This window comes from Dermacentor albipictus, unplaced genomic scaffold (assembly GCF_038994185.2).
Source record: "Dermacentor albipictus isolate Rhodes 1998 colony unplaced genomic scaffold, USDA_Dalb.pri_finalv2 scaffold_109, whole genome shotgun sequence".
NCBI lineage: Eukaryota > Metazoa > Arthropoda > Arachnida > Ixodida > Ixodidae > Dermacentor > Dermacentor albipictus.
In genome coordinates, this window is record NW_027225663.1 from 1,162 (window position 1) to 145,340 (window position 144,179).

The following is a 144,179-nucleotide window of genomic DNA, read 5'->3' on the forward strand; positions in this document are numbered from 1 at the left end:
TAACCTAACCTAACCTAACCTAACCTAACCTAACCTAACCTAACCTAACCTAACCTAACCTAACCTAACCTAACCTAACCTAACCTAACCTAACCCAACCTAACCTAACCTAACCCAACCTAACCTAACCTAACCTAACCTAACCCAACCCAACCTAACCTAACCCAACCCAACCTAACCTAACCCAACCTAACCTAACCTAACCCAACCTAACCTAACCTAACGTAACCTAACCTAACCCAACCTAACCTAACCTAACCTAACCTAACCTAACCTAACCCAACCCAACCTAACCTAACCCAACCTAACCTAACCTAACCCAACCTAACCTAACCTAACGTAACCTAACCTAACCCAACCTAACCTAACCTAACCTAACCCAACCTAACCTAACCTAACCTAACCTAACCTAACCTAACCTAACCTAACCTAACCTAACCCAACCCAACCTAACCCAACCCAACCTAACCCAACCTAACCTAACCTAACCTAACCTAACCTAACCCAACCCAACCTAACCTAACCCAACCCAACCTAACCTAACCTAACCTAACCTAACCTAACCCAACCCAACCTAACCTAACCCAACCCAACCTAACCTAACCCAACCTAACCTAACCTAACCCAACCTAACCTAACCTAACGTAACCTAACCTAACCCAACCTAACCTAACCTAACCTAACCTAACCTAACCTAACCCAACCCAACCTAACCTAACCCAACCTAACCTAACCTAACCCAACCTAACCTAACCTAACGTAACCTAACCTAACCCAACCTAACCTAACCTAACCTAACCTAACCTAACCTAACCTAACCCAACCTAACCTAACCCAACCCAACCCAACCCAACCCAACCTAACCTAACCTAACCGATGACGCGATCTCCGGTATGTCACACCGCACCACCAACTTAGTTTTGGGAATCCGAAACTATGGAACCATTTTGTCACATGACTAACCCAACCTAACCTAACCGATGACGCGATCTCCGGTATGTCACACCGCGCCAGCAACTAAGATTTGGCAATCCGAAACTATGGCACCATTTGTCACATGACTACCTTTACCTAACCAATGCTGCGATCTCGGGTATGTCACACCACGCCGCCAACTTGGATTTGGGAATCCGAAACCATGGCACCATTTTGTCACATGACTAGCCTAACCGATGACGCGATCTCCGATGTCACACCGCGCCATCTACTTAGTTTTGGGAATCCGAAACTATGGCACAATTTTGTCACATGACTAACCTAACCGATGACGCGATCTCCGGTATGTCACACCGCGCCACCAACTTAGTTTTGGGAATCCGAAACTATGGCACCATTTTGTCACATGACTAACCTAACCGATGACGCGATCTCCGGTATGTCACACCGCGCCACCAACTTAGTTTTGGGAATCCGAAACTATGGCACCATTTTCTCACATGAATAACCAAACCAATGACGCGATCTCGTGTATGTCACACCGCACCACCAACTTAGATTTGGGAATCCGAAACTATGGCACCATTTTGTCACATGAATAACCAAACCAATGACGCGATCTCGTGTATATCACACCGCACCGCCAACTTAGATTTGGGAATCCGAAACTATGGCACCATTTTGTCACATGACTTCTAATCATGAGGTTCCACTTCAACCCAACATATTGGGTTGTTACGTCTTCAATGGCAACCTCATTTGGCTGCCATCTTCGATTTCAAATGGCGAAGCTACGCCTCCATTTGTCATAATTATGTGGTTCACTTCTAGCTGCTATATGGGATTATGATGCTATCATTGGCACTCGTATTTGGTCGCTATCTTGAATTTCAGATTCCTAAACTATGTCGCCTATGGATTTGCTTCTATCCACCATATTGGATTACATTATCACTGGCACCAGAATTAGGCTGCCATCGTAGTTTAAGTAAGATATCACATTACCAATCACGAATTGGGTTGCTATTGATTTACTGTGGGCCGCCATCTTTGATTTATCGGTGACATCGATTGGTCTTCACCTTGGTTAGGTTACAAATCAATGAGCACTTCCGTTGCTATAGCAATTTACTATGGGGCTGCCATCTGGAACTTAACCTAACCCAACTAAACGAATGACGTGATTTCGGGTAGCAGCCACCTTAGATTTGGGAATCCGAAACTATGGCACCACTTCACATGACGTCATAGCCATGCGGTTCCACCTCAATCCGTCATATTGGAGCATTACGTACTCACTCGCAACCTCATTTGGCCGCAATCTTACATTTCAGATTTCGAAACTACACTTTCATTTTGTCATAATTGTTTGATTTACTACTAGCAGCCATATGGGGTTACTTCTAGCAGCCATATGGGCATGTGGGATATCATTGGCACCCGTATTTGGTCGCCATAATCAATTTCAGATTCCTAAACTATGCTGTCATGACCCTGTGGGTTCGTTTCTATCCACTTTATTGCATTACGCCATCACTAGCACCAGAATTAGGCAGCCGTCTTAGATCATGATGTCAAATATCACATTACCAATCACCAATTGTGTTGCTATTGATTTACTGTGGGCTGCCATCTTTGATTTATCGGCGACATCATCAATTGGTCTTCACCTTGGTTAGGTTACCAATCAATGAGCACTTCCGTTGCTATAGCAATTTACCATGGGGCTGCCATCTGGAACTTAACCTAACCCAACTAAACAAATGACGTGATCTCGGGTAGCAGCCACCTTAGATTTGGGAATCCGAAACTATGGCACATGAATCCGAAACTTCACATGACGTCATAGCCATGCGGTTCCACCTCAATCCGTCATATTGGAGCATTACGTACTCACTGGCAACCTCATTTGGCCGCAACCTTACATTTCAGATTTCGAAACTACGCTTTCATTTTGTCATAATTGTTTGATTTACTACTAGCAGCCATATGGGGTTACTTCTAGCAGCCATATGGGCATGTGGGATATCACTGGCACCCGTATTTGGTTGCCATAATCAATTTCAGATTCCTAAACTATGATGTCATGACCCTGTGGATTCGTTTCTATCCACTTTATTGCATTACGTCATCACTAGCACCAGAATTAGGCAGCCGTTTTAGATTATGATGTCAAATATCACGTTACCAATCATCAATTGTGTTGCTATTGATTTACAGTGGGCCGCCATCTTTGATTTATCGGCGACATCATCAATTGGTGCCCGCCTTGGTTAGGTTACCAATCAATGAGCAATTCGGTTGCTACAGCGACTTACCATGGGGCTGCCATCTGGAATTTCTCAAACTAAAAAGTTCCTGCTCAAGCGTGTGGGCAGCAGGAACAGAAACGTAAGAGCTGAATCTCTTAATGAATAAAGGCGGGGCCTGCAACAGATCCACCATGCGATCCTCGATGTCTGGTATCGGAGAACTCGGGAAAGCAATTTCATCTCCGAAGGCTAGACATGGCAAGGAGAGTGCCTTGCATGACAGTGGAGCCCACCTGCTGACATCTGGGTTCATGGCACTGCAATATTTCTACCTCGGCCATTAATGAGCCCACCTGAAAATTTTTAGAGCCAAAAGAAGACACTTCCAGTGCATAAAATGTGCCCTTTGCGTTCAAAACGCTTCCTAGAAGACATGCAACAACTTCCAGTATGCCCTTCAAGTGCATTTTAGCCTAATATATGGGTGCACGGGCGAGCGTTGCTCGATGCCAGGCACGACAGAGTGCATAGCAGGACCTAGTTATGGTGGCTACACTAGTGTGTCAAACCGCCAATGCATCGAACTATACCCGTTGGTCTCGCCAATGTGGCACATTATTGCAATAAGGATTTGCCCTTAAGGCAAAATTCTTGGTGTATGTGTATTATATGTGTTGTGAGCCGTGTTAATAAATTGAAGCAGTGTTTGCAGAATCTGTTGTCATGTATCCCGCAGCCATAACTGTGTCAGTGTAGCAGAGGCCCGCTTGCAGTAGAAGACGCGAGCATTCTGATTTTAAACCAGTACATGTCCATATTAGGTGGTATCTGCTTCCATCACACGAACAGAGCGGTATGGACACGTAGCGACCAGCTACACCTTGAGATAAGCCAGTGTAAGGGCCACCTCAGCTCCAAGCCTCCTCAGCACTTCCTCTGCCCTAGTAAGGTGAAGGGGGAGGGAGCAGACATACGGTGGAATAAGAGCGCGTGTTCTCCCGGAGAATTTTTTTACGGGCTCGGAGCGAGTTAAGGGAACAGGGTAGGCAAAATTTCCGGAAAAAATCTATTTTTTGTTTTTGTGTAATTTAAAATCTATTCTTTCATTAACATGGCCCAGTGTTTCATTTGCGCGCACGCGAAATATTTACCTCAATATCGAGAGAGAGAGAGAGATAGCACTTTATTTACACCCGTCAGAGAGTATGGGTGATCGGGTGAGACGCAGCTCTCCCTATCACCGTCGACCTCCCCCCTAGACGTCGGCCGGAATCAGTTGACTTCCGGCGGCGGCCTGGGCTTGACGGATGGCCTGTTTTTGGGCTTGCTCTTCCTGGCTATGGAGGGAGGATTCCCATGACTCTCTGTTTCCATGTAGGCCGTTTAGTGCTGGGCAAGCCCAAAGCATGTGATTTAGCGTTGCTATGCCTTCACAGTTTTTACATTTTGGAGAGTGCACCTCAGGATGCCATTTGTGCAGAATATACGGGTTTGGCAAGGTACCTGTCTGCAGTTTTCGCCATATTACCTCTTCCTGCTTTGTGAGAGATCTATGGGGGGGAGGCAGAGTTCTCCTCCCCATTCTGTAGTGTTCTAGAATTTCTCTGTATGTGGTTAACTCTCGCTTTTTGGACAGGAAGTAATCTGCCTGCGCTGGGGCCCGGTGTGTGAGTCCTCGGGCGACCTCATTGGCGATCTCGTTCCCTGTGAGTCCACTATGAGCGGGTGCCCATATTATCCTAATTAGGTCGTTAGGTACGTTCTCCTTGCCTGCTTGCAGAATTTTGCCGGCCTCTTTGGAAACCTTACCTTTGTCATAGGCTTTGATTGCAGTTTTAGAATCGGTGATGACTATTCTAGTTGATGGGTATGTGATTGCCAGGGCAATCGCCGCCATCTCTGCCTCATCTGGTGAAGAGTGTCGTACGCTACAGCTAGAGACTAGCTCGCCTTTGTCGCTCACTACTACTGCAGCATAATGCCCTTCTGGGTATTCTGCCGCATCGGTGTACACTACCCCTTGTTTTTGGAGGAGGGAGCCTTGGAGTCTTTGGACCCTGCTTCTCCTGCGTTCCTTGTTGTGTATGGGGTGCATGTTTCTTGGGATAGGGGTTATTCTTAACTTGTTAGCAATTTCTTTGGGGATGACGGTTATCCTATCACGTGATTCTGGGTTTTGATAGCCCAGGTTTCTGAGGATGGATCGGCCCGTTTTGCTGCCAGTTAGTCTGATATATTGTGCCGTGAGTTTCGCCTCGCACATTTCCTCTAGGGTGTTCGACACTCCTAGGTTCAGAATCATCTCGGTTGATGTGCATGCTGGTAAACCTAGTGCTGTTTTGACACCTTTCCTGATGAGAATGTCTACCTTGTCTCTCTCTGCTTTAGTTGTTTTTAAGTACGGGATAGCGTAGGTGATTCTGCTAATGATGAAAGAATGAACGAGCCTAAGTAGGTTTGCCTCTTTCATCCCCGCGTTTTTGTTTGCTATCCTCCTGAGAAGCCTGCATGTTTGGTTGGTCGTGGCTTCTAGTCGGTTAATTGTTTCGGTGTTTCTCCCATTTTGTTGTATCCACATACCCAGTATCCTGATCTTGTCCACCCTTGGTACCGGGGTGTTGTTGACCAGGAGCTGGATATTGACCTGCTGCTTGCCCATGATGAGCATCTCCGATTTTTCCGGCGAGCATTTTAGCCCTATGGGTCTCAGATAGCATTCCGTTTCCCATATTGCCCTTTGTAGGGTGCCTTCTATTTGGCCATCGCTCCCCCCTCTGTCGACCCAAAGGGTGAGGTCGTCAGCATAGAGTGTGTGGCAGAGGCCTTCTATCTTTCTGAGTCGTTCTGGCAGCCCGATCATTGCAATGTTGAACAGGGTAGGGGAGAGCACTGATCCCTGCGGTGTTCCCTTGTTGCCTAGCTTAATGTTTTTTCTTATTGTGCCCCCGATTTCTATGTTCACCGTTCGGTCCGTGAGGAAGCTTTTGATATAGTTGTATAGCTTGCTTCCAACATTTAGGTGACTGAGGTGTGACAGGATCGCTCTGTGTTTGACGTTGTCAAATGCTTTGCTGACGTCCAGTCCGACTATGACTCTCGAGTCGCTAGTCTTCCGTTCCAATACTTGTTCTTTGAGTTGTAGCATGACGTCATTTGTGGACAGTTGTTGTCTGAAGCCAATCATGCTGTCTGGGTAGAGTTCCTTACTTTCCAAGTAATCGTTGAGCCTATTCTGTATGACGTGTTCCATGAGCTTGGCTACACAGGAGGTTAACGATATTGGCCTAAGGTTCTCAAGTTTGAGTTCCTTTCCTGATTTGGGGATGAGGACTAGATTTGCTGTCTTCCACTCCCCGGGTATCTCCCCCCGTTCCCAACACTTTTGAAAGAATGCTGTCAGTTGCTGGAGGGAGTTGTCATCGAGGTTTCTAAGCATCTTATTGGTGACCCCATCTGGGCCAGCCGCGGTTTTTCCGCTGAGCCTGTTTAAGGCAGCTTGGACCTCTCTTAAGGTGATTGGTTGGTCCAGCTCTTCGTTGTTTTCGCCACTGTAGTCGGGCAATGTTTCGGTGTTTGTTTCTCCTATGTACCTGTCTTTAATCTGGTTTATCATATCCTCCTCCGACCCCTGGAAATTGTGGGTTAGTCGTTGCATTTTTCTCCTGGTCTCAGCTTTGGTGTTGTCTGGGTCTAAGAGGTGTCTCAATAGTTTCCAGGTGGTGACGGAGCTTAATTGACCGTCTAGTCTATCGCAGATGTCGTTCCAGTGTTGTCTATTTAGGGTTTGGGCATGGCTCTCAATTTCCTTGTTGAGAGCTGCTATTCTTCTTCTCAGGTTACGGTTGCCCCTTTTTTGGGCTAGCTCGGTTTCTGCTTCGTTTTTCTTCTGCCACAGCTGTCTCATGTGGCTATCAACCCAGTTTTGTTCCTCACCTAATTCTACTTCCTCCTCAGCCTCTTTGCACGCCCGCTTGATGCCATTGGTCCATTCAACTATGTCGGTGATCGCCCCACAATCCGCTCCATTGGCGCGGAAGGACTGCCAGTTGATAGATTTTAGGGTTTTTCTCTCCCGTTTGATGTTTACTCCGTTTTGGACAACGATCTCTATGATTCTGTGGTCACTGCCTAGGTTCTCTCCCGTGTTGTGCCAAGTAGCCTCAACGTCCGCTCCGATCATGGCCAGGTCGGGGGAGGTGTCGAATGACACGCTGTTCCCCTGCCTTGTCGGTGCGAGTGGATCGTTGAGGAGTGTTAAATTGCATTTTATCATAGCGTCCCATAATTCCCTTCCCTTTATCTGGGAGTGGTGGTATCCCCATGCTTGGTGGGGAGCATTAAAATCCCCTACTATTACGAGACGCTGCTTACCCTGTGCTAATGCTTGCGCTTTGGCAAAGAGCTCCCTGAAGCCACAGCCTTTCCTTAGTTTAGGAGAGCTGTAGACGTTTATGACTAGCAGGCTGCGTTCTTTCCGCCTCTGCGGTATAATCTCCGTTAACACATAGTCAATCTGCGTGCATCCTACCTCATGCTGTATGACGGTGATATTTCTCTTCACCAGGGTAGCAGTCTGAGTGTTTGGCGACTGGCCTGGGTATGTTTTGTATCCGCTGAGTTTAGCGTTTTTCCCACACTCTTGCAGCGCGATGATGTCGGGACCATCGCATCCCGCAAGGTAGGCTTGGAGAACGTTTCTTTTTTTTATAAAGCCCCTACAGTTCCATTGCCATATTGTGTTTGCCCTAGTGTTGAGTCTGGCCATGATTCAACCGCAGAAGGAGTTGGTTTTGCTGGTCTGCCAGTTGATCAAGTCGAGTTCCCATTGGGATGACTAGTTGGCTGAGCTGGGCTGAGAGTTGGTCTATCCTCTCCGCGTTACGCTGGGTAGCTATGGCCGCCTGCTGTACTACCTCTTTGAGTTGCTGCATGTCTACCTCAAGTTTTTCTGCCCTGCCCTCTGCGTTTTCAAGGCCCGAAGCGGTCTTTTTAACTCGCTTTTTCTTTGGTGGTGCAGATACCTCTTGCTCGGATTCGGACGACTTATCGTCCATGGCATCCTGACGCGCTGCCGGTTTTCTAATGAGTTGAGCCTTGAGCTCAGTGTTCTCCCTTTGCAACTCGATAACGTGATTACGGAGCTCCTGCATCTGAGCTACTGTTTGCTCCTGGTAAAGTTTCCATTGCTCCTGTTGCTGTTTCATCATTTCGTGTTGTTGTTTCATTTGCTCTTTGAGCTCCCTCACTATGTCAGAGTCATGGGAATTCCCCGCTTCCCAGCCTACCTTTTTGATGGTTGTTGTCCCTTGCTTCTTTGGCGGGGTGGGGGTGGCCTGCTGTGGTAGCCTCGGAAAGGATGCTGACCGGCGGCGCTCCTTGCTCGTGGCCCGCGTCTTGCTAGCGTCCCGCCGGCTGCGATGCTCTGGTAGTTTCTTCTCCTCCTCCTCCTGTTGCTGCAGCTTCTCCCATTGTCGTTTCTTAACGATGTATGGTGTTCTGAAGATCCCCTTGCAGGTTCTGGCGCCAGTGGGGTGCGGTTGGCCGCACAGCTTGCAGGTGGGGTTGCAGTCGTGTCCCTCGCTTGGGTTGGGGATGCCGCAGCCTCTGCATTTCTCTTCCTTGCTCTCGCAAACGTCGGAACGGTGTCCCAGGTCTCCGCACTTATAGCATACGTCGTACTTTTTTTTGTACAAATAACAGTTCAGGATGGCACCTAGACATTTGATTTTCCTCGGTACCTCCTTGGTGGCGAATGTGAGCATGATGGTCTTGCTCTGTCCTAGTCGCCTGATCTCCAGCACCTTGGGGTTCTCCTCATGTTCTGCTATCCCCTGCGTGATCTTTTGCAGTGATGTCTTTAGTCCTATTCCGTGGATGACGCCTCTCGAGAAGTCGTCGGGTACTGCCAGGTGAACGGTTACTTCGTGCACTTTTCCTTCAATCTCCAGGTTTGTGAGGCGTAGGAGCTTGTCTCTTGCCTCCGTGCTGGGGGTGAAGAAGACCAAAATTCCTTGCTTCTCGTTCTTGACGAGCTGGCACGCCTTGTTCCATTCAATCTTCGCAGTTACATGTATGGCTTCGGTCAGGGTTGGTCCATCGTACTGTTTGACTACCATGCCTCCCTTGGGGCGGAAAATGATTCTCCATCCATTTTCGGGAAGCTTGACTTGGTTCGAGGCGATCGATTCCTCCGCTTGCTGTCTGCCGTCGCGCTTCGCTGATGGTGGTGGGGCGTCTTCTGAGACGCGCTTGGCTTTCCGTGCCCATTTCTCCTCGAGGTTGCATTTGTTGAGTACTGTGATCCAATCCGGGGCGTCGAGCTCGCCCTGTTCGGCGCTGCGACCTTCCACGGTGATATTCATTCCTTCTGTTGGCTGCCGTACAGCTGACGCGGCGGCACCGGGGGCTTCGGTAAGCCTTAGCCCACGTTAGGCCTAGTGGCCGGCGTTCGTGTTAGCGCGTCGGCACCACGGCTGGCAGACGTGTGGCTCTAAGGTGGCGAAAAATCCACTTACGGACCAAACGCTGGTGTCCGCAGAGTCCTCGCAGCTTCCGATTGATGATTTTAACCAGCTCTGGTCGATCCGTCAACATTTGCGAGGAGAGCTTTCTCGGCGAAGAATTCTTTATACAGTATGTACAAGTTGGAGACTTTTCGAAACCTAGGCAGCATCCAGCCACGCCCCCTCTGACATGCTCAGGATCTGTGCCTCTCCGAAACTGAAAAAAGTTTTTTTGAGCGCCTATTTTTTGTTGCGTTTAGCAGGAATGGCTGTCACTCATCTGGCGTAGGTACAGGGAGGTCTACACGCGTCAATATCTTCAACGATTTCTACGTTTTCTTTTTTGTACAGTGTGTACTCACGGCACCTGTATTGTGCATTGGTTGCTTTCATGTTTTACGTGCTAGCAGCTACCCATCCAAGCGGGCGGAGTAAGCCGCTTTGCGCAGAACGCAGAGTAAATTCCTTACGTCGCCTGACATTGCATAGCCTGAGGCATAAGCGTCCTCGCTCTGTTGAAGCCAAACATGGCAAAGCGTTTGCGCGGGCGAATCGCACTGGGCGCACCGCCACGGATGCAACACTGTCAATGACGCGTGCGCCTCTCATCTCGCTAACTCATTCGTGACAGGTGCGAGCTTGCGATCCGAGCCGCAGGAACCGCGTTTATATTGCGCTAGCGCCATAGAACTGTTTCATGGTGGGCAAAAGAAGCACCAGAAGGGACTTGTCTTTTGGCACCGTCTTTTCGTCCACCATGAAGCAGTCGTATGACGCTACCGCAAGCGTGACTCAGATGCAACTACTGGCCATGTCATGAACACAGCCATGAGTAGCTGTATTCTATATTTTACCCAGCGCGGCGCTATTTCATTCACGGTGCGCGCACCACGAAAGCCACCCGTGAAGATTGCGGCTACACTCACCTACTTCTGGCCGTCAGTCGATCACGTGTACCACACACAATATGGGATATGTGGCGTAACCGTGACGTAACTATGAAATCAAACACGCATTTGCCGTAACGTGTAACACAAGACGTGTACATAACGCTATAACGTAGGTTGCCTTGTTCATCGCATCTAGAAACGCATCTACTACAGAAAATATAGGATCAATACACCAAATGGCGCAAGAGAGCTTTAAATGTCAGTTTCTGTTGGATCCTGCTGCTACTCATGTAGGAATTCCCGCGAATTGCCGCGAGCAGCTTTTATGGCAGCCCATGCCAAAGATTTGGAGTTGCATAATGCTGGCCTACCTTGGCAAGATTATAAAGCCACTTTAGAAATAGCAGTTGAAAAATACTGGCAGAAATGAATGGAAACATATTATAAAACCTGTTTTACGAGAACGGCAGAGTTCTCGCGACGAGCTGCAGAGCAGAAGGGGTTCGGCGTGGTCCGCCACTTGGACGGCGCGGGGGACAAGGGGATTCTTTGTGCTTTTAGCACAGTCTCCTCTAGCGTCCCCCGGGTACCCGAAAGGGCAGGTGCCCGGACTTTTTATTTCAAGGTCAAATTTTTATTTCCTGATCGCTTGGTTTTCGCGCTAGCACCATACAGCTGTTTTATGGTGGACGGAAAACATAGCGCGAAAAGACAAGCACCAGAACGAGGCTTGTCTTTTCGCGATGTTTTGTTTTTCGAAACACATGAAACACTTGTATAGCGCTAGCGCAAACGTATGAATCACACTGGCCATGTTTATGAACAGATCTGCGGTATTTAATTTTACCTAGCGCGATGGTGCACGCACCACGAAAGCCGCCCGTGAAGAACACGGCTGCACTCACCTGCTTCTGCTGGCGCCAGCAATCGCACTGAAAGCGATTCCAGGACAGAACTCCTGCACTGGTTGACATTAAATGTTTTGTACAGCTACGTTCGGGTGTTAGTTAAATACCCGCATGTATGCTGGAAGTGGCCAGTGTTCACCAAACTAATTTACTTATTGGCGGAGTACCTTCTACTGACTGGGTTGTTTGGAACTTTCTTTATGAAGTGTCTGGGCAACATATTGTAATGCAGGAAACATTTATTTTGGCTCATATAAACAAGACGAGAATGGCAGACAAAGGGTGCTCCTTTATCCCTGAATTACTGATGCAGTTGCAGAGGAAAGCCGTCGCCTGCTTCAGTATGACATTACGCTTAAATTATTGAACATAAGCATGCTGGCCCATTTCCTACAGATACTGTTGCAGCGACTTGCGCAATTTGTCCCACGCTAGCGACATTCAAGTACCAAGCACTAAGTAATGTTCATGGCTAACTTTACGGTATTCGCTTCGCTAGAGCTAAAGGAAACGCACCGCGAGACGTGACGCAGAAAGCCGCACATACCTGGCTGAGCTGGCGAGGGCGACATCTCGTAGTGCTGACACGGAATAGGGCTCCAGTTCCCACGACCCCATAACACGTCACTTGCCTGCACATTTTCTTTTCAGAATCGAACCTGCAATACACGGGATCCTCATGTGCGGCGTGTCCAGAGGGAAGCGAAATGCGAGCCTGGCTGCAACGTTTGGTTAGTCTTCATAAATAAGTTCGGTACGAATGTTCTCCCTTTTGTGCAACAGACCGCTGGCTGGCCGGTCAACCGGCGAAAACAGCACGAGTTCGACGCGGAAAGCGCTCATTCACAACAAGCCCAAGGTCGATTCAAATAGGTCGCGAAGCTTCGGGCGAAAAGCCGTTCAGTACAGATTGTCACCGACATCAGCATGGGGGGTTATGGGAGCAGCGATCAAAGCGCGACTATGTTTGGAGAAACAAACATTGGGAAAGAAAAACGCGTTATTTAATTCAAACGAGACACAGTTAGATTCATTCAACGAAAATAAAATTTCTAGTCAATTTTGTATATTCGTGATGAGTTAAATAAATACGTTTAATTTTATTACTATTAATAAATGCATTTCTTTTCAGCGCCCATCGCTACAGGGGGCGTTGACGCCACTATCACTCGCAGTACAATGCACGTCTTGAAATGGGCAGAAAGGCGCACTCATATCACCTGTTGAAATACGCCCCCCTCACAATTTGTGCTTTCTTGCTTGTCGAAGTTTGTCTGAATTTGGTGACGTGGGTAGCTTCATTGCTTCTTAATCTGTTCAGTCAAAAGTAGTGAGTTACGACCGCCAGATAATTGTGTAGTTGTTTTCGTGCGACTGCGCTGGCCGACGGACTTGGCATCCGACAATAGGATCAGCACTCTACACCTAAAGCTTTCGTCGGCCTCCAAAGAAAGTATGTTCTGCGCAGGGATGCGATTTCGACAACCGCATGGCTGGCCTTTTCCTGCATCGCTTTCCACGCTGAAAGCTCGAAACGCCCATCAAGTCGAATGGCGGGGCATTTGAATATGTAGCTCCAAAGGAAGAACAACAAAACAAATTTCGCACCTTCGAAAACAAAATGACGTCACTTCAGCTTTTAACGGACATGGCGTCACGTTATTTTTTCTTCCGCCGGAAGTGTTCCCACCACATACAGATGGCGCTAAGCCCCATGAGCCGGCGATGGACCGCCATGTTTTGAACGTATGGGCTCCTATGGAAGCTTCGCTACCAGGTATATTTACCTTGACAAGCCTTTCTTACTGTCAAAGTGGGCTCAAGCGATCTCCGTGATTCCATGAGTGGCGGTACTAATTTTCACTAGCGCAACGTGTCGACACGCTGACAAGCTACAGACTTGTCTGCGCCGGTCAACCGGCGTTGTCGCCGCAAGCCGTGCTGACGCTGCCACACGATGCGCCATTTCGCCAAAGCTGTTCTTTGTCAAGTACGACACCCGCCTCTCTGCTTTATTGAATAAGACATTCCCTTTTACCTTAAATGCTGCCATTTCATTCTCTCTTCTCAGCATAAACTTAATTGATTCATTTTAGGCTACATAAACGACATCATTCATAAACTCGATTAACATCAAAATGAGGGTTAGCTACATCTACATCACTGTTACTTTTGGCTTGAGATTCTGTAGTCATCAGCAGTAAGACTGATGGAAACGTGTTAATTCATGATGGGCAAGCCATTCATTAAAATGAGATTGAGCGGCGGGCTTATTACGGAGCCCTGGATCGGCTGACAAAAATGGAAGAGTCAATGGTTATCTGATGCAAATTGGTAACAATTCTTGAGAAAAGCTCGCAACTAAGAACTTCGCCATCCAGATCCTGACATTGAGTTTTTCTGCGACATTAGAATACGTAGTTGATAACGTCAGTGGGACAATTGCTTAATAAACTTTTGGCAAAAGTTGTACTTAACCCACGCGCATATAAATTTAAGCAGATATTTTCCATAGATGCGCGCCCATCGTTGCCAAGTCTAATTTTGGTTGCATTTGTAGTTGTGTCACGGTTGAATGCGGAATATCGCATCGCTGGTAAAATCAATCACATATAGTCTGAAGTGCTCCATTACATATTTTAAGGACATTATTCAGTTTAGCCTGCAAATGACTGATGACGTCAGCCTGATTTTTTACCAAAATGTGAAGTTCGTGTATCCTGCAGCTCGAGACGCTCAGCAACATAGCGCAAACATTCGCATGTTTAAGAATTGCCTTCTTTCTATACAAAAATTTAACTTCGCCATTGACATTTACCTTTTCACACTAATTTGCCATAGGTTTCCCTACATCTTTCATAAACTTGACCTTATGGGAGTCTGTACTTCAGTCAAGGCAGCGGGCTAAATTATGCACGTTTCGTAAAACAAAGAGTGCTTTGGAGCTCTTGCGGGATCGTGAAAAACAGTGTTTGTGACACCTGATGGGGTTTATGAGTTCAAAGCTCTCCCCTTCGTTCTCTGTTCCGCACCTGTCACCTTTCAGCCGATGATGGATACCGTGCTTGCTGAACTCAAATGGCAAACTAGCCTCGTATACTTGGACGACGTCGTGTTCTCGAGCACGTTTGACAAACATCTCGCACGACTTGAGAGTGTCCTCGCTGCGATCCGTACTACCAGCCTCACCATCAAGCCTGGAAAATGCTACTTTGGGTTCCAAAAGCTCAAATTTCTTGGCCATGTCGTTGGTCCTCAAGGCGTCCGACCAGACCCCGACAGGTTAGCTGCCGTCGCCGAGTTTTCGCCACCCACAGAAAAGAAGGCCACCCAACGCTTTCTTGGTTTGTGCGCATATTATAGGTGCTTCGTCGAGGGATTCTCAAGAATGGCTGAGCCTCTGACACGGCTTACACGCGAGAATGTGCCTTTCATTTGGGCAGACGAGCAGCAGCAGTCGTTAAACGAATTGCGCAAGCGTTTGCAAGAGGCCCCAATACTTGCTTATTTCGACGTAGACGCTGACACTGAAATTCATACTGACGCCAGCAATGCGGGTCTCGGCACAGTTCTTGTGCAGTGGCAAGCCGGTGCGGAATGCACGATTGCTTATGCAAGCCGCAGCCTCACCAAGGCCGAGAAAAACTACTCAACCACTGAAAAAAAAAGAAAGCTTAGCGGTTGTGTGGGCCATTAGTAAATTCCGACCGTACTTGTACTGTAGACCCTTTAAGGCAGTCAGTGACCACCATGCGCTGTGCTGGCTTGCCAACCTCAAGGATCCTTCAGGCAGACTAGCCCGTTGGAGCCTGCGCTTACAAGAGTATAACATTACGGTTGTTTACTGATCTGGAAGCACAGTGACGCTGACTGTTTGTCACGCACACCACTCCCTACAATGTCATCTGACCCTGACCATGACTCGCCAATTGTCGGCGTTAGAGACACCATAAAAACGGCGTCGACATTATAGACGCCATAAAAAGGACTAAACACCAGTGCGCTGACCCTGAGCTGCTGCCGCTGATAGAGCACCTTCAAGGAGTTGAAGGTGTTCTACCCCACACGCTCGTGCGTGGCTTATCATCGTACTACTTGCATAACAATGTCTGTTACAGGAAAAACTGCAGAAGCAGTCCCAATACGTACCTCCTTGTCATGCTGTCGGTGCTGCGCCAATACATTTTGCAAGCCTGCCATGATGAGCCATGCGCGGGACACCTGGGATTCGCCAAGACATTGGCAAGGATACGACAAAAGTATTACTGGCCCCGGCTTTATTCTTCTGTGCAATGGTATGCGAAGACGTGCCACGATTATCAACGCCACAAGAAACCACCAGTTAAACCGGCTGGCTTTCTCCACCCTGTGGACCCTCCTCAAGCACCGTTCCAACAAATAGGAATGGATGTACTTGGGCCATTCCCAGTAACTTCTTCGCGCAACAGATGGATAGTCGTCGCTACCAAGTATTTAACCCGGTACGCCGAAACCGAAGCTATTCCGCAAGCAAATTCGTATGAAGTGGTCAAGTTCTTTGTACGCCACATCATCCTACAACATGGTGCACCACCTGTTCTCGTCACTGACCGAAGTACAGCATTTACAGCTGAACCTATGCGGGACATTCTCCAGCTGATGCATAGCTCTCACCGTAAGAGCACTGCGTATCACCCTCAAACCAATGGATTAACGGAACGTCTGAACAGAACGCTGGCTGATATGCTCTCCATGTATGTCGACGTAGAGCACAAAACGTGGGACGAGATTTTAGCCTATGTGACTTTTGCGTATAACACTGCTGTACAGGAGACTACACAGTTTACGCGTTCGAACTTTTATACGGACGTCACGTCAACACTTGACGCCATGCTACCTCTGGCTGATAATAACCCGACCAGCGAACATGTGGAAGAGTTCGTACAAAGAGCCGAAGAGGCACGCCAGCTTGCTCGACATCGTATCCGGAGTCAACAGCATACCAACACCCTTCGATACAACCAGGGTCAACGCGACGTCCATTACAATACCGGCACCTGCGTGTGGGTCTGGACGGCCATTCGTCGCCGTGGACTCTCGGACAAGTTGATCCGCTAGTATTTTGGTCCCTACAAGGTTACACGCTGCCTCAGTGACATGACCCACCCCTTATGTAACGCTCCATTTATTGGAGCCTTTAAGGTAATAAAATGAAATGAAATGAAATGAAATGAAATGACCTACGAAGTTGTCCCTGCAGTTCTGACCCCGGTGCGCTCCGTCGTAGCAAAACTGTAAACAGCGAAACTAACTCTTTACTGGGTGAACCTGTGCCCAGAAAAACAGGCTACACTCAAAGGACAATAATAGCGGTGAACACAGTTGGCGATCGTAAAAAATCTGCTCTGCCGGTCAAGCGCGTCAGCTTTTATACACAAGTCATCAAAGGTTCTGAATAATTTCTGGTGCTCGCGTGTCTTCCTGAATGGTCTACACAATTTTCGTCGTATATGCAATCAGGTTACACAAACTACGGTGACACAGACAGCAGACACAACCATCAGTAACATTCGAGAAACTTCTGATACATGCAGGCACCTCCAGCACTTAGACAGTGAAAAGCGGTCACCCCAAAAAAATAAACGAGTAAATGTGTCAATATCAACTCAGTGAATGTTCTAGTTCCCCAGGGACATGAAACTGCACACATCTTCAAGCCCTCATAGTTGATCTAACATCTTTAGTGCAAAACTACAATACACCACCCAGTATATTCACCTTTCTGACATTCACTTAGTCACATTCATGTAAATTCGGAAGGTCTGCAAAATAGAGGGTACTTCCCACACTCATCCCCACACATATCTTGTCCACTTCGCTAGTATGTAAAAGCACAGTCTCCTCAACTCCCGTTCTAATGTAGAAGTGCGATAATTATTTATTTATTTATTTATTTATTTATTTATTTATTTATTTATTCAAAATACTCTCAGATAGCCAAGAATACGCAATGCTTTGGCGGTCATTTTATTATTGCGAATCTTCCAGCAAAGATTGACAGTGAGATATACGCCAAGGTACTTGTATGAAGTCGCATGCGCACAAGGGTTAGAATTTAGTGAGTATGGGAAGGCTGAAGGCGTCTTTTTGTGGGTAAAAGTCACAGTTCTGCATTTGTCAGGATTCAGCGTCATTTGCCACGATGCGCACCAGTTAGTGATTTGATCTAAGTCGTTCTGAAGTTCAAGGTGTTCAGAGGGTGAGCTAATTTTCCGATATATTATGCAGTCGTCTGCGAAAAGTCTAATGGTTGAAGTAATGTTAGACGGCAGGTCATTGATGTAGATTAAAAACAGTAATGGACCCAAGACGCTGCCCTGGGGAACACCAGAGGAGACATCAGTTAAATCTGATTCATATCTGTCGATGACAGTGAACTGCTTACGAAATGACAGGAAATTACGCAACCATGAGATCGTTGAAGAATGTAAGTGCAACGACGATAGTTTAGCTATTAAGCAGGAGTGTGGAACACGATCAAATGCCTTGGAGTAGTCCAAAAAAATGCAGTCAGTCTGGAAACCTTCATCCATGTTAGAAAAAAAGTTCACTGGTGAATTCTATTAACTGCATGTCACACGAATATCCCTTCCTAAATCCATGCTGGTTTGGGAAAAAGAAGTTATTGCATTCAAGGTAATGTGCGATGCCTGATGCAACGATGTGCTCAAGAAGTTTGCATGCGATACAGGTTAGAGATATCGGGCGATAGTTACTGACATGATTTCTATCACCAGCTTTAAAAATGGGAATAACTTTAGCGATTTTCCAATCATCAGGTATTTCCCCGGTAGACAATGATTGCTCGAATATGTTGCAGAAGGTAACGCTGGAATGATTTACGGTGTTCTTAAGCATTTTAGAATTTATGCCGTGAATGCCACAGCAAGTTGATAACTTGATGTTATTGATTAAAGATGCAATACCAGTAGCAGTTAGGTTTATAGGTTCCATGTGCTGATAGAGGACATCGGTTAGCTGTGGGATACTGGAATGGTCTTCATGAGTAAAGACAGATCTAAAGAAAGGGTTAAAAACAAATGGACACTCTTGTTTACTTATGGGTGCCCCGATGTCGTCTTGAAGTAATATATTCGCATCCCTGTTTTTCGGTGATATGGTCTTCCAAAATTTTGACGGGTTATTCTTGATAACAAATTGACAATCACGTAAATAGAACGTGTGTTTAGCTTTGCATACAGCTTGACAGTATTTTTGATCAGCTGCTTTATGGTTAAGCCGTGATTGTGGGGTTCTTAATTGTTTAGCTTTCCTAAATAAACATTTCTTTTTGTTCTTTAGTGTGCGCAAAGACCTGTGAAACCAAGGCTTTGATATTTTAACCCGGAAGGAAATTCGCGGTATGTATGAGAACAAGGTCAGTTAATTTTTCTTTAAATAAAGCCCAGTTATCGTTGACCAGTCTGCCAGGAAAAGTAGGAATATATGTGCGACAAAATTTTTCTAAACCGAGGTTGATGGCATCGTAGTCTCCTTTTTTATAATCTAAGATTTGTTTGGGCCATGTGATACGCTGATAAAAAGATGTAGTAATTGTAAATTCGAGAAGCAGATGGTCACTAAATCCTTCACAAAAAGACACTGGGCTGATAAACTCGGGAGCAGTCGTAAGGATCAAATCCAAGATGTTATCACCGCGGTTAGGCTGATTTATTATCTGGACAAATGGAAAATCTAGACTAAACTCTATGAATTCATTAGAGTCGGTAGAACAAGATGTTAGGTTTTTTCAGTTTATGTCAGGATAGTTGAAGTCACCCAAAAGGAAGATATGAGCTGTTTGGAATTTCTGTTTAATTGCACTAAGGTTATCGGTCAAGTCTGAAATGAACGAGGTCGTATGATCTGGTGCTTTGTAACATACCCTAAGCAGGCACTTGTGCGCCTGTGAAGGAATACAAACCCACAAGATTTCCAGTGGGGAGGAAACATTAACATAAAAATGTACGATCTGTTTTTTTATGGCGACTAGGACGCCACCACCCCTTCTATTGGTCCAATCATTCCAGTGAATGATGTAATCCTCAGCGTCAAATAAAACTTCATGATCAGCAACATTTGAGTTAAGCCACGTTTCTACTAATAATAAGATGTCAGTACCATCACTTTCTAAGCGAGAGCATAGTTCAGTGCGCTTGGGGAGAATGCTACGAATATTAGTGAAAGATACTTTAAGCTCCCTCCGATGGTCGACTACAAGCATTTGAAGCTAACGTACTAATATCTTGTGGACGTGTTGCCGGGGCGCAGTTGAGCTATCTGGAAGACTGTATCACAGTGTTTGAAGCAGAATCATACGTGTATACCCTTTAATCAATACTCAACTTTTCAACGTGAAGCCTGAATGGCATCTTTTTAGATTTAGCATAGTCCAGGAGAACATTCATTTGGGCTAGATGGTGCATACTTGAATTAGGAAGGAACAGCGCCAACTAAGACGATCACAAGAGGGGAGAACGACACAGGACAAGCGCCAACTTCATCTAACTTTATTCATCGAAAATTCTGCAAATATAGGAAAAACACAGACATGCGCACAATGACCATCATGCGTCATCTGCCAAACCGTTCCAGATATGACATTTCGCTTTTGAAGAGGGTCACTGAAGTATCACTAACACAGTTTTTTCCTCTTTTCTTTATATGGAATGCTTCTAAAACCTCACGTGCCTTAGTTTCCCTACTTCTGCCAAGAATCTTTATCTCTCCGAACCGTGGTTCACACTTCTTGCAGTACTGGCATTGTTTTTGTGGCGAATGTTCTGCCGCTTGGTCACACACGGTGCAAGTTGCGCAATGTTGCGAAAGATGCGCACCTCCTTCTTTCAGCGACCTCACATGTTCAGCAGCACGGTCGTTCACGCATCTGCCCGCTTGGCCCACATAGGATTTCCCGCACGTCAAAGGTATTTCATATACCACACCGGTGCAGCACTTTACAAACTGCTTCCCATGTTTTTTGGTGCAGTTGCTCCTCGTACCCTCGCTCGCGACGCGGGCGCAGAGCTGGGCTTGTTTTCGAGGAGCCGAAAACACGACTGGGACGCCGTGTCTGTTTGCCACCTTTTTCATATTGTGGGCTATCCTGTGTACATACGGAACCACTTCCGGCTTTGCAGCTAGTCTTTCTTGTGCGCACGGTTTCTTGACCATGGCACCTTTGATATTTTGCAAGATCACTTCAGCCACTGCTGTGATAACCATGCTTGGGAACCCCGCCGTAACGAACCTATCAACCTGCTTGTCAAAGCTCGCACTCATTGCGTGGTGACACGATTTCACGAGAGCAGACTCAAGACAAAGTTTTGCAATCGAACGTTTTACGGTTTTTGAATGCGCCGACGCATAAGGAAGAAGCTCCTTTTGTGCTCTAGGTGCGTACTACCAACATACATGATCTACACCCAAGGTAATGTTAATGTCTAAAAACTGTAATCGCCCCTGCAAGGGTAGCTCATGCGTGAAAACCAACCCCCTTCCCTCCTCTTTAAAGCTGTCTAGGACAGTGCTTACACCATCTGTGTAAGTCAACACGTTCAGTTTGTTAAAAACTATTAAAAAATCGTCAACATACCTGAACACTTTCAGTACACCCTTTCCTGTTAAAATTGGCTCCAAGGCGCTGTCAATACAGGTTAAGAAAATGTTAGTAAGCACCGGGGCTACGCAGGATCTAATACAAATCCCTTGTCTTTGTCGATAAAACTTGTTCTCGAAAGAGAGAAACGTCACATCAAGGTAAAATTCTAGCATTCTCATAAAATTGTCTATTGACACGCCAGAGGAGTTCTGGAACTCTACTGCACCTGTGTGTGTCACTGTGTCGTTCTCCCCTCTTGTGATCGTCTTAGTTAGCGCTGTTCCTTCCTAATTCAAGTTAGCATAGTCAAGAAGATTTTTTCTCGCAATGCGTGTTTGAAGGGAAAAATCCTCAAGCACGGCAAAGCCAGTGTCCTTGAATTAATAGCCCTGTTCGAAAACACGTTGCCCGTCTTTAATGGAGGTAAATTTAGCTATGATACGCCTACGTTTATCTTCATGATACTGGCCGAGGCGTTGGGCGCGTTCAATTTGTGAAGACTGCAGATTGATACAAGATGATTCGTCCAGAGTGCTATAACTTTTTCTTCGGCTGTACACCATGACTCTGAAGCATCTTCAGAAATACCGAAGAAAAGCAAATTTGATCGTCGCATTCGGTTTTCTGCGTCTTCACAGCGGGAGTGTGGTATCCTTAGTTTGTCCGGTAAATTACAAGCCGAAATAGATGAGCTGAATTCCAAAGTGCTATGGGCGTTTTTAATCTCTGCAGAGTCAACTTCAATTGCACGGATTCTTGCAGACAGCTGCCTCAACTCGACATCTACAGAGGCCTGCCAGTTCTTTATTGCGAGCAGGTCATCCTTAATTTCATCTTGTCCGGATATAATCTGCTGAACTGTTGCTAAGACCTTCGCCAAAACGTCATCATGCTCAGGGCCTGGATTTGTTTCAATATCACCAGACATAATTCTGCCAAAACATGTACACCCAAAAATGAAACAGGAAGTGTGGCTCGGGTATTAATGCCAGTGTCTTGGTGTACTACTCGATTCAGCCGCTGGGCTCTGTGAAAGTATCCACTCTTGTTGCATTTCTTTCTCCATGTTCAACTGCCGGCCGCAATTGGTTGTAATGCTGCGGCATCCACAGCACGAAATCCAGCCGTTGACAAACATAGGTCTACATAAGGTCTACACAAGTGAGTGTAGCGAATGCCTTGGATGGTAGCGAGAGCAGGCGAACAATGTAGATGTCAAAGTGATAGAAACGGGCATCACAGAGACGAAAGGAGTGCATTGGCGACTTCGTGTGTTGCGTCCTCTTGGAGCACTGACAGTGAAGGCATTCGCGTGCCCAGCGGCGCATATCAGAGTACACTCAGGTGGCATGCTGGGTGGCATGAACCTGGGGATGACTTGCATGGTGTAGGTTATCAAACACTTGATGAAGGAGTCGGAATGGAATGAATGGCAGTGTTCGACTCCTTGACATGTTGCAAGTGGTAGCGACTGAAGAAAATGGAAAGGGGACGTCTGGAAGCACTAATGACGTTGCAGAGGACCGGAGGTCCCGAAGCACGACGTCTAAGTGCTGCACCGTAGCAATTTCTTCGATGTCAAGTGTTGCCGTGGATATTGCGTCGATACAGAAGGCATCTGCAGCTGCGTTGACCAGGCTTTCAATGTATTGTTTGTCCACGGTGAACTCAGACATGAAATTGAGGTGCCACCAAAGGTTGCGAGTCCAGCTCAATGTTAACAATGGCAATCGGAATCCAGCTTGGAGTTCTGGCTGGTTTGCCCATATCTTCAAGTGGGTACGACGGCCACCAAATGTTGTGGGTTCGAGTGTCTTAACTTCTCATGGGCAGTGCCGATTCTACCTCCGAGGAAGAATGGCAGAAAAAGCTAGTTACAGCATGGGATTCCTTTCAAGGATCCCCTGAGCGAGCTGGCGATACGTGTCCACGCACACGCTGACATATGCTGTTAAGTACATTGTTAGTGCACACATCAACAATGACGTCAAATCTAGCTAACACCGAGACATTTAAACTGATCAACTATCTCTATTTGTTTGGAGTTAAATATGATGCTATTGTGTGGACAAACTGGTTTATATTTCAGCTGGAAAATTACTGCTCTTGTGTGTTTTTCTTTTCATTACCACGCATATGATTAGATTGCGACCATTTTCCCAGCGAAGTCATCGTCATATTGCACCCTTGTATGAGTTCATGAATGTTATGTCCAGATAAGAAAATGCTTGTACCATATATTATGAATCTGGCATTTGGGTTAATGTTTACAATGTCATTAACATAAATGTTGAAAAGTAGTGGCCCTAATTTATTTTATTTATTTATTTATTTATTTATTAAGGAACCCACAGCGCCAAGGCATTACAGTGGGGGGGGGGGGGGGTACAAGAAGGAATACATACGACACCTCTGCTCCTGTACAGTGTTAAAAGTGATAACAAAAGAGGAAAAACGAAAAAAAAAACGGCAAAAAAGGCAAAGCCCCTAGCAATGCACATCTACAATCTACAAGATCAAAAAGAAAGCATCATTTGATTCAACCCTCACAACATCACTCGGCAGTCTATTCCATTCCCTAATGGTTTTAGGAAAGAAAGACATTCTGAACAATTCAGTTTTTGTCGCAAATTCACGGACCTTAAAATCATGGTCAACACGATTGGATCTATAAAAAGGCTCTAGCACAAACTTTTCGCGATCAACCCGAACAGCTGAATAATAAATAGCATGGAAGAACTTCAGCCTCAACTTCTTACGGCGCATGTCTAGTAATTCCCAGTTGAGTGCTTCCTTCGTACGCGATGCACTGTATTGAGCCCCGCGTATGCCAGATACGAAGCGAGCGGCAATGTTCTGCACCCGCTCCAGCTTATCTTTATCTCTACGAGTAGGCGGGTCCCAAACCGTACACGCGTATTCCAGAATTGACCTCACATAAGTCTTGTACAAGATGTCCAGACATGACTGTGGAAAAGTGTTTGCATTTCGGCGAAGAAATCCCAGGATTTTGCATGCTTTAGCAGTGACATAATCGACTTGACGGCGCCAATTCAAAGTGGGAGTAAAATAAACACCTAAATATTTAAATTCGAATACCTGTTCCAACATTACATTCCTAATAACGTACGGTTGCATATCAAGGTTTTTCTTTCTTGTAAATTTCATATGAACAGTTTTAGACATATTCAAATTCATATTCCATTTGACGCACCACTCTGAGATTCTGTTCAAGTCTTCCTGAAAGATCTCAGCATCACGGTCACAAGTGACTACTCTATAGAGAACGCAGTCGTCCGCAAATAACCGCATTTGAGACACTACTCCGTCACCAATGTCGTTCACGTACAGCAAGAACAATAGCGGCCCCAACACGGAGCCTTGCGGAACACCGGACACAACTTGCACCTTCTGTGACTGAGTACCATTAACCATGACAAACTGCTGACGTAAGCGTAGGTAATCTTCTACCCATGATATTACTTGAGGACTGATATTGTAAAAGGCCATTTTTTTTATTAGTAAACAGTGCGTCACTGTATCAAATGCCTTTTTGAAATCCAAGAACACACAGTCCACGCTAAGACGCCTGTCCAGTGCTTCTGCCAGCTCGTGCACAAATTCAGTCAACTGCGTAGTACAAGAGAGGCCCCTTCGAAAACCATGCTGCCGAGGATTAAACAATGAATGTGCGTCCATATGTGCTACTATACTAGTGTACAAAATGTGTTCAAGAGTCCTGCACGCAACTGAAGTTAGTGATACTGGCCTATAATTTGAGACGGTGTCACGAGGACCAGATTTATGAATTGGCACTACGCTTGCGATTTTCCAGTCATCGGGAAGGCAGGATTCCTCAAGCGATTTTTCGAAAATAATCTTCAAGTACGGTGCCACCGACTGTGCACAAAATTTATAAAACTTGTTTGGCAAGTCATCAGGACACCCAGCCTTACCAATCTTCAGATTCTGCAGCAGAGACTCTATGCCATTAATGCTAATAACAACATCATCCATATCACTCACCACCGGCTGGAAATTCAAGGTACTCATATCATGTCTGTGTTGCAATGCACAGCTGAAAACAGAGCTAAAATACGTATTAAAGAACTCAGCTTTTCCTACGTCATCATTAATAAAGCTGTTACCAGACACAAGCGGTGGTATAGTCACAGTGTCTTTTCCATTTCTCTTTGCATGTTTCCAGAATTCCTTCGGATTATCCTTTAATTTCGACTCCATTGAAATTCCAAATGAATGTTTTGCAGCTACCACTGCAACTTTCATTTTTTCGGTAGTTTCATGCAGCTTCAACCAATGATCACGTGTCGGCTTACCTTTGTATTTGCGGTAAGCTAGTTGCCTTTTGCGTGTTAGACTGCGTAACTCCCGAGTAAACCAACGTTTACTTTTACTTCTTCTTTTCGTTAATGTCCACGCCGGAACAAAGCGCTCCCTCAGCTCAAACATCTTCTTCTTAAATATAGGCCATAATTCAGTTACTCCAGTGTAGTCGGCATATGTTTCAAATACCGTCCGGTACTCATTCAACGCTTTATTTATCTCGCATACATTTGCTTTTTCGTAGTTATATACTCGTCTGTTTGCTGTTCCAATGCTTCTTAAATGTTCAACATTCATTTCACAAAGCACAACATTATGATCGCTTATTCCAGGTAGCACGTGAGTAGACCGGACGAATTCAGGTTTATTTGTGAATAACAAATCTAAGATATGGTTCCCACGTGTCGGTTCCAATACAGTTTGATGTAACTCAAAAAGTTCAACCAAGTTGATCAGTTCCTGACTAGACCAACCCGAAAAAGAGTGAAAGTGAGGTTGATGACTCCAATCAATATTAGGCAGGTTGAAATCACCTCCAACTACCATGAAGTCTGTTTGAACTGCATCAACTGTCACTGCCAACTGCCTAAGCACATCAACGGATGAATCAGGCGGGCGGTAGAATGAACACACAGTTAAAGCTTTGCTATTATTAAGCGTCAGTCTGCACCATACAGCCTCACATTCATCGGTGCCAGCATTTATCTGAGAAGAAGAAATTTTAGAATCCACAAGAATAAATACACCTCCACCATGCAAGTCTCTGTCTTTTCTATAACACTTAAATCGATCTGAGAATACTTCACCATCAGCAACTTCATTTGCTAACCATGATTCAGTACCGAGAATAATAGACGGCTTTACCATATCAACTAGAGATGCAAATTCATCAACCTTGTTCTTAATGCTTCGGCAGTTAATTACAAGAAAGGAAATATGCGTTGCATTATGCTGACGCCGTCATCTGACCGGTTCTACTCCCTTTGTAGCATCTGCTTTCTCTTTTATTACTGGTACCACCTCCTTTGTATTATCATCAAACAAGTACTTCTGACCATTTATAATAAGAGTGTCGTACTTAAGACTGATCTTATCGCCACTTTGTTGTCGCGATTTCGCGAACTGCCATAGATGCTTTCTCTTTCTGTGTATATCCTCAGAAAAGTCCTCTGAAATACTGACATTGCTTCCTTTTAATTTATAAGCACTTTTTAAAACATTTTGCTTTTCAACGTAGGAAGCGAAAGTCGCTATTAAAGGACGATTGCTACCAGTCTTGAATTTGCCTAGCCTGTGAGCATTTGCCATATTCACTGATTGGATGCCCAATTTTGATTTGCACACATCAATTACACATATTCCAGAGTCCTCACTTGACTCGTTTGGTTTTGTATCTTCTACACCGAAAAAAAGCAAATTACAACGCCTCCTCTGGTTCTCGAGATAGTCTACCTTCGCCATAACTGAACCCAGCATACGCTGGTGTTCTTCACATTGTTTCTTACATTCTTTAATTGCGCAGTTAATTTGGTCAATACTAGATATTTTAGATTCTATAGACGCTACACGGGCGCTGAGATCATTCATAGCGCGTTTACTTTCAACTTGGGTTAGTTCTATTGCATTTAACTTGGCCTTAATGCTATCTTGACCATCGAGGAGCCTCTGCAGAGTTTCGGCAGTGGTCGGGCCAGGGTTAAGCTCAACGTCGCCACTTAAAAGTAGCAGCAACAGATAAAAGGAAATACGACGCAATAATCGAAAGCGATGACGCGAATAATCTTTCACTTGCGAGTGAGTTTTCAGGCAAGCAAATAACATTTGGGGTGGAACCGGCAAAACAAAATGCGTGCGAAAGCAATGCAAGTTCGGAATACTAACCTGCAAAAGCAGCAAGAAAAACGTGAGCGGCACCGCTTCTGCCATGCCGGTTCCACGCCCCTCTGGGTGACTGCCAGATCCCGGTATTTGTAGGCTGACGATAAGGCGTTCACTGCACCAGTGTTCCTTGATCGGCACGGTACATCGGCCGAAGTCAGCGGCTATGCTTGTCGATTCGTCGTCGTGAGCAGCAGACGAAGTTCCATTCGCTGATCCATCAACGCAGATCCCAGACCAAAAGGGTGAACTCGTAGTTGACGTACATGAAACGGCGTCGCCAAAAGACTGCTTCAAAGCTGAGATGCCATGAGTCTGCAAAAGCAGCAAGAAAAACGTGAGCGGCACCGCTTCTGCCATGCCGGTTCCACGCCCCTCTGGGTGACTGCCAGATCCCGGTATTTGTAGGCTGACGATAAGGCGTTCACTGCACCAGTGTTCCTTGATCGGCACGGTACATCAGCCGAAGTCAGCGGCTATGCTTGTCGATTCGTCGTCGTGAGCAGCAGACGAAGTTCCATTCGCTGATCCATCAACGCAGATCCCAGACCAAAAGGGTGAACTCGTAGTTGACGTACATGAAACGGCGTCGCCAAAAGACTGCTTCAAAGCTGAGATGCCATGAGCCTGCAAAAGCAGCAAGAAAAACGTGAGCGGCACCGCTTCTGCCATGCCGGTTCCACGCATGGCAATATACTGCCTTGTGGGACACCAGAATTAATTGGTTTTATTGCTGAGTATGATTATGTATGTTGACAAGTTAATATTTTATTAGTTTTACAGCCTGGCTTCATAATCTGAAGTACCATAGCTTCTCTAGAAGTAACTCTTCATTAACAAGATGAAAATCTTTTGAAAAGTCAGGGAATATTCCCATCACAAAAGCTGTTTTCAAATTGTGGCAGAATATATCCTTTTTTTTTAACAGCACTAGTTCAGTAGATTTGTTTTTCTGGAATCCGAATTTACATTTGGTGAGCAAATTGTATTTATTTATAAATTTAGTAAATCTAGCATGGCAAATTTTCTCTACGAATCCCGAGAAATTTCCCACCCCCAAAAGATATCCCACCCCTAACTAAGGTCCCAGCTTAGGCATGATAAGGCACCAGTCAGGCATGATAAGGCACCAGTTGTTATCTTGGTAAGTGTTTGGAGTGCACTCATAAAATCATTAGAGTGCAACACCATCTCAAATTCGTTTAAATTCTTGAAACCTTAAATTCTTAAAACCTCGTTAAACCGTACCTCCTTAAACAGTAGTTTCGTTTTAAATGTAGTAAAGCTAAATCCCTGACTCAGTGGCCATTGAACATAATGCATTTTGTATCTGCATACCGTAAACCGTACCAGCTTATTACGTATGTATCGGTTAACACGCACTGTTTCCACTTTTATTTATTTATTTATTTATTTATTTATTTATTTACAGATACTGCTGTCTCAATACATGAGACATAGCAGGAGTGGATACACCAGAAATTAGATCAACACAACATACAATGAACTTGAAACGTAATTACAAAATATGGTTAGACAATTCTTCACAAACTCACAAACTTGATTGCAAAACCACAGCAGTTTGTCCCCATCGGGCAGCCTGTCAGAACAAACCTCACAGATCAAAACAACGGCCTTCAATCGCATTGTCTGTTTGTGAGTGAAGCCACATCAACATCATTTCGGTGTCGTACAGGCAAAGACTCGGGCCATGCCGAAGCTCGGAAAAAAAGCACCAGGTGCTCAGCACAGAAGAAAAATTACGACATTCGACCCACTAAAGCATATTCTAGTACACTGTAAATACAGCTGCCCTGGCCATTCCGACAGCGGTGACAACAGCCAAGAGTGGAACCAGGGGCACCGGCCACTTAGCAGGAGCATGGAAAAGTCCAGTGTAAAGAGCATGAAAATTATAAACTGTGCCCTCGCACGGCGTGCGAAATGTGAACGGCTGAACTCTCTTTATGAGAAGAATCCGCTCGCTGTTCGCAGCCAGCACTGGAGCACACATGCCAAAGGCGCTCTGGCACAGCGTACGGAGATTTCGGTCAATTTTCCGTGTTTGGCACAGGAATTGGCGTTTGTATCAAAACGGCACCATTGGCGCAGGAGTCCCACCTCGGCTTTTTCAATGCCTTGCACTGCGAAGGCTACGGTACAGTGGGGCGTGCCCACAATGATCCCCCTTCTAACTGTCACCTTTGCATAAAGCTCAAGTTTAAATTTTGATGTTAACGTTGACACCACGACTTTCAATTTTGGTGCCTATGACGCAGTAAACATAAGCAAAACGTGGTTGTCCTCGGGAAGCCACAGCGCTTTTAGCCAGTGGACTCGTAACTGAAGCCTGCGGTGGTCGCTGTATCTACGCTACGTAGCCGCCCACAACAACCAATAGCAGTCGCATACGGGAATCTGCTTTATTATGAAATAAAGTGTAAGCCTGCCTCCTTAAGAGAGTAAGGAGGCAGGTTTCTGTTGAAAAGAGTGTTCGAGAGAAAGGCGACTTCGTGGTCTGCTTGCAAGCTCCACGCACCACATACGACAGTAAAACTTAGCTGATACGTTCACAGCAGCATATGCTACCAACGGAGTATGTTATTTCACCAAGCTCGACGTGTGGTTCAGAGCCCCTTAATCTATGTGCTACTGCTGCTATGAAGCTTGATTCTGAGACACTATTAAACACTCACTCATGTCACAATGTAATAATGTACCGACAAGGGTAACAGAAAAGACAGGTACCATATTGAAACATTTCATAACCAAGTATGATAGGTGTTGCATAAAGGCAGGTGTCATTTTTTTTTTTGCGATAAGTGATCACTCCAAAAGAGTACGCATTTGGGCTGGTTGGTTCATGATTACGAGCAATAAAAACAGCGCTAAACGACGGGACGAGTGAAGGGACACAGACAACGGCGCTGACTAACAACCAAAGTGTGTTTATTTCGTCAGTCAGCATATATATGCTCCGCCGCTATCTGAAACCACAGAATCTACAGGATAGGGCATGCGCAGGGGGAATGCAATTAGTGTGACAAGAAGGCAATCTCCTTTGGAAGGAGAGAAATGGACGGGAGGCTTACACATGCATCACCACTAACGTGAATGTGGAAGGCTTCGGATATAAGGCGTGCGCGGTCATCACGATATTTTGACAGATAGGTTACACCTTCGAAGGATGGCTTGCAGCCGCATTCATTGCAATGTAGCGACAACTGACTATCTTTTGCCCGTTTTTGAAATTTGTTGAAGTGCTCACGCATGCGGTCGTTGATGCAACGCCCCGTTTGGCCGATATAAAAACGCTTGCATGAAAGAGGGATCTTGTAAACCACACAGTCACAACAGTCAGCAACAAACCTCTGTCTGTGCTGTTTTTTACAACTGTTTTTGCTGTTATTGCTTACCCTATTGACTTGGTGGCACAGGCTACCTAACTTATTTTTGGCAGTAAACAGCAACCTGACGCCTGCCCTACTGACAACCTTTTTGAGGTTGTGCGCAACCTGGTGAACATAAGGTATTACCGCAACCACCTGCCGTGAGCGATTCTCGGACAGAGCAGCTGCCGACTGCTTTCCTTTAAGGTTCGCTACGAGGCTTTCGGCGATGCTGGTCAAAAGTGGTACCGAGAACCCTGCGAGCTTCAGTCTGGCTACTTGCTTTTCGAAGCTTACATCCACTTGGTGGTCACATGACCGGATGAGGGCCGCCTTCATGCAGGAACTTGCTATACCGCGCTTGACTATCTTTGAGTGCGCGGACGAAAATGGAAGAAGGCGCTTATGAGACCGAGGAGCGTAACCCCAACATACATGATTGCTTGAGAACGTTAGCTCCAAGTCTAAGAAACGGAGTTTGTTGTCTGACGGATGCTCCGTGGTCAATTCGAAAGAATCTAGAACTGTGCGGAACAAGTCAAATATTATAGCAGCAGCAGGCTGCGCATCAGTGGCGTTCGCCGAAAGCCTCGTAGCGAACCTTAAAGGAAAGCAGTCGGCAGCTGCTCTGTCCGAGAATCGCTCACGGCAGGTGGTTGCGGTAATACCTTATGTTCACCAGGTTGCGCACAACCTCAAAAAGGTTGTCAGTAGGGCAGGCGTCAGGTTGCTGTTTACTGCCAAAAATAAGTTAGGTAGCCTGTGCCACCAAGTCAATAGGGTAAGCAATAACAGCAAAAACAGTTGTAAAAAACAGCACAGACAGAGGTTTGTTGCTGACTGTTGTGACTGTGTGGTTTACAAGATCCCTCTTTCATGCAAGCGTTTTTATATCGGCCAAACGGGGCGTTGCATCAACGACCGCATGCGTGAGCACTTCAACAAATTTCAAAAACGGGCAAAAGATAGTCAGTTGTCGCTACATTGCAATGAATGCGGCTGCAAGCCATCCTTCGAAGGTGTAACCTATCTGTCAAAATATCGTGATGACCGCGCACGCCTTATATCCGAAGCCTTCCACATTCACGTTAGTGGTGATGCATGTGTAAGCCTCCCGTCCATTTCTCTCCTTCCAAAGGAGATTGCCTTCTTGTCACACTAATTGCATTCCCCCTGCGCATGCCCTATCCTGTAGATTCTGTGGTTTCAGATAGCGGCGGAGCATATATATGCTGACTGACGGAATAAACACACTTTGGTTGTTAGTCAGCGCCGTTGTCTGTGTCCCTTCACTCGTCCCGTCGTTTAGCGCTGTTTTTATTGCTCGTAAGTGATCACTCGCCCATTTTAAGTGTCCCAGGTTAACATTTTAAAGAAGCAGGACTAATCTTACTTGTAGCGAGACATAAATCCTGCCACACTGTCGCAATTCTGGGACTGGTGCAATGTTGTAAATGAAAATGGCCCTGACGCAGCTTATGAGCAGTTTCTGTGCAAAGTTAAGTGGATTATGACAATTGTCTTCCTTAAGAAACCTCTAGTAAGTGCAGGAAACATACAAATCTGTCAATGAATTATGAACTGCTCAACAACATAAGAAAAAGTGACTAGATTTAGAGAGCATTTCTTCAAGTAAGATGCACCGACGGACTGAAAACTTGTGCAGCATTTAGAAACCCCGTGAATGAGGATAGTGACATAGCAGAGAAAAGTTATTATACTCACCTATCCAGCTCTTCTGCAGGAAGATCTGAAGAACTCTGGAAAAAATTAAAATCAGAAATTGGTCATATACCTCCACTTACTAAATTATAAAGGATGGGACGTAGTTCAAAGGTCTCGAACTCTGATGCATTTAATGATAATTTCGTCTATTTCACCCGCTTGTCTATGAATAGCAACATACCGGCAATAAAATTTCCTAATGAGCAGACCATTTTCTTAGACTGTGTTAATGAAAGTGAAGTAGTTTCGTCTTTTATGAAACCAAATAACAGCAAGTCTATTGATGCGTCAGGCATACAATTAACACGAGTTACGTATATTATTCTTGAAACTTATTGTGCGCAACAAACAGGGACGAAGAATAGAAGAAACACAAGGACGAGCGCTTTCTAACAACTGGTTTTATTTTTGAAGATCCACGTGCTTATATACTCACAGATCTGCGCAATGTAGTCATCCAGAGCACGCCTATAGCGCATATAATACACACAGATCTGCGCAAACAAGTGCTCTGGATGACTAGATCGCGCAGATCTGTGCGCGATCAAGCAGGTATACAAGCAGGTGGACCTTCAAAAATAAAACCAGTTGTTAGAAAGCGCTTGTCCTTGTGTTTCTTCTATTCTTCATCCCTGTTTGTTGCGCACAATAAGTTTCAAGATGAATTTGTTCCAACTAGGCCGACTAGCAGTCTTGCGTATATTATTGACATTAATTATCATGCGCTAGTTCATATCTTTAATACGTCTTGCAACAGGAAGCTTTCCACGTAAAATGCATTATGCAAGAGTCGCCGTTATATACAAGAAAGGTGACAGAAACGAACCTCCCAATTACCGTCCGATTTCTTTTTGGCAGTTGTTTCAAAAAGATTAGAGAAAATTTTACTTAAATGTTTCACATCCTTCACTGAACATAAAATTTAATTCATTTATTTATTTAAAGTACCTCACAGGCCCATTTAAGGGCATTGGGTAAGGGGGACAACAAAGTGTTTAAACAGGAGTAAACAATATAAATATCAATACAGGAATTCACAAGATAAGTAAAGCAACGTTCAATAAATGTTTGTCTACGCTAAGCTTTAGACAGCGTAAAAACAGTAATATCCTCATACACACAAAAAATACAAAAATTCAAGTGTGAAAAACAGGGAAGGAAAGCAGGTCAATAACATCCTTATACAATGTTCCTACAGGAAGCTTTGCAATTCTTCGCGAAAAGCGCCACAATTTAAGCATGCTATGTTATCAGGAAGACTGTTCCATACAGTTATGACACATGGCAGTGCTGATGCGTTAAATGACAGTGTATTGCCAAATATGCGCATGAAGCTATGGCTATTGTTAAGGCAGCATGACGTGCGCCCTGGTACTTCAAGCGGCAACAAATGAGTCCGTTAACATTCGTTAACAATTTCTTCTCGCTGCCCCAGGATGTGTGAAGATAAAATTGTCAGTAAGTTTGTTGTTTTTATGCATTTCGCTTTGAGATATCTTATCTGTAGAATGAAAGTAAGTTTAGAGTCAAGTATGATGCCTAAAATCTTCTGCTCTTTGTTCGCAGGTATTTGTTGCCCATGCATTTCCATATTGGGATCCGCAGCAAGAACTTTCTTCCTGGTGAAAAGAGTGCAAGAACTTTTTGGGGGGTTCACTCTAAACTTATTTTCGTCTGGCCACTTAGAAAGTCTGTTCAAGCACTGTTGTACTTGTCTCTAACACACTGTAAGGTTGCAGGATTTGAAACCTATCTGTATGTCTTCTACATAGATGGAATGTATGTATGCTTGTGTCGGTTGATTTGCCATTGTGGCAGCAGGTAGGTGACGTCCGCTGCGAAGTTCCGTGATTGTACCCCGCACCTTCCACCAAAATGTTGCAGGAGAAAGCAGGCCCACGAATGTAAAATAATGTATATTTACAAGTGAGGTTAATGACGTTCAGGCAAGTGCCAGACTTCGTCTTCCTCTCGACCAATCCAACTTCTTCCTTCACTTCACCGTAACAATATTGTAGAGATAGGACAGCCTCCTGCAAAGCTCAAACTGGTTGCAGATGATTGTTTAATTTAGACACAAATAGCTAATCATCATCATCAGCCTGGTTACGCCCACTGCAGGGCAAAGGCCTCTCCCATATTTCTCCAACAACCCCGGTCATGTACTAATTGTGGCGATGCCATCCCTGCAAACTTCTTAATTTCATCCACCCACCTAACTTTCTGCCGTCCCCTGCTACGCTTCCCTTCCCTTGGAATCCAGTCCGTAACCCTTAATGACCATCGGTTATCTTCCCTCCTCATTACATGTCCTGCCCATGCCCATTTCTTTTTCTTGATTTCAACTAAGATGTCATTAACTCGCGTTTGTTCCCTCACCCAATCTGCTCTTTTCTTATCCCTTAACGTTACACCTATCATTCTTCTTTCCATAGCTCGTTGCGTCGTCCTCAATTTGAGTAGAACCCTTTTCGTAAGCCTCCAGGTTTCTGACCCGTAGGTGAGTACTGGTAGGACACAGCTATTATATACTTTTCTCTTGAGGGATAATGGCAACCTGCTGTTCATTATCTCAGAATGCCTGCCAAATGCACCCCAGCCCATTCTTATTCTTCTGATTATTTCCGTCTCATGATCCGGATCCGCCGTCACTACCTGCCCTAAGTAGATGTATTCCCTTATGACTTCCAGTGCCTCGCTTCCTATTGTAAATTGCTGTTCTCTTCCGAGACTGTTAAGCATTACTTTAGTTTTCTGCAGATTAATTTTTAGACCCACTTTTCTACTTTGCCTCTCCAGGTCAGTGAGCATGCATTGTAATTGGTCCCCTGAGTTACTAAGCAAGGCAATATCATCCGCGAATCGCAAGTTACTAAGGTATTCTCCATTAACTTTTATCCCCAATTCTTCCCAATCCAGGTCTCTGAATACCTCCTGTAAAGACGCTGTGAATAGCATTGGAGATATCGTATCTCCCTGCCTGACGCCTTTCTTTATTGGGATTTTGTTGCTTGCTTTATGGAGGACTACGGTGGCTGTGGAGCCGCTATAGATATCTTTCAGTATTTTTACATACGGCTCGTCTACACCCCGATTCCACAATGCCTCCATGACTGCCGAAGTTTCGACAGAATCAAACGCTTTCTCGTAATCAATGAAAGCTATATATAAGGGTTGGTTATATTCCGCACATTTCTCTATCACCTGATTGATAGTGTGAATATGATCTATTGTTGAGTAGCCTTTACGGAATCCTGCCTGGTCCTTTGCTTGACAGAAGTCTAAGGTGCTCCTGATTCTATTTGCGATTACCTTAGTAAATACTTTGTAGGCAACGGACAGTAAGCTGATCGGTCTATAATTTTTCAAGTCTTTGGCGTCCCCTTTCTTATGGATTAGGATTATGTTAGCGTTCTTCCAAGATACTGGGCACGGTGGCACTGTCGACATGCGGTTCACAAATTGCCCGTTCGTCTACATTTTGCAGTTCGTCTTCGGCCTGCTACTCGACGCAGGCGATATGCGGCTCGGAACTACCGGGAGCACTGCGACTGCGCTGGACCGGCATGCAAGGAATGACTACGCACCGACGCTGCCGACACGGATCTTCGACTATCAGCTACATCACCTTACCGGCACATGCACCTACCCATCTGTTGTAGAGCGCCACCAGGAGTCTGCACAATCTGCGGCTATATATGCGTTCCACAAGGGACCCCCTGTCACTGGGCACGGTGGCACTGTCGACATGCGGTTCACAAATTGCCCGTTCGTCTACATTTTGCAGTTCGTCTTCGGCCTGCTACTCGACGCAGGCGATATGCGGCTCGGAACTACCGGGAGCACTGCGACTGCGCTGGACCGGCATGCAAGGAATGACTACGCACCGAAGCTGCCGACACGGATCTTCGACTACCAGCTACATCACCTTACCGGCACATGCACCTACCCATCTGCTGTAGAGCGCCACCAGGAGTCTGCACAATCTGCGGCTATATATGCATTCCACAAGGGTCCCCCTGTCACTGGGCACGGTGGCACTGTCGACATGCGGTTCACAAATTGCCCGTTCGTCTACATTTTGCAGTTCGTTTTCGGCCTGCTACTCGACGCAGGCGATATGCGGCTCGGAACTACCGGGAGCACTGCGACTGCGCTGGACCGGCATGCAAGGAATGACTACGCACCGACGCTGCCGGCACGGATCTTCGACTATCAGCTACATCACCTTACCGGCACATGCGCCTACCCATCTGCTGTAGAGCGCCACCAGGAGTCTGCACAATCTGCGGCTATATATGCGTTCCACAAGGGACCCCCTGTCACTGGGCACGGTGGCACTTTCGACATGCGGTTCACAAATTGCCCGTTCGTCTACAATTTGCAGGTGAGAAAACGGTTTGGGAAATGCCTCCGTTCAAGTGACCGTTTCTTGCTGGTGTTGCCGTGCCCATGGCAGTATATGGCTGTGTGTGAATCATGCATGACATACTTTAAGAAGCTATTGTTGATGGGCGGAGATATTGAAAGCAACCCCGGCCCTGGCCTCACGCAAATCGCCAAATAACTTACCGAAATTGCTTCCGACATTAAAGATATCAAAGAAAAGTGACTAGCAGATATAGAGAGCAAGCTTGACCTCATTACGAAACTCGAAGCTGAAGTGACCGCGTGTCATACTGAAATGGCTTCTATGAATAAGATAATTAAGAGTCTTGAAGAAAAAATAGACGACATCGAAAACCGTAGCAGAAGGTCAAACTTAATTGTTTATGGCCTACCAGAAATGGAAGAAGAAACAAGCGAAGCGCTAGAAGAGGCCGTAAATGAGGAAATAATCGCAAAAATCCTTGAACTCGAACCTGTGGCCATTGAGCGCATACATCGTTTAGGAAGACGAGGACCGAACAAGACGAGGCCAGTGATATTTAAGTTACTAGACGCAAGAGATAAAAGTGTCATACTAAAAAACTGCTTTAAACTAAAGAAATCAGACCTCTCAATAGGGGAAGATTTTTCGCGAAAAGTTAGAGAGACCCGAAAGAAACTCTGGAACAGTGCACAGGCAAACCGCGGAAATAAAGACAAGGTGTCGTTAGCGTACAACAAACTATTCATTAACAACCGTATTTTCATCTGGGATGACGAAAAGAATGACATGGTAGAGATAAAGAAGCACGATAAAATGGAGCAAAAAAAGAACGCGAATGTGGAAAAAGGAAAAAACGAAGTAAACCGCCCAGCAACACGCCAATACCAGCGCAAGAAAAAATAACGTTGTTAAACGTCAACGCTCGAAGTATCTTAAATAAGGTGCAGCCATTTGAAAACTTATTGCTCGATCGTGAGCCAGATATAGTGGCAGTCACCGAAACATGGTTATCATTGTCTGTCTCAAGTCATGAAGTCACTCCCCCAAACTACGTACTGGTTCGCAAAGATAGGCAATCACGTGGTGGAGGCGTGGCGCTAGCAATAAAGAAATCAATCCCACTGGTCATTCTTCCAGAGGTAGCTGATGCCGAGGCAATCTTTTGTAAGATTAACACTAAAGGCACAAGTATAGTTGTTGGTTGCCTATATCGAAGCCCCGTATATGGACACGAATGCATAATTGCCATACAAGAATATTTGCAGCAACATGCTCGAAATTGTCATGTTATTCTTATGGGTGATTTTAACCTTGCCGACCTTAACTGGTCTACCATGCAGTACACAACAAAGGCTTCAGAAGCCCTTCTCGATATGATGTTAAATTTCAACTTACGCCAAATTGTGGAATACCCCACAAGGGTGCAGAACGAGTCTCAGAGTATACTTGACCTTATCTTACTAAGTAGTAACTTTCTCTTAGAACAAGTGAAGTTAGAAGTAATAGAAGGAATATCCGATCACAATATTCCGATGTGTATCTTACCACTAGATTACAAAATATCAGTGCAAACCACAGCCCAAACTATAATCAATTTCAACAAAGCAGATGACGCCCACATACAAACCTATTTATCTCACGAATTCCAAGAGTTTTCAGCATTGGCCTCAGATCCTTTGTCTGATATAAATGTTGTCTGGATGTGTTTTAAAGACATAGTGTCCCACTGTGTAACCCCTTTTATTCCTGTTAAATCGAAAAAACCCTTGAAAAATAACCCATGGATTACTCGGGAAGTAATACATGCAAAACGCCAACTCAAAAGGTTACGCAAAGCTAGCAAGGCAACAGGCAATACTCCATCTAAGACCCCTAGGCTAGCGCTTGCAGCAAAAAATTTCAAACAGAAATCCAAAGAAGCGAAACACCATTACTTCAACACCGTACTCCCCAGCTTTATAAAGAACAATCCACATAGATTCTGGAACCACTTTCGCCAAAAAAACACACTCGTAACTCAGCTCTCGTCAAGTGAAAAAGCGGATAAAGCCAACAGATATAACCAATTCTTCCGTTCAGTCTTCACAAACGATAATGGCGTCATGCCGGACTTAGTTCCACGAACTGTTTCCACTATCAACCCACTCGTTATCACAGACGCTGGTATTCTTAACCTTCTTCTTGCCCTAGACACTAAAAAAGCATGTGGTCCGGACAATATACCCAACCAATTTCTTAAAAGGTACGCACAGTGGTGCAGCAGATACCTCGGCCTTATTTTCCGTAAATCCCTATCGACATCAAAACTACCCAAAGATTGGAAAATAGCTAAAATTATTCCGATCTACAAGTCGGGAGAAAAATCCGATGAATCAAATTTCAGACCAATATCGTTAACGAATACGGCATGCAAACTACTCCAACATATAATTCTAAAACATTTAACAATTTTTTTTGAAAACGAAGGCATCCTGTCCCCTAACCAGCATGGTTTTCGCAGGGGTTTATCGACCATAACTCAATTAACAGAAGTCATACACGATCTCGCGTTGGGTATTGACAATCATGGCCAAACGGACCTAATCCTACTTGATTTTTCTAAAGCGTTTGATTGTGTTTGTCACACCAAACTAATAAATAAACTAAAAAGCATTATCGGAGACACAGAAATTGTTGCTTGGGTTCGTGGGTTTTTGTTTAATAGGTGTCAGTTTGTTATTTTCGAACATACAACATCAGATATAGTATCCGTTACGTCAGGAGTACCACAGGGCTCCGTGCTTGCGCCCTTGTTATTTCTCATGTATATTTATGATATAACCTCTAACATAGACTGTAAAATAAAGTTATTCGCGGATGACTGTATCATTTATAGAGAAATTAAAAATGATCAAGATCACTACTCCCTTAACAAACACTTAGTAGTATTGCGGAATGGTGCTCAGACTGGCAGATGATAATCAATGTAAAAAAATCGGCATGTATGACCATAACGAGGAAAAAAGAATCTTCAGACTTTTGCTACACCATAAATGGTACAGTTTTGACTAAAGTACAAAAATATAAATATCTAGGCTTAATAATAATGTCAGACGTAAGGTGGGACGAGCATATTCAACACATTGCCTCATCTGCTATGCAAAAGTTATTTTTCCTTCGCAGATCACTTCAACTCGCACCCTTGTCAACCAAACTCCTAGCATACAAAACATTCATTAGGCTGATCCTCGAATACGGCAACACTGTATGGTTCCCTCACACCCAAACTAACATAAAGAAAATAGAAACAATACAAAGGAAAGCCATTCGATTTATCCATAACAAATTTAGACGTGAAGACTCTCCCTCTAATCTTCTAGCAATTTCTGGGCTCCTTACGCTCGAAGCACGAGCGAAACAGGCACGTTTGAAATTTCTTTATCAACTTTTGCATAATTCTTTCAAAATTGACATTTTAAATTACATTTCTTATTCACAAACACGACCTACCAGGCACAAACACACAAACACCTTAGTAGAATATAAATGTAATAATAATGTGTTTAAATATTCCTTTTTTCCGGTTGCCATCCGTGAATGGAATATGTTATCACCTCTCACCACTAACACAGAGTCACTGTCTCAGTTTGAATTAAAAATTTAAAAAATTGTTTAGCAGGTTAAAATTGCTAGTACTATTATTGATCGTGCAAACCACATGTACTTGTGCTCTGTGTATGTAGTCTGGTATGCAGCGTAGAATGCCTCAATTGTCATTTCTTGTTTTTTTTTTTTTGAAAGTTCGCATGTACTTGTGTTTGATGTATACATTTTTGTTGTGAAAATTGTTTATGTTTTAAGGTGCAAAACTGACGTTATACATGTATTGATACTTAACATTATCAGTGTTCTTTGTTCATGTACATATATATAATGCCCTCCTGCTATGGTCTCAGTAGAGACTGGCAGTATTGTAAATAAATAAATAAAATACCGGTACGCTCGATGTCATAAGGCATTGCGTATACAGGGTGGCCAGTTTCTCTAGAACAATTTGTCCACCATCCTTCAACAAATCTGCTGTTACCTGATCCTCCCCAGCTGCCTTCCCCCTTTGCATATCTCCCACGGCTTTCTTTACTTCTTCAGGCGTTACCTTTGGGATTTCGAATTCATCTAGACTATTTTCTCTTCCATTATCGTCGTGGGTGTCACTGGTACTGTATAAATCTCTATAGAACTCCTCAGCCACTTGAACTATCTCATCCATATTAGTAATGATATTGCCGGCTTTGTCTCTTAACGCATACATCTGATTCTTGCCAATTCCTAGTTTCTTCTTCACTGCCTTCTCTAAAACTGCACTGATATGGATAAAGAATTATTTGACTGAAAAAAGTGTAAAAGGTGACGGTTTAACATTTTTTTCAAAAAGTTTGCAAGTACAAATTGTGAGGGCAATTAGGCAGTAACTTGTTTCTAATGTGGGGTCTTCACCTTGTTTTAAAATCAGGTCAAAGGATTCTTTACCATCTTACCGTATGCATGAGCAGTGTTTGTAATTAACCTTATGTTAAAATCCAGTATATTGTTGCGAAAATAGTATAGCACAGGCCCCTTTCTTTCCACAAATGTGGGTTCCTCGATGCGGGGGAAGTCTTTGTGTGGAAATAACCACAACAGTGCCTCGGGCATGTTCTCCCGCCCGGCCAATGCTGCCATACCTGACGGTCACTTCATGCATGTGTCGCACCCTCTTCTCACGCTCGGCTGTACGGGACGTGAAAAATTGATTACTTTTGGGCAAATTTATTTTTTATGCGGAGTATTTTCACAACCATTCTTGGACTCTTAAACTCTGGCCCTTATTGGATCCTGTCGGCCAGCCCGATGGGTCGAAATAGGCCATTGGTGGAGAAGCCTGCACCTCCCGCCGACCCGCGGGTCCCTTGAATGCTGCGGAAACTCGTTTAAGGAATGGTCCGAGAAGTTTTGGAGAGAGCAAGGAGACAGCAGCACACAGGCGGGACTTCACCACCTGCCGGTCAGGCATGCCGTCGACGATCGGTGTGTCATCGTTTTGTTTTTGATATGAGTAGAGCATAAATCTAAATTCTAAGTTAATAAACCTAGTTATTCAAATGGGACTTCCCGTCTTCGTATCTGCGGATCTGGCCTTGCCCCTGCCTGAACTCATCCCCTCTCATTGTTGTCTCCCTGGTGAGCTGATGCGTCAGAAAAGTAACAACTGCGTCACTTCACTACAACATTCCCTAGATGTCTAAGAAAGCTAAGGTAGTTCCTCTTCACAAAAAGGGTGACAACGCTGGTCTCTAACTATCATCCTATATGTATTTTATCTTCAATTAGTGAAGTTGTAGAAGAGTTATTGCTTTACCGTATTAACAACTACCTTAAATTTAGCTTGCTGAAACCTAGTCATTTCAGTATAAGTTCAGGAAGTTCACCTAACTTGGCTTTGCTAACATCAACTGATTATATTATTATTCACTTGATCTCGGGTACATGTGGGCTCAGCCTTTTAAGACTACTAAAACCTTTGATACAATGAACCATAATGTTCATCATCAGCAGCAGCAGCCTATTTTGTGTCGACTCCAGGATGAAGGCCTCTCCCTGCGATCTCCAATCACACCTGTCCTGCACCAACCAATTCCAACTAGCGCCCGTGAATTTCCCAATTTCATCGCCCACCCCTCTTCTGCCGTCCTCGACTGTGCTTCCCCTCTCTTCGCACCCATCCTGTAACCCTAATGGTCCGCCGGTTATCTAACCTGCACATTAAGTGACCTCTTTCTGTCTCATAACGTTATGCCTAGAATTCTTCGTTACATTGCTCTTTGCGCAGTCTTTAACTTGTTTTCAAGCTTCATTGTCAGTCTACAAGTTTCCGCCCGATATGTCAGCAGTAGATAAAATGCACTGATTGCACACCTTCCTTATCAATGATAATGGTAAGTTTCCAGTCAGGTAATGACAATGTCTGCCGCATGTGCTCCAACCCATTTTCATTGTGTGAATTACGTTCTCATGATCAGGGTTCCCTGTGATTAATTGTCCAAGGTAAATGCACTCGTTCACAGACTCCAGAGGCTGACTGACGATCCTGAACTCTTGTTCCCTTGTCCGGCTATTCATGAGTATCTTTGTTTTGCACATATTAATCTTCAACCCAATTCTTACTCTCTCTGTTCAGGTCCTCAATCATTTGTTCTAACTCAACTCCAGTGTTGCTGAACAAAATGTCATCTGCAAACCAAAGGTTGCCGAGATATTCACAGCCGATCCTTACTCCTGAATCGTCCCAAATTAATAGCTTGGATACTTCTTCTAAGGACGCAGTGAACAGCATTGGAGAGATTGCGTCTCCTTGTCTGGCCTCTTCCTTTATAGGTATCTCCCTGCTTTTCTTGTGGAGAATAAAGGCACCTAAAGAGTTTCCGGTATATTTACGTAAGCGTTCAGTACTCCTTGATTACGTAATGCCTCTATGGCTACTGTTATCTCTACTGAATCAAATGCCTTTTCGTAATTTATGAAAGCCATATAGAGAAGTTGATCATACTCTGCGGATTTCTCAATTACCTGATCGATGACATGGATGTTATCCATTGTAGAGTATCCCTTCCTGAAGCTAGCCTGTTCCGTTGGCTGGGAAAAGCTTAGTGTTGCCTTTATTTTATTGCGAGTTATCTTGGTGAATATTTTATATAAAACTGGGAGTAAGCTAATGGGCCTATGGTTTTTCAATTCTTTAAAGTCTCCCTTTTTGTGGATCAGTATGTTTGCATCCTTCCAGTTTTCTGGGACCCTTGAAGTTTGATCTATATAGATACGAGTATCGCTTCTGCTGTGTAAACAGGAAGCTCCCCCATCGGTAACGATCTTCACAGCACAGCCGTACCTGAGTAAAGTGAATGGAGGGACACACACTAGATAAGAAAGGATTGGGAGACCTGCGTGATGCACTATAGTACTGTGCATGCACATTTCCCGAGCGTCACCACATTTTTGGATCTGATTTGATTGCAGATTACGCAGCTGAAACAAGACTTACTACGAAAGGTAAATTTGGCTAGAGATGAGTTTTACAGCTTGAATCTTGAAGAATTTATTTCTAGCGATCCTAAAAAGTTCTGACTGCATCTAAGCCAGAGAAGACAACAGATACAAAGCATTAACGTCAACGGAATTGAAATAGAGGATGCGCACTGCATTGCTGAATACTTCAATGTATATTTTCAAAGTGTGTTTACAGAACGTGATGAGTGTGAACTTTCCAGTGCAAGTAGCCCATCGGTAGATAATATTTTAATCAGTCGCGAAGGTGTCCTGGCATTGCTTCTAAATATAAATACTATTAAGAAGTCAGCAGGGCCCGATAACATTCCTAATGCTTTCTTGAGGCGATATTCTGAGTAATTATCTGAATTCATTTCTAATCTTTTCCAGTTATCCTTAAAATTAGGTGCAATACCATCAGTCTGGAGTAAAGCACGTGTTGTGCCGGTACACAAGAAAGAAGACCGCCAATCTGTTTCAAATTACCGTCCTATATCTATTACTAGCTCGTGTTGTAAGCTAGTGGAACATATTTATTTATTTATTTATTTATTTATTTATTTCAGAATACTGCAGGCCATTGCTTGACCCAAGCAGGAGTGAATTTACATTGTTACATAACCAAGAGCATAAAATGTATACAATGTTAGCAGCACACATATATCAAAAGAATAAACCAAAAGAATAAAATTGAACAATATTAGCAGCATACGGATACCAAAAGAATAAAATTATACAATATTAGCAGCACAAGGATACAAAACATACAAAACATTAAAAAGATAGTTTCGACAGCCTCAAAAAGACTATGGTTACTGCGGCAACGTCTGAAGCACTGTACAAGCAAGACGAAACTAGTTGGTTATACTTCACTGGTGTGTCCTCTACTTGAATATGGTGATGTCATTTGGGAGCCGCACACTAAAACTGATACAGAAAAGCTGGAAAAAGTACAAAAAAAAGCACTCAGGTTTATTTTTAATGCCTACGGAAGACAAGTATCACTATCTGATCTCCGTTCAAGGTCTGGCCTTCCAACACTGGAGGAACGCCGTAAGCTACACCGTCTGAAGATGCTTTACACGATAGTGAACGGCCAAACTAAAATGAATTTTGACGAATACTTACAGTTTAACACGTGTAGAAGTACCCGCGGAAAGCACGAACTTACCCTTATTGTACCCCAGGCTAGAACTATCGCTTATCAATTTTCATTTTTTCCTAGAACGATAAGAGAATGGAACAGGCTTCCACAAGAGGTAAAGAACAAACGTACTGTTGACTCATTCTTATCGGCTATTTCTCAGTTGTGAGCGAAGTACGCAATTCCTTTCGTACCGAATTTTTATTCAACTCATGTCATTAGTTTCAGAGATATTGTTCTGCGCAGTAGCGTACAAGTATGATCTGTGAAACACTGTGTGTGAGCTTGCTGTGTTCGAATTTTATTTTGACATTTTCTTTGCTTGTACAGTATCCCTTTGAATTTTCTACGTACCACTCCTGCTTTGGCTGCTAAAAAGCAGCTGGCAGTATTTTCAAATAAATAAATAAATAAATAAATATCAGGTAAGTAGACGATGTAACGCATCAGAAAAATTTTTTGAGGAAAAAACAGATGCCGGTAACGAATTCCAATCTTGCACTTTTCTAGGGAAAAAACTGTACTTAAAGCTGTTAGTTTTGGCGAAGATAGGAGCAAGTGAACGCTCATGAACGCTCCGAGTCCTTCTCACTAGAGGACGCTTAATGCATTCTGGAAGCTGGAGCTTATTTTTTCCTGTTAAACTATTGTTCAAGAATATCAATCTATTAATCTTTCTGCGGGTTTCTAGTGTATGAATGCTATTTGAGATCATTAACTGCGAAGGAGTCTTCCCTTTTGTATTTTCCGTTTATAAACCTAACCGCTTTCCTATTGACTTTTTCAAGGATCATTATATCTTTTTTTGTGTATGGGTCCCACACTACTGAAGCATATTCAAGTAAAGACCGCACACAAGTTTCGTAAGCCAATTTTTTTATGTGTGCAGGGGCAGTTTTTAGCTTTCTTCATAAAACCTATAGCTTTCGAAGTGCAGATGTAGCAATATTAGTAATGTGAGCCGACCATTTTAACTTATTGTCGAGTGTTATGCCTAAATATTTATATTTGTCAACTTCCAAAATCATGTTGCCGCGAAGAAAGTAAGGAAGCAAAATGGGAGACTTTTTTCTAGTTCCGTAAGAGAACAGTTTTTTCACTATTAAGTTCCATAGCCCATTTCAGACACCATTCTTCAATAGCAAAAACTGCTTTTTGAACAGAGATGTGGTCATGTTCAGATGAAATTTGTTTAAACACAACACAGTCGTCTGCAAACTACTTAACAGAGACATCTTTAGGAACAACCGCAACTAAATCATTTACATATATTAAAAACAAAGGTCCCAGCACACTTGCCTGAGGAACTCCTGAATGAACATTAACACTAGAAGCGGTCTTATTAATTTCCACATCTTGCCGTCTGTCTGTAAGGTAGTCTTGAATCCATCGAATAATAAAAAATGGTATTGGCGGCGAGGAGTTACGGAGTCGCCATCTATCGGAGGCGCCTCGCTGGCGTAGTATGAGGGATCACGTGGCGCGTTCCTCATAGGTTTTGCTGTCAGTGCTCACTGAAAACACCATGCGCGAGCTCTCCCGGACATTTCTGTAAGTACTTTCGAAACGAGAGAAGTTTCTTACAGTCAAATAATAAGCTTGGGCAAACTGAAAGCACACAATCGTTTACAGACGCTATCTCTTTACCGAATACGTACAGCGAACGCGACTGCGCACGGTCGCCGCAATGGAGTCTCCCGAACCGGCTTCTTGCGTGAAAGGTAGGTAAACGCTGGGAGCAAACTATGTGAAATATGTTCTTATAGTGTTTGTATAACTAAATGGAGTGTAATAGAAAGAAGCCTCAATGCAGCGATCGCGCAGCTTCGCAGCGACCGACTGCGCGTCTGCATGCTTGTCCGCGCACTGTGTCGCTTTCTCCGCGCGCGCATTTTCACACCGTGCCATGAGCTTTAGGCCGCAGAATATGAGCATTTGACAGTATACAAGCAACCATTGTTGCGTGGGCGCTATCAGAGCTGTTAAAAAATAATTTCATTGTAGAGACTTCGACGCCTACGGGGACTGTGATGTGCCGTCGCAACGATTCAATCTTTTTTTTTTCTTCTAAATTCTTCGACCTTTCAATACTATTTCTCGAGTTGCGTCGCACTGTATGTTTATCGGTGTTCTCAGCGTGCAATTTCCCATTGCTCCTTTTTTGTAATCCAGTGCATTAATTCATAACACAAACATAACCATGTGCCATGCTTTTTTAAATGTGCTTCTTACCGCTCCCTTTCCACTCCACTGAACTTGCCAGTATCTATAGCATCGACAAGTTCATCGACAAGCATCGACAGCGGACTCGGGCGAGCGTCTCAGTGCGCGTTTTCAGAACATCACAGACCGGGCGCCGTAGCAGAAATCTTCCTCGCGTCTGTGCTTGCTGCATACCCGAGTTCTAGCCGATGACTGTTTGCCGGTTTTATGTTTCGCGAGTCAATCTTCACGCAGCTTCTTGTCCTGCGGCTACGTGTGAATAAGCCTGACACCGGCCTCCGTTACGTGCGTTTGGCCCTGCGGCACCTAGCAGTAGCCTACCATGTTGCGCGCCTTCAAAGGCAGCCACTACCTATTGTAGTGCTTTCAAGCGTTGTAAAGGAGACACTCGAAGCGGGAAAATTTCGCCACTAAACGACCGCAGCGTACGAGGGAATTTAAACTCGTTTTCAGCAAGCTTCAGCGCGCCCGAAGCAGCCGACGCGGCCGCTATATCCACGTGATCTCTCCTAGCACGTCACGCCGACGGTGGCGCCAGCTTTTCCAGTGGTGGAGCTCGAGGCCAATACCCATACATTCCATCTTATAGAGAAGTTTGCCATGTGGCAGCTTATCGAAGGCCTTGCTAAAATGAAAGAAAACCACGTCCGTTTGCCCGGACATATCAAGCACCCGCGCAAATTCATGTACAGACAAAACAGTCTGAGTAACTGTAGATAACCCCTGCCGAAACCCGTGCTGATTATCCAACAAAAGATTATGATCGCTCAGGAACTTTCGCAGGTAACCGGCTACAATATGCTCCAACATCTTACAGCAAATGGATGTTACGGAAACAGGCCGATAATTTGAAACAGACAATCGATCACTTTTTTTATATACGGGAACCACCCGTGCTATTTTCCATTGTGAAGGAATTTTTCCGTTTGCTAATGAGAGTTTAAAGATGTCTGTGAGGCAGCCCGGTATTTGTTCTGCGTAACACCTCAAAAATGCATTCGGAAGACTATCGGGTCCAGCGGATTTTTTAGTGTCCAGTTTCAAGAGCATCGCCAGAACACCCTCACGAGTTACTTCAATGCCATCCTCTGGTGCAGCCACTGCTTTTATTTCATATTCATCTAATTCTGAAAACACCTCGTAGACATACTGATTAAAATTCTCAGCTATTTCGGCAGCATCAGTGATAATCTTGTCCCTAACTTTTATTTTAGTAAGTGCATCTTTGGGTTTACTCAAATGCTGCCAAAATTTCTTCAGATCAGTCTTTAGAAACTCTGCTATTGTGTGTGTAAAATATTTAGTCCTGGCGCAGCTCACCTTTGATAATAGGTCATGTTTGATTTCTATAAAAAGTGGCGTTGACGTCCCCTGCTTCTTACGATATCTCTTAAGTCTACGCTTAAGGGGGGAAGCGGGGATCAGATCGCGATTTTCGCGAAAAAAATCGATTTTTGAAAAGTACGCTTTTCAGAATCTACAGCATCATTTCTATCTTGTACTGAAATATTTCACCGAAAAACAAACTCTAAGCACTTAAAATAAATATATTTGTCGGTGGCGGCGTCCACAAATCCGCCCGAAATCGCGAAAAAGCCGCGAAGTTCAACGCGCGACTGCTCGGCTTTCCCGCCACGGAGCGCCGCCATTTTGGTATCGTTGGAAAGCCCGACTCTTTGACTCTTTGTCCCAGCCCTTCCCTTCCTCCCCTGCCAGCCAGCAAGCGCACAAAAAAAGAAAAACAGGAGAGTGGCAGCACGGAGCAGCCAATGGCTGCCGCGCCCCGATTGGCTCTGCGCCGCGGCTCGTTGTAAGGCGCCTCCTCATTGGTCGACGCCGCGCCATAATGGCGGCCGAGGCAAGGAGCGCAAGGAGCGTCTGCTTTTGTCCGCTGCTGGGAAGCCTTTCTGGACTTTCCTTCTCTTGTGTATCGAGGACGTCGACCACGTGCAATGGATCCGCGCACGTTCGAAAAGAAGTACCGGACGAAGCATGCCTACGGGAAGCGGAAACGCAAGCCCGTCACAGCAAGGAAGAAGCTGCAATTGTCAGCAGGTGGTTCGGCCGAGCCGAGCGTCCGTTCAGAATCGGCGGAGTACGCGCCCAACGTGCTGTGCGATCTCTCGCCCAACGTGCTGCGGGATCTTGCGCCGAGTCGAGCACCAGCCAGCGATAGTGAGACGAACCATGACCTTTTGCCGTCGAAGCGCGGGCGCAGTGTTACTTCACCGGTGACGATCGACATGCCAGTGAGTCTCGCCGTACGCGAGCGTCCCGTCGCAAGTTCGTCCAGCACAGATCACGGAGTGAGCTTGCAGCGGTCATCGCCGCCCGACTGCAGAGCATCGGAGACGCGCTTCCGCGGTGAGTCGTTCAACGCCAAGATGTCTCCGCAGCCAACAACCGCAAGTGAAGGCAGTCCCATGCCATCGACGAGTTCCGGCGCTTCGACGGAGCTGCAACGCGGGCGCACGCTCGCTGCCGCGCATGCGCCGGCGGCCGACCTTGCCGCTCATCGCAGTGTTGACTGTTCGCCCAGTGAACGTCGCACTATTCAAGCTCACCTGGAAACACGATTTGTGTCCACGGAAACTGCAGAACTGCAAGCGTCGAGAGTTCGCGAATCGCTTCGCGCGGTTTCAGCAACGGAGCGCAAGTTCGGGCTGACTGGCTCACAGGAAAATGCCATTCCCGCACCTCCAGAAGAGGAATTTATGCTTGTTCAAGTTGCTGCTTTGAACTCGCTGATTGGTTCCCTGCTTTGCCCAACTTGTCAGCAGCCCGGCCTAGCAGTGCACCGCGAGACTGAACTGGGACTAGCTGTGAAGATGGTACTTTCATGCATTTCCTGTGGTAGTACCCTACAGTCTGAGTGGTCCTCACAAAGGAAGAGCGGCTCTAGAGCTTTCGAGGTCAACATCAGAGCTATGCAAGCAATAAAGAGCATTGGGAAAGGACCAACTGCTCTTAATGACTTCTGGGCCACCATGAATGTCTCGCATCGTGGGTTACACCACAAAACATATGATGGGCACCTCAAAAAGACTTTCAAGCCTGCCGCAGCGGCAGCTGCACACAACATCTTCACAGAGGCTGTAGAGGCAGTGAAAAAGGTGTACACTGAAATGGAGACAACATTTTCAAAGAACATAACAGTAGTGTATGATGGCACATGGTTGACACGCGGCCACAGCTCCCATACCGGCGTAGGCTGTATAATTGATTTCCATACAGGGCTTGTGTTGGACTGCATAGTTCTGTCCAACTTCTGCCTTGGGTGCAGCCGACAGCCAGCAGAAAGTGACCCCAACTATGCTGAATGGAAGCAGCAACACCAGTGCCAGAAAAACACTGATGTGAATTCTGGAAGAATGGAGGTTGAGGCTGCACTACAGCTCTTCAGGCGCTCCTTGAGCAGAAATGATTTACGGTACACAAATATAGTTTGTGATGGGGACAGCCGCATGTTTCGCACTCTATGTGATGAAGAAGTTTATGGTTTTGTGCAGCTATCTAAAGAGGACTGCATAAATCATGTGAAAAAACGAATGGGGGCTGCACTTCGCTCTTTGGTGGCCAAGGCAAAGAAAGGAGAGCCACTAGGTGGAAAGGGGGGCCTGACACAGCAGCTCATCAAAAAACTGACGAACTACTATGGCCTTGCTCTGCGGAACCACTCAGAAGTCGAGGAAATGCAAAGGGCAGTAATGGCGACGTACTACCACATCACATCAACAGATGATGAGCCCCATCATGAGCTGTGTCCCCCTGGCCCCCTTAGCTGGTGCAACCACCGATCAGCTGAGGCAGAAGGGCAGCCAGCACCAGCTCACAAGTACAAGCTTTCAGCTAAAGTTGCTGAAGCACTCCTGCCTGTGTACCAGCGCCTCTCAGACCCTCAGTTGCTGGCCCGGTGCAGAGGAGGCAAAACTCAAAACGCGGCTGAGAGTCTCCATTCAGTGATATGGTCACTAGTATCAAAAGACCAGCATGCCTCACTGTTTGCCGTGGAAACAGCAGTGCACGAGGCAATTTCAAAGTACAACTCGGGCAGTCTGAAAGCTTATTCAGACCTGTGCACAACATTGGGCCTGCGCCCTGGTGCCCTCTCTCTTCAGCGGGCTGTCGAGAAAGACTCCCAGCGAATGAAGAAGGCACGCAAAGTCCATCTCCTGAAAGGACAGAGGGCTAAGAAGTCACCTGCTGCCAAGGACACCAAGTTTTACAATGCAGGAGCATTCTAGACAGTGTGTGCCAGTATGGAACTTTGAGGCTTGTTTTCTCAAAAGTTTGTTTTGGGCTTATCACCTCGCTCGTGGAAAGCATAGCACGGCAATGGGAGCACGGATTTTAATCCTGTTTGTTTTGCTGCAATTGCTGAAGCGTGCCTTATGTCAAGACAGTCTCAGATTTACCATTTAGCCTCACCATTTTTTTATTACACAATAATTGGAGCATGATACATTCTAAACATAAAGAGAAGGTGCATACTATATCGTTTAGAAGAAGAGCAGAGAAATTTAAAAAGAAATTAAGAGAATCTTGACTTAGACTATACTTCTTAGTAACTATTAAAAACATTTACAGACCCATAACCCATTTTGCTGTCACGCTAGGCTTTCCACGAGCAAGCAACATGTGAGCAATATATAAATAATGATAAAATAAAAACTACTGAAGATATTATTGTGAAACTTTGCAGCTGCCTGTTTGATGCTATTTCGAACCTGTATGCCAAATTTCATCACTCTAAGATAAAAAATGAAAAAGTTTGTTCCGATCCCCTCATCCCCCCTTAAAGTGTATAATTTCACAAGTAATCCATGGATGTTTCTGCTTTTTAAGTATTTTTCTGTTTGGAACGTATTTTTTAATGCAATGCCTAAGCACATTAGCGAAACTTTGCCAAGAGCTTTCCAGATAATCACATGTAATCCCAACATTTTCTTCAATATAGTCAATAATCGCCACATCGTCAGCTCTACTAAATTCCTTAACTGTAGCGACATCAAGCACACGTGTTTTTGAGTTGCCGACCTTCCAGGAAAAAGAAATTAACTTATGGTCAGATATGCCGGGTTCAATTGTAACAGTTCCTTGTCTGAATCCTTCACTAATGAACAGCAAGTCAAGAATTGATGTTCCGCGAGTACATTCACTAACTATTTGGTCAAGACCAAGAGCAAGCATAACATCAAGGATTCTATCGCTCGTATGCGATAATCCAAAAGACAGATTGTTCCAATTTATTAAAGGCAAATTAAGGTCACCCGTTACAATAACATTCTTATTTCGCAACAACAACAAACGGTCATACAATTTACTCAGAAAGCTTTCATCAGTGTCTGGAGCACGATAAACTGCACACAAATAAAACGCCGTTTCCTTCACTTTGATTTTCAAAAAAAGGCTTTCATGCTCAGCAATCTGGCTTTCTACGTCAACATCGACAAAGGATTTAGCAACCCCAGCAACACCACCCCCTCTAGATCCTCGGTCCCGCCGATATAACCGATAACCTGGTGGGACTATGTCATCGTCACTTATTTGGTCGTGTAGCCAGGTTTCAGTTATGACACACACGTGCGGATCCAAAGAGTGCAAACAATCTTCCAGTTTATCTTTTTTGTTCACAATGCTTCTTGCATTGAAAGAAACTAACCGCACATCGGACGTATCTGGCCGTTAGCTTTCAAATAAGGATCTGGTGTTGCGCTCTATCAATGTTCTAGAGTTTAGAGCAGCATCCCTTTTATAGTACCGCCCATCGATCTTCAACTTGTCATAACCCAAGGAAATCTTACTTCCAGCCTTTTTTTCAAGTTTTGCACTTTGCCAAAGATGCTTTCGTTTGCACAATGTTTCCGCGCAGTAGTCATTATCGATTCTGATGTTTTTTCCCTTTGGTTTAGATACATTGCTCCAGACCACTTTTCTCTATAGTCCTGAAAGTACATTATGACAGGGCGATTAGAAGAACTTTTCCCCAGTCTATGGATTCCAGCTACAGATGAACACTGCACTCCCAATTTGGCAGAAAAGAGATCATCGATAACTTTTCTGCGCAAGTCTGACTCTGATTCAATAAGATCTTCCTTTACGCCAAAAACAATTAAATTTGACCTCCGACTTCTATCTTCTAAATCATCGAGTCTGGCTTGATGCCATGTAAGTGCATCCTGCACACCATTTAAAGCTATGCTTATGTTGTCAATCCCATCTGTTTTCATCTGTAGATCTTTTATGTTTGCCTCTATCTTATTCAAGCGATCACCAAAGTTCCCCAGTGCCCTTTCCGTTGCCTCTAAACGAGACCTAATGTCTTTCTGCCCCTCAATGAGTCTCTGAAACATTTCATCAACTGTTGGGCCTGGATTCATTTCTATATCTCCACAAACAAGCAGCATACATGAGCAATAGCAGCTATAGGCACAGCCTAGACATGTGCGTGGGCACGGCAGGAGAACAAGAAACCTATCGTCAGATCGTATGGTGCACACATAACTAACCTGTACCAGGAAAGACGTAGCATTTTGAGCACCTTGCCCGCAGCGCTTTCGCCGTGCCCACTGAAGACGGACGGGTGTGGTGCCGAATTTATAGGGCCAAGGGCTGATGACATCACGGTCGATGTCGTCCGATATCCATGTACCTGTGGCGTCCCCACGGTGACGGCGCTGCCAGATGTGCTATCTTTGGTGACGAATTCTTCTGTTGAAACTTGATGAAGCTCAACGATAGTCTGCGAAGATGCATGCGCACTTGACAGCAGCAGGACCTGTACCAGGAAAAGAGGTAGCATTTTGAGCACCTTGTCCGCAGCGCTTTCGCCGTGCCCACAGGGCACGGCGAAAGTCGTTGGTTTCATACAAGAGTTTTTGAAAGATCATAGCATACTATCACCTTTTCAGCATGGTTTCAGGAAAGGACTCTCCAGTGTAACTCAACTCATAACAACCGTACATGAGCTATCCCGCATACTTGATTTATCTGGACAAATAGATGTGCTCTTTCTGGACTTCAGCAAAGCTTTTGATAAAGTTCCCCATGCAAAGCGATTACATAAATTAGATAAAATTGGACTCCCATTTCATATCATACAGTTGATATGTGCTTATCTCAAAAACAGAGAACAGTTTGTTGATATTAGGAATTGTACTTCCAGTGCACGTCAGGTCACCTCAGGAGTCCCTCAGGGCAGTGTACTAGGACCATTGTTATTTTTAATCTATGTTAATGACTTGATTGATGTTATTCCTGGTAATGTGTCCATATGGTTATACGCGGATGATTGTGTTATCTCCAAGGAAATTGTGTCCTATGATGATCATTTTGTGCTGCAAAGATGCCTCGTAGAAATCACTGACTGGTGTTCCAATTGGGGAATGGAGCTCAATGCGGAAAAAACTGTACTTTTACGCGTAACAAGAAAAAAATCTGCTAGCATTTTTCCGTACCAACTTGGAAATAGAACTGTCCTCGAAGTCGACAAATGTAAATACCTTGGCGTTAACCTCAACAATAAGCTTACATGGTAAACTCATATCTCGGATGTTTGCTCAGCTGCGCTAAAAAAATTGTGGTTCATAAAAAGAAAGCTTAAAAACGCGCCTGTAAGGACTAAAATGTTAGCCTACAATGCAATAGTGAGATCAAAGTTAGAATATGCTTTCGAACTCTGGGACCCGCATACCATGAAAGACACAAAAGATCTTTGCGACAGTGGAAACGCAAAATGCCGGTGCCACGCCATAGAATAAAGAACCAACGCCGCGCTGCTGATGATGGCGATGGCGGCTGTTTACTTCATCCGCCCATTGTTGCAAGACTTCCGTAGTTTTTCCGCCAATGTCCGGCATATAAGTCGAGGGTCGACTTTTCGCGATGGTTTTTTGAAAAAAAGTTCGACCTATATTCTAGTTTTTACGGTAGATTTTCGCAATGCCACCGGGTTATCTTCGGAAAGTTTCATGTCCCTTCTTGAATTTTATTTAAGTGCAACTTTTATCCTGTTCAAAAATAACCTTTTTATCCAGAAAAATGGTGTGTGTATTGGTTCATGTGTGGCGCCTGCTCTTTGTAATATTTTTTTATCTTTTGTCGACCGCGCTCTTAAGAGTGCCTTAATCAATGATTCGGTTCAAATTTTTAGATATGTTGACGATTTTCTTGTTGTGATAAAACAGACTAACAACGAATGCTCCGTGACAGTAGCTGATATTTTAACACTGTTCAATGACAATGGCAAAGGTTTAACTTTCACATATGAGCTATCTAGGGATGGTAAACTCCAGTTTTTAGATTTGCAGCTATCCTTACAAACAGGCCACGCCTGTTGGATGTACTTGCCACGCGCACGTAAGGAACTTTTACCTTACGCGTCTGCGCACTCAAAGACTGCGAAACGCGCCATTGCTTTGATGTGTTTAGAATCTTCCTTAATGAAATCTTGTCATCACTCTGCGAACATGAGTTTCATTGCACAGTTAAATAGGCTGCAGGCTGCTGGTTACCCAAGTGTGGTGGTGACGTCAGTCTCGGAGGTATTGCTTCAGAAACTGAAAGGGAAGCGGCACAAAAGTAACTGCATCACACAAAAGAAGAGGCCTGAAGTTGTGCCGTATTGCCACAGAGTGGCGCACAATCTAAAGAATGTCGCAACTAAATACCAAATTCTGGTAGTGTTTCCTGCTCCTCAGAAACTGTCAATGTTGTACAGCTGTATTTCTAAAACAAGTAAAAAACCTGATTCTGAAAAGAACCACGTGAAGTTGTAGAATGCAGCGTCGGTGTCGTTTATAAGATTCCTTTGTCATGTGGCAAAGTGTATGTAGGGCAGTCAGGCCGCTGTGTTAACGAGTGCCTTAGAGAACATGAGCGATCCATACCAACAGGCACAGGTTCCCATTTGGCTCAGCATTGTGAAACATGCAAATGCAAACCCATGTTTCGTGATACCACGATTTTGAAAAAGAGCCGTGACACCACCGCCCGAGAGTTATCGGAAGCATTTTTCATTAAGTCATTGGAGTCACAGTGCATTAGTGTGCCTTCCTTAACCTTGTACAGCGTTGAATTTGGTTTTTTGGATTCTGTCACATGAGTGCGCTCTTTGGATCAGATGTTGTTGGTGGCTCCACCGCATGGTGCTCACTGTTCATGTTCCTCTAGTTTGAGCGGTCTAGAAAGGAGTGACGCAATAAAATGATGTCAGTTGAGAGTAGTGCCTTGTGCTGTCGTCTTTCTTGTGTGTGTCGTTTTGCGCTAAACAAAGTATTCATGAAGTATAACCAGCTCATGCAAGTGAATACACAGATTTCACAGCTTTTTGCTACCGCACTGCGGAATATGCAAATGGAAAACACTGCATAGATGCCAGTGCAGAATTGTTTATAGGAAAGATTAATGCACCTTTAATACCACTACAGAAACTAAATGACAGTTTTTGTTAGCATGTTAGAGCACTGAATATGAACAGCTTCTATTACATAACATTTCAGCTGCTGTCTGGCCCTGCCCCCGATACTGCACTGGTCAAACAAAGGTGCAACCACACTTTCTACAATGGCTTTTCGTATTATTGCGTCAGCTTTTTAAGGCTAATTTTAGCCCCCCCCCCCCCCCTAAGTTATCTGGGAGCCGTTGCATCAGTGACGACAGCTCAGACAAGGATCTGTTTGTACGACAAGGTTAATCTTCCTCTTTCGCTTACTTAAACCTCCCCTCACTTTACTAATTATGTGGCACAGCAACACAATTGTTATATGCCGCCTCTTTAAAAATGCCTAATTTATTGTACAGGCAGAAATAGCTTCGCTAAACGCAGCACTACTCAATTTTCATTAAAAATAATATCTTACTCCTGAAGTAGTGCAACAACTACAGCTACCAAACTGGTTGTTTGCTGGTGCAAAATATTAATTAGCTTACCGGCTAATGTAAGAACTACAATATTTTTATCGTCATATTAGCATTCATAGTAGCCATGCCATGTGTCGCATTCGCAGTTGTGCAAGCAACATGCATTGCCGATTTATCTGTTCTTGCCCTTTCGCTTCTCACTTGATATTGCTGGGCAAGCAGTCAAACTGGATAGTTAGACACTGGCTGTCACCTCCTTACCTTCCTTATTAATTGTGCGTTAAATGAGGATTTTTTCTTGGTGAAAGAGTTCTAGTTTGAGGCCTAAACAAGCTCCATGACAGTTTGCATTTAACGAGTGTAAACATCCTCTGAAAACATGTACATGAGGAACACTGCAGAAAGAGCACTTTAAAAAAGAACACGAATGTATTTATCACCAAGGCCAACCTTTGTGTCTTCTTAAATATTTATCAAGTCAAACTCAAAACTGATACTGAGGTGCAAGGTGTCCACAACATATATTACCTTGTGAAAGCACAGTGGTGCCTGGATGTTGTGGGACCAGCTCGGACGTGGAGATCAGCACTGATCAGCAACACTGCAGTCTGCTTACAGCTTTTCTGCAGGCCCAGCCACACCTGCAATAAAACAAGTGAGCTTGGTGCCACAAGAGTACTGTATTTACTCGCATAATGATCGCACTTTCTTGCAAAATAATGGTCGCAAAATCAGGTGTGTGATCATTAGGCCGGTTAAATTTCCCGCAAAAAGAATTTTTTTCATCCCGCGTTTGCTGCGGGATGGCAACAGGGCAACAAATAGGTGGCTGGCACTGTATGTAGTGCGGGACACGGAAACAAAAGTGGCGGCTGGCGTAGCAAGCTGAACACACCAAATGCGCCAAACGCGATTTTTTTTTTCTCTCGAGTACATTACTTGCATTGAAAGTTTCTTCCATATCAGTAATGAATAATATCGGTAAGTTTGTGGCAATAACGTCGCCATGTCCACTATGAGGGGGCAGAAACAGATGGGCACGCTTAGCTGCCAGTGACATAGAAAGACACGGCGGGCATGCTGCGGAAACTACGGCATTTGTCTTCACTACTATCCTAATACAGCAGGTTTCTGCTAAGGGTGGGCAAATATCTTAGCTGTGTTACAAGTGTAGGCGTATGGATAGGGTACACTTCTAACGTATCAGTGTAAACGTGGCTGCTATCGTTGCCGCTTGTGATTTCTTGCGTGCCTACGAGTGCAGATGAGAAGAATCGAAAGGCATCTTTTTTGTTGTTGTTGACCACCATTACAAAGCCTACAATAAAGGCAATTTTGGTTGTAGCTTTTTTGTCATGGAAGTGCGGAAAGTGATGAAAGGAATGAAAACGAGCATCTGCTTAAAAATGTTTAGTGCATGCAGACCGCTTGGTTTATCTTGAAGAGTTGTTCGCGTAGCATTCGACAGATGGTAAACGCGATCATCAATAGCTAGACATGGCACATGACATATCGCTGCAGCAAGTTAGGGGTGCAATCATTACACAGGAAATAAAAAAAAATCGAATTTGGACGACAAAATTCAGGGTTGCGATCATTACGTGAGTGCGATCATTATGAGAGTAAATACAGTAAATATAGAAAGTGACACTGTGAACAAAGCAATACTTATTAGGTATGAAATGCTGATATTCGGCTGTAGAAAGCTTTAAGTAACAAAGCCTGCAAGATAAGAAAAATGCAATGTATGGGCCATCTGTACAAGAACATTAATCAAAGGTCCCTTCATTTTTTAGTCCCTCCTCCTCCTCATGCATAGATGGCAGTCAGGTTAAGTAAACTGGACCAGATTGCCACATAGTGTAAGCAAAGGTGGTCACTTTGTGGGCCAATTATGATACCATAGCACGACATGCATCCCAACAGTTGTTTTAATGTGTTCCGTAATGCTAGCCATCTTGTAGGCCCTACAATGTAAAAGCATCCATAACCCTAACAGCGTTACCCAGTAGGGATAACCAATAAGTGTCCACAGCAGCACAACTCAGCATATCTATCAGGAGGCTTTCGTTACACTTTTACAATTCTCCTCTTATGGCTTCATCCCAATTTCTGTCAATACAAGCTTGAAGCCTCTGCACAATCTGAATGCACCAGGGCACTATAAAAAATACCACATCTTCCTACCCAATTCCATGTTTAATATAAGACTGGAAAGTTCACCATCATGTGCAGAACAAACCAAATTGTTCTGGAATCAAGTAATCTTCCACTACCTGTGAAAAAAAGCACGCAAGAAAGAGTACGTAGAGCACAAGGGTGTTGTTGGATAATAAATACCATTGTCGTGCAGTAGACACCACGTCGGCAAAACAGGCCAATGTATAAATGACTGGATCTGCAACCATGTTAACTGAATGCTCAGGTCATTTGGTGGTCACTGGGTAGTGCAAAGCTCACTTGCATTATTTTGTTTGAAAACTATGCAACTGTGGCAATGTGTTACGAGCATAGGGCTGGCAAGATTTGTGAGCCTTTCCTTATATGTGTGACAGAGAATCTGCGAGTTGGCTCGCCCTCCAGTAGATTATCAGATAGCAAGACTGCTTATTTATCATTGTAAAACAAGTGTCATAGTAGCCATGCTCCTTTTCGCAGTTGTGTGAGCAACATACATTGTCGATTTATCTGTTCTTGCCCTTTCACCTCTCACTTTATATTGCTGTGCAAGCAGTAAAATTGGATGGCTGTTAGACTGTTATGTCCTGTCACCTCCTCACCTTTCTTATCACTTGTGCATTAAATAAGGCGTTTTTCTTGGTGAAAGAGTGCTACTTTAAGGCATAAACAAGTTCCATGGCAGTTTGCATTTAAGCATCCTCTGAAAACATGTACATGAGGAACACTGCAAGAAGAACGCTTAAAAAAAAAGAACACGAGTGTATTTATCACCAAGGCCAACCCTTGTGTCTTAGCATATTTCTCAAAACTGATACTGAGGTGCAAGGTGTCTATATCATATTACCTTGTCAATGAAGCAAAGCACAGTGGTGCCTGGATGTTGTGGGACCAGCTTGGACGTGGAGATCAGCACTGATCAGCAACACAGTAGTCTGCTTACTCTTTCTGCAGGCCCAGCCACACTTGCATTAAAACAAGTGAGCTTAGTCTCACGAAAGTATAATATAAAAAGTGACACTGTGAACAAAGTAATTCTTATTAGGTATAAATAGGAATGAAATGCTGATATTCGCCCATAGAAAGCTCTGAGCTAACAAAGCCTGCGAGATAAGAAAAGTGCAATGTATGAGCCATCTGTGCAAAAACATAAATCGAAGGTCCCTTTTTTTGCTTCTCTCCTCCTCCTCGAGCATAGATGGCAGACAGGTTAAGCAAACCGGACCAGACTGCCACGTAGCGTAAGCAAAGGTGGTCACTTCTTCGGGGAGCAGCCTATAGGCTGCTTCTTGAAAGAGTATTAGAAAATGCTAATAATGCATATATGCATTATTCACAAAAGGCCTTGTTTCTCTCAGAATGCCACAGCCAATCACATATGTCAAATTGACCATTTTAAAATGCATGAAAAGTACAGCATAGCTTTGAGGCTACCCCAAACTACTGAAATTCACATCAGCCAAGTTCAGCAGACAACACCGTAAAGCCTCTAAAAGTTGTGCATATTATTGCAAGTTGACAGAATAATGAGGAAGAGAAGGTGAGGGAGATGGTGCCACTATAGCATAGTTCAAACTCTATCCCACATCATGTGCAGAAGGGCAAAGAATGCGCAGCTTTGTTATACTCTCACCTGTGACAACTGCACCAGGTTGACTGACATGCGTAACAAGCAGTTTGTGATACCACGTTATTGCATCCTGCAACTGATGTGACATCAGAGATCAGCTTCAAGCTTGACGCTAAGCTATACTAGGGACACATAATGAACTGGCTACATTAAAATCTAAAGCAAAAGTGCTGAACATTGTTTGCCAGCCTGTGCACTTCATATTTTACAAAAATTCTAGACAGAAATCCTGTGTTGGAAAGACAGCACGCACTTTCCTAAAGCTTTCTCTCAGCATCCACACTTTTCTATGCATACGTTATTAACCATTATTTACCTTGACACGCTGTACACAAGCAGCACACTTGGAAAAGCAGTTTTTAGATCAGTGAGTTTTTCTCAGTGCTTTTGTTGCTGCAAACTTAGCCTGCTTCTGGAATGTATCTTAATAAACTTACCTAAAGCAAGTGTCCCTCTGCTATTTTTATTAGGGATTTTTCATTGCTAGCAATTAAGAAAGCAAAGCGCCAGGACTATTTCTTTCGTGCATTTTCGCAATCCTATGCCACCCCATTTCTCAACAGCTTTAGAACATCTTCACTAATAGAACTTCATTCTCATTACTTAATGGAACATTAGTAAAATTGTAGAATAGCACGAATTTATAAATTGCATGAGACTCAGAAAAGTTGACAGGTACCAAATACATGAACAGAACCTAGAACACATAAATGGCTGTGACCGTTTAGTACGTACCTTGTCAAAGCAGGCAGATCAGATCCTTTGTCTTGCTGTTCAAGCTGCATAGTGCCGCAGCCTATGTGGTGCAGAGATGCCTCCGTCTCAGGAAATTGTGACATCCCTAAACAATAAATGTTCAGCTTATTGTAATCACTGCTGAAACTGCAAACTTGTGATTTGACAACATCGCGTCAAATTGTGGAAAGCTCTCGTACAGCCAGCTACAGAAGCTGCATCCGCTTAGAGAAATTAAATATTTCATTCTTACATCACAGGCGGTTATTCAACGTGTCAAAGGCACGAAAACAAACAGAACACTAAACACAAGAAATACAGGTTGCCTTGGCGACAATCTATAAGCATCAAAGTTTGCATACAAGCTAAAATCTTCTCACGAGTCAGATCATTTGGATGCCGTCGCGCGTTAACGTTAGCTGTGAAAGCATTTGCGCAAAACATCAACGTACTTCTAGAATTGTCTATATGATTTCTTGCTAAGAAATTACGTACAGAAGCAGTGACATTTCCTGCTTGAATTTTTGTGCCCGTTCAGACCAAGCGATGACCCGGCGCTAGCATACTTCATAACAAAAAGAAAAACAATAGATGAAGCTCTTAGCAACATTAATCTCGGGGTAATTTTCGTGAAACCTTTTGTTAAATGTGCACTCCGATATCGAACGAACATTTGGGAATCACTGTTATTGCTCTTGTAGCTGTACTAATCATCTTCTGCTGCGCATGACAAGGTACACTACATGAACCATAAGAATGCGCCAGGCGTCGGACTTACCTTTCGAGGCGAGCGCTCCTTCGTGTCCGTTCACGCCGCATCGACTGCACAAACAGTCCGTCCAGCGTAATGTTGAATTGCGGTGAACTACAGCACGCGATAGCACAACTATCAACACATTCTTCCGTGCACTGTGACCCGATGCGGGAGCGACGAGAGTATAACAGCTTCCCTTCTCATGAGCCGGGGACAAAGAAGCGTGAATTGACCACTACGATAATCAACAACGGCGCACCGCAAGAAACATACAGCGAGCTAATAGCGTTGCACAGGCCCCAGGGCTTAGTGATCGTTAATTCACACAAAAAAGGAGCACATGTTCCCTAAGCACCGCGTAAATATCATCAAACGATCAGCACCACATCGGCCGCCCGGCGCAACAACGTCTATAGATCTTCTTTCACCATGCAGCCCGCTGCCGTTCCCGCCACCGCGGCACTGCCATCGACCTCCGCGCCAAGCATCCGAGCGTCGTCTGCTATAGCCTGGCACAGTTATGGTTGTTAGTCGCGGCACTCGGCATTTACATGGTGCTCGCTGAATAAAGCAGCCGTCATTTCTTTCTATTGTTGTTTAAGCTGAAGTATAATATTCTACAGACATCATACCTGAGGGTGCACGTCCGAAGAAAGGAGTGAGATGGAAAAAAAGGTGGGCCTACAAACCAAAGTGCACACGACGCTTGGTGACCCACACGTCGCCGGTACTCGCGTCTCCATGAGCGCAAAACTTGGACCGGACGCAAAAGACCTCGACCGCCAGCCACATGCCCGAGGACAGTGACAAGGCACACGCAATGAGAAAATAAAATCGGCTACAGCAGAAGAAGCGCAAACACCCGCATGTAACGTGCACATGTCAGCAGAGCAGCGCCGCTCACTTGGTGCAGAGCTCAACCGCAGCGCCCTCACAGTCCCCGGAACAAGTCGCGCCCTGCTCGAAAGGAAGAGTCGAAACTACTTTAAGGCTCGGTCCGAAATGAAGGGAAATGACGTCTTTACTGTTTACTTCGCCGTCTGTGGTTCTGGTAACTGTGAACGCATGGGTAGCGTGGGTAGTAGAGGCGTATTATTTCCATGTTTTTTGCGTGTTTTAGGCGGCCTTTTTCAACAACTTTGCTGACATTGCTTTCAACAGCGAGGACAGCCTGTGGAGCAGCCCTATCAAGCGGACAGGGCCGTAAAATCTGTTTGAAGTTCGCAGCACATCGTCGTTTGGTTTGTGAATGTTAGAAGGTGTTCGTGTTTCTCAGCGGCGTAATCGACGACGGATTTGGCGTCGATTGGTGTGCGCTTTGTTCCGGCTTGCTGTGCGCCGTTCTACGAATGTGTACTGTTAATGAGTGGTGCTGTTTGTGCATCGGGAAATGGTGCCACGCCGGCGGGATTTGCTTTTAGAGCGCCGCTCTTTGGCGTCCGTTCCTGGGTTTCGCGTCGTCGTCGGCGTTGTCGTCGGCCTCGTAACCAGCTCCGCCCCCCTTTCATCCCCCCAGCGCTAGCAGCGACCGACTGATACCGCTGGATGCCGCTGACGCCGCTAGAGAGTCAAGATAACGTGACTGCATAGAACACCGTCGCCGCCATGCAGAAAGAGGAGGAAAGGGTCCCCCCCCCCCTGTTCTTGTGTGGCGGATAGGGTGCTCTTCAGTTGCCGACGCGCCGGTTATTTCACGTAGGCCCCGGCACGTCGACGAATACGTGACCACCTTCCCACGGCTAGACCTGGTTCTTAGCGCTGCGGAAGCGAGGGTATCATATTGTTTGTGTCGGCATCGGCGGCGTTGTCCCTGAAACCAACTCCGCAGCTGGGGTTGACTTAACTATCGGCGTCAGCGGCATCAGTCAGTCGCTGCTATCTCTTCCCTCCTCCCTTTATCGTGTTGTCCGCTTGCTGCGCGCGCTTCTGCCCCCATCGTTTGCCGCTGGGTGTACACGCCGCCCCCCTCTTCCTGCGAGTCTCCGGTTGTCAAAGCGCCGGCTCGAACTTAATTCCTTTCTTCGCTCCTCCTCCAATGCAACCCCTGTGCGGTGGCAATCAGAGAGCCAGATCGGTGGCGGCGGATCTGTATATGTGCACCGCCCGAGCCGAAATTGCCGCTGCCGTTCGCCCTGTGCGGTGGCAATCAGAGAGCCAGATCGGTGGCGGCGGATCTGTATATGTGCACCGCCCGAGCCGAAATTGCCGCTGCCGTTCGCCACTGCGAAATTATCTGCCAGTTCTTTCTGAGCCATGAGCGAGACGACCGATGGAAGTCCTCCGTCTGCTGCTGCTGCTGCTGCTGCTAAACGAGCTGCCAGAGCAGAGGCCCAGCGCCGTCGCCGTCAGAATCCAGAGGTGCGTGCCGCCGAAGCAGAAGCTTACCGTCGCCGCCGTCGAGATGATCCAGGAGTACGCGTCGCCGAAGCAGAGGCTAAGCGCCGCCGCCGAGAAGACCCTGCCGTTCGCGCCGCCGAAGCGGAGGCTCATCGCCGCCGTCGAGAGCAACCAGCAGAGTGTGAACGGGGCATAAGCGAGGCTGAAGCAGAAGCCCATCGCCGCCGCCGAGAAGACCCTGCAGTTCGCGCCGCCGAAGCGGAGGCTCATCGCCGCCGTCGAGAGCAACCAGCAGTAAAAGCGAGGCTGAAGCAGAAGCTCATCGCCGCCGCCGAGAAGACTCTACCGTTCGCGCGGCCGAGGCCGAGGCCAAACGCAAACAAAGGCTCGCAAACAGTCAGGGTGCAACAAATGCTTTCCGGCGACAGTTTACAGACAATCCGTTTGCTGCAACTCGCATTAACCGTCCATCGATCCACACCGATGTTAGTAGTGGGGGACTTTAATGTTGACATAAAGACAAACAGCAATTTCCTAACACTTATGCGGGAGAACATCCCGTTCCTCTCGCTCGTAACGCGTCCCACGGCTGTGACAACCTCGCGAGGCACTTGTATAGATCTCGTCTTTGAGAATCAAGCATTGGTGTACCAAGTCGAACATATATCAGTCTATTTCTCCGACCACAAAGCTTCCTTCATGACTGTCAAGAACTGTTAGTGGAGTCTTTGTTAAAGGAATACGTGTGAAAAATAAAAAAAAGAAATTCTGTGATAGCGCATACATGTGTTGCTCGATTTCTTTGCCTCAATCTATCGAAAAGGTGAAACAGCTTATTTGCTGCGCTCAAATTTCGCATTAGGAAGTAACGTAATCGTCGGTAATTTTTTTTTTTTGTAAAAACATCCGTGCCGTCTTTGGCGAGTGCTTCCGGAAACTGCTCGCCTTTTGTGCGTGTGTGTGTGTGTGTGTGCGTGCGCGTGTGTGTGCGCGCGCGCGCTTCTGATATGCGTGGAACGCGTAGGAACGTCCGTACAGTCTTTCGCGAGTGCTTTCGGAAACTGCTCGCATTCTGTCTGTGTGCGCACGCGTGTGACATTCGTCGTTATTGCGATTTGCAAAGGTGTTTTTCATTTGGTGACTGCGTCCGCGAATGCCAGGATGTGATACACTTTAGCAAGGAAGAAGTTAGGGCGTGTTGGTGGGATGCATTCAGACTGGGATACATAGCGCAAAAAAATTACACAGGGACAAGCACAACACAGGACGAGCGCTAACTTTCAACAATTGATTTATTGCAGCTGGTGAGTATATATATACTCAGATGTTTAAACGTGCGTCTGGCGGAGCATAGTAACAAAGTGGAGAGCATCGCAATAGATGCGCATCTGGCTGCCCATTGTAGAAAATGTGACGCGAAGGCTCCATGCTTCCCGCTATTAGAACGAACTGTTGTTGTCTATCGCCACAAGAATAAGATTACGAGGGAAATTGTGGAAGCAGCTGAGATAGCCAGAGCAGGTGACGAGTGCGTTAGCACGCCGTCTATATTTTTATCAAGGAAAGAGCTTGAATTTTTGGGCATAATAGTCACATGACTGTCTTTTCCCCCTTCCCTTCAGTGTGTTCTATTGTAGTGGCGTCCCAGTGAGTATATATATACTCACCAGCTGCAATAAATCAATTGTTGAAAGTTAGCGCTCGTCCTGTGTTCTCCTTGTCCCTGTGTAATTTTTTTGCGCTATGTATCGCAGTCTGAATGTGATACACGTTCGTCATTTAGAGACGCTGCTTCAATGTAGGGTCACTTACATTTTGGTTGCTTGGAGGTCAGCTTTCAACGCATGGCAAGGCATTGCAGTGCGCTTAACCATCATTGGCACACGAACTGCTTTGTCATTTCTCCTTTAAATTCAAATTCAGTTTTGTGTAGTACGTAGGGAGATAATGGTCACCAAGATGCGACGCTCATCTCGTTTTTTGCCACTGCTGTGCACATATGAGGATTTTTTACTAGGTCAAGCTCTCTCATCAAGTTGGGAAACACTTAGTGCAAATAATTTTTCACAGCAGTAACTGTGATCATTACCACAATTGATCACATGGCGTTTTTAGGGATTGTTCTTTAATTACAATATTTATTTATTTATTTGTGACAAAGTGCGATGAATTTTGACTGCTATTTTGGCTATCTGTTCACCAACCTATTTACACTGTCTTGTGGTTCTGCTTTTTATTTTTATATGTGGGCATACATGGCCAATCGCATGCCTGCCTTCTACAATTGGACATAAACAGGCACTAACATGCTCTTAGCAGATTTGTATGTGACAGTATTGTGATTGACGCACTTGGCTATTTGGAAAATATGCAGGTTCAAGTTTGCCCTTATACTACCTCTTACTGATATCTCTGATGCAAGCAATATTATTAGGATGTGACAAAGTGCATACATAATTTATCACTGATCAAACTGCTTGCAATAAACTTTGCCAACTCGTCCTTGTTTGAAGCATCTCCAACGTGCTATAATCAAATTTCCAGATTATTTTATTGCGTGCACAAACAAACATGTAACATTTTATTATGAAACTTTTATGGTACCTGACTCCTATATTGCAATAAAATCTTAGGCAGATCTACTCTGAACAAGGGATTCAAACTCTGCTGATAGCTTTTCACAATATCATTGCGCTATCCAGTGCACACTGGCTGCCCACGAGGGTTGCAATGTGGGCTTGTTGGTAAGGCATCTTCAAGGGGAGAATCTTCAAAGACGGGACAAGAGAAGACACAAAGGGGCACACACAGCGCTAACTTCTAACACTGTTTATTGTCGAAAACCAGGTCGTACTTATACACTCAGAGAACATGAGTCACAGCCACGTGAACAGATTAGCAATCAGAGCGATACATTTTGTGATAAGTTAGGCCATGCGCAAAAATTTCAGTTCTTTTTCAGAGAGAGCCAATGATGGTTTGCTGACACATGTCTGGCTGGTCGAGGAATGCGTCATGCAAAGGCAGTAGTATCGCCATAAGTGTTCATCCGAGAATATGTCCCCAAGTGAAAATCATTGCATCAAAAGTACCGACACCAGCTTTGATGGGGATGAAATTCCAGAAGTTGAGCTCTGAACGTCTTATTTGCTCTGTAGTTTATGCTGGTATATATGTGTCACAATGATTCAATGTGATCATACAGCACATTGATCACGCTCTTGCATTTACTACGAACAACTCATAAATCTGACTGTCATTAATGAGCTTTTGTATGCACTACGACTTAAGTGCACACACTTTTTATGCAATTCATAGTCATCTACAAAGATCAAGTTGCTCATACGACTACAGTGCGTACACATCACACGCCACCTCACACACGTCATACATAATCTCGTCAGGTCTACACAACTCATCGCACACATGTCATACCAGTTCTATGCATTCTTATCGCACATCGCATAAATCTCGTGCACTTCGTAAAAGTATTCGTAGCACATCATACAGATCTCGCCCGTATTCTATGAGAGTTCGTTCAATATGCATTTCATATCGTTCATTTCTGGTCAAATCTGTGCGACATGCATACATCTCGTTCAATTTCTCGTCAAATCTGCGCGACATGCATACATCTCGTTCAATTTCTCATACAAATTTTTCAATAGGGATGTCATGCTTTTTTTAAATGTGCTTCTTACCGCTGCCTTTCCACTCCACTGAACTTGCCAGTATCTATAGCATCGACAAGTTCATAGACCAAACCGTCATGACATTAGTCGGGCAGCGGACTCGGGCGAGCGTCTCAGTGCGCGTTTTCAGAACATCGCAGACCGGGCGCCGTAGCAGAAATCTTCCTCGCGTCTGTGCTTGCTGCATACCCGAGTTGTAGCCGATGACTGTTTGCCGGTTTTATGTTTCGCGAGCCAAGCTTCACGCAGCTCCTTGTCCTGCGGCTACGTGTGAATAAGGCTGACACCGGTCTCCGTTGCGTACGTCCGGCACTGCGGCACCGAGCATACCATGTTGCGCGCCTTCAAAGGCAGCCACTACCTATTGTAGTGCTTTCAAGCGTTGTTAAGGAGACACTCGAAGCGGGAAAATTTCGCCACTAAATGAGGACCGCAGCGTACGAGGGAATTTAAACTCGTTTTCAGCTAGCTTCGGCGCGCCCGAAGCAGCCGACGCGGCCGCTATGTCCACGTGATCCCTCCTAGCACGTCACGCCGACGGTGGCGCCAGCTTTTCCAGTGGTGGAGCTCGAGGCCAATACTTTTAACATCGACAAATTGGGGTCGCGAGCATCGAAAAACAGAAGAATGTGAAATGAGAGTAACAGAAATTGTTTTATTTTTTTATTCTTTCCCGGAAAAATAAAAGATATCTGCGTATAAATTAAATTAAACTTTGCGGCTTACTTCCATTGCCTAGCGACAGGCGAACCGGCGAATGACGAGCCAGACATGAGCCAGATGTTTGCGTCATTCAGCAGACACACCGGCCCCGCACACTCTCAAGTTCAACAAATGGCCACAGAGGGCGAAAAATCAATCGAGGCGTGGTGGCTCGCGGACGCTCCTGTGGACGAGGCTTCAGCGACTTCGCTCGTAGCTAAGTACTCTTTTATCTTTATTAGCTAGTGTTTTGAAGTATTTTCTTTTGCATGGAGTAGGGGCGCAAATTTTGAATTTTTGGTAGGAGTAGGAAACGTACCGGCTTTGTCTAGGTCTGGCGGCTCCCCCGTTAGGCCTAGGGGGTAGTTCTTTCAGCTAGCTCTTCGGATTCTTACATGGAGTAGGGAGTGATAATTCTTTGTTTTTGCTTGGGATAGCGGTCGAGGTCGGGTTTGCGTGAGTGATTTGGCGAACTTGCTCGTTGGGCCTAGGTACGTAGGCCTAGCGATGAAATCGAAAAACGTGAAGGCCGCGGGGGACGGGGAGCAAGTGCAGTGCGACGAGTGCCTGCGCTGGTGCTTCCTCGACGAGACTGAATTCCAGAATTTAGCAGAAGCGGTGGGGTCTAGCTTCACGTGCAGGTCGTGCGAGGGCGTCAGGGAAGCCGTCCAAAAACTGGAAGGGAATTGGGCGGCTAAGTTTGAAGAGCTTAAGGCAAACCTGAGGGAGGAGCAGGAGAAGCGGGCAGCACTGCAGGCGAAGGTTGAAAATTTCGTCAAGGTGGAGGCGGCCCAGGCCGCGCAGTTGGTGAGGACTGTGGCCGAGCTTGGGGAGGCGAAAGAAAGGAGCGCCGAACTGCAAAGGCGGCTCGACGCTCTTGAGACTCGGGCAGCGGATAATGTCGGGTCAGGACACCAAAGCGAGGGCGAAGTGGGAGGCTGGGAGCCTAAGCAAGCGGTCGCCAGCTCGCCGCCGGTGAATCGGCGTAGCTATAGCGAAGCAGCGCAACACGCCCCGAGTGAGGCGACGCTGCAGCCACAGGAAGCCGGGAAGCAGGGAGAGGTAGGAGAGAGTGAAAGGGTGATTATCGCTGGCGACTCAAACATGGCTGGGTGCTCAAAATCAATTGTGGAGAGGGTGAAAGGCGACAAAAGAGTGGCGGTAGGGACATTTCCAGGGCAGACACTGGGTTCTGTCATGGAGCGAGCAAAAGAAAAGCTCACGGAAAATGCCCACGTGCGCAACCTTGTCGTAGTAGCAGGTGGGCTAAATGACGTCCTGAACAGGAAAGGGCCAGGACTAGGCCAGCGCTTGGCGAAGGGGGTGGACGACTTGCGCGAGCTATCCCCTCAGGTGCAGATCGTGGTGTGCACGGTGCCGGAGGTGCCTGTGCGTGACAGTCACGTACAAAGAGCCGTAATGGCTGCCAATGAGGCAATATGGAAAATGAGCCGAGAGAAAGGCTTCGAGGTTGTCGAAGTAAACAGGGAAGTGAGAAGTTGTGGTGGTTTTAAACGAGATGGGATCCACTTCAATTACAGGCTAGCACGAGAAGTGGGCTGGCGACTTGGGGGTCGCGCTGTTGCTTTTTTAGGGGGCCCGCGGGCGGTCAGGAGGTCAGAGTAGGTAGTAATAAAGAAGGTCCCCTAGGGGAACATCAGAAGAGCATCGCCGTCGATAAGAGAAAAAGTAGGAAAGCAAGAACAAGAGCTCGCCATGCAATAGGCTACATAAACATGCAGGGCGGCAGAAGAAAGGAAAAGTGGGCAGAGATTGAGGAGCAGTTACATAGAGAACAAATAGGGGTGTATGCGGTTACAGAAACGCACCTTAGAGACTCAGAAGAGCCGCCAGTTATTGAGAATTATGTATGGGAAGGGTGCAACAGAACTAAGTCGGAAAGAAAGGGAGGGGGAGTCAGAATGCTCATCCATCAGGGAGCCAAATGGAAAACAGTAAATTCAAAATGTTAAGAGCATCTTTGGTTATCAGGTACAATGAGTGGGAAAGAAACTTGGCTTGGAGTTACGTATTTGTGGACCGGAATAAATTGCACAGAAAAGAATAAAGAGTTAGTGGAATGCATAAGCGCTGATATTAGGGGTTTCGGGAATGGTGCTGAGATAGTCCTATTAGGTGACATGAATGCCCACATACAGGATTTAGATGGTTATACCGACAATAACGGGAAGTCAATGTTAGACCTTTGCGAGCAACATAACCTCGTGATCGTGAATACAGGGCCTAAGTGTGAAGGACAGATCACGTGGGAAGTGGGAAACCGGCAATCGACCATTGATTACTGTCTGATGACAGAAGGAATTCATGATAAGTTGAGAGAAATGGTCATCGATGAGGAAGGGTTTAGCAGCATAGGGAGGGACCATAAACGCATCATTTTGAAAATGGGATATGTAGTTGGGAAAGAGACCAACGAAAGCAAAATGGCTAGTCCAAATTTGAACGCTGAACAAATAGCAAATATAGTCACTAGAGTGGAGGAAGAAATTGGCAAGTCGCCAAGTAAGGGGTGGGAATATGGTGAGCTTCTAAGTGTAGTAACGACAGAAATACGGAAAGAGAAACATGTTCATTGGAAAGGAAAAAAGAAACCGAAAAGCTGGTGGAACAAGGAGATACGAGAAGCGATCGCCGAACGACAGAAAGCATCTCGAGAGCACAGGCAGGCAAAGAAGGCGCAGTTGCCACAGGATGAAGTAACCAGTAAATGGGAAATATACCGGGAGAAAAAGTCTATGGTTCAAATACTGGTGCAAGCAAAATTAAAAGGTGAAAGTGAAAGTTGGTTGTCAGAAATACGTGAGAAAAAGAAGACCGCACCTAGAATATTTTGGAATCACATAATATTATTAGGCAGGAAGTCAACAACAATACAACAACATATCCTAGACGAAGATGAAAACAGGCTGGAAGGAGAAGCAGCAATAAATTACATCCAAAAAGTAACAGCCGAATCTTTCCAAGGCAAGGACGAGGTTGTATTTGAAGAAAAAAAGAGCATGAAAGAGACCCAAGGGGGAAAGGAGCTAGTGCTTACAAATTTAAACTGGAAGAAAGCGGAAGAGAAAATTCCTAAGCGCACAGCCACAGGGCTAGACGAGGTTCCCGTTAGGCTGATAAATGAACTGGGACCAAAAAGTAAGGAAGCTCTCGTGAAAGCAGTTGAAAAAACTTTAAAAGATAGACGAATACCAGACAGTTGGCGACAAAGTAGAATGAATTTAATTTATAAAGGTAAGGGGGAGAAAGACATAATTCACTCGTATAGACTGTTGACCATTACATCGGTAATATACAGGCTAGCAATGCAGGCAATCAATTAACTAGTCATAGCGTCAAGGTTTTTGTACTTGATTAACCACCGACAGCCTATTGGCATCGATGTGTTTCCTGGCCGTTGGCGTTCGAATACTACGGCGGTAAAACATTTTCGAAAGCATGCTGGTTTCGTCTGCGAGTCATTACATAGACTTGCTGTAAAGAGGTCTACTCTTGGCAAAAAATAGTGCCTCATTTTGTTTAGGCGTTGATTATCATAATGAATGCGGCGGAGGTTGAGGGAGTACGCTTGAAGGTACGTTTTTATGCCGTTGATCTCCATAACACCGTAAATACGCAAAGCGATGTCACAGAACACCCGATCATTGTGTGTTCTCCGTCATCGCTTGTTTGCTGTACGCCTACTAATTCTTCATTTCTTCAAGTGTTGTATCCTCCTTTTGTCCTTGTTCTCTTGTGCTTCACTTACAGTATGTCGTTCCGTCAGCTGTAATGCGCATTTGCAAAACCATTACGTTTGATAAGACGCAGTGGTTGTCATAATTTCACTACACATGTATTAAGCTGGCACATATATGGTTCAGATACAGATGCCTGTATGCGGACTTGCACGACGTTGATGCGGAGATTAGGATAATTATGACAGAGGCAGCTGACGGCCGTAAGTTGTTGCGTTCTTTCCGCCAAACTACCCGGCCTGGTAGTGCTGTAAAGATGCTGTATAAAAGTGACACGCGGTGACAGGGAAATTATTATACTTAGCAGCCGACCGTACGTTTTGTAGCTTAGGTCTTCTTTCTTGTGCGTTTGTGCTACCCTTATTAATGAGCCATATCTTGCCTATGTTCTTGACTATGTAACTGCGTTTGTGTGGATGCGTAGACGTGTGCTTTATGTTGTACTTGTAAAATGCAAATAAAATATTTTCAGGCTTACTCAATCTTTGGTGTCGTGTGCGTTTATTCCAGTCGAGGCCATCGTGCCACCTGGAAACCGCATTTTGTCAGTAGCCCTACACGAAATGCAACAGCTGGAGCGCGGCGGCACAACTCGGCGTAACGGCGGCGTAATAAACTAAAAACCGCTCGGGATGCCCTTAAAAGTCAGTTCAGAGTGTGCCTTAACTCGATATGACTCAGCGCTACATGTATTCTGCGCCTCGATCGTGCTCCCGCCAGTTTGGTTGCTGTGTGGCAAACGTAGCGCCTACTTAATATAGGCGCTACGTTTGCTACACAGAAACTAAACTGGCGGGAGCACGACAGAGGCGCAGCAACCAGAAACCCAGTAAAGCCACAGAACACCTGGTAAAGCGTGTGCAAAACCCCGTTTCCGTTTCTTGTTGTACAGCGCCACCTGTGGTCACATACTTTAGTTCACGACGCCACCGCTACGCTTATTTCAGTAGCACTGTTGAAGGTACAGTTTCCCTTCTCTAAATAGGTGTTCTGTGGACACACCGCCGAAGCGGGAGAGACCGGCCGCGCATTGGACTGCGGTCACCCGTCTGCCTGTTTTTCTATTTTGGGATTTAGCCTGGTTTGGTGGGCTCCCGGCGAATTATTGCGTTGATTCGGAACTTCGACATGGCAGCACTGCACTATTGGACTGTGCGACGTCTGTGCGACGCATTTCAAGCAATTAGGCTTACTGCCCGGCCACTGGCTAGAGTTGTGACGCAGTTAACGAAAAACAGCGTGGCCGTCGTGGAGCAGTTAATTTGAATTAAAGAATCGTACTGGGAGATGTTTGCGACGCTTCCTATAAGCCCCAATATTGTTTTAACTAATTTGGGTAGTTTTTGGGCAGGCTAGTCGCACAGGGTGCTGTGACGCAGTTTCGCGTGTACGGAATTTTACTGCGACAAATTTTGGCGCTTTCTCTGACTGCCAACATTATTGAAACTAATTTAATTACTTTTTGGACTACCTTCGAGTGCAGTGGGCGCGCCTGGCGCTGTGACTCGGTTAGCGAAAATCAGCTCGGCCGTGGGGCGCGGTTACTCGCTTTAATGCACTGACAAGTTCATGGCGCTTTTCTTTCTCTGACGCCCAATAGTGTTGAAAATTATTTTCGATACTTTTATGTTATGAGGCCCGCTCGCCGCGCCTGTTGTGACGCAGCGAAAAGCAGCTCGGCCGTGGTGAGTTAGTTCGGCGCGCACTGAATCTTACTGCGACAAATTTGTCGCAATTTTTATGTCCCCGCAACAATTTAAGCCTTCTTTCGGTACCCACGCTTGTCGAAAACGCGACGAACAATCGTCAAGAGTGATAACACGGGAGTGCGTTGCTTGCGCCTGCAGAACGTACAAGTGATAAGCCAAGGAGATCAAACGCCAGGAACTAGTAACTCGAAAATTCTGTCTTCTGAACGGCACCCACACATGTTCTCTTGAGTGCGAGTAGAAGGAATTCTGCGAGCGTCCAGCATGCTCTGGTGCTCTGGTTGAGAGCCTGTGTTGTGGCCACCTCTGTGTATTCGTAGCGTACTACCGCGTCGGTTGTAGCCAAGTTCGCTAAACGCGCCGTTGCCCGCGCATTCGTGCTATTAAAGTGCATGAAATAAGTATTGGGAAGAAGGGAATGCTTGGAATTAGAATGTGTTTGTGGTATGCACGGTATTGCTTGGGACGAGTCGGTTATTTCCTACGCCCTGTGTGTAAATACGAACTGCTTTTGTTTGTAATGCCGCCCACTCACCACTTTCGCACGCTTCGCCTCTACAGGCATTATTCTTAAATGTTAATACCAAAATAACGCTTGTAATTTTTTCAGCTCACGTCGTCTGGTGGAGCTTCCTGCGGAAACTACTGCTGCTTACCTGGTGCCACAACACTGGATGAATTCACAAAAGCCCGCGACGAGCATTTACAAAGAATAAAATAAACGTTAATTTTTCTACATTTCACAAGGTGTCTTGCGTCTTTATGAAATTGCACGTGGCACATATTCAATAGAGGCTTGTGAAGATCGTTCGCAATCAATTTTACTTAATAAAATAATTTGCAAATAAATATTTAATAAATAAGAAATAAATATGGAAATAAATATTTGCTGCAAAAGCAAAAAAAAAAAAAGGAAACGGAGCCGGCGTGACGCGCACCAGCTAGAATTCAAAACGCGCGCGCACGAAACCGAAACCGGAAGTGTGCTTCAGGTTTTAACATCGACGGCTTGGTGCGCTGCAGTCAATTCGGCCGCTGGGCTCTATGGGAGTGTCTGCTCTTGTTGTATTCCTTTCTCTATGGTCGGACTATAAACGGGCCTTCAGTGGAGCCCTCTACGACCGTCGCATTCGCCGTCACCAGGGGCGCGATCGGAGATATTTTGTTGGCAGCGACTCGTGTGACGCGGTGCTCCCCAGACGACTCCACACAGAATCGACTCCTGCAACGCACGAAAGTGACGTCACTTTAATAAATTAAACTAAAAACAATTGAAATGTATCAAATCTTACTAAACAATGCGTTTAACTTCCAAAGATATAAAAGAAAATTGTCTTATTTGTTCATTAATGTACACATTTTGATTAAAGACATCAACGCAAAATTATTTCAACTATACTGTCATGCGTTTCGCTATAATAATAGTCAGCGTTCAATATTACAAGGCAGAAAAATATTTTGCTATCTATCAGGTGCCTGCAGAGATGGAAAGCAATTTTTTTGAGCGTCTCGTGCGTCACCCGAGAGCCCGAGGAATGTGGTGGGGCCACAAGCACACGCACGCTTCTCCCCCGTTTCCTCTCTGGAGCAGCAGACGACAAGCGCTGCAAGCGTACATGCCTACGTTTACGTCGCCACACGCTGTGTTTACAGCAATCTCCGAACGCCGCAATATGGATTTATATACAGTGTGACAGATGCGTGAAACTGCAGTCTTCGCACTGTCACTCGAACGTTTCCTCAAAGGGTCGGACCCATACGAGTTCTTTGCTAGCTGTCTAGCACGAAAGTCGGTCACTACGATTCGTTTTCGAGATCGAAGCAACCAGTGAACCAGTTTTGACACCCCTTTTCCTGCAGCGCCGTGCGTCTTAATGTCATCATAGCTGCGCAAATATTACTGACTCGGATCGCGGAGAAACCGATGTGGCCGCCACAATTAATTGTGCTCGATTATAAACAGAAGCTTTCTTTTCTTGCGTTCCCGGGATTAGCCGCGTCCTCGTGCTTATCCTCGAGTAAGTTGAGCGGATCCTTGAAAGAGTAATAGTAAACTGGGCCGGTCCCGAAGACCTTGAATATGTATTCAAGATAATGTATAATGAAAGGTACGGTGACCCAGTCGTGGTTGCTTGTTGAGTTTGGAAGGCTTAAACAGAAGCAAACCCATGCTTTGCCATTGGCCAATTATCAATTAAGGGAACACATTACGAGGTCAGGCAAAGAATGCACCTGGGGAGGGTGGGAGCTTCACATTTCGGACCTATTTAATTCCTATAGTGATGCGTATTATTAAGATTCTTTTATGTGAAATTGCTGAACGAAAACAAGTAAACTTCAAATATGCTCCACATTATAGCTATTATCATTCTGAGCTTAAAGCCTCCTTAAATTTCTGTAATAAGTCTGCCCCTGGCACTTGATGGAATTATAGATAAACAAGATATTAATTCACTTGCATCCTGAAACACTAATGATTCTTTAAATTATAAAACAAAATCTGTCATTTCAGGCATCTTTGTTCTGCATAAAAAAGAAAGCCATTGTAATTCCTCTTCTCATGGAGCAAGATTAGGATCCATTTATGGCAGCTAGCAACAGGTCTGTGATACTTACTGTAGCTGTCTATGCAAATTGATAGATCGCATCATCTCCTACACTTTCTAGAAAGCTAAATAAGCCGTATCAATGCGGCTTTAGGGAGGGCAAGTTGACGATCAATGACAATCGGTATACACTGAGCCCATCAGGTTCTTTCTAACTACATATTTCCAGATATAAAAAAATCTTGTTACACAACATGGCGCTATGGAATCTTGTGAGGCTTACCTGAAATAAGCATCTGTGACATATGCTGAGCATAACAAAACTATGTGAGCCCATCTCACCCCGCTATTGATTTTTTCGTCACATACAAGGCCTAGGACATACATACATACAACCTAGGACGCAAGACTCTCGCTCTCGCTATAGACCCAGGCAGCAAGTTAAAACTCAGGTTCTCAAGGCCGGGCGCATGCTCCCACTACCAGCAAATGAGATCAAGATCATCGTCAGACCCAAAGGAGCACTCAATATTTCCAAGGTCGGCAGCCCTACAGTGACTGCAGCTATTCTTCAAGCAGCGCAACTTAGCTCAGAAGACAGTCAACACGACACAATATGCTCGAACAACCAGCAAAACATCATGGTGATCAGCACGCCCAGCCCGCAAAATGCAGACCGGTACGCAAGAATCAAGTCCATCCAAGTCAACGGGGTAACCCACGAGGTCAGCGCGTACGAAGCCGCCCCAGATAATACCACCAAAGGGGTCATCAGAGGCATCCCTCTCACCGATGACGCCAGACAAGTCGATGCTAACATCATAAATGATCGCAATCCTCTAGCCCTGGCCGCAAAGCGAATCGGTTCCACCACGACCATCGTCATTGCCTTCGACGGACCTGACGTACCATACATGGTTCGGTATGGCGCAACACTAATCCCATGCTCCCTGTACCGCAAGCAGATCGATATCTGTTACCACTGCGGCCGTCTCGGGCACCGCATGGACGTTTGCCCGTTCCCTAATAACAAGATCTGCCGGGGCTGCGGAGCTCGCAACCCAGATCAAGAGCATCAGTGTACACCCAAGTGCATGTTGTGTGGTGGACCCCACCCCACAGCGGACAAATCTTGTACTGCCAGATACAAAACGCCGTATGTTATACGAAGACGCCTCGGAGAACGCCGAGTAGCACAGAATTCAGCCCTTCAATCAGAAGATTTCCCGTCCATGGAGACCAAGCACCGGTCCCGGTCCCGCTCCCTCTCCAGACCGAGGTCGGATCGAGGTCGGTCCAGATCAAGATCCACGTCGACTCCAGGAGCCAGACATACCTCAGAAAAGGTGAGCTTCGCAGAGGCCCTGACGGGCGTCTCGCGAGAGGGTCACGTAAAATCCCCCCCGCTGCCTAAACCCAACACAGACAACACCGACATCGAACACCTTAAGAAAGAAAACGCAGTTATGCGTGATTTAATCCAAAAGCTTACCCAAGAGGTTCACAGCCTCAAACAACCCAAAACCCAACCTACACCTAACACCCCAGAACCCGCTAACAACAGCCAAACTGAAGAACTCTCAAGACCAGCCCCCAAAAAGCGTGCCCTCCAAGAAGGAGCTCAGGGCCAAGTACGCTCCGAGGTCAAGGATATGCTCGTAACACTCCAAAGCACGGTGGAAGCTTTACAGAATTCTCTAATCGCCCTTATGCACAGAGTCACCGCCATGGAAGCTAATATTCAAACCCTTTGCACACAAACCACTTCCACCGCTGAAACCGTAGCCATGGACACCACAGGAGCCGTCGCCGCCACCCTGCCACCTGTGGCATCCCCTATCCTTCATCATGGCCCACACTAAAACTGACACAACATTGTGGCAGTGGAACTGCCGAGGCTACCTCCATAAACAGCCCGTTCTCCGTCAACACCTCCGTACTACTTCATGTCAACCCGACGTAATCTTGCTCCAGGAAACGCACAATACTCCGGTCAGCCTTCCAGGATATCACTCTTTCACTGCGAACAACGCTCCACACGGAGTCTCCACACTCGTTCGAAAAAAAATTACGGCAATCGAACACAATCTCAACGATCGGCGCACCGAACACCTCTTCATTGAGCTCATCCCGCACAGAAAACGAAAGGAAGGAATATTTATCCTCAACATCTACAATACTCCATCTCAACGCCATAGCCGATTTCTAACCCTCTTCAAAAAGACCCTTAATATCGCAGGCAGCAGCCCCCTTATCATCGGAGGTGACTTCAATCTCCCGCACACAGGATGGGGTTACAGACACAGCTCTGCTGCAGGTCGTAACTTATGGCAAGACTCCCATGATCTCGGGCTTACACTCATTACTGACCCAGCCTTCCCCACTCGCCTCGGCACTTCTACTGAACGAGACACGACGCCAGACCTCACGTTCACCAAAAACGCAGACAACGCCCATTGGCGCAACACCCAACACGACCTCGGGAGTGATCACTGCATCATCGAAATTACTCTCCCACACCTAACAGCCGTTATGGGAAGAACGAGGGACTTTACTTGGACGGACTGGGATGCGTTCCGTAAACGCCGTGTAACAGCAACGACGGACACTCCCATTACCGACATAGAATCATGGTCATGCGATCTACTGTCTGATACTAAATCGGCCACCCGCATTATCACAACAGACGCCCCGACTGAGCGCATGGACAGTAGACTCGCTCACCTTATCGAGGCCAAATCATCCATCCTCTCTAGATGGAAGGGACAACGGCTCAATAGAAGACTCAGACGGAAGGTCGCACTTCTCAACAAGGAAATTGAAGCACACTGCCGAGTTCTAAGTCGACAGCAATGGACAGAGCTATGTCACTCTCTAGACGGGCAACTCCACCAACCCCGCTCGTGGAAAATCCTCAGACATTTGATTGACAGCACCACCACCCGCTCATATCAACAAGATCGCCTCGCCAAGCTTTTATTCACAGAGAGCAAGACGCATGGCCAGGACCACGTTAAGAATAGCTTATGTCAAAAGTACATCCCATCTGGGCCCACTCAACCTCACGGCCCATACACAGGGACCTCCAACCCTGCCCTTGATGAAGATTTCAGCTTGGCAGAGATTCATGCTGCCCTACATAAGCTGAACAGCCGTTCGGCGCCAGGCCCAGATGGTGTTACGAATAAAACACTAAGAAATCTAGATGACTCCTCGGTGCAACAACTCACCGAATACATCAACACCTGCTGGCGCCAGGGATCCATTCCCCCGACATGGAAAACAGCCAAAGTAATTCTCATCCCCAAACCCGGTAAGCCATCTAGCCTCGCCAATCTCCGGCCCATATCACTAACTTCATGTGTAGGCAAGGTCATGGAGCACGCACTCCTAACCCGTGTAAACACTCACCTCGAAGACACATGTGCTTATCCCCACTCGATAATTGGCTTTCGACAGCATCTTTCCACCCAAGACGCTATGCTCCAACTTCAGCACCAGATCCTAGATGGCAAATCCCGTCACACGAAGGCAATCTTGGGCCTCGACCTCGAGCGCGCCTTCGATAATATAAGGCACTCCACCATCCTTCAGCGCATCTCCTTGCTCAACCTTGGAGAACGCACTTACAACTACGTAAGTGACTTTCTATCCAATCGGAAGGCCTTCCTGTCGGTCGGAGACATTCGATCGGAGGAACTCTCCCTCGGCAGCACGGGCACACCACAAGGCTCTGTCATTTCCCCAATACTGTTTAATCTGGTTATGATTGGATTAGCCCAAGAACTACAAAAACTCGACGGCATTGAACACACCATATACGCCGATGACATTACAATCTGGGCTGCAAAGGGCAGTGACGGCCAAATCGAAACTGCCCTACAAGACGCCATTGACGTCGTAGAAAATTATCTTGAAGGCACGGGACTCCGCTGTTCCCCTGAAAATTCGGAGCTTCTCCTATACCGCCCCACACTCCGTGGACGCCCCCCGCGGGGCTCCACAACTAAACGCCAATACGAGGAAATAGAGCTCAACCTGAGCGATGGCAGACCTATACCCGTGGTCCCTTGCATCCGCGTTCTTGGTATGACCATAGAAGCCAACGGAGCTAACTCTACGGCTATCTCAAAGATCCTTCGACAGACCGCCAATACATCCAGACTGCTGAAACGAGTGACCAACCGGCGAGGGGGTATGAAGGAAGACAGCCTCATCCGCCTTGTCCAATCTTTTATCGTCTGTCAGATTACTTATGTTGCGCCCTTTCTCAACTGGTACAAAGCTGAGAAGTCTAAACTGGACATCATCATTAGAGGAGCCTATAAGCAGGCCTTAGGACTACCCACCCACACCAGCACGGAACTTCTGCTACAATTAGGTATCCACAACACGCTAGACGAGTTAATCGAGGCCCAACGTCGATCTCAACTAGAGAGGCTTACTCTCACGGAAACGGGCCGCAGCATTCTAAACAAGCTTAATATAACCTACCACCGTCAACATGGAGATAAACACCCAATACCACGCGACATTCACCAATGGATACACGCCGACCCTATTCCGAGAAACATGCACCCAGACTACAACAAAGAACGCAGGAAGGCACGAGCTACTTCCCTCATCAAAGCTTACGCCAACACCGCGGGCGTCACCTTCGTCGACGCAGCTGAGTACCAAGATGGACGGCGCTTTGCGGCGGTTACCACAGCACGCGGCTTGCTCCGACATGCTGCCAGCATCATTACCAAAAATGCCGAGACGGCCGAGGAAGTGGCCATCGCCCTGGCCACTCTTGACCCAGCCTGTCACACAATTGTGAGCGATTCTCGCGCAGCAGTCAACAACTACATCAAAGGTCGCATTTCTCATCAATCACTCCGCATCTTACGACAAGCCCCGCATTCGTCTGAAAATCAGATCACGCTCGTCTGGATCCCAGCACACGCCGGCGTTGTCCACCCGCACCTCACCAACCTCAACGAGGTTACACACTCCGTAGCACGAGGACTAGTCAACCGTGCCGGAGACGGTGCAGGTGCACCCACAGGACGCGACCGCCTTACAAGATACAACGACCTTGTAAAGTCATTTTACCTCGCAAGAAGAACCTTCCCCACCCCTCACTGCAAGTTAAACAGGGCACAGGCAACCACCCTTCGCCTGTTACAGACGAATACATACCCCTCCCTCACACGCTATCACACTATATACCCCGACATCTACCCGAGCCAGACGTGCAAGGTCTGTAAAACTGAATCGGCAACACTCCCCCACATGCTGTGGGAGTGCAAACACCAATACCAAGACCTTAATCCCGTGACCCTCTCGTCGAGATGGTACGCCGCCCTGCGCAGCTCCCACCTCGACGACCAACTCTGGGCGACCCAGCAGGCCTGCGAAGCGGCGAAGAGGCAAGACCTCGACGTCCCATCGTGGGAGGCCTAGGCCCAGCCGACAAAACTGCTGGTGCTTATTAAAGTTCACTCTCTCTCTCTCACATACAAGGCAGAAACGCCCAGCTCACCATACTACTTGAATTGCATTGAAAGCCTCTCATGATGCCATCTAGTCCATCTAGCACCCCACATCATAATAGTGCAAGTCCCTCTCTATCACTTACGATAAAAGATTCAGTCACTTACTGCATTGAAGCAGCTCAAACAAGTTACAGTTAAGAATGCTACAAATCTGTCAATAAATTCAGACTCTACACTTCCTTACATCTCAGTATTGAGGTGCACTGAGTACAAGGGCGCAGATGGAATTAGTTCAACCATTTGGGCAGTCCAATTGGCTCAATCAACTGCCTCATTTGTGACACCTAAATGTATTCCTCCACCTAACCTAACTGTAATCCCAATAGATCCCAACCACGCACTGGAATCTTGCCTCTGGTGGGACACGTATATATGTGCCTTACTTCCCCGATAAGTCTGCTCCTTGCCTGTGACCTTACCCGGACACAGGAGATATCTCTTCAGAAATTTTGTCCTGGAGCAGCCCTTAGACAATCCATCACTTGGGCTTAGGGATCACCTAAAGCTGACTAAGAAATGTGCCCCAAGTGCTCAACTCCTGTAGCAACGCCAGTGGCATATACAGAGGGGGGGGGGCACGAAGGACACATCCCCCCTTCCCCAAGATGTCTGTATGTGGCTGTCAAAGCCCCGACCCCACCCCACCTCCCTTCTACTCCCTCAACCTCTGCATCCCCAGTCAAGTGCGCCACTTAGTAGCCTCATGCTAACATTCACTCAGATTCTGAACACTGTTGCCACACTGTAGTATATGGCATGTCAAATACTCTGAGCTACCTACATGGCCAACATGCAGACTGCCATTCACATGCATGTTAAGAGCATTGTTGCCAGATCTTGGACAGATCGATCCTTGGAAATCGTTTAATGACCCATGCTAAGCATTTGCCACCTTAACAGTAACAATGCAAAGAGTGCGACACCTCATTCCTTAAGCTTCCAAGCATGTGCTAGGTGTGCATATATGCAACTGCAATACTTATAACTGAAATAGAAGTATACATGCTCAGAGTTCATCACTGATGCCTCAAAATCACAAGCAAGAGTATTGTTTGCAGCACTGGGACCTTCTTATATTGCATGTGAGGCTGTTAATCTGCAAACAAGCATCCTTACAAGCAAAGCACTAACAGTTACTTTCCCCATATTATAGGCACAAGCATTCATAAAGCTATATTACTACACATTGACTGCCTTAGCACAGTGAAAGTAATAAAAACATATAAAAACCACAAAAACGTGGTCCTAAGCTAATTACACAAGTATCTGTGCATGGCCTAATTGCATATGGTGCCTGCTCGCCGTGGCTTAGAATGAAATGAGCTTGCAGCACCGGCAGAGTCTGAGTCCTGAGGGCCCAGGCTTCCCCTGAGAATGCTGGCATTTTAGCGCTCATAGTGTGCAGTGAGGTCCCCCTTCTCTTTTGCAAATTTTGACTAGGGCCCCCTGTAGAGGCTGCCTAGGATACATCTCTGGCTCACAGATTAGGAAGAAGCATCCATCACTTATAGAGGCCCTGAAAGTGGAGCTCACGTTTCATTCACGGACCTAAAGCTTTTCTTGCGTAAAATGTTCAGAAGCAATTTGCAAGATACATGGAATATATAAAGGTCAGTAATGAATTACACACAGTGCAGAATAACTGAAAGATGGGCAAGGGGGGGCAGATTTATAGCGATGTCTTGCTTGGCAGCACGATGTAACACAGACAAAAGAAGAGAGGTGAAGAAAGTAAAGACTTGGCACTGTATACACAAGAAAAATATTTGTTTAAGGAAAATGCTAATATATACATAGATATATATATGTCCTGAAGCAACAGTATACACAACGAGAAAAATAAAGTGCAAAAGTAGATTCACAAAGCCACGTGATAACAAAACAATGTTAGAGAATGGTATACATGTACAAAAAGAGAAACGTAACAATAATTCATTTCACTCAGGACACACATCTAGATAATTGCATTTCTTGGTCACAAGGGTCACAATTTAAGCCTGGCTAATACATTTCTCTCGTAATTTGTTGATACATAATGTTTCAATTATTTCGCTCATTAATTTGTTGCAATGATGGGAAAGCATAAGTGTGTCATTGAGCATGGGGTTACATCCACATGAGTGACGGTAACTGACCAAATAGTAAGGCAGTCAAGACGAAGTGAATGGATAGTGGTGCTTCTGCACTCTCGTGTTACACCTCATCACAAGATAACGGGATCAGGTATACCAAGTCTAGGGAGCAGCATACACACTTGGACGCATGTTTTGTTTGACAATCAGATTTTGCTTTTTCTGTTTTTACCTTTTTACACTTCGTGCAGCCTGATCCCAATGGAAAGACAAGCAAGGTGGCTGGAATTTGGAATGTGGAGAATAAAAACGGATGGCATGTACACATTCTTACCTTTTGATGAGCAGCCAGTCATCAACATGCAACAAGTTTGGAGGGTCCACCTGTTCTCCATGCCTTTATGGAGAACAGGTAGTCTAGCCATAAAACATATCTATAAAATAGGCCTATCCATAAAACAGCATAACAACAATTTATTATTACATTATATTTTTTAAATTTATTTATTTGGCAAATACTATCAGCCTTGTATAGGCTGTGACATGAAGTGTGATATAATGTGCACCTGCTTACCTTTCAGTACAGCCCTTTTCCTTGGCAACAATCTACTTTTCAATAACAAAACTGTCACGTACTTTTCTCAGTGGTGTAGATATGCTGGATATATATACAGTGTCTTCAAAGTCTTAAATCATAGCATTGCCTCCAGTTGAAGGCTTAAGCTGCAATGCTGCAGTGCACATGGAGTGCCAGCTTCCAAACCATTGTGCGTAAGGGCTCTGGAAAGGCACAGAGTGCTTGGTAAAAGACCACACCAGTTCAAATGCTTTATCTTCTCATCTCCTCATGCATTTTAGCAAAGACAAACATCACTTATAGGCTTGTAATTTTAACAGCAGATATATTTTACACTCCTATACAGCAAGTAATTTTAAGCCTGTATACAGCCAGTATTAATTATTTATAGCAATCCATTTTTAAGTGTTAAATGTATCATGAAACATTCATGGCATTCTTTAGTCATTCCAGGCCCTTGTACTATTAAACATCAGACATAATCAGACAAAAAGGGACATCAGCATAAAAAGAATATGCAAGGCTCTGACTTGCCTAAACTTGACCATGATTGCTACAGAAAGGTAGTTTTGGCACTTTTAAGCACCTGGCAGCTGGAACTATGCGCCAGCTAGCACTGCTTTAACCAGCACTCCCACTCCCACCACTGCATCTTAGGTTATATAACGACATTTATATAATGACCAGTGTGACATTTTTAGAGGCATTCACCTGCCGTACATTGTGTTACCTGTGCACATTCACAGAGAACTAACAGTTAATTCTAGCACGCAAAGAAATGCAAACTTTCGTTAAAAATTATCTATGCCGTAAGCTGCGCACATATGCTGTTAAATAAAAGAGTCACGTAAAGGTTATATTGATGCTTCTTTATTCCCAGTAAAGCGAATAATGATTGCAGTGAACGGACCTTTATGTATAGGTATTAACCATAAGGCCAAAACTGCCTTTCTGTCACAATCATAGTCAAGTTTAGGCAAGTCAGAGCCTTGTGCATGTTCTTTTTACCCCGATGTCCCTTTTTCTTAGCACACTGCTATGTTCTGGTGAAGCTTTCATTTCTACCACCTGTAGTATTGTCCTTACAAACAAAATAATGCAACTTGTTTTTAATTTACAATGTTCTTTCTTTATTTTGATTTTTTTCATCAAAACTTGACATTTGAAGTGAATTGTAAAACTGATAATTTGTGATACAAGAACAATATTGTGCAAAGTTGTTGAATAGGTTAAGGTCTCAGAGTCTACCAAATTTCAACAGGCTCCACGGATTGGTATAGTTGATAAAAAACCGTAGATATAGCAACTTTTGAAAATTGTAGCAAATTAAGCAGTTATGCTAAAACACTAGTAATATATTGTATTTCACATTGTTAATTTCCAAGAATGCCTTGTGCATGAAATAGGTGCCTCCGCACTGAGGAGTTTCCCAATTTTTTTTTTCCTCCTAAATATTCATTTGGCATAGAAGTCATGTTCACTTTCATGCTACTGAGTGATACTATGTGCATAAAATATAAAATATTCTATCGAATCTAAAATATAAATTTTTTGACCCCTGTTGACCTCTCGTGTGATCACGCAGCATGGAGACGATGGAAACTGACACAATTTAAACATCATACGTGAGACAGGTTTTCAAAGTTGTCTGCATTCCTGCATGCTTGACTGCAAAAGATGTCTAAATGTGTAAGCGTGGTGCTGCCACATCAGCACACAGCAGAGACATTAGTGATGGCCAAGGCTTTACTAGCTATCGAAATAAAGCTTTACATGTTGCCTTAGATATGATGTGCATCTTATAAGTATGCAGCACTTTCCTGTGAAAATTGATTTAAGAGAGCAAGATACCTTTTGCCAACAATTGAAGCAAAACAAGTAGCCTCAAGGCAGCTTTTGTAGGCTAAAATAGCTTCACTTGTTCAGGGAACATGCTGGTTTACCCACACAGGTACTAATGCAGCCTATACTTTCTAATAAAGCACATCTCATAGCATCTGACATCTTTGCCTAACTTCTTTCTTTTCTCATCACAAAGCCATCACATATGAACCTCGAATATTCTCATAGTAATAAATGAGAGCACAAAAGTACACATTAGCCTGCCCGTAGTTTCCAGGCCTCAATTTTTCTTCTCTTCGATGCTGTCTAGAATCATCGCCAACTTTCCTAGATGATTTTGTGGGGCAGGATCTGATCGCATGCATAATTAGTGTCTCACAGTCTTGCAATAAGCCTTTCCTTCATGTCAATTGGACAGGTGTGTGCATATAAAAGAAAAATAATTTTTAATGCTGTAAGTGGGTTGATGACGGCGATCCATCCTACGTTGCCCTGAAAATCATAGCCTCGGTAAATTGCACAGTGTCCTGTAGGCATCCTGATATCTCACGTAAGAAATAGCTGTATAATTACTTCTAAACATTATTCTTGTATTAGTGCTAATATAAGTACAGTGCCATACAGCAAGAGGTCAGAAAATGTCATTATCTTGGGAGGATCTCTGTATAAATGAGAAGAGAGAGCTACAACTAACAGAGAGATCAGTTATCGTAGCTGTCTTACATGCTTGCACAGAATGACAAGTTCCATAATTGTGCTAAGCTGGGCATGCAATTTACGCATTTGGATTGAGATAAGACTTGATTCAGTACCATTATTGCCCTCACTTCTCAGATGGTGAAATCTAGTATAGCCGACCGCTGAGCACTCGGTCAACGAAACTGTGCTTGATAGGTGATACATGGTGAAATTTTAAAAAACTTGCAAGTTGGTGTGTCACCTCAGAGTGAGCTCTACCAGCACTTGGTTGAATTCCGTATACTAAGTCCAAAGTCAAGGTCGATGACTTCCAGACTGGCCTAGGCTAGTTCGAGCCTGAACCAGAAGAATGAATTCCAAGGCTAAGGAGAGGTAGCTCATTAATTGTTAGCATGACTGATGGGTTGATTCCTACCTCAAAGTCAGTTTTGAAGACTGACCTTACTTCTCCTTATCTTAATTGTTAGTAACATGAATGCAGCAGGACTTTCTTATATATAGTTGGGGACCAACACTCTCTGCATATTCAGTGAGTATGTCAAAAGCATTTTGCAGCTGTTAAATTGCATATCAAGATTCCCATACGTTGATCAAATCGTCATGTCATCAGCATAAATAAAGAACGCAATGCTTGTGATGTCTTGAAGCCTCCATGCAGGACAAATGATGAACAGCAAGGGGGCCAGAACAGAGCCATGTGGCACACTGTGGTTTGAAGCACAGCTAGGATCCAATATGAAAACAATTTACATGCACACTAATTCTTCTCAGACTCAAAAATATGAGTACCACTTTTGTTACCTGCTTTGGTAGACAAAAGTCTTCCATGTTTCAAAAATTACCTAAATTATGTTTTGCATTATTGCATGCATTGGTTGTATCAGTTGCCACCACCGTCCACAACTAGTGGCTGTGAGGGGAGACAAGCAGGACACCACCTGACAGGAGAGACAGGCCATCCTCTGTGCCTAAGTACAACCTGAATCCAATCTGTACTGCTGGGTACATTTAATTTTTATATTCAAGCTCCCATGTTTTTCAAGGTGCATACATGGCCATCATTAATTTCATTAACCAATTTATGTCTGCTTCAGGATTGAAAGCTTCAGTCATATCCTTGCCTTGCATTAGCTGACTCCATTCTGGGCCAGTGAGTTATGCTATCTCGAATTACACCTCCCAATCCTCTGCTGCACATTGGTGCCCTCCTTTCCTCTAGCACCAATTTTGGTACTTTTATAGATTATCAGGTAACTGTCTTGTATATTATATATGATGACTGATAATTTCTAGTATCATCTATTCCTTGTTAATATATAGGATATTATACATCACGCTGCAGATAAAATTTATATGTCCAGTAGCAAGTATTATCAGTGCAAATGTGGCAATGTATAAAAGACTGAGTGAACAGCAGCAATGCAAGGAAATTAAGTGATGGTTGATTGGCTGTGAAATTAGATGCATGCGGGGGCTAACCCACAATTTTTTAATAGAAAATTTGCCACATGTATTGCGATTACAAGCCAATCTTGCAATTTCATAATAGGAGTGTGCAAATATTCAAAATTTCGGATATGAATCAAATAGTCTTTGCTATTCAATTCGTATTTGATTCGAGAATTCACTATTTGAAGTTGTCGAATAGTACATTTGTTTTGTTCGAACACTGTAAAAGACAACAACACTTCTTGCAGTCTACAAGGAGGAAGACTGATATACATGAAGAATCGTTGAATGGTTATAGTGCAGGACAACTGTGATTGTTGCGCAGATGATCCAGTTTCTGAACAAAGATATGGAGGAGGTCATTTACATGCTATAGTTGAGTATAAGCATGTCGTGCCTTAGGAAGACTTTGCATTTGCTCTGTCTAATTAGACAAAGCAATTTATTGTTTGGTCAATCTCTCCATATGCTTCGATTCCTTCAAAATGATATGCAAGGCTGCAGTATTGCCCTTAACTCCTTCACTGAGCTGTATACTCTACTATACTCTACTACATGTGTCTGGGACATGCTGTTCATTTTCTTTCATTTGTGTCATGGTCATTGTGCACAAGATATGATTGTGCTTTCCTTTGCTTCTCATTTACAAGCTTCCTAGTTGACTTGACATCTAGTTGTTAATGGCACTATACGCATCCAAAAAGGCCAGCAAGTCTGTTTTTCCTTAACAGACTCTACCGCATTTTTCATTTCGTTATTTTAGAAATTGGGAATATTCAATATTTGATTCGATATTCAGAGGTAATTTTTCCGTAATATTGCAATCGATTCAATCAGAAAATTTCATTATCCAAGCATGCCTATTCAATATTAAAGCTGCAACAATAAAATGCTTAGGTTTCAGTGCATGAGAATAATGTCATTTATAATTGCTGAATGTTGTGGCTTACGTACTGCGTGCATAACTTTGCCGCTTATATTATAAGCAAGAAAGGCGCAAGAAGATTGCTTGGAGGCAGGGGAAAGCTGAAAAGTGAAGCTTGCTTGACATCATGTCAAGCGTTGAGGGCCCCTAGATGATAGTGATGGCTGGCAGCCAGCTCAGGTATAAAATTGGATTTGTCTTATTTTTTTTTCCTCAGTGGCTCTGACGAAGTGACATAGGAGCGCTGCGCCAAGAAGGCTGCAGCAGAGAGAGCTCACAGTGCTTTGCACAAAGGGAGTGACAGACTGTGAGGAGTTGAAAGATACTTCTTAATTTTGAGAGCTGATGCTATCTTGGCATACATATGCTATTATCTGAAAGTTGCACATATCTACTAGGAGTTCCTTGAGATTTTCAGTTTTTTTTATACATGCTGTGATTTGTGTGCAAAAAGGCATGGAATGTTTTCGTTCATCTTATGAATGAAACCACTTTTTATTGATTCACTATTTTTGTATTTTACTAAGCATACAAGCCGTAGAATCCTTAAGTTTTGCAGTGACGTGCATAAATGTTGATATAACTAATATTGCATTGCACAGCACTTCCTTCGTTTCAAGCAGCTATGCACAGACATGCGTGCAATGACAGAATGAATGTTTGCATTTACCGTCGGTGCTCAGCGTTGCCCATGTATTAATTAAGTTTACTGATACCTTTAGCTACTTCTGCTGCAAGATTTATGGCAACGCTTGTGTAGTCTTGTTAAGCTTGACGGAGCTGTAACGACATCACCTGGTCTGCCTGAAAAAGACACATTGAGATGCAAACTTGTGCACAGTGGCACAAAATGTTTTCACTTCACATCACGCGCAAAAGCGCCACCTGTGCTTTCATGGCATTTCATGCAGCCGTACTTCTGCCGCGGGTTTTACCTCAACGCTTGGGCGGTGCGGTGAAGTTCGACAAGTTTGTTATTATGTCGCACGATATGACCGAATTTCACGCTTTGAGACGGCATCTTGAGCGGAGGGCCAGCAAATGGTTACATTCACCTTAAGCACAAGCGCACTGTGGAGTCACTCGTTCGATTCCACGATGTGTTTGCGTCTGCCGAGGGCTTTACCTCAACGCTTGGGCGCTGCGGTGAAGTTCGACAAGTTTGTTATTATGTCGCACGATATGACCGAATTTCACGATTTGAGACGGCATCTTGAGCGGAGGGCCAGCAAATGGTTACATTCACCTTAAGCACAAGCGCACTGTGGAGTCACTCGTTCGATTCCACGATGTGTTTGCGTCTGCCGAGGGCTTTACCTCAACGCTTGGGCGGTGCGGTGAAGTTCGACAAGTTTGTTATTATGTCGCACGATATGACCGAATTTCACGCTTTGAGACGGCATCTTGAGCGGAGGGCCAGCAAATGGTTACATTCACCTTAAGCACAAGCGCACTGTGGAGTCACTCGTTCGATTCCACGATGTGTTTGCGTCTGCCGAGGGCTTTACCTCAACGCTTGGGCGCTGCGGTGAAGTTCGACAAGTTTGTTATTATGTCGCACGATATGACCGAATTTCACGATTTGAGACGGCATCTTGAGCGGAGGGCCAGCAAATGGTTACATTCACCTTAAGCACAAGCGCACTGTGGAGTCACTCGTTCGATTCCACGATGTGTTTGCGTCTGCCGAGGGCTTTACCTCAACGCTTGGGCGGTGCGGTGAAGTTCGACAAGTTTGTTATTATGTCGCACGATATGACCGAATTTCACGCTTTGAGACGGCATCTTGAGCGGAGGGCCAGCAAATGGTTACATTCACCTTAAGCACAAGCGCACTGTGGAGTCACTCGTTCGATTCCACGATGTGTTTGCGTCTGCCGAGGGCTTTACCTCAACGCTTGGGCGCTGCGGTGAAGTTCGACAAGTTTGTTATTATGTCGCACGATATGACCGAATTTCACGATTTGAGACGGCATCTTGAGCGGAGGGCCAGCAAATGGTTACATTCACCTTAAGCACAAGCGCACTGCGGAGTCACTCGTTCGATTCCACGATCTGTTTGCGTCTGCCGAGGGCTTTACCTCAACGCTTGTGTAGGGCTGTGAAGCTTCATAAATTCTAATAACAGCGCATGGTCTGATAGAATTTCATGCACTAAAGCGTTTAATTATGTGTGGAGAGGCAATGAAACTTCATACTGCGCTCGCAGCTTCACGGGCATAGGATATTTTTTATATCAATGATAATGCTGTGCAGGTTTCTTTTGATGAATGAATAAGTGCTCTTTAGAGAATGAATGGTAATCATGCTGTGAAGCGTGCAGCAGCAGTCATCAGCCATAGTCGGCGCTTTTTCGAATGTTTTATTATGCTTCTGTAAATTGAGCCTGTACCTTTGAGTTTATGCTTCACATAAGACTTGAGTGTGATTCTCTCACAGGAAAAGCGTTTAGCAGGCTTGTGCGTTGAGAAGCCGTAAACAATGACTGACCTAGAGGGAACGTAACGTATTGTACGCATTGGCGCTGTGCATCGTACGTAGCTGACCGAGCATTGGATATGCAAAGCGGGTAGCGATGTCGCAGAACTTTCACTTGTTACCGCTTCTAGCAGAACCGGCGCGTAATAATAAACAAATGAAATGCTGAAACTAGCGGTAACGCCCACATTGTTCAGGTACGAAAGAGATCCGGGCAAGCATTGCAAGTCAATCCAATCCTCTTATGTCCTAGCGAATCGTAGTGTTCGTGAGTTCGCGTCTCTTATGCGCGTTGTTTAAATTTGAAGCGTGGGAGTCGCTTCTTAATGCTTTTCCACAATGATGAGTCTGACGGTGAGTTTTACGATGCGGTTACAAGTTCTACAATATTTTTATCTAAACAAGTGCGTCTGCTTTCGGCTTGCTATAACTGTTCCTCGTCTGGATGGACAAGTAGCGCGTTTTGCAAACAGCATTTCTAGTGCGGGATTAGGTACTGCGCCCGAGAAAATTTGCGCTTATTATGTAGTAGCGAATAGTTATTGCTGCTCCTAAACAATGAGTCCACAGCGCCGCCACTGCAAACTAACATCGAATTTACGCGCTTTGGGTGTTCGCACTGAAATGTGTGCCGATGTGTGGTGCAAGGGAAGTCCCTGTACTCAGTTTAGTAGGAAACTCCATGCTCTTGCTGATGGCTGAGTTCTTTCATAGCATGGGGCATACCGCCCCAGATGGTGCAACGTGTTCAGTTCTAGTATCCGTAACTGGAGAACACCGAGGCAGCTTGCCCTAGACGCGGGTGCACTCGGCCGCTGTTTTAGAGCGCAGCTCTTTGGCGTCCGTTCCTGGGTTTCGCGTCGGCGTTTTTGCTCCATCGCCATGCAACCGAGTAATCCTTCGTAGAACCGTTTTCTTCTGTATCAAGCCACTTCCTCCTGCCCACAGTGGCACCATTTCATACAGCATGATGCTGCAACTCATTTCTCTGTCCTGCTTGCACTCAGCACCCTGTCATGTCTTTCCCAGTGAAAGCTGCATTAATTGATGCACTAGGCATGCTTGAACTCGGTTTTAGCTCTACTGAAACTTTGCTCAAGCAAAGTGGTATCGTGACTGTTCTACTACCATTCTTCCACTTCGCACCCTGCCATCCATTCTGAAAGTGTGACACCTGATTTAGTGTGAACACATTTTGATGGAGTTTTTAATATATTGATGAATTAACAAGACCTTGCTCCACTAAGCTTGAGCAGGCTAAGCTGGGTGTGCCAGTCGAGTGAGCATGATTTCTTCTCTGCTCATAATGCCGACATACATGATTGGCAGACAGGTGAAAGGTTGGACTTAAAAAACAGTGGTGTCACTTCTAGGTGCTTGACACATTAAGAGATAGCATTACATATTATGTGCATGACACATTAATGCATGATATAAACAGCTGCAAGGACCCACTAATGGGATTTTACTGGGACAATGTTAGTTTATTACTTTGAATGTGATATCACTGTAGGTGAACTTCAACCGCTTTGAAGGATCTAGCAGAAAATGGAGTCTGATCCCAAAGGCAGTGCAGTCTAACACATCATCTCAAAGTACCAGCTGTCAAGAGGGAAGAATGCGAGAAACTGGCACGTTTTGCACGCACCAGATGTTTCAAAGAGTGACTTTGGCACAAGAGAAGTGTATGTGCAATGATGTGTTAACGGTTAGAACACAGGAAGTAAAATATGGATAGAATTGAACATGCTCTCAGGAATGGAGGAAGCCTAAAAGCAGTGAAGAAGAAACTAGGAATTGGTAAGAATCAGATGTATGCGTTAAGAGACAAAGCCGGCAATATCATTACTAATATGGATGAGATAGTTCAAGTGGCTGAGGAGTTCTATAGAGATTTATACAGTACCAGTGGCACCTACGACGATAATGGAAGAGAAAATAGTCTAGAGGAATTCGAAATCCCACAGGTAATGCTGGAAGAAGTCAAGAAAGCCTTAGGAGCTATGCAAAGGGGGAAGGCAGCTGGGGAGGATCAGGTAACAGCAGATTAGTTGAAGGATGTTGGGAACACTGTCCTAGAAAGATTGGCTGCCCTATATCCACAATGCCTCATGACCTCGAACGTACCGGAATCTTGGAAGAACACTAACATAATCCTAATCCATAAGAAAGGGGACGCCAAAGACTTGAAAAATTATAGACTGATCAGCTTACTGTCCGTTGCCTACAAAGTATTTACTAAGGTAATCGCAAACAGAATCAGGAACACCTTAGACTTCTGTCAACCAAAGGACCAGGCAGGATTCCGTAAAGGGTACTCAACAATAGACCATATTCACACTATCAATCAGGTGATAGAGAAATGTGCGGAATATAACCAACCCTTATATATAGCTTTCATTGATTACGAGAAAGCGTTTGATTCTGTCGAAACCTCAGCAGTCATGGAGGCATTACGGAATCAGGGTGTAGACGAGCTGTATGTGAAAATACTGAAAGATATCTATAGCGGCTCCACAGCCACCGTAGTCCTCCATAAAGAAAGCAACAAAATCCCACTAAAGAAAGGCGTCAGGCAGGGAGATACGATCTCTCCAATGCTATTCACAGCGTGTTTACAGGAGGTATTCAGAGATCTGGATTGGGAAGAATTGGGGATAAAAGTTAATGGGGAATACCTTAGTAACTTGCGATTCGCTGATGATATTGCCTTGCTTAGTAACTCAGGGGACCAATTGCAATGCATGCTCACTGACCTGGAGAGGCAAAGCATAAGAGTGGGTCTAAAAATTAATCTGCAGGAAACTAAAGTAATGTTTAACAGTCTCGGAAGAGAACAGCAATTTACAATAGGCAGTGAGGCACTGGAAGTCGTAAGGGAATACAGCTACTTAGGGCAGGTAGTGACGGCGGATCCGGATCATGAGACAGAAATAATCAGAATAAGAATGGGCTGGGGTGCGTTTGGCAGGCATTCTCAGATCATCAACAGCAGGTTGCCATTATCCCTCAAAAGAAAAGTATATAATAGCTGTCTTACCAGTACTCACCTACGGGGCAGAAACCTGCAGGCTTACAAAAAGGGTGCTACTCAAATTGAGAACGACGCAACGAGCTATGGAAAGAAGAATGATGGGTGTAACATTAAGGGATAAGAAAAGAGCAGATTGGGTGAGGGAACAAACGCGAGTTAATGACATCTTAGTTGAAATCAAGAAAAAGAAATGGGCATGGGCAGGACACGTTATGAGGAGGGAAGATAACCGATGGTCACTAAGGGCTACGGACTGGATTCCAAGGGAAGGGAAGCGTATAAGGGGGCGGCAGAAAGTAAGGTGGGCGGATGAGGTTCAGAAGTTTGCAGGGACGACACGGCCACAATTAGTACATGACCAGGGTTGTTGGAGAAGTATGGGAGAGGCCTTTGTCCTGCAGTGGGCGTAACCAGGCTGATGATGATGATGGTGGCTAGAACATTGGGCCGTTTGCTAGGATTCAATCCCACCAACAGTCACACACTTCTTTATAGCCTTATGGATGTATTTCACCCACTTTGGAGGTGGGTTGAGTGTGTACGATTGTGTCACAGTGTGCATGAAATCACAAGTTTGTGGGGAGGTACAAGTTATAGGAAGGTCACTTTGATAAATGAGTATGTGCAAGATTACACATGCATAGAAATGTCACAATCATCACAACCTATTGCATACTTAGACAGTTAGCAGTGCTATGTTTTAGTCTAGCTTTTTTTAATTTGCTTAAGCTCAATGGCTGGAGAAACATTAGCACATGCAAAGAATCCTCGAAACAGAATTCTGTGACACTCTGCACATGACCTATGGGGTTAGGCACGGGGGAAAGGGGGTGGGTCAAGTGCATAGTTTCACCGCAGCATGGTAGGATGTTTAGTGGGGCAGTCAACGAATAAATTTCTGCGCTACGTGTATGTTAAGTGTGCTCTACCAACTCTGAAATGCCAAGGAAAGAAGTGTGTAGTAACGTTCACATGATTATTTACATTTCTTTCTTGGTGCAGAGAAAAGGCACTTCAAGCCATACGGGTTCACTTTAGGGTGGAAGCCTTAGAGTACCTAGAACACCTACACGTGACCTGAAGTATCCAAACAACAGGGTGATATGAATTTCAATGTGGCAAAGCATGCTGTGTAAGTCTTAGTTTTTATTGGTTAGCTTAGCCTGCAGCGAAATAATAAAAAGCCATAAATTTCTAGTCGCTTAATCACGAAATGCTTGAGTTGTGCATGTTTACGTGTTTTCTCCACACCACATTTTTTTTTGTAGCTTTTCCTCTAGATGTTTAATACAAATGAGCTTTCACTTTGCTACTTATATAATTGAAAATTGTTGCATGCTCAACAGTGTTATAGTGTAGTGGAAGTCAGTATGTGAACAAAGAATGGGAAGGTTTATTTAGGTGAGTGCTCTACACCAAGTTATACCAATTGTGAACTTGAAATTATTTTTATCCCTCAGATATGTCACCTTTTCATACCCATTTCATGTAGTGAAGCAGGTTACCTTTACATAGCTCTTTTAATCAGCGCAGATTTCTCTGCTACATTAAAGTAACATTTAGATGGGCTACACTGTTGTACACCATAAAAATGTGCTGTATTCTTTCAGTCAAACAAACTAAGAATAACTTTGAATTAATATTGAGGCTGTTTTCAGGTAACATTCAAAATGCCCTTTTCTAGACGTTCACTGAACATCCATGTAATATGCACATGTCTTGCAGCGAAATGTCTATGGGATACTCAGAAAATGTCCTAGAAAAAAAAATGTACGCACAGTGCACGCAAAAATGTAATTTGGATGACTGAATTGTGTTACTATTTAGGGTATGCTCAGATTAGGTACAGGGGCCCAATACTTGATCACCCATGCAACAGTGAAAGACAATCGAACAGTAAATGTGTGTTGTGCTTTTCGAGTTTATTGCAAAACAGTGTAATCTGGACTTGAGTGTTGGGTTGTCATAGAGTGTTGCCCTTTAGCATGAATTTTTTAAACGCTGTCTCTGTTCATTTGTGTTCATAACCAATAAAAATTGTAGCCAAAGCTATACCTTGCCTCAATTTTGACAGTGACAAGCACTTGATCAAGGAGCAGTATTTCAAAAGACTTGCCTAGGAATTAATTGGCACATACTTAACGTAGTTAGTGCAAAAAGAAACTTGTGTGTAGGCTAGTTTGTCCTTCAACATGGAAGCCAAGTTTTGCTGCATAGCTGATCCAAAATACTACTAAATAAATGCGAAGGCACTCAAGATGGTGCACAATCATCTTCTGTGTTTCATATTAACTATGCAGTGCAAGTTGGTTTCATAGCAGGTGAGTGTTATGCATCTGCAAGAAAAAAGTTATAGCTTATATGCTGCACTGGCCTGTTACATACACAATGCCAGCTTTGCAAGAAAATAAATATGTATAATCAATCTTTTATTGGCAGAACCATTACAGCAAAATATACAAGTCTGATTTTCCACCTTAGGCAATAGTGTAATATTTAGATAGAGGTACAGACGCTCCTGATGACTTGATGGTAGTGTGAATGCATGCAGCTGGTACATCAGTGGACCTGTACAAGAGGGAAAAAAACGCAGGTGAAGTACAAAGGAATAAAAAGAATCTGCAACTTGCACTCTCAGATGAACATGTCACTGTGACAACCTGAGTGCTGCTGTTGAGGATTTTCTTAGCCTGTTGGTCCGCGGGCACAAGTGCCTGTCTTGCATGAAGCTGCTTAGCGCAGCTTCCTGACAAGAGTTTTCTCTATCCGCCACCCGGGAACGCGCTCTGTAGCGGTCAGGCTCCGCCGAGAGACTTGCGGCAACGGGAAGGTAATGGGGCAATGTCAGTACAGATTTCGGTTGCTAAAGCAGTACCAGACCGACGGCAAGCAAATTTTGTAACACAGTTGAATATCCAAAATACTTGCTACTACTTAGAAGCAGATTGATCAGGTTTTCAAATTGAATAATACAAAGTGAACCTGCCCACATTAAAGCTTCAACCACAAGAAACACATTCCTGACGGATTGTTGACGCCAGCTGCCATCGTCAAGAACGATGAGATGCTGGGGTTGATGCTCTAGATGCTGAATTGTGCCCACATCAAATCAAATAGCCGGCCAAAAATATGTTGTAAACTTGTTCCTTGTGGTTGGGCCTAAGCAGTCCCGATGCCGCAGGTAACCATAAAGCAGTTGCACAGCTGCTAATGGATCTAAGTTAATGCATTGATAATGAACAAATAAACCTCTTAACAGCATCGAAGTATACAGGCATATTGCTAACGGGGCTCTGGAACAACAAAAGTTTCACATCACCGGTTTGTGTCAGTGTTTACTGGTAGCTTGTAGATACACTGAAACCCAATAATAACAAACTGGCCTATGCACTAAAAATAGGTTCATTATATCAGGTAATTCTTTAAATCCAAATGCGCCTATAACGAAAGGAAACAGACTTTTGTATTGTGTTTGTCCTATATGAATTTGTTGTCCTCAGTGGAAAAATTAAGTCAGAGTTACCTGCACTTTTGTAAACAAAACCATGCATAGTAGACAGCAATCTTTAGCCTTAAACAGTTTGCCAGTCACTCAAAATAGAGACTCGATAGGAGCTTGCTTGAAGTACACTGTTGGTATGTTTCCAAGTATTCTAACATTTAGGCACTATTTAAAAAAAAAAGTTCGAAAAAAAGGCTTCTGTTACAAGTGAGTGTTTTGCATGAGTATCAGTCAGGAAGTTTTGTGTGTACAATATACAGGATAATTCACTTTATGCTGGTTTGTTATAGTCAGGTTTGGCTAAAGCCGTACAAAGAGAAAAATGCTACGTACTACAAGTGTGGATTTTTTCCTTGGCCAAACATGAGTTAGAGCACACAATTATTTTTTTATCCATATCATCTGGTAAAAGGCGAAGGCATTCCCTGTGAAAGGTTTTTGAACAGTATGCACAAGAAATGTCCAGTACTTTTCTGCCATACAGCCGTTGCCTGCATACACAATGCAACTCATAAATACAATCTTTTGGCCGCACACGAGTAGTGGGGGAGCTTGTGAGTGGAAAATCTTCCATGTTGCCTTTTTGTATGCATTTCAGCAAATGTCTGCGCAGCATACTCTGATTAAGGTTTAAATTTTCTGGTCTCCTATCTGATGCTAAATAATACATATTTGCAATTGCAAACAAGCCACAGTCAAGCGTGTTGCACTGGTTTTGTGCCCCTTTAGTGCAAATGGTCAGCGTTGGTGACTGCAATTTTAGCATGTGACAGATTTGCCTGACGGCATCAGAAGGAGTACCTTGGTCAATTGAGTCATATACAAAGACTGTGTTTTTATCAGCCTCAACATTGGTTACCGTAAGCCAGTGATCGGGATTTCGGACATGCAAGATTTGAATAAAAAGGCTTTCTACTTTAGTAAATAGTAAACGATGGCCAAGTAGCACATCTTGAAAGCCATCCCAGTGAGAAAACTTTTGATGAATCAAGTATTGTGCTACGTTAATCACGCTGTCTGATATTGAGGTGCCCTGTACTAAGGCATTTAAATCGGCATCTGAAAGAGAGTAGCGTTTGCAGACATTTAACATGTCTGCTGTCACCATTGCAAGGCTTACCATTTGCTTTTGCGATGGCAAAAACTTACGCTTAACAGCTTTGACTTTCTTTGGCCGTCCTCTTCTTGCTTTTACCAAAGGTACAACAAGTTTTGTACTATTCGAATGCCTGCAACTGCTTGTAGCAGTCGATTGGGGTAATGGAGCTGGTGTACCTTGTAAGCTAACTGTAATTTGATTACTAGGAAAGGTGGTTAAGTTTCTGAAGAATGCCTCGCATGATGCAAGTTTTTCCATTAGCTCCTTCTCACCACAATTAGATAATACATTAGCCACAGTCTTGGACATTTCACAAAGCCTCTTGTAGGTGTAAGAATACTTTTCTTGAGCAGTGTCGAGCTTCACAGATGGCAGCAGCTGAATGCTGCTTGTCACCACTGGTGTGGCACTTGAGACCATGCAGCTGTCACTCAGGAAATGATCCTTACACCACCTGTCCGGTATGCATGCTTTGTCAAAAAGGTCTTGCTGGGCAAAATGGCGAGCTGCTATAATGTGTGCACAAGGCAAACTGTACTGATTATAAAAAGCACACATGCAACGCGTCAGGCATAATGAAACACTGTGCTCAGAACTTGCTGAAGCCACTACATAAGAATTAGCAGTGGAAGTAACCAAATAACCTACTTCTTTAAACTGTTTATACTGCTCAAGTACTTTACTTGTGGCCTCAGAAGTGCAATTACGGGCCAAGTCTAGTTGAAATTGCTCACTGACATCATTTACATTTAAGTTCAGCTTCATTTCCTTAAACTTGGAAAATTTTAGAGATAAGAAATCCTTCTCAATATAACTTACTAATGCTTCTATGGCTTGAACCAAATGCATGCTTGAAGTGAGATAACTTTTAATCTTTTGATTGTGACACTCAATGCGATTATTCGTGTTATTACCAAATGTAGGAAGTTTCTGCCGATATGCATGTACCCACATTTCTTTACAGGAGTGCCAGTTCTGCATGTAATAAGAAATAAAATCTTTAGGCGCCATAGCTTCGAGCTCAGCAAGCCTGTCTAAGTAGTCCTGCACAGTGAAGGAATAAACAATTTTTTTTAACAGAGGGAGTAACTGATCACGCTGCAGTCTAGCTTTCTCATTGACTTTTTGCTGAAAGCATTGCAGCACATGCCATGTACACAACAAAATTTCAGAATTAGGAAGAATCTTAGTCAAAATGCGTAGCTCGTTCATGTCTTTATCTATCATGACTACTCTGCAAGCAGATACAATGAACAGGTTAAACTCTGCAAACTTGGCAAACATAGCCTGCACAATTTCAGTCGTTTCATTCCGCAAAAAGGCATAACACACAGGTCTCCCGCGGCCTCCACCATCTTCAACCAATATAGAGTACAAGATATAGCCTTCAATGTTTACTTTATATGTTCCATCAATAAATAAAATCTCTGGGTACTTTTCCAAAATCTCACGCATGTGCGTTGTCTGAAGTAGCACAAATTGCAGGTTATTACTTTGATTCTTTTCATAGTGAATGACCCAGTTTGGATTATTTGCTAACAAGGTGTCTATTTTTTCCAAGACCATTTCTCCGTGAGCCTGCTCATTGCAAATAGGAATAGAAAACCTTTGCTTGTAATTGTTAACATCTTTTGTAGTTAATTTCTTGCCCGTTTTCTGTTCGACCAAATTTTTAAAATACTTTGGGCCAATATTACATTTGGCAAAATCAAAGAATTCTACCTTCTCTGCATCGTTTAGAAGCCTGCTTTGAGGATACAAGTCATAATACTTCGTGGCGTGATTATGCTTAGCTTGCAGCTTGGTTATTTTGTAGTGAAGAGTAGGTGATTTGCACAGGCTTACTGAAACTGCCATTTCACAACCAGTACCATTGTATGCTTGCTTGGGTCGCTTTCCTGTGCCTCTTGGTTTTATAGCACGACCATGAACACAGCTATATGAAATCCTAATATACTCAAACTCTTTAGATTCTGTTGCAAATGGACTTCTATGAGACCTACTTATTGTGACTATGTGCTTGCCCTCCCTGCACCATTCATCAAAGATTTGCCTAAAAGAAATAAAATTATCAAATGTTGCATTTAAATAAACTTTGCTGCCTCCACCATGCAATAAAGTGACAGTGTTAGGAACTCTGGTTGTGTTAGCACCAGCTCCTTCACAAACAGCCTGGGCATCAGAGCTGGCAGGCCTGCAGCTGGATGTCAAAGCAGCCTCACAACACCTACCTCGCGTGGGAGCAATTCACGCAGCTTTGTCAAGGTCACCAGCCTCTGTGCCAGGATTGCTCGTCATCTGCCCTCCATCTTGCATTGTTTCTGACCTACAGCATTTGCAGACAATGACCTCATTTGGAACACCATTTATGACAGGTCTGCACTCAGCCATAGCAACTACCAAGCAGTCTTTATTCTGCCTGCTAGCCACATGCTGCACCTTGCCAAAACTATCACAAATGGCGTCATGAGGGGCACTGGCTTGTCCTTCAAGCTTGCTACCAGAGACAGCAGAAGGAGCAGACTCAGACTTTATACTGTCAATGCATGTCTGTTTCTGGCTTACAACTGCTTTCAAAGGTGAAGCGAACTTCAAGAACTTGGCAGCTGTCACAGCAAGAACTTTGCCTTTCCTGTCTGCAGCCAGGTCACAGCTCCATTCTTGCTTGTGCAGTGCTGCAGCCTTCCGCCTCCTCCTCGATACTACCACTTTCCACTCCCCGTCGCCACAGTGGGGGACAGCCTCTGGCACAGCTGCTTCTTGAGCACTGGCCTCTCCTTCCCCCACAGGTGAGCACACAACAGGAGCACTCTCATGCTTTTGTGTGGCTCTCCTAGTTTTCCAGACACAAGTGGTGCTTGCACCTCGACCAGGGATCATTGGCTCAGCAGACCTCCCCTCGGCTTTTCCCCTACTTGGTACACTTGTGCCATGGAAAGTGGGGGAAGGCAGGCTGTCCCAGGTGAACCAAGCCTTGCTTCCCTTGCAACGGACACGGACACCGCCAACAAGTGAAAATCCAGCACCTTGAAGGGTTCTGGTAGGCTGGTTGGTGCCGTGCCTCTGCAAGGGAGCAGTGCTGGCTTTCCAGACAGGAGCTGGTGCTGTGGAAGGTCCACTTGCTGCATGCGAAGAAATGAAAGTATGCAAACCAAGCGGGGGAAAGTCAGCCTCGGAGATGGCAGGGATGCTGTCCTGCCGAGTCCAACTGGTCCATGAAGAAGGTGCCTGGGTCTCCTTGTAGGACTGCTGGATGCGGCTTCTCTCCAGATGGATGGACAGGGTGCAGGCCCCCTGGTACAGGAAGTCTGCCAGCACCTTGTTACCAAAGGGGCTCGGGTGGACACCATCTCTGCTCAGGCAACTGGGCCAGTTGTCCACGAGACCACCCAGGAATGTGTAGCCACACTCGTGGCAGTACTGCATCAGGGCACTGTTAATCTTTTCGTAGTTACCATTCAGGTCATGCAACCATGAAGACAGCTTCCCATGAGCTGTACTGATTCTGCCCCCGAGGAAGAATGGCAGAAAAAGCTACATGCACCATGGGATTTCTCTCAATGATCCCCTGAGCGAGCTGGCGATACTTGTCCATGCACACGCTGACACTGTCAACAGTGTTGTTAGTGCCAACGTGCACAATGACAACATCAAAACCAGCTAGCTTGTCAGCAATCATTGACAGCAAATGCTCAATCCTTACTCCTCTATGCGCGGCAACACTGACTGACAAACTACGACGCGATGGGAAATACTGGTCCGCGTATTTCACCATCGAGTCACCGGCAACCAAAACACGTGTCATGTTGCAAGCAGTGCAATCTAAAATGACACCTAGAAGAAAAAAAAGACTGCGAGAAAATAAATCTGAGCTTTTTCACAAACGAAAGGAGGCTACCTTCTAGTCGGCACTATTGGCCGAACTAGTCGGCACTATTGGCAACGATTTTATTGGCACTATTGGCAACTTCTAGTCGGCACTATTGGCAACGAACACTTTTTGCACCTTATTTTGCTATGATCGCGCCACGAAACCTTGTTCGTCCTGGTTACGCCGACTCTCTTGCCTTTTTGCATTTTAATGTTCAGTCTGCCCGTAATAAACACGATCAGATAGAAGCATTTCTTAACGAATTCACGTTCAGGTTTGACATAATAATGATAAGTGAGACATGGTACAACTCGGAAGATGATGTCATTTCCTTGCCCGGATACCAAAGTTTCTTTCTGAATAGACCAAACCGCCGAGGCGGAGGTGTGATGCAGATGGTATCAGAAAGGCTTTCATGCGACTTGATTGCAGATCTCTCAAAAACCACACCAGACTACGAAGCGCTTACGGTACAATGTGGATCCTATATCTTCGCTGTTTTGTATCGACCACCTGATGGTAATAGTGAAAGATTTCTTGTCTTTTTAGAACAATTACTGTGTTATGCTTACCAGAATAGACTGTGCATAAACATAGGCGGTGACTTTAACATAAACTTACTGCAATCAAATACAGTTTCCCGCAATCTGATCTTACTCCTTGATTCTTTTGGTTGTACGAACGTGATAAAAACACCCACTCGAGTCACGTGCCTGTCTGAATCACTTATCGACTTATTTATTACGAACAGCCCAATGCTAGATATCAATGCTGGTATCATTGCCGCCGATCTAGGTGATCACTTGCCGATATACATGTTTTCTAAGCGAAATAGCTCACTTAAAGCGAGCCGAAACCAATGTAAATCTTTCATCATGCAGGAAATAAATCCACGAACAATGACTGACTTTCGAAACCAACTTCGAAGTGCAAACTGGGCACCAGTATTCGAGTGTAACGATGCTGATACGGCCTATGATACGCTCATGCATATCATTAAAAATGCATACACTAGTTGTTTTAAATTAAAAATGGTAAAAAAATCTAGGAAGATACGGCAACCTTGGTTAACAAATGAGTGTTTAAAGCTAATTCGTAAAAAAAACCAACTGTACTCTCACTTTGTGCAGTCTAGAAGCCCTGATGATCTTTTTGCATTTAAGAAATACAGAAACTACGTAACTAAGTTTCTTCGAGATACAAAAAAAGAGTATCTGGAAAAGCTATTTAGTAATGCTGATACGAAAGGCGACCTAGTTTGGCGTGCGCTTAATAAGCTCCTAAATCGCGACAGAAGTCGTTATGAAGAGCTCGAGATTACAGAGAATGGGAAGCAGCTAAAGGGTAAAGAATTAGCAAATCGTCTCAATGAACACTTTACAAATTTAGTTATTAGCGCTTACAATACAGATGCTCTCAATTACTTGGGTGCGCCTAGTGTAAATACAGCGTTTTTTGAGCCTACGACACCGGACGAGGTTTACTCGGTTTTTATATCCTTAAAGAACAGTAAGGCACGTGACATCGATGGTCTCCAGATTAAACCAATTAAATTTGCAATAGACTTGTTAGTGCCCCCTTTCACCCACGTATTCAATGTTTGCTTGGCTACTGGTGTTTTCCCTAGAAAAATGCAACAGGCAAAGGTTACTGCTCTGTTCAAATCAGGGGACAGAAATGACATGTCAAATTATCGGCCGGTGTCAGTGCTCCCTGTCATATCAAAAGGCTTAGAGAAGGTTATATGTAAAAGGGTTATGTCGTTTTGTGAAAAATATCAGTTATTATCTCCGCATCAATTTGGGTTTCGTAAGGGCCGATCGACTGAACTAGCTCTATTAACACAGAAGGATTTAATCTTGAACGGCTATGAAGGAAAAAAATTAACATTAGGCGTATTTATCGATTTTTCCAAAGCCTTTGACAGGCTCAATCATATTACTCTACTAAAAAAACTCGAACATTACGGATTCCGTGGATTACCCCTGGACATTCTAAAGTCATACTTAACCCATAGGAAACAATGCGTTTACCTCTCAGAAGAATACTCAGACCCCTTGAATTTAGAAGCTGGTGTTCCCCAAGGGAGCATATTAGGACCTATATTGTTTAACATATATATAAATGATTTACCAAACATCAGTAACTTACCACACTATATAATATACGCAGATGACACCAGTCTTTTCTTCCAATCATGCAATGCTGATGACTTGTCACAACTAGCAAACACCGTCCTTGATAAACTATATTGGTGGAGCAAGGCAAATTCTTTACAAATAAACTCTAAAAAAACCAAAGCTGTTCTTTTTGCACCCGCCCAAAAAAATGTAAATCGTAATCTAAACATATTCTATCGATCAGAACGAATTGACGTCACCGCGGATGTGAAAACACTGGGAGTGATTTTTGATCAGCATTTAAGTTGGGACAAACACGTAGAACGCGTGGCAACAAGTATGGCAAAAGCGTGCGGTGCGCTTTGTAGGCTTCGAGATGTTCTTCCGTTAAAACTACGGCTATTGCTGTATAACACCATATTTATTTCTCATGCAAATTATTGTATTCTTGTATGGGGGACAACGTCACAAAAAAATATTCAGACATTATCTGTTTTACAAAAAAAAGCATTGCGCCACGTTGCTTGTATTTCTTACGGCAGTCATACAAGTACATTCTTTTCTAAGTTTCATGTTCTTCCATTTCATTGCAACTATCAATTTAATCTTGCTATGAAATATAAAGAAAGCGTAAAACGAGGCCACTCGGGATTTACTGGTCTTTGCAATCTAAGCAAACCTCATCAACTCAACTACGACATTCGGGAGCGAGAAACTTGGGCCGTACCTTTTTCACGAACTAATCATGGTAAGGACAGACTACCGTACCGCATATCGGTATTACTGAACAGTCTTGAAAAAGAAAACATAGATCTTAGGACTGTTTCACGTAGAATTTTGAAGGAATATTTCATTAGCCGTACGACTGCATGTGATTAGAGTATGTTGTATTTTCATTTCCTTTTGTTGGTTGTAACTTAAGTATAGAATTGTTTTTGTATTTGTCTTGTATGTGAAAGTGCTTTTATATATTGTTATGTAATTGGAAAAATGTATTGTTTCACCACGTTACATAAATCTGTATTTTTCTGTTAAGAGAAGGCATGTATTGCTGGTTAAAAAAAAAAAAAATGTTGGTTATAGTGTGTTTTCAAAAACGCATGTTATCATTCCCTTAGACATGTTCTTGAAGATATATTTTATGTACCCGTGTATTGTTGCGTAAAAAGTGTTCCCAAACTGTCTGCTGCCAAATATTGTAGGGGCAGGGGCCTTTGTCAAGCCGCTTAATATAGCGGCTTTTTTGCTCCTGTCCTAGCATTTGTACATGTAATGTTGAATGCTGAAATAAAGGAATGGAATGGAATGGAATATACGTTGAATCCGGGAAATCCGCGCTAGGGTTGAACAAAGCAAGCGGTCGCGAACAAGGACAGCAAGATCGGCAAATACGCGACTAACACAATCAAATCTGAGCTTTTTCACAAACGAAAGGAGGCTACCTTCTAGTCAGCACTATATATACGTTGAATCCGGGAAATCCGCGCTAGGGTTGAACAAAGCAAGCGGTCGCGAACAAGGACAGCAAGATCGGCAATTACGCGACTAACACAATCAAAATACCATCAAAATACTTATTAGAATAGATATAAATAACGCTAGCAAATATAAAATAACCCTGCAAAGCAGCTTTCGCGCATATAAAAGGATGATGTCAGAGGCTTGCGTGATTGCAGCAGAACCAGGCCTTAGGTCCAGCACCAGCGGCAGCAGAAAAGCACGACCCGCAAGCGCGGCTGACGGGATGCGTACTGAATGTCACGTGCGAACAAATAATCAAACCGCGCGCCCTCGAAAAAACGGAAATACGCGTGCATGTGACGTTGACATTTAGTGACGTCACTTCCGTGCGTTGCAGGAGTCGATACTGTGTGGGGTCGTCTGGGGAGCACCGCGTTGCAGCAGTCTTTGCCTATTTTGTTCGATACGCGTTCTGTTCAGTTGCTGCAACGTCACAAAGTTGCAGTATGCAAAATTTGTGACAGCGGGGCGGACAGAGCAGCCAATCAGGAAGCGGTGACCTCCCCGTAAGTTTACCTCCGTCATTTGTCGTCTGCTTGCAAACAGTATACTACAAAGCCAAATGTTTCTCGTCTTCCAATTGAATGAAATCTTTATCTAAAAAATGTATTTTTTCTTATCAAGCCCAAACACGTTTTCAAATAGTAGTACGTGTCACTATACACCACGGCTTCTGTGCACTCCACAAAATGATTCTGGTGATTCTGGTGCCCATGGCGAGCCAGGTGGCGAGAAGCCAAAAATGAAAGCAAAGCGACGGACCGAGGCCCTGCCATACGTGCACAACTTATCTCACCGCTTGAAAAAGATTGGGCGCAAAGCTGTGGTTAATGTAGTGCTTACTGCCCCCAAAAAACTAAAAAGCCTCTGCCGACGTGTCAATGGTGAAGAGCCGATAAACCAGGAAGGGTGCACGATTAATCACTAGCATCGCTTTGTGGAGTGCACAGAAGCCGTGGTGTATTTAATACCTCTGAAATGTGGAAAAAAGTATATAGGGCAAACTTCTAGATGCACAAATGAAAGACTGAAGGAACACAAACTTAGCGTCGAGCAGGCAAGCAGGAATCTAGGCATACATATCAGGGATTGCCCCTCAAAAGATTGCGCCGCAGAATTCAGACGCTGTAATGTGCTGAAAAAACACAATGACCAGCTGGTCCGGGAGATAATTGTAGAAGGGCAGCGGATTGGGCGAGTTGGTGTTGCATGGTAACAATAATTGTGGCAGCCGAGATCACCAGACTTCGTGACCAATGCGTTCGCACGCCGTCCTTGTTACTGACAAAAAAAGAACTTGAGTTTTTGCACGTGCAACCACTATCTTGAGTGCAAAAAAGAAAAAAGTGCATGTTTCACATGATGTGCGATCACGTGACTGCGACACGTGTGGGCAATGGTGCAGTGGTGGGCAATGGTGCTGGTGATAAGACTTTTGTTCATAGCTTTTGTACCATCGACTATCACCGACCGGAAGTTATAAGAAGCCGTGTTTCTTTCGGAATAAACGTTGTTGAAAGTCGGCGCTTGTGGTGTCGTCTTGTCTCGTCTCTTGTCTACATTTTGCGCTGTTACTAGCAGGACGCACTTACCGCCTTAGTCGACACAGGGGCCGATTACTCCGTAATGAGTAGACACATCGCCGCCCAGTTGAAGAAAGTTAAAACTGGGTGGGAAGGCCCTCAAATTCGAACCGCTGGAGGACACCTCATTACGCCGACTGGAATCTGCACGGCAAGAATTACCGTTCATGACCGGACTTACCCTGCCACCTTCGTTATCCTCCAACAGTGTTCACGAGACATCATTCTTGGCATGGACTTCCTGAACCAACACGGCACAATCATAGACCTGAAGTCAAAATCAATAACGCTGTCGGAAGATCAAGCGATACCGCTGGAGAGCCTTCCTAGTCACCGCGCCTTGACTCGAAGATCAAGTGAGCATCCCACCTGGCTCCAACATTGTTATTTCGGTCGGCACCGAAACACCTGCTGACGTAAGAGGCGTCATCGAAGGCGACCAACGTCTACTGCTCGATCGCGAAATTTGCGTCGCAAGAGGAATCACTCGACTGCACGGAGGAAACACGAAAATGTTGCTGACAAACTTCAACCAGGAGTTCAAGCACATCAACAAGAACACGACAATCGCGAACATCGAGGAAATTGTGGAAACCACAATGCCTTTGTACTTTCGGATTCTGCCGCATCTACCCCGATGAGCATAGTCCCCGAACCAGACTTCGACCTAAATCGAAGTCTTCATATGAGTAAGCAGCAACAGATCAGAAGTCTTCAGCGACAATACAAAGACTGCATTTCGACGTCATCGAGATTTCGACAAAGACCAGTTGCAAAGCATCGCATAGTAACCGAAGAGCGCGCTCGACCACTCTGCCAGAGCCCTTACCGAGTTTCGACGCGAGAAGGTGAGTCTATTGGGCATCAAGTCGAAGAAATGTTGCGCGACGACATCATCCAGCTGTCGAAAAGCCCGTGCGCATCTACAGTAGTCCTGGTGAAGAAAAAGGACGGAACCCTACGCTTCTGCATCGATTATCACCGACTAAACAAGATCACGAAGAAGGACGTCTACCCCCTTCCACCGATAGAGGACTCATTGGATCGGCTCTGCAACGCTAAATACTTTTGTCAGTGGACCTCAAGTCTGGCTACTGGCAAATAGAAGTCGACGAGAGAGATCGCGAAAAGACCGCTTTCATCACGCCAGACGGCCTCTACGAGTTCAAGGTCATGCCATTCGGACTGTGCTCGGCGCCTGCAACGTTTCAGCGCGTCATGGACACCGTGTTAGCAGGTTTGAAGTGGCAGACGTGTCTTGTTTATTTGGATGACGTCGTTGTCTTCAACGGAAATTTCGACGATCACCTTAGGCGGCTTGCGACTGTATTAGAGGCCATCAAGTCATCAGGGCTCACTCTGAAGCCGGAAACGTGCCGCGTCGCTTACGATGAGCTTTTGTTCCTAGGCCACGTCAACAGCAAATCCGGAGTACGTTCCGACGCGCAGAAGACAGCTGCCGTCGCAAAATTCCCGCAGCCAGTCGACAAGAAGCCAGTGCGCAAATTCCTTGGCACTTTGGCAGCAGCAGTGTTCGGAAGAGCGTTTGCCTAAATGCTCCTGCATACTGTTACAGATAACCCTGGATCCTAGGACGACACCACTATAAGCCGAGAAGCGCACGTTTTCTGAGGCTGCATTTCGACTCCGGTTATCAACTAAGAGTTATCAAGGACGGACGTCACCGGCTGGCATCACCTGGCGTGGCGCTTGCATCGACGCATCTGCTATAAAGCTACGGCATCGCATCCAAGACGGCACTTTGGCAGCAGCAGTGTTCGGAAGAGCGTTTGCCTAAATGCTCCTGCATACTGTTACAGATAACCCTGGATCCTAGGACGACACCACTATAAGCCGAGAAGCGCACGTTTTCTGAGGCTGCATTTCGACTCCGGTTATCAACTAAGAGTTATCAAGGACGGACGTCACCGGCTGGCATCACCTGGCGTGGCGCTTGCATCGACGCATCTGCTATAAAGCTACGGCATCGCATCCAAGACGGCACTTTGGCAGCAGCAGTGTTCGGAAGAGCGTTTGCCTAAATGCTCCTGCATACTGTTACAGGTTAGTGGCTTTTTTGAGGGGGGTGTTATTGTGTTGCTGCCACTGCTGCTGCCAAAGGAGCGAACCTTGTTTATGTCAGTATGGAGTGTGTTGAGTGTGAACAAGAAATCTTGGATCCCAAAGAGAGTATATCTTGCATGACTTGTAAGCTTTCGTACCATGTAGGAAGCTGCGCAGGAGTGTCGGAGGCAACAATAAAATCTAAGAAATCAACCTACCAGAAATGGAAATGCCCGAAATGTAGGCTACCAACCTCACATGTTAACCAGGATGAGAAAGAAAAAGCACCGTTGACCGTAGAAGATATGTTGGTCGTACTTCAGGAGATTAACCGAAAACTTGATGTTTTGTTGCCACTGAAAGAAACTGTCGATGGAATTGAGCAATCGGTGCAGTTTATGTCCGAACAGATAACAGACCTGTTGACGCGCACAGAACAAAATGAGCGAGATATTAAAGCAATCCAGACTAGGCTCGCAAAAACAGAAATGAACAAAGAGCAGCTTGAATCGCTCAGTGTCCAACTCGATGACCTCGAGTGGCGCAACCGGAAACTGAACTTAGAAATTCATGGTGTACCACAAACGGAAGGCGAAAATCTTTTGTCCAAACTTAATGCTTTGGCTGGTGAAAGTGGATTGCCCCAGCTATCAGAACACGACATCACGGCAATTCATCGATTGCCGGCAAAGCGTGACAAAGTGCCTGGCATCATCTGCCGTTTCGCGAGACAGAGCATGAGGGACAAATGGTGGGCTAGCAGGCGGGAGTTGACCACTGCGGATGCCAATGTTCACATGTTGGAAAACCTGACCAGGCGAGATCGAGAACTGCTGAGGGAAGTGAAAGAATGGGCAAAAACAAATCAGTACAAGTATGTCTGGCACAGCAACGGCAAGATTCTGATAAGAAAGACTGATGGCGCGTCAGCAATGCCAGTGCAGCACTCTTGCGACCTTGGCAAGCTGCAATAAGAAGGGAGAATTGATTTTTTATTTTGTTTCCTGCCAAAAATGCAGACTGTAACAGAAAAGAATTATCTACTCCCAGAGAACTTCAAAGATTACCTTGGCCCGGTTTTCCAGACGTCATTCAAATGTCTTCATATCAATGCTCGATCTGTCAGACGTAAAGAAGCATATTTCGACACTTTCTTTCAACAACTAAATGTTCCCATTGACGCTATCATGATCAGCGAAACTTGGTCTACAAGTGATTATGATGTCTTTCGAATTCCTGGTTATGAGACATTTTTTCTGAATCGTTACGCTGGTATTGGTGGTGGCGTATCCATATCATTTAAGAAGAAGTGGCGGCCTGAAATATTAGAGCGATTCACAGTTTCTGTGAAAGAATATGAAATCTTAACAATGTGTTTGAGCAACACTATTTTTGCAGTGTGCTATCGTCCACCAAAGGGTTGCGTAGCCATATTCTTGAATTTTCTTGAAAGCCTGATTTCATTTGCAACTAGTCAGCATTTAAACATTGTCCTTGGTGGTGACCTAAACATTAATATGTTATCGGTTGATGCATCCCAAATGAGTTTAGATTTATTGCTTAGAACACATGGACTTCTGAATGCAATCAAAATGCCAACGCGTGTTACGATCACATCTTCATCGCTGATCGATTTGTTTATCACTAACCATGACCCTAGTATGATCACATCTGGAGTAATAATTTCTGACATCAGCGATCACTTGCCAATATTTATGTGTGTTAAAAACATGTCTAAAAAGAAACGTAGTTCAACATATTCTTTCCAACTTATATCTGAAAAAACACTGTCGACATTTAGAAACTCGGTAGAAAAGAACAACTGGAGGCCTGTCCTTTTAGAAAATGACGCCAATAATGCTTACGAGGCATTCTTAGGTATTCTGAAGCCGATTTACGAGGCCTGTTTCCCAATATTAACAAAAAAACAAAGGCGTCACAGTCGCAAACCATGGGTCACACCGGAGTTGGTGGCAAAGATAAACACAAAGAACATCCTATATCATAAGTTTATTAAATCGAGAGCTGAATGTGATCTGACAGCGTTTAAAAAATATCGAAACCGCTTGAATACTGAGCTCAAGAAAGCCAGAAACGCCTATTACACAAATCAATTCACGTCAACTTGTGGTCGTGTCGACATTATGTGGAAGCGGCTAAACGCAATTTTGGGGAGAAATAGCAAATCAGGTGAATTAAATATGCTAAATATCGATGGTGTAAGTATAACTGGAAAAGAATTAGCAGATACGTTTAATACGCACTTTATTTGCGCTTCTAGAAATCAAGTCCCGCATAACAATCTCAGTGATGTCGTTCATATAAGCGACACTATATTTCTCAAACCGGTTGAAGAAGCAGATGTAACGGCAGCCTTCCACGAACTAAACAATAGCACATCCATTGATATTGATGGCCTCCAGATAAAGCCTATACGGTATATTTTTGACCTTATTTTACCATACATCACGCATATCTTAAACCTTTGTGTCAGTACCGCTGTATTTCCTCGTAAAATGCAGATTGCACGTGTAACAGTTATCTTTAAAAAGGGTGATAAAAACCAGCTCGGGAATTACAGGCCAATATCTATCTTACCCGTGTTTTCTAAGCTACTAGAAAAAGTAATACTTAGAAACTTTTTGCAGTTTGAAGAAAAACACAAAATTATAACAGCAGCTCAGTATGGCTTCCGTAAGCACCGCTCTACTGAACTTGCACTATTAGATCAACGAGAATATATATTGAACGAACTCGAACATAATAGGATAGTCATTGGTATTTTTCTTGATTTTTCGAAGGCATTCGACTTATTAAACCATACAATACTTCTTCGTAAACTTGAGCGTTGTGGCTTCCGCGGCCATGCACTATCGCTTGTGCAGTCATACCTCATGGATCGCAAACAGGCAGTAGCAATAAATGGTCTCCTCTCAGATATGCAATCTGTAGGCTGTGGCGTTCCACAAGGTAGCATTTTGGGTCCATTTCTGTTTAATCTTTACATCAATGACATTGTACATGCAACTCCATTCGTTAAATTTATCATCTATGCTGACGACACCAGTATTTTTCTTGCCGGAGATAATGCAGCCGAACTCACAGATACTGCAAACAATGCACTGAAGCAAATAGAAAACTGGAGTAGCAGAAATGCGTTGCGGATTAACACAGCAAAGACTAAAGTCGTTGTTTTCAGAGGTAGAAACAAGAAGGTCCGTCTCACTAAGAATATATTCCTTCAGTCCGTACCCTTAGAAGTTGTGCCTTCATTTAAAACATTAGGTATATTATTTAATGAAAGAATGTCATGGGATGATCATGTTAGCTTTGTAACAAATAAATGTTCACGTATTATTGGTCTTCTTTACAAGAACCGTGAGATACTACCGCGAAATGTAATGCTAATGCTATATAATTCATTGATACAATCGCATTTCAGCTATTGCCATTTAACCTGGGGTGCAACAACAGCAGGCAATCTTCAGAAACTACACTTGTTACAGAAAAAATTTCTAAGAATTGTTGAAAATGTTCCGCATACCTACCATACGGCCGCACTTTTCTTAAAGTATAACTTACTACCAATTACTAAACTTTACGACTATCGTCTGAGCAAGTGTGTGAAAAACGAGGTGTTGAAGAACATATCTTTTCTATCAAAATTAGCTGGTTTAGAAAAACGAGATGCAATGTACAGCACAAGAAACATAGCACAATGGAACGTAAAAACATACAGAACTTTCTATGGTAATCAAACATTAGAAAATAAACTACCACGACTTCTTAACAAACTCGCACAAAACGATATTGATCTCCAAAACACAACACGCCACAAACTGTTCGAGTATTTTTTACACTACACCTAACCTTTTTTTTTTTTTTTCTGTGATTTGTCTACCCAATTCTTCTTTCTTTCACCATCATTGTAAGTTTTCTTTCCAGCCAGGACAATGCTGTTGATTTTATGCTGACTACTGTAACCGGATAACAACTCTGCTATATGTATTTTTTTTTCCTTTGTTATCTGTATTTCCTGTATTTTCTTTTCTTTTTCATGTGTGTGAAAAAAAAAAAGGGAAAGAAAAACAACCACTGTATTGCTGTCAAAGTGGGGGCCCGTGGCCTTGTCAAGCTGTCCAACGGCAGCTTTTACTACGGGTCCCCGCCATCATCTGTACCATGGTGGCAAAATAAAATTTGAATTTGAATTTGAATGTGTGCCTACTATATATAGGCGCTTTGTCAAGGGCTTTTCACGCATCGCGGAGCCGCTAACACATCTAACCAAATGTGATGTGTAGTTCAAGTGGGAAACGCCACAGGCCGACGCATTTCAAGAAGTCAAACGACGCATGTAGTCGCCGCCGGTACTTGCACACTTCGACGAGGACGCCGATAACGAAATCCACACTGACGCCAGTAGCTTAGGCCTCGGTGCCGTCCTAGTCCAGAGGAAAGACGTACTTGAACGGGTAGTATCTTATGCTAGCCGGTCCGCTGTCAAAAGCGGAAGGCAATTATTCTACGACTGAAAAGGAATGCCTCGCCATTATTTGGGCTACAGCGAAATTCCGCCCTTACCTCTACGGCAGGCCATTCAATGTCGTCAGCGACCATCACGCTTGGTGTTGGCTAGCTAACTTAAAGGACCCTTCAGGACGGCTAGCGCGGCGGAGCCTCAGACTGCAACAATATGACGTCACCGTAATACACAAGTCCGGAAGAAAACACTCTGACGCCGACTGCTTATCACGCGCCCCCATCGATCCCCCGCTGCAAGACGACGAAGACGACGACGCCTTCCTTGGAATAATAAGCGCGGAAGACTTCACTAAACAGCAACGAGCAGACCCGGAACTAAAAGGCCTCGTCGAGTATTTATAAGGGAATTATATTTATAGCGCGGGTTGTCTTCGTTCACGCTACAAAACAACCTGCTCGTAAAGAAGAACTTCTCAATAGTCCGCGCCAGCTACCTTCTCGTAGTACCGTCAGCGCTGCGTCCTGAAATACTGCACGGCCTACGCGGCGATTCAACCGCTGGCCACCTCGGATTCTCCCGGACGCTGACGAGGATACATGAAAGGTAATGCTGGCCGCGTTTGACCGCCGACGTCGCCCGTTACGTCAAGACATGCCGAGACTGTCAGCGGCGCAAGACACCACCAACAAGGCCAGCGGGATTACTACGGCCGATCAAGCCTCCTTACCGACCTTTTCAGCAGATCGGGATGGACTTGTTGGGACCGTTTCCGACATCAACTTCCGGAAATAAGTGCATCGTCGTGGCGACGGACTATCTCACCCGCTTCGCTGAAACTAAAGCTCTACCGAAAGGCAGCGCATCCGAAGTGGCGAAATTTTTCGTCGAGAACATCCTGCTGCGACATGGTGCTCCAGAAGTCCTCATCACCGACAGAGGAACGGCTTTTACAGCAGAGCTCACGCAAGCCATTTTGCACTAGAGCTAGACAAGTCACAGGAGGACAACTGCCTACCATCCGCAGACGAATGGTCTCACGGGGCGCCTGAACAAGACCCTCGCCGACATGGTAGCAATGTACGTCGATGTCGAGCAGAAGACGTGGGATGCGGTCCTGCCGTACGTAACATTCGCTTACAACACGGCAGTGCAAGAAACAACACAGATCACGCCATTTAAGCTGGTTTACGGCAGGAACCCGACGACGACACTGGATGCCATGCTGCAGCACATAACTGACGAGGAAAATCTTGGCGTCACTACCTATCTCCAGCGCGCCGAAGAAGCCCGACAGCTCACCCGCCCGCGGATCAAGAACCAGCAGAGGACCGACAGCCGACACTACAACCTCCGACGACGCTTCATCGAGTACCAGCCCGGCGACCGTGTTTGGGTATGGACCCCGATACGCCGACGAGGACTCAGTGAGAAACTACTGCGACGCTATTTCGGGCCCTACAAGGTGATCCGACGTATTGGCGCATTGGACTATGAGGTCGTGCCAGACGGCATTTCGCATTCACAGCGGCGCCGCACACTATCTGAAGTCGTCCATGTGGTGCGCCTTAAACCCTTTTACGGACGCTGACGAACTTCCTGATTTTGTTGTTTTCTTTGCTACGAGTGCTTTTCTTTATTACTTTTGTTTGTTTGCAGCATCGGGTCGGTGCTTTTTAAGAGGGGGCTAATGACACGTGAACGTCGAGCGCGATTTGAAGGTTATCGCGCGAGCGTCAACCAGCCCAGCACTCCAGGCACCTGGCGGCCGGTTTCGGGACAGGAAAAATCATGATTTCGCACTCTTCTCTCCCTCGATCGCTGCTACATACAACAACCATCACCCCGCGACAAACTCACCGCCCTTTCTCTCTATTCTACGCTTTCTATTTGTTGCGATAAAGCGTGGACTTGGTTACCTCGTATCTTCGCGGGCTTAAGCTAATGTTCTTGGTCACCCATTCTTCCTGGCTCAGCAGCAATGACGTTACATAGGCTAGATACAGCTTCGTAACGTCCAATTTCAGATAATACCGAAGAATACGTCGTGCGCACTGCGATCACTGCCTGTTCGCAGAACCAAAAAAAAGAAAAAGAAAGAAACTGATAGCCCAGCAGGGAGTGACGGCTGCTGAAGGAACAGCAAAAAGAGTGAGGGAAGCAGGCCTGATACCTCCCTCGCCTCGGCAGAGAATTCTGGGCCATGGCGCGGTTCGCGTTCCCGGTCGACGCTCGCGCGATAACTTTCAAATCGCGCTCGACTATACTTATCTTTATCGGGCGATCATGTTTCACCGCCTAACAAATGTTATCGGCAAAAGAGTACGCATTTGGGCTGGTTGGTTCATGATTACGAGCAATAAAAACAGCGCTAAACGACGGGACGAGTCTGTGTCCCTTCACTCGTCCCGTCGTTTAGCGCTGTTTTTATTGCTCGTAAATGTTATCGCACAGCGCGGGATGCGCCTGCATGTATCCGAAGTTTTTGGAAAGTTATCGATGCTTCTATCCGCTGTATGTTGTCGCAGAACGTTATGTTATCTGATTTCATCGCCTGACGCGAAGGGTGTAGAACTTTGTGGAAGGCACGCGGGTCCCAACGATTAGTCTGGAACATTCGACGATTGATGTACAAAAGCCGACGCGCTTGACCCGTTGATCAGATTTTCGACGATCGCCGACTGTGTTCACCGCTATCGTTGTGCTTTAAGTGTAGCCTGCCTTTGTGGGCATAGGTTCGCCCAATAAAACTAGTTTTGTCTTTCACAGTATTGCTACTGTGTTCTTTAACGTCACTACCACGTGACAGGCGTTTACATCAAGTTTTGACCTGTCTCCAGAATGCTGGTCTCCAGCTTAACTTAAAAAAGTGCCGATTTGCAGCTCGAGAACTGACTATATTAGGCCACGTTGTCTCCAAAGAAGGCATTCTTCCTGATCCTGCTAAACTTCGCGCCGTATCCGAATTTCCAAAGCCCACTAACTTGAAAGCACTACGCAGCTTCCTTGGCCTATGCTCTTATTTTCGACGTTTCGTTCGAAATTTGGCTACTGTGATCGCACCACTAAATCAACTTCTCCAAGGCGACAATGAACTTTCTGCTCGGTCGGAAGCCTCTGATGATGCCTTTACGACTCTTCGTCACCTACTCACGTCTCCGCCAATCTTGCGCCATTTTGATCCAAGCGCACCTACAGAACTTCACACCGACGCCAGTAGTGTCGGCCTTGGTGCTGTGCTCGCACAACGCGCGAACACTAATGCCGAATACGTAGTGGCCTACGCCAGTCGTGCCCTTACGAAACCTGAGGCCAATTACTCAGTAACAGAAAAAGAGTGCCTGGCTATCGTATGGGCTCTTCAAAAATTTCGTCCATATCTCTATGGTCGACGCTTTGACGTGGTGACGGATCATCACGCTCTTTGCTGGTTGTCCAACCTAAATGACCTGTTGGGCCACCTCGCTCGGTGGGCCCTCCGAATCCAGGAATATGATATCCGTGTCGTCTATCGCTCTGGACGCAAACACGCTGACGCCGATGCCCTCTCGCACTCCCCAGTTACTTCAGACAGCAGCACTTCTACCGAAAGACATGACATCTCACCACCTGACATCCTGGACATGGCATCGGAGCAACGAAAGGACCCATGGGTCGTCATGATATTCGACTTTTTGTCAAATCCTCCGGCAACTTCGGCACCTCGAGCGTTACGCCGACCGGAGCAGCATTTCACACTCCAGGACGGACTTTTATTCCGCCGCAACTACCACAACGTCGGCCGCAAATGGCTCTTAGTAGTGCCTCGCCACCTACGACAAGAGTTCTGCTCCACTTTTCATTCTGACCCGCAGTGTGGTCACGGCGGAGTGTCCAAAACTTACACACGGCTTCGCCTACAATATTATTGGCGAGGGATGTACATCTTCGTCCACAAATACGTACGCTCCTGCATTGCTTGCCAGCGACGCAAATGTGTCCCGCATCTCTCCACCGCACCTCTCCAACCACTTCCCTGCCCAGCTCAGCCATTTGACCGTGTCGGCATTGATATATACATGTACGGGCCTCTTCCATCTACTGGCGCTGGCAAGCGATGGATTGTTGTCACCGTAGATCATTTGACACGGTATGCTGAAACCGCCGCCTTGCCTGCCGCATCAGCAAAAGACATCGCCTCGTTCATTCTAAACAACTTCGTTCTCCGCCATGGCGCACCTCGTGAACTGTTGAGCGATCAGGGCCGCGTATTCCTCTCGGATATGTCCTGCAGGCACTCCTATCTGAATGCCAAATTATTCACCGCACTACTACTGCTTATCATCCACAGACCAATGGCTTAACAGAACGATTCAACAGAACTCTTGGTGACATGCTATCAATGTATGTTGCATCTGACTACTACAACTGGGACCTTGTACTTCCGTTCGTCACTTACGCATATAACACTGCCTCTCAAGCCACTACAGGATTCTCGCCATTATTTCTGCTTTACGGCCGCCATCCCTCCAGCACCACTGACACAGTTCTCCCGTACCGGCCGGACCCTGCTGAATGCTCACCTGTTTCTGCGCTTGCTCAGCACGCCGAGAAATGCCGACAACTGGCCCCTTCTTTGACGTCTGCTCAACAGTGCCGCCAAAAAGAACGCCATTACCTGAATCCTCCCCCTCACCCCTTCCCGGTAGACTCACTCGTGTGGCTTTGGGTCCCGCCTGTTGCTGCTCCTCGCCTTTCGTCCAAGCTCCTCCAGAAGTACCACGGGCCCTACCACATGGTTGCACAAACATCACCAGTGAACTACGTGTCGAACACGTACTGCCATCTTCCGATCTGCACTCGTGTGGCTTTGGGTCCCGCCTGTTGCTGCTCCTGGCCTTTCGTCCACGCTCCTCCCGAAGTACCATGGGCCCTACCGCGTGGTTGCACAAACATCACCAGTGAACTACGTGTCGAACACGTACTGCCATCTTCCAATCTGCGTCGTCGGGGGCGAGAGACTGTGCACATTGACCGGCTGAAGCAGTATTACGATCCGCCCACCTCTTCCTAGGTTGTCAGGATGGCTACTCTTCAATTCCGGGGGTGATTGTGACGAAGAAGATCGGCAGGCTGAAAAGCCCCATTGCCATCGCGTGGCACGTACCCTGTTCGTTCGCTGGCTGCGCCCTACCTGCTGGTGCTGCGTTTGTCGCTGGTGCTCTACGAGCCGAATAAACCACCCTTTACAGTTCCAAAAAAAGACGTAATTACAACATGACAAATATACAGACGAGGGTACCAAAGTGAAAGAACTCTAGTGGGACCCTCGGTTAATAATAACAACATTGATGGTGATATCAATAGTCAGCAAATTAGCGTTATTATTGTACTGGAGAAGAACGCGCAGCAGGCATTGCTTCGAGAAAGACGATGACAACGTGTGGTTGGAAGCCTTGTGTCTGTGTTGCCGAAGCTCTGTGTCCTCTCGCTACGTGCTCTGCTATCTGAGCGTCCAATCAATCGAACTATAACGCATCTTAACATTTGGTGGACGTGCTGGGCCCTTCCCAAACCTGGAACTCCGCAGCCGGACGCTCCCTACCGTTTCTGCTATGCCTCAGGACGCTGCGCAGCCCGATCCTCCCATGGCATCGCCTGTCGTTTGCTCCGGTGCTCTACGCCAACGAGATCCTCCGGTCTTCAGCGGCAACGACGACCATGACGTGGAGGATTGGCTCTCGTCATACGATCGCGTGAGTGCGCATAACAAGTGGGATGACAAAGCTAAACTGTCTAACGTCATCGTCTACCTTCCTGGAGTCGCGAATCTCTGGTTCCGGAATCATGAATCCAACCTTTCCACCTGGACAGAATTTACCCATTGTTTCAAAGAAGTCTTCGGTCGCCCTGCCGTACGCAAGCTTCGCGCAGAACAACGCATGCGTGGTCGCGTTCAGCAAAAGGGGGAAACTTCACCAGCTACATTGAAGACGCAGTTGACCTTTGCCGGCGCATTAATCCCGCCATGCCCGACTCCGACAAGATCAAGAATGTCATGAAGGGCATAGAGGATGACGCCTTTCAAATGCTCTTGGCGAAAAATCCTCAAACGATCGACGAGGTCATTACACTGTGCCAGAGCTACGATGAGCTCCGCAAACAACGCCTTACCACGCGCCGAGCTGTCGTGCCGGACGACACGGTTTCGGCTTTAACTGACAGTTCTGGTGCTGCTTCCGCCCACTCTTCGTTCCTCGACCAAATCAAGCAATTTGTTCGCGAAGAAGTCGCGCGCCAACTGTCACTGCTGCCTCCTACCCAGTCGTCTGAGTCCTCTTTGTCCCCGGACCTGCGACACGTCATCCATGAACAAATCAGCGACGCACTACGTCTCGCTAACCACCCACCTTCAGCGACAGTCCCGCTCACTTACGCTGCCGTTGTTGCCAGGCCCAGACCTCAGCCTGAAGTTGCGCATTACACGCCCACAAGCGGCTTCTACGCCTCGCCTTCTGCAGCTGCGAACTACGTGCCCAGAAGCGGCTTCTGCGCGCCTCCGCAGCCCCTACGCCCAGCTCCAAGCTGTGCTTCGCTACCTAGACCCCCTGTTAATAATCCGTGGCGTACCCAAGACAATCGGCCGATCTGCTTCGCGTGTGCCTTTGCTGGACACGTGGCACGGTTCTGCCGCCGGCGAGGTTGGTATCCTCCCGATACTGCGAGACTTCAAGGGAATGGTCCTGACTCCCAGTCCCGCTATTCACCACCAGCTCCGCACTTCGCTCCTTGATCTCCTGTTCCCCAAAGCTTCAACACTCGTCGATCTCCATCTCCCCGTCGACGTTCCCTGTTCCCCATCGTCCGCCGCCCTCCGGCTGTGGAGGAAAACTAAAAGGCGCAGTTCCGGAGGCAAGAACTGTGACCTCTTCGAACTGCTCAAGCCCTCGTTTATTCCCAACGAACCTCATTGAAGTTTTTGCCGAAGGTATTGCCGTTCACGCGCTTGTCGACACGGGTGCCGCAGTGTCCGTGATTGCCGACCAGCTTCGCCGTAGGCTCCGAAAACTCGCCATGCCGTTTTCTGCCATTTCGCTGCGCACAGCAAGCGCTGATCCTATTGAGCCCTTAGGAACATGTACCGTCCGTGTCGCCATACAAGACAGTTTATACCACATTGAATTTGTTGTTCTTCCCCGCTGCTCTCACGCCATCATTCTAGGATGGGACTTCCTCTCATCTCATCACGCTATTATTGATTGTGCCCGTGCAGAACTTGCGCTGACTCCATTCTGCGGCAGTCTTTCTGAAGATTTGCCTCCGCCTTCTCCTCGAGTGTTCGTTGCCACCGCCACTGATATCCCTCCTTTCTCTTCCGCCCTTGTGCCCGTTTCCTGTGTTGCTTTCTACGATTCCACCGTTCTTTCCACGCCATCTCAACTTGCTGCACGCTGTCATCTCTTTTTGCTTCCCTTTGGCCTCCTCCCCTTTCGCCAGGGCTCCAGTGTACTTTACGTTTCGAATCCATTTTCGTGTCCATCAAGCTTACATCATGGCGAGTGCCTCGGTTTTGCTGATGAATTCGACACGAGCTCTGTCTACGATGTGCCTGATGACTCGACTCCTCTTCACGTTGACGCCATGGCTCTTCCTGTCTCTGCGCCTCCGCCTGCATGTGACCGAGAGTTTGCTCCGTCTATTCACCCCAACCTCACTCGGGGACAGCGCACGCAGATCGTCGACCTTCTTAATCGATTTCGATCTTCTTTCGACCTCCAGAAACAATGTTTAGGCCGTACCTCCACAGTCGTGCATCACATCGACACCGGCAGCCACGCGCCGCTACGCCAACGTCCCTACCGTGTGTCCGCGACGGAGCGCCGTGTCATCGATGAGCACGTAGGAGACATGCTCCGACGCGGCGTGATACAGCCATCACACAGTCCTCGGGCTTCTCCGGTAGTGCTGGTCAAAAAGAAAGATGGGACAATTCGTTTTTGTGTGGACTATCGACGACTCAACAAGATACCCGGAAAGATGTATATCCTCTTCCCCGTATCGACGACGCACTGGACTGCTTCCAAGGCGCTGAATTGTTTTCGTCCTTAGACTTGCGATCCGGTTATTGGCAGGTCCCGGTGGCTGATGCAGACCGTCCGAAAACGGCATTTGTTACGCCTGACGGCTTATTTAAATTTACCGTGATGCCCTTTGGCCTCTGTAATGCACCTGCAACTTTTGAAAGAATGATGGATAACATCCTCCGGGGCCTCAAATGGCAGACATGCCTTTGTTATCTCGATGACATTGTCATCTTTTCCCCGGGCTTTTCTTCTCACCTGTCCCGACTCAAACGCGTGCTCACTTGCCTTGCCGATGCTGGACTCCAGCTCAACTTGAAGAAGTGTCGATTCGCCGCCCGGCGGCTAGTCATCCTTGGCCACGTTGCTTCGAAAGATGGTGTGCTCCCAGATCCAACCAAACTCCAAGCCGTTGCCGAATTTCCAAGACCAAAGACCACAAAAGAACTCCGCAGCTTCATCGGATTATGCTCCTATTTTCGTCGTTTCATCCGCAACTTCGCCACCATAATAGCGCCTTTAACGCAGCTTCTCGCGGGTAACCACGACCTCGTGGCTGGGCCGCCAGCTTGCGATGCCGCATTCACGACGCTGCGACGTCTTCTAACCTCACCCCCCATACTCAGACATTTTGACCCAAGCACACCGACAGAAATACACACGGATGCCAGTGGCGTCGGTATTGGCGCTGTTCTTGCACAGCGAAAGACTGGATTCGATGAATACGTTACCTTCGCTAGCCGCGCACTCACGAAAGCGGAAGCAAACTATTTCGTTACAGAAAAAGAATGCCTGGCTATCATTTGGGCCATAAATAAGTTCCGTCCTTAGCTCTACGGTCGCCCGTTCGACGTCATCACGGACCACTATGCACTCTGCTGGCTGCCGTCCTTAAAAGATCCTTCAGGTCGCCTCGCTCGATGGGCGCTTCAGCTCGAAGAGTATGATATTCGAGTGCTGTACCGCTCAGGCCGTAAACATTCAGACGCGGATGCCTTGTCTCGCTCTCCAGTGTCAGGCCAGCCCAATTATCAGAAAGTACGAATATGCGAGTCCTCCCTCACCGCTACGGATATGCTTTCGGAGCAGCAGAAGGAACCATGGATTGTTGCTATGCTGGCTTTTCTGTCAGACCCATCAGCGCCTTCTACTGGATGTGCGTTGCGTCGCCAAGCACACCACTTCGCTGTTCATGACGGGCTCCTATACCGCCGTAACTACCTCTCGGACGGGCGCAAATGATTACTCGTGGTTCCTCGGCATCTACGTTCAGACGTATGTGCAGTGTTTCACGATGACCCGCAATGCGCACATGTAGGAGTACTAAAAACGTACGCGCGCCTACGAATTCGTTGTTACTGGCGCGGGATGTACCGATTCGTCCGCCAATATGTCCGCTCCTGCCTCGCATGCCAACGCCGTAAGAACACCCCTCATGCCTTAGCTGCTCCACTGCAACCCTTGCCTTGCCCAGGACGGGCCTTTGACCGGGTCGGAGTTGATCTTTATGGGCCCCTTCCTGGTACTTCAGATGGCAACCGCTCGGTGATAGTGGCGATAGACTATCTCACGCGTTACGCGGAAACTTCGCCTCTGCCCAATGCATCTGCGCGGGATGTTGCCGGGTTCCTTCTGCGTAACACCATACTTCGCCATGGAGCCCCCAGAGAGTTGCTGAGCGACAGAGGCCGCGTCTTTCTGTCTGATGTTATAGAAGCCCTGCTCAAGGAATGCAACGTAATTCACCGTACTACTACTGCATACCACCCATAAACTAATGGCATGAATGAGCGCTTTAACCGCACTCTTGGCGGTATGTTAGCCATGTACGTCGCATCTGACCAAACTAATTGGGACTAAATTCTACCCTTCGTGACGTACGCTTATAATACCACCACACAGATCACTACAGGATTTTCCCCGTTCTTTCTTCTTTACGGACGCGAGCCTTCCTGTACAATGGACACCATCCTTCCGTATCGCCCTGACACGATGGAGGCTACTACCCTGTCCGAAGCTGCTGCACACGCGGAAGAGTGCCGAAAGCTCGCCCGCACATTTACTTCGGCCAATCAGCAGTGACAGAAGCACCTTCGGGATATTCCCTCCTCTCTGGCACCCTATGCCCCTGACTCACTAGTCTGGCTTTGGGTTCCCGCTACCAGCCCTGGACTTTCACCAAAGCTTGTTTCCAAGTAACAGGGTCCCTGCCGTGTCGTCAGTCAAACGTCTCCTGTGAACTACTTGGTAGAACCCCTTGAGCCACCTTCCGATAAGCGCCGCCGAGGGCGCGAAATCGTGCACGTTCAGCGGCTCAAGCCCTACTTTGATCCACCTGTGCTATCTTGCCCGTAGGTCGCCGAGACGGCTCCTCTTTTCCGGGGAGGCAATTGTACTGGAGAAGAACGCGCAGCAGGCATTGTTTCGAGAAAGACGACGACAACGTGTGGTTGGAAGCCTTGTGTCTGTGTTGCCGAAGCTCTGTGTCCTCTCGCTACGTGCTCTCCTATCTGTGCGTCCAATCAATCGAACTATAACGCATCTTAACATTATAAACAACATCTACAGATCAAATACATCATTAGACATGTCATTTACAATAAACACGAAAAAGAACATTATAAAAGAAAGTCGGAAAAAAGCATGGATGAAATACATGAAATGACATGTGAGAGAAAAGTCAAAAGTACACCGCCAGATCGTAGTTAGTTATCGCAGGAAATGATGTTTAAGGTGATTTTTAAAGATTTCAAGAGAATTACAGGATTTTATAGTTGATGGTAATTTATTCCAAAGAGAAATCGCAGCGAAGGAAGACTTTTTTGCCGTAAGTGGTATGAACCATGGTTAACAAGAAATTGTTGTTAGTCACAAATCTGGTTATAGTTTTATTCTGCATAAGGTCAACTGCAATTAACGCCAACGTAAGATTATTATGAAGCAACTTGTGGAGTAAGACGAGTATGTTAAAATGGAACAAATTATTAATAGGCAAGATATTATACGTGCGAAGTAACAATGAGACATTGGATTGCTTGAAGCTGGAAGTGATAATACGTATTGACTGATTTTGGATGTATTGAATTGATAAGTGAAAAGCGTATGTGTTGCCCTATGAAACAATGCCGTAAATAATGCGACTATGAATGAACGCATAATACAGCACTAGCAGAGCCTCACGAAAAAAATAAAATAAAGGAAGAGCTTTCATTTAAGCACATACACCAAACGCAGTCTTGTACTTGAGATGTTGGAAGTGAAAGCGAAATTTAAGGTTTGGGTCAAGATGTATGCCAAGAAAAGTGACATCGATGCTAACGGGAATTGAATGAATTCCAAGCTTTACTTCAGGAATAGAAATTAAGACCCTTTGAGCACGTGTCCATATATTCAGTTTTTAGAAGATTAAAAACTAAGTAATTGTTGCTACACCATTTTATAATGTTACTTAATGCAATGTTTAACTTTAACTTTAATGATATAGTTCAACACTATGCTTCTTTTCCATTAAATTTATCCAATTTTACTTTCCGCGTTTTTAACCTGCCGTTTAATGCTCTGTGTTTCTCCATCCTCGTGTCTGGCATACTTACTGGTTAGCTTTCTAGTTCTTTTCCGCCATTGTGAGCCAACGCTCTTTCTGTATAGGTATTTAAGTACCTTAGCTGCCCAGCTGTTATCTTCCAATTTCCTCAGGTGTTTTTCATGTAGGATTTTACACTCAGCTTCCTGTGTTTTAAACGATTTAAGACGGCAAGCTGGGCGAGTTGGTGGTTGAACATATTCCTGTGGGTGGGCAGCGCAACCCGGACGAAGGACGAAAGGAAGAACACAACACGAGCGCAGCAAACCTTGCCTTAATCCTGCGCTCGTGTTGTGTTCTTCCTTTCGTCCTTCGTCCGGGTTGCGCTGCCCACCCACAGGAATATTTTAAACGATGCCCAGCCCATATCTCCCTGTACTGCTTCGTTTCTGGTTTTCCCTTGGGCACCTAGTGCTAATCGTCCAGCAGCTCTCCGATTTACTTCTAGTCTCGACTGAACTTCTGCCCTTTAGCACAGGACCGCATTTGCTAAAGTAAGCCCCGGCACCATTACTCGCTTCCAAATACCTCTCAGTACCGCATACTTGTTGTACCCCCACAATGCCCTATGTTTCATTATACTGGCATCTCTTCGCCCTTTTGCTATGAGAGACTGTTCGTGCTTTTCCGCGTACACCTGCCCTTTGTTTATCCATACCCCAAGATATTCGTATTCGGCCATTATGTGGATTTTATGGCCTTGTATTGTAAGCTCCTGATCAGTTGTATCGTTGAAAAACATCCCACAAGACTTAGCTGCACTATAACTGAAACCTAAACCGTCTCCTTCGTCTCCACAGTAATTAACCAGAGTCTGCAAATCTTCGTGGCTATCTGCTAACACTACAATATTGTTCGCCTACATTAAGCCCGGAAGTCGTTGCTCAACAATATTTCCGCCTAATCTGTATGACAGATTATACCCTAGGTTGCTCCCTTATAGCCTTCTTTCCATACTTATCATATAAAGCATGAACTGCAGTGGTGACGGAGGACAACCTTGCCTTAATCCTTTGTGTACCTCGACAGTTGTCGTACTCTTATTCCTTTCCATGTTATTTCAACATTATTTTCTCAATATATTTCCTGTAGAAAATCAATTACCTCATGACCGATACCTTCATCCTTTAATATGTTCCACAGGAGTTCCCTGTTCATGTTGTCGTATGCACCGCCTATGTCCAGGAAGGCTAAATACAGTGGTCTATTTTCTACCTTAGCTATTTCTATGCAGTGGGTAAGCACAAACAGGCTATCATCTAAGCGCCTACCACTTCTGAACCCGTTCTGAAGTTCTCCGAGTATTCCATTACTTTCTACTCATGACTGCATTTTTAATTTCACCGCCTGCGTTGCCAGCCTATATATAACTGATGTTACCGTAATTGGTTGGAAGGATTTTATGTTCTTCTTATCACCTTTCCCTTTATAAATCAAATTCATTTTACTCTGTTTCCAGCTGTGCGAAATTTGCTTATTTGTTATGACTGCCTCCAATGCTTTTATCAGCGTTTCCTTGCTTCTTGGGCCAAGTTCATTAATTAACTTTATAGGAATTTCGTCTATACCCGCGGACGTGCATTTTGGAACATTTGCTTCCGCCTTTTTACACTTAAGATTGGTCAGTTCTAAGCTGTTTTCTATTTTGTTATCCTGTGTTGCTCCCTCATTCGGGGCGATTACCCTATCATCTTTCCTAAATGACTATAACTGAACCAATGTAGTTCACAGCGACATCTCCCTCTAAACAATTTCCTTCGGCATCGTGAATATGTTCCTGTTTTCTGTGATGAGCTTTACCCAGCCAGGGGTGCTATGCAGGATGCGCCGAGTTTCTCGTTCACCCGAGTTGGCTCGACGGCAGTCAGTGAACGGAGATAGCGCGGAACGCGCCGAAGGTGCAGGCAAAAAAATATGTAGACAAAAATTGGAGGACGCTTAAGCTTCGCCTTCAAGAGTGGAACGCGATAGCGTTCCCGTCGACCCGCCAATGGGTGTAAGACAATGGGCTACAGGGCAGCCATCACTTACGAGGCGCCCCGCATCAGACGCGGTGAGCGTCGAGCCATATGGTCGAGCAACGCGGCGTTCGGCGCAGCAATGAAACGTCCGCCTGAGCAAGCGGAGCGAACCAAAGAACTCGGCATCCCGGAGGGGGAAATGATGCACGCCAGCCAAACGCCGTGATCGGCACGGGCAGAGAGATAGAGAGATAGTGATCTAAAGAAAGGAAGGACGCTTGATTCTGCGGAGGGAGCGAGGCGAAGCGTTGTCAGGGGAGAGAGTCCGAACCGCGACAGCTCCAATGCGCGCGTGGCGCGCCATCTGTCGGGGCAGCGCCGTACATGGAGAGGAGGGGCTCTTCTGTGTTTGCCGCAAGATGGCTGTCCGTGTGCGGAAAGCGCAGAAGAAATGCAGCGAAACGCACTTCGCTACTCGTGTAATTGCGACTTCTGTAAGTTACATGTTCATAATTACCTATATACACCACAGTATAACTTTCCACGGCTCGTTTCGAAGGCAACACCGCATTCACTAGAGGCGCGTTTGTACCTTTTGGAAGCATCGAAATCGTGGCTGAGTGTTTCGTCCTGTTCGACATGGTGGTCTTGGACTGTCGCATTTGTTCTTACGACAGATTGTTTCTCGTTTTGTCTTCTTACGAGATCAAAGTGATTCATTCTTGCGTACGATGATCCAGATCCGTTTGAAAAGCGTTTTGCCTGAATTTATTGTGTCTAGTGCACAGCCTGTACACTACCGGCTTAAAGGCTACTTGCGAGAGGTAGTCGACTCCCTTCGAATATTAAAAGCTCGGTTTTCCCTTGAGTACCTGAGCACAGTAACAAGAAAGAAACTTTACAAGGATTTAGTTGACGTTATGATGCCAGTGCCATTGTACCGAATGAAATACTATGGAGGCCCAGGACAAGATGTTTTAAAAAGAGTTAAAAAGATGCCAGTGAGAGCAAGCGTAAAGTCGTTCTTCTTTAAATTGCATACATCTACCCTTCCGGTCAAAACATGGATAGCCGACAAAGGAATATCTGTACCATGGACGACCAACTGTGCACTATGTAACAAGCCGGAGACCATTGAGCACGCTTTCATTGAGTGCTGGGATGCAATTTTTTATTGGGATGTCTTGCAAAGAACTCTTAAAAAGGAACTGCCGATAACAGCACAGGGTATACGTTTCCTGCCGGTAGACAGCCATCAGGGCTTTCCGTATGACATGATAATGCTCCTGGGCCTCCATAGTCTTTGGAAGACACGGATGGCGGTAACGCACGCCGATGTGAATGCGCGCCCAGCGCGAGAAAATTTTGTTGAAAGCATTATTTTCATACGTGAGATATATCGTGTACAGGCAGATCCGCCTGACTGGTTGGGTAATCTTGATGAATTAGTGAATTTCAAGAAATTTTAGCTTGTCACGTTGGTCCAAGTAGTCCAACGTGTTTTTATGTATGTCATTTTGTGAATAAAGAAAAAAAAAATCGTGGCTGAGTGGTAGCGTCTCCGTCTCACACTCCGGAGACCCTGGTTCGATTCCCACCCAGACCATCTTGGAAGTTGCTTTTTATTTATGGAGTGCCTGCCGTGATTTATCGCTCACGGTCAACGCCGCAAAACGCTGACGCCGACGCCGACACCAACGCCGACACCGACGCCGACGACACCGGCTTTTCTGCGACACGAGCTCCTTAACGCTATCGCGTTAAAAAGCTGCGTATGACAACATGAGCGCACCCTGCGCGGCACGCTGCTTCCACGTTTCAAGCGCAGAAGGCTGCACAACGAAACGCGCCAGCGCCGCGTATTGTTATCAACGGATTATCGCAACTTAGCGATACCGTGACTGCCCCGCTGTCCGTCTGCACACTTGCCGTGAGCCGCTTGCCACGCCTTTCCCGGGCGCGTCAAGGGCGTGCCTCATCTTTCGGCCACTGTCTTTCTATCCTACATCGAATGCGGACAGGGTACATGCGGCGCATTCTTGCACCTACACTTTCACTCAAACGAATACGTTAAAACACAACAAATAAAATAACGAACATTTTTATTTCTTTAGGTATCTGTTTTTCGTTTTCAACGCTAGAAATTTGTGATGACAAACGGAGATCGAGCAAATTATTAAATTTTGCACTTCTTGCCGCGAGTGGCGACAGGGAGGCGAAAGCTTAGAAGCGGCACATTGAAGCGGGTCGCACGCACGAGGGCGTTCATACGGTGATAAGTTGCCTAGGGGCGCTGCAGTGCTATTCTCAATAAAGTTGGTCATGATCCACGGAGAGTCATAGCCACTCTTTTTCTATTAGGGGAATAGAAACGCAGCGCCGCGGTACGGCTGTTCATCGCAGGCGCTTCACTAGGCTATTAAGGTCCCCGCTTTACCAACTAAAAACGACACAACAGCTGTAGCTGCAAAATGGCGGTATGTTATTTTAGAGTGCGTAGTGACGCAGTTCAGTGAAAATGTACTAGTTTATCTTTGTGCGCGAAGCCTCTGTGATACATTGCGAAAAGGGTAACTCTGAACTTAGTGTCACACATTACTTCCCCGCTTTTCTTTGGCTTCTGGATTGGATTGGCGCGGCTCGCTACGTGCTTGCGCGCGCTTTTCCGAGCGCAGATTGGTGTGCGCCTGGTTTCTGCACTAGGCTGTTATGCGATCGCTTTTTCGAGCGCAGATTGATGTGAGCCTGGTTTCTGCACTAGGCTTTTGCACGATCGCCTGCTTTTTGCAGGGCTTTCAAAAGGCGAAGTGAGCGTCGCTTACTGCTAGAGTTACTGTATATGCTATAGCACATACAGTAACTCTACTTACTGCGGAATTGCAGCGCCGCGGGCGCACCGTGTATGGAAGCGCACAGCAATGCCGGGAAACATTCATACAAAAGCAAAGGGTCAGAAAAGTGCGCTTTATTTTCCATTACTATGTCACACTGGGTAGCGCCGTGCGATCGCTTCTAATAAACGCAGAAACGAGTCCTTGCAGCGCATGTGCCCGTTAATAGATGCCCACCATAGCCATATCAGGTGCGACTCGAGAAGCTGTGGAGTCACTCTGTAGCCGGCGGAGTCGAGGTAGCGCTTCACCTTCTGCCAGTAGCTTTCGATTTTCTGGGTGTGTGGTATAGGGCCCATTCATCACTGTGGATGGTGGTTCCCGGTTCAACGTTGGCTGCAATAATGGGGCCTAGCGTCGCCGCGTCTCGTCGGTCGACCTTGAATAGTCGGAGCTCCCCGGTGGTCACGCAGATCATGCCGAATACCCATGGTCCACGATCTGCAATGCCGCCGTAATTTTGGCGGCTCGGCGGAACGTTGTCGCCCGTCATCAGGCGGCCTCGATTGTATTTTCGCTTGCCGCGAAGGATGCATTCATCAATTTGCACAATCCTCCCGGGGCCACCGAGTGGGGGTCGCGCCAGCAGTTCGTCCCGCACGACCTCACGAGCGTAGTTCCTCCAGTCGGCGATGACATGGTCCGACAGATTAAGCAAGTCGCCGGTCATCTTCTTCATGAGCCACGTGCCTATGTTTTTGCTCACGCAGTACGTGAGCCAAATCACTTGCCGCCTGCAGTAAGCGACGCTCACTTCGCCTTTTGAAAGCCCAGTGCAAAAAGCAGGCGATCGTGCAAAAGCCTAGTACAGAAACCAGGCTCACATCCACGGAGGAAGGAAACTAAGGAGAGGCCCTGACGTCACTCTTTGTGAAGCAAAAGTGAAGCCGGAAGTTGGCGTTGCTCATGGCGATGCTCCGCCTTTTGTGCCACCCTCCTCTCTTGTTTACATCTTTCGCGAAACCACGCCGCGCTGCGCGTGGTTTCGCGCGCGGAGCGCTCGCGCTCGCGCAACATCCGGCAGAGCACGGTGCAGGTAACACAGCGCAACAAGACACGGTGACTAACGCAAACCCGCCCACGCAGCGCCTTTGCCACGGCACGAAACCTACCAGAGCAACACGTGTGAGCGCTCAAACAACGCCGCCATTGTAACCCAAAAAACGTGACCATACAGCAAAAAAAAATAAAAAAGCAGCAAAAAAATGAGAACCTACACGTCATTTTCGCCACACTTTTCTTCTAGCGCGCGGAGGGGGTAGGGCCTCTCCTTAGTTTCCTTCCTCCATGCTCACATCAATCTGCGCTCGAAAAAGCGATCGCAAGCACGTAGCGAACCGCGCCAATCCAATCCAGAAGCCAAAAAAAAAATTAAATTATGGGGTTTTACGTGCCAAAACCACTTTCTGATTATGAGGCACGCCGTAGTGGAGGACTCCGGAAATTTCGACCACCTGGGGTTCTTTAACGTGCACCTAAATCTAAGTACACGGGCGTTTTCGCATTTCGCCCCCATCGAAATGCGGCCGCCGTGGCCGGGATTCGATCCCGCGACCTCGTGCTCAGCAGCCTAACACCATAGCCACTGAGCAACCACGGCGGGTGAGCCAAAAAAGAGGGGGTAGTGATGTGTGACCCTAAGTTCAGATTTACTGCGAAAAGTGCCTGCTTCCCCAGCGACACAATTCATCGCTTGTCATCGCTTGCCCAGTGAAGGCGCCTCTGAGCGCATGTACGCAGTATATGAGTGTGTTGTGCCGTCGAAGGTGCTTGCGGATTACTTCTGCTGGAGCCAGCAGCGATCGCAGATGGATATCGTAACGACACCGCAGCACTCGCATTTTGGCAGGTGAGGGCTCTTGTGTGTAGTTATGAAATCAGGGGTGCGATCTTGTACGCGTTCCAAAATAGAACGGAGGCGGTCCGTTCCACCGAGCCGCACATGGTCGGTCAGTTTGAACGGGGAAGAACGCCATGACGTCAATTGTGAAGTGATATCTGCTGTCAATCATTCCGTGTTGTCTGCTATCGGACAAACGCAACGGAACGGACCGCCAATTTCGCGACGGAAAGAACGGACCGCCTCCGTTCGAGTTTGGTACGCGTATAAGATCGCACCCCAGATTTCGAACGGAGAGAGGTGTTGGAACTGTTGAGTGCGCAGTGCTTGTGATGAAGAAATGCCATTGCACTGGGTCTAGAAGAGCGAGCGATTCTCGGACGCTGATCGTGTTTACGACGCTGTGGCTCCGTTTCATCACCGATGACAGAGCAGCCATCTCAAACGACTGCTGCAATACGCATTCCTCAGCATCGTCGTCCCCCTCGACGCATCGACGCCTTGCAAGCAGCTACAGCGACGTGCCGATAATTATTTACTGTGCGCTACGCGCCACAATGCAGTTAATGAAACCGTGTTGTGCGGCCATCTCAGCCCGAGAAGGTGTATGCATAAGCCAGCGACAGTCAACGCTTTGTTTTTGATAGTGGTGCTCAGTACATCACCGATGACAGTGCGTTGTGCGTGTTTTATGTCGGCGGTCAAGATTGTTGATGCCTCTCAGCTCGACACCGCGTCGCTGTTGCCGGAAGATAAGCTGGGCGTGGCCCAACTGTAGTGGGTGCGCGCGCAATAGTTACATGCCTCGCGCGGGGCGTGACCTCTGGTTCTGATTGACAGGCGAACTCGTGCTAAACTCGTACATCGCGATACCCCCTCCGAGTTCAACTCGGGAACATGGCGGCGGCAGCAGCAGCCTGTTTCATTGCATCCAGCGGCAGGAAGCGTCAGTATGACCGACGGGGAGTTTCAGCGTCATTTTCGCCTGTCGAAGACATCAGTGCGCTGGCTGTGTGACGAGCTAGGCGAAGACTCGTCTGCGGTGACAGCGTGGCGGGCTTCATTCGCTCACCGTCGCAGAGCAAGTCATCTGTGCCCTCCGTTTCTACGGGACTGTGAGTTTTCAGGGAAGCGTCGGCGCCGAGCGTTACATTGGACGCCATCAAACTACTGTTAGCAACTGTGTCAGAGATGTGTCTGACGCGCTTATCGATGTGGCAGTGTGTAAGCGGTGGCTAGCTTTCCAGAATACTGCGGCGGAGCGCGCATATATAAAAAATGCTTCCTACTTTGTGGGAACATTAAACGTAGTCGGGTGTGTCGACGGAACGTACGTAGGAATTAAGGCGCCTTCAATGTCAGCGTTACTGTGATTAACAGACTTTTTCGTTGGTTGATCACTTTTTGCCGATTGTTCTACTTGTCTGTCAGGGTGCCTTCCAAATGGCTCACTTTCTTGGGAAAGAGGTTAATAAGTATAAATAGATAAATGGATATCACAAATTGTGTGCAGTAACCTATGAATCCTAATCTCATAAAGAACTTGGGGTTCTTCATTGGTGAAGTTACTAAGTATGCACAATGCTGAATTTTGGTCATGCGTAATCTATCGGACGCACTATGAAACAGCGAGGCATTGCACAATTTGTTGCAGCGCGAGATGTGGATGTTGCGCCAAGCCGGTTGTGCCTATGCATTTGTGGCGAAATGAAAATGCATTGAGAATCTTAGTGTGTTGGCTTGCATGAAGAAAATACTTCATATTGTTTGCTCTGTTCACTGTCGATGCATGTGCCAGAGGTTCAGTGCATCTTCTTTTTTTGGGGGGCAGCGTTATTCTGGATGGATAAATTGTATATTTTCGTCTCATAATGGGGCTCTAATGCTTAAGCAGTAGAACAATGCACATCCGATACTCTGCAGAACTCTCTGTACGTGAAGACGTCATGAACCACCAAGGCAAAATTACATATCGGGAGAAATGTGGTGCAGATGCCAATGAAAAGTGGGTCTTTAACCCACCATGATAAAAATAAAAATTGCAGAGCAAATAGACCATTTGTACAGCTTTAGAGCAATGATTAACAAAACGTGATATGCCCAAACGAGTAAACGCTTGCCGCAATGCCAAAGTGGGCTGAGCGACAGGCAGCATATATTGGCATTGAACATGTCTCGTAACCGTTATTTTTATTGTAAGCCCTCGCTGTCACACCTTTTCCTCCAGCACTCCCTTCACTGAAACGTGGCACTGTCTTTCCATTGGTGTCATGATGATAATGGTAACGGCAGCAGCAAGGCTGGTTAATGCTTGCCTCTTTGATTCCTGTGAGTTTAGTGGTAAAGAATATGGCACGTGCATACATACAGCTGTGCTGCAAAATTTAACATTTGTGATTTTTTGGAGAGCTAATTTGTGTTGGGAAATTTCAAAGATGTGCTCCATTGTGGCCTAATAACTAGAGCATTGGTGAGGTTGAAGACGGTGTATTGGTATAGAAGCTTGAAGTTTAATTGCACAACAATTCGATGGGACACAAAGAGAAATACACACAGCAGAATGCTTTGCTGTGTGTGTTACACTTCTTTGTGTGCCGTTGAATTGTTGTGCGATCCAACATCAAATAGAGCATTGGGCTTCTTTGGTGCAGGACCGAGGAAGTGTGAGCTATTCGACAACATGCCAGTGCCTTGCCACACAATTATGGAAGTCGGAAGGTTTGCAAAGAAAGCTTTGCTTTCAAATCCACCTGCTCGTATAATACAAGCGCTGATTGGAAGAACCATCACACAAAAATAATGGTGAAATCAATGGCTTGTGAAAAGTGTAATTTGTACATAGACATTGTTGACATAATAGGTGCCATACCGGCCTCAAAATTGTACTGGACAGAGCAGTTTGTTTCCTATGTGAAGCACAACCTCCCATTACATGCTGTGCAAATAACCAAGCTCAGTTTGTTTTGACGTGCTACACAACATTAAGTGTAATATGTTTTTGATTCTAAAGAAGTGCCAAACACCACCTCTTTTTCAAGGACGTCATGGGAATATTTGGCGAGACCTTTTTCAGCCCCTCATAATGGAAGTGTGGCCAGCCAGCTTTGCTTGGATGCCTTTATAGATTTCTGCTCCTGATCATTGTGTGCTATCAAGTTGCAGAAGTCTATGCAACTGGTGCAAGGCATTACGTGTTTCTATAGTCGGATACAACTTTAGGAGGCTGCGGAATCTGCACTTGAAGGCAGGTGAACACAAGCCTGCGCCAATGGACACGCACTCTAGACTGACATCGTGCCACCGGACAGATAGTCCCTCTCAAACCTGCTCGTTGGAGAGGGACTATCTCTTTAGACGTGGAGGCAATCGGCTGCTGCACTTTGGTCATCTGGGTGGGGCCTCTCCTGTCTTCTGAAAGTTTAGCAGACTGTAAAGGATGCTGCTTTTCATAAAACACAAAAGGACAAAGTGTACAATTATTTGGCCTATGAAATGGATACATCAGAAGTGTGCTGTGCAAGCGCTTAAGATGTGTGAAATATAGTACATGCAATTATAAGACAATGTTAAAGAATATGTGGTATCGAACATGCATGTAATGGTACATTTGAATCGGGGAGTGTTGCAGTCATATGCACAGTCTATAGGTGATAGCATTATTAAGCTCCTGCTGTTTCCTGTCTTCATAGTGAATTACACACACCGTTCATCTTGTGGCTGATCAACACACACTGTATTCTTGCACATAGAAAGAACAAACACCACAATGACGTGTATGCTGCATTAGTGTATTTTTTATTTACATGGTCCAAGAGTGGCAAAGGTTGTCTTACATTTTTGCCTATTTTGAAGGGACACCAAGTGCATGTTACAAGTCTCCTAATATGCACAGCACAATGTTTACTGCAATAATTTTATTCATGTTCTTGAATAATAAACAAAATATTAAACTGAAAGCTCCTTTAAAGGTGTTTTCTGTGGGCTCGACAGGAGAGCAGTGAGGGCACCGATACTACTGTTGCTGAGCAGCCCTCTGGACCTCTGCCACACTCTCAAGAGCACGTGCTTGGCGCTTGCCTACTGCCACCAGGCGTTTGAGTGCCCCCAGCAGCAGAATGTTTTGCTGGAAAAAAGTGTATTGGGATGAATCAGCCGCATACAAACCATTATTTACAAAGAAAAATGCTCGTTGCACTATTAGTACTAAGTGCCCTTAACTGTGGAAGCATCTAGTGTAGTATGCATAATAAAACAATGCGTTAGGACAACGTTGCTTTATTTTTCATATCTGGGGTTTTCTTTTTCAGAGCCAACTGTCATGTTGATTAGTGTACCAGCAGCTGAGGTGGCCCCGCACCTTCACGAGTCTCTAATTTGTCGCGCTTGCGGGACGCACGACCCGACGGACGACCACGAGTGCTCGCTCAAGTGCGCCGTCTGCGGCGAAGCCCACGACACGGGGTCTCGCGAGTGCAAGCAAAAGCTAAAAAACAAGAGCACTACCACCAAGAAGCATCCTCCACCCGGACCACCCGGAAGGAGGAAGGAAGACGACGACAATAATGGAGGAAGGCCAAGGCGAAGCCGCCTACGGTGGTTCAGCTCGGAATCTTCGGCGAGCCGCTCAAGGTCCCGGGCCCAGTCCAGGTCAATGTCCCGGTCCCGATCCCGATCCCGGTCCCAGTCCAGGTCCCGATTCCGCTCGGAGTGGCCAAAGCTAGGAGAGAAGCAAGGGCAGCGGCAGCCTTCTCCCTCGAGATCCACGACTAAACAGAAGAAGCAATCGGGCAAGAAAAACCAAGCCAACAACGACAAGGTGAGCCGGAATCAGTCTAGTACCTCCTCCGCTCAAAATACCAGTGAAAGTAGTAAATGTTCCCCAGAATGTACGCGCATCAGGGAAGAAAATAAAAAACTCAAGGCTCAGGTTAACGACCTAAACCAACGCATGCAACGCTTAGAAGCGTTGCAAAGCAAAACCAGCAACAACACACAGGCAGGGTCGCAAAGCGGAACGATAGGCCACGAGCCCGCCATCTCCATTCCTCCCCCCTCAAGAACTACCACGCCCTCATCGCTCCCCGGTGCGGCCTCGGCAGCGGCAGTCCAGTCAAGTGTAGTCACCCTCGAAGATATTTATGCTACGATACAACAGATGCTTTACCAGATGGGCGAATTAAACAATAAAGTCAAGGAGAACACACTAAGCCATGAAGACCTTGAAAGAAGAATACGCAAGGTTGAGTTTGGCTCGCGCAAGCGGGTCGACGACGAGATCAGCAACCCACGCATCAAGGCGTAGAGGCGCATAAACAACATGGGTGACGTCAGGGACGCCGACAACTGCGACGACGGTGGCATGAACGTCAGCAATGGCTAACACCACACACAGCGCGCCTGAACACCTCGAGATCTGGCAGTGGAATTGTCGCTCTTTCAACAAGAAGGCAAGTTCACACCAACTCTTCATCCAAAATCACCTATACCCCCCCGACGTCATCTGCCTTCAGGAGGTCGGGAACCAGCCAATCAGGCTACGGGGTTACTACGTAATTAAACACGCGGGATCTCCGAAGGTCGCGGTTTTAGTTCACAAAACGGTGACGGCCGTGGGACAACATTATCAACATCATGACATTAATCACGTGCTAGTGGAATTCCTCCCGCATAAGAGGGGTAGACGTAGCACTTTCATCCTGAATTTGTACAGTCCGCCGAGGGCTCAGAAAGACGACTTCCGCAACATTATTTATGACAGCGTGAGAGCCGCTGGCTGCAACCAGCTGGTAGTTGTTGGAGACATTGAAGAAGTAAAACCAAGGACACCGACCAACATAGAAGTGCTAAAAAATGAAAAAATCTAAAAGACGTTTCGGCTTCGCTACGGAAGCCTTGTTCACAATGGGATGACGGAAGGTTCAAGGAAGCTTATGTATGCTTTAGAACGTGACGTAAGCAGCGCGTGTATGACGGTGGGAGGGTTCCCTCATTTCGATTAAGCGTGTGACGTGTTTTTTGTATCTCCAGTGACTCCAGATACAGACGCGATTTTTGGTTTCTTTCTTGGCCGATAATTCTTGAGCGATCCCAGTCGATATCATGGCCCGTTGCATCCGCGTGCTCGGCAAGGGCATTCGACACTGTACGCTTCTTTTCGACATCTTTCTGATGCTGTCTCAGTCTCTGTTTGAAGTTGCCGGATTCACCGATGTATGCGTAGTCGCAATCTGCGCAGGGTATCTTATATACCACGCCGGGAAACGATTCTCTCGGAAGCCTGTCCTTTCCGCCGACGAGCGCTTGCCTCAGCTTACAAACGGGCACGTGCGCCACCTCAACGTCATAACTGCGTAGAACGCGAGACAGGGTTTCGCTTATCCCTGGAACGTAAGGTATGGCAGCACGCTTTCTTGGTCGCGGATTGGTCGGACGTGCAGGATTGGACAGACGGCGCTCCACAGCAGTCAAAAAGGATGTGGGGTAGCCGCTTGCCGAGAGATCACCTCGCACGTGGACCAAGTCAGTGGAACGGCTTTCTGCTGTGGTGCAAATGCGGTTCGTACGGTTGAGCAGTGAGGCAGCAACCGACCTTTTGTGAGCGTCAGGATGAACGGATTGAAAGTTCAGGTAGCGGCCAGTGTGTGTGTCCTTACGGTACACGCTGAACGAGAGCCGTCCATCGCGTCTGGTGACAAGTACATCTAAAAAAGGGAGTCTGCTGTCGACCTCTGTCTCAACCGTGAATTGGATGGCCTTTTCTTGACTGTTTAGGTGCGCAGTGAACGAATCCAAAGCGCTGCGCCGAATCAGACAGAAACAGTCGTCCACATAGCGCAGAAAAACTTTTGGCCTAGGGCTGAAGGACGCGAGAGCACGCCTTTCCAAACATTCCATCGTAAGATTGGCAGCGGTAACAGAGACGGATGCACCCATTGCCGTACCGTGGACTTGCCTGTAGAAGACCTTGTCGAAACAGAAGTACGTGTTTCCAAGGCAAAAACAGAGGAGCCTCTTGAGGTCGGGAACGTCAATGGGCGACCTGTCTGGCAAGGTCCTGTCAGATTCCAGAGCAGAGGTGCATGCATCCACAGCCAAGTCAGTCGGAATTGAGGTAAACAGTGATACCACGTCGAACGAAACCATCACCTCGTCGTCGTCTAGAGACACGTCACGAACTTTTTCAATAAAGTCACAGGAGTTGCTCACGTGCGTTGATCTCTTCCCGACGAGTGGAGCCAGAAGCTGGTGCAGGTATGCGGACAATTTGTAGAGAGGGGAGAGAGTGTAGTCGACGACTGGACGTAGGGGGACGTTAGGCTTATGAACCTTAGGCAGGCCATAAAGTGCAGGTGCAGCACCGTTATGACAGAGAAGCTTGAAATACAAAGACTTGCGTTCGGGAGCTACGAAGCGGAACACGTCAGCCAGGAGAGTCTGGAAGTCCCTCTGAACCTTCAAGGTCGGGTCCCGAGTGAGCCGGACATGAACGCTAGACATGAACGCTAGACACACGACTTGGGGCTACCAACAAGACACGCAAAAGGGAAGGTCGCTCCTCGATGCGGTTGACCAAATGGGCCTCGAATTGATTACCAACCTCCACCAACCAACCCGAGTAGGCAACAGTGTAAGTCGAGACACGTTTCCGGACCTGTCATTTGTCAAAAACGTAAGGGAATACTCATGGGCGCACCTGGGCGAAACATTGGGCAGCGATCACTATATCCTCAGCATCTCGGTATCCACTCGGAAACTCAAGAGAACAATTGGCGAAATTAGGCTTACGGACTGGGAGGCATTCAGGCAGTACCCCCCGCCCGAAAATGGTATAACGGACATAGCGGAATAGATGCAGCACCTCCGGGACGCCCACATCCAAATCACTAAAACCATCCAGCGCACGGTCGAGACGCCCGAAGTCGACCGCCGGCTCTTACACCTGTGGGAAGCCCGTAAGGGCCTCCTCAAACGGTGGAAGCGACTGCGGTTAAACCAGAAACTACGTCTACGAATCGAGAAAATAACAGACGAAGCCAGAAATTACGCAAACGAGTTGACGCAGCAAAATTGGGTACAGTTTTGCGCCTCGCTTAAGGGTACCCTGAGTACGGCGCAGACGTGGGCCATCCTACGTTGCCTGATCGAGCCCGACAAGGCGAAATCGACAACCAGTCGGACGCTTCTAGAAATTGCCCACAAGTTCCCCGGAAACGAACAGGATCTGATTGACACCCTAAAAACCAGATACCTGGGTAGCGACCCCATACAACCCTGCCTCCTAAAGTATGAAGGAGAACCAAGACCAGAACTGGACGCTCCCATCATGGAGGAACAGGTGTATGCCGCGGCACGAGCCTCACAGCGCAACACTGCTCCCGGAGTTGACAAAATCACCAATGCCATGATTAGAAACCTGAGCCCGATGCACATCCAGGACTTGACCGAATACCTAAACGAGAAACTCTGGAGCAAGGGCCACGTACCGAAGGAGTGGAAACACGCGGAAATCGTGACCATTCCCAAACCCGGCAAGAAGCCCGCGATCGACGCCCTGCGTCCCATCTCGCTGACTTCGTGCCTCGGCAAGCTGTACGAGAGGGTCATCAAAACCCGCCTCCAACATTACATAGAGGACGGTGACCTCTTCCCGCACACCATGCTTAGCTTCAGGCCGGGACTTTCTGCTGAAGATGCGTTCCTAATCCTTAGGGAAGAAGTTCTCAAGGGCATCCCGAAGGGAGGAGAACACCTGCTCGCACTCGACCTAAAAGGGGCCTTGGATAACATCTCCCACGAGGCCATTCTCAAGGGACTGAACAACATCAGCTGCGGGGAGCGCATCTTTAATTACGTTAAATCGTTCCTGACGGGCCGGACGGCAACCATCGGAATAGGCAAGACTCGATCGGATACGATCGACGTGCCGAACAAAGGGACACCGCAAGGGGCAATAATCTCCCCGATTCTATTCAATGTCGCGATGCTAGCGCTGACCAAAGAGCTGCGGAAGATCCCCGACCTAGGTTACGCCCTGTACGCAGACGACATCACGCTCTGGGCAACCAAGGGCTCCCTAGCGCGAAAAGAGGCGACCCTTCAAGAGGCCGCGACGGCCGTGGAGAGATTTGCGGCAGCGAGCGGGATGCGTTGTGCGCCCGAAAAGTCCGAAGTGATCCGGGTGCACGGAGGAGGAATCTACAAGTCCCCCGGCCCTATCGACCTCTATCTTGAGGGCCAGAAGATACCGGAAGGCAATAAGGCTAGAATTCTGGGTTTTTGGATCCAGAGCAACCTGAAAGCCTCCCACATCATCCAAACCCTAAGGTCTGCCACCAACCAGATCTCGCGGATTATAAAACGAGTTACAAGAAGCCGCAAGGGCATGCGAGAAGAGGACACGCTTCGCCTCGTCCAGGCTCTGGTGATCAGCAGAATAACGTATAGCATGCCGTATCACTATCACTCGCTAAACAAACGCGACCAAGAACAAGTCGATGCCATCATCAGAGGCGCGTACAAAACGGCCCTGGGTCTCCCTGTCACCACCTCAAACGAGAAGTTAGCGGCCCTCGGGATCCACAACACCTTCGCTGAGCTGTCGGACGCGATTATGGCTTCGCAAAAGGCCAGACTACAGAACACGTCGGCGGGCAGAGCCATCCTCCACCGGACCAGAACGGCAACGGAGCTCCGTGCCCTCGATGGGCAACGATCACTCCCGCCTGAGGTCAGAGGCATGATCAAGGCGAACCCGATACCGAAGCACATGAGTCATGAACTCCATGAAGGACGACGCAAAGCTCGCGTCGAGAGACAG

At 45.8% G+C, this 144,179-nt stretch overlaps 3 protein-coding genes across 10 annotated transcripts; 1 reads left to right on the forward strand and 2 right to left on the reverse strand.

Annotated features, from left to right (window-relative positions):
- Positions 1-7,927: 7,927 nt before the first annotated feature.
- Positions 7,928-62,856, reverse strand: LOC139053394 (uncharacterized). 8 transcript variants are annotated; one of them, XM_070530413.1, is made up of 9 exons: positions 62,449-62,856; positions 61,671-61,776; positions 60,153-60,270; positions 57,656-57,768; positions 53,776-54,044; positions 32,466-32,500; positions 27,355-27,978; positions 15,639-15,710; positions 7,928-12,148 (listed from the first exon to the last, which is right to left on the reverse strand). In XM_070530413.1, the coding sequence occupies exon 9, from the start codon at positions 9,548-9,550 to the stop codon at positions 7,934-7,936; it is 1,617 nt and encodes a 538-aa protein (XP_070386514.1). In that variant the 5' UTR covers positions 9,551-12,148; positions 15,639-15,710; positions 27,355-27,978; positions 32,466-32,500; positions 53,776-54,044; positions 57,656-57,768; positions 60,153-60,270; positions 61,671-61,776; positions 62,449-62,856; the 3' UTR covers positions 7,928-7,933. The 8 variants fall into 8 exon arrangements, with proteins under 8 accessions (XP_070386514.1, XP_070386509.1, XP_070386516.1 ...); XM_070530408.1 differs by lacking the exon at positions 27,355-27,978 and having other exon boundaries at positions 60,153-60,253; XM_070530415.1 differs by lacking the exon at positions 27,355-27,978 and having other exon boundaries at positions 53,808-54,044.
- LOC139053392 (uncharacterized) lies at positions 49,219-52,054 on the forward strand. Its single transcript, XM_070530405.1, has one exon. It carries the CDS (start codon positions 49,219-49,221, stop codon positions 51,508-51,510), a length of 2,292 nt encoding a protein of 763 aa, XP_070386506.1. The 3' UTR covers positions 51,511-52,054.
- Positions 62,857-98,161: 35,305 nt separating the features above from the next.
- Positions 98,162-104,289, reverse strand: LOC139053393 (uncharacterized). Its single transcript, XM_070530406.1, has 2 exons — positions 103,538-104,289; positions 98,162-98,352 (listed from the first exon to the last, which is right to left on the reverse strand). Exons 1-2 carry the CDS (start codon positions 103,809-103,811, stop codon positions 98,162-98,164), a joined length of 465 nt encoding a protein of 154 aa, XP_070386507.1. The 5' UTR covers positions 103,812-104,289.
- Positions 104,290-144,179: the final 39,890 nt, after the last annotated feature.

Bases quoted from the DNA above. Each gene is read 5' to 3' on its own strand.
- LOC139053394 (XM_070530411.1), bottom strand. From the start codon at position 9,550: ATGAATATCACCGTGGAAGGTCGCAGCGCCGAACAGGGCGAGCTCGAC.
- LOC139053392 (XM_070530405.1), top strand. From the start codon at position 49,219: ATGGATCCGCGCACGTTCGAAAAGAAGTACCGGACGAAGCATGCCTAC.
- LOC139053393 (XM_070530406.1), bottom strand. From the start codon at position 103,811: ATGCAGTACTGCCACGAGTGTGGCTACACATTCCTGGGTGGTCTCGTG. The intron at 98,353-103,537 runs GTTTGCATACTT...CCTCTTGTACAG, and splicing joins GGCTGACTTTCCCCCGCTTG to GTCCACTGATGTACCAGCTG.